The sequence below is a fragment of the Rutilus rutilus genome (genome assembly GCF_951802725.1).
Source record: "Rutilus rutilus genome assembly, chromosome: 11".
NCBI lineage: Eukaryota > Metazoa > Chordata > Actinopteri > Cypriniformes > Leuciscidae > Rutilus > Rutilus rutilus.
In genome coordinates, this window is record NC_140216.1 from 4,889,044 (window position 1) to 5,008,142 (window position 119,099).

The window sequence follows — 119,099 nt, forward strand, 5'->3', positions numbered from 1 at the left end:
ATATTAGAACGTCCTTGTTTAAAGCATAGACAGGAAAAGAAATGGAAACAGCGACCCCATTGGATTCAACGGAGAAAAGTGAAGTCAATTAGAAGCACTCACTTCCTGATGGCTGAGCGTACTGCGCAGACTCAAACTGAGCTTGACGACGTAGATGTGACGTGAGCAACCCGTCTGTCTTCTAGTAGCTGTGCCAAGAGAAATCTGAATCATTCCCTTCCGAAACTTGCAGAGACGGAGAGCGTGAGTAGGAGGTGTTCATGAGCTAGGAGCAGGAGCAACTTTTGCTAAGTATTCTGATTAATTATTTTGTCATTTTGCCTCCACGTCCCCCCCGATTGCCCGCGAGCTTCTCCTCCTGTCCATACGGTAATCTCTCTACTGTGCGACCGAGAGTCGCGTGGTTATGACGCAATCGTTAGCCTATTTTTACAAAAACTGCATCTACGGGGGCCATAACGTAAGATACAAGGTAATGGAGCCTTTTATACATTTTCGTGTTTCTTTAGAAATAAATAATGGACAAATGGAGTCTTTAAACGCCTCAGATGTAAAGTTATTCGCTGTCAAAGTGACGCCAAAATGAATGGGAGTCAATGGAATGCTAACAGCAGGTGATGGTCTGCTAATCAATGGCGGCCCCTGGGGAAGCTTCAGTTTTTTCGGAAAGATTACCCCCTTGGTTTAAAGTCCGCGTGAACCGGAAGTTGTCAAACGACTTTTCTCCAGTGTTGTGACGTATTTCCAAGTGAAACGGAATATTGAACAGAGGGCAGGGTTTTACTTTAGCGCTCCTCCTCTCCATCTCTCGCTGATAGCAGACTAACGGTTTGAGGGGAGTGGTTTAGCGTTTTCAACCCAAGCCGTCAAACTGACGTCATCAGAAAAGGAACGCCATTCCAGACCGTAAGTAATTTTTCAGATTTTGATTAAAGATTACCACGGCAAACAATTTTTTTTCTGTGTATTAACTTGCACAGATTAATTGTTCACCACAAGACTAGTAATATCCGCTAACAAAGTAAATAGGGTCAGTTTGTGATTTCATGTCGACTTTAAGAAACATGGAGGAATGACAAGCAGTCCAGCTGTTATTGCTTCGTTTCTGAATGGGGATGTATGGTACAGCAGTGTATTTTCATATAAATTCATGTTCAAGTTAGATGGTTTAACCTTTATGAAATCGGTTTGTATAGCTAGGACAAGGAAAAAAAAAAATCTTGAATTTTAAGAGGGTTTTCCGAGAGCTGTGAACAAATTTGAAGGCACTAAAAACTCATTAAGAGTCTACATTCATCATTTTCCCCCTCTCTCTTTCTCCTCCCTCTCTTAATGAGTCATTCAGCACTCCTAGAACATGACCGATGCACATGAATTCAGGGGTTACTCCTATGACCTTTTATACATTTAATAATGCATATCTCTGTTCATTTTGTGTAAAAAATAAAAATAAAATCCAACTTAGGGCTTGTTTCCTCATATTTGAACAAAGCACGGTCTTTTCCAACCTGTTCTGTTATGCTGAGCAGATGGTTGCATCCCCTGTGCGTGTGTTTTCAGCAAACAGAGGCTCTGGGGAAATTCATCCAGCGAATGAATACTTATCTATACTTTTGTTTTAATAAAGAAAGCAGTTACAGCCTCGCTATGTTGTCTTTCGAATGATAAGCACTCACTCTTGTTAGAACGAGAAATGTTTGACCAGACGGTGGCACTTCATACAGAGAGGATTTGCAAAAGCAATTTTCCCAGTTCAGCAAACAATGGTTTACTTGTTAAACTCAGAGAATCTGCAGTTAGTGTGTAGAATGAAATGAAAGAGACATGTTGGGAATGGATGAACGGGAACAAAAGCGAGAGCAACTGTACACTAGCTTTTAGAAGAAAAGGTTATATATGGAACTTTATGTCAGGCATCATGGGACCCTTTTATGGGTTTAGTTTTAATAAAAATTTTTAAAATGAATTAAACAGATTATAAACCTACTTATATACACCCCCCCCCCCCCCCCCCACCCCCCACCCCCCACACACACACCAAAAATAAAAAAAAATAATTGAAAGTTTCAGCTACTCTGCTTTGCTATGGAGATAGGAACCTTTTGGCTGATGATTTTATTTTTGAGACGTTTGCCATTTTTATCGTGCATCCTCAGGCATGATGTTATTAATGAGTTCACTTGTGATGTCTTTTAATTTGATGAATAATTAACTTCACCTTTTATCACTTGGCGTAACGCTGCACTGGTGGCTGATGTGATGTGAAGCAATCCAAACCCGTCTTTCTCTTTCTTAGATATTTAATTAGTCCATGTCACATTTACCTCAATCAGATTAATTAAAGTTGATGCAGATTTATCCACCATTAATTAAAAGAGTTTTATTTCAAATCTCTGCCCGTTGGCATCTCTGCTTTTTGTGAAGACTTGAGAATGTCAGAAGGACTTACATTTGAAAAACATTCAGTAAAGATATAGTTGCTGTTATTCTATAAGGGGAAAAATGCTGCATTTAAAGGAAAGTGAATATTGTTTTGTTGAGTTTTCCTAATACATCTGGAGGTATACAGGTTGGCGATATGACCATCTTATATCATGATATGAATAAATTTTTTTTCATGATAACAATATATGAAGAGTTCAGATGCAAAAGCCTTTAAGTGCGATCTAAAAAAATTCTTCTAGAATGATCATTTTTATCAAGCTTATATATTTAAGTTAAGTAATTTCACTTAAATGACAATTAATAGGTAATTTTCATTGCTATTTAAGTGAAATTACTGAACTTAAATATACGAGCTTGATAAAAATGATCATTCTAGAAGAAAATTCCAGATGGCATTTAGAGGCTTTTGCATCTGAACTCTTCATATCTTGTATATATATATTATATATATATATATATATATATATACAATATAGAAACCTTCCTGCAAAGCTACAGTACTGTGAAAAGTACAGGCACTTAAAATGCTGTAAAGTGAGAATGCTTTCAAAAATAAAATCACAAAATAAATTTATTTATGATTTAACTTCTATTAACTAATTCAAATCAATATATGGTGTAACGACCCTTTGCTTTTAAAACGGCTTTTGTCCAGGTACACTTGCGCATAGTTTTTCAGGTAGCTTTGCAGGAAGGTTTCTTCAAGCGTCTCGGAGACGTTCCCGCAGTTCTTCTGGATTTAGTCTGTCTCAGTTTGTTCTGTTTCTTCATGTAATCACAGACGGACTCGATGATGGTGAGATCAGATCATACCGGCTGTTGTCAGACTCCTTGTGCATACACAAATCTCACTGGATTATTACAATTAATGGCAAAAAGAATGCTTGGAAATGTAAACTGATACTTCCTACTGACACACTACAGCAAAAGATAGTTATTAAGAAGTTATTTTAGCTTTAAATAAAGTTTTTATGATATCAAAATGAACCATTGGAATTTCTAAATTCTATCATTTCAATATCACAAAAAACGAATTCTAGCCTATAGTTAATAAAAAAAAAAAACTCTCAAGCTTACTGAAAACAAGTAACAGTCAGTGATAACATAAGAACAAAGAAACTAATAACAAGCAATAGGACAACAAACTACAACAGAACAAAGAAATAGACATACCTGAAAAACTTCAAATTCAAAATACTACATAAATCGTATTAAGTAATCAAATATATAAAAAACACGCCGGTCTTAACTATGTAAATGAAATATACATTTATTCTTATTAAATTTACAAAAGTGATTCAGTCAAGAGCAGTGAGAGATTTTCTCTTGTTGATTAAATGATGGCAGACAGCAGCAGGAATATTAGGCTGCTGTCACTTTAAGAGTGAATGCACAGATCCAATATACTGTTACACGTGTGTTTTCTTTCTCAACTGTTTACCTTCACTTAAGAGATAAATGACTGTTTATGAGGATACTTGCAAAGACGGGTATTTGACACACAAGTACAGTATGTATATTAAACCGTTCAAGCCAAATAAGACGGCAAAAAGAACTCGCACGCTCTGAGCGGCGGCTTTATGTGCTCGCGTCTCAAGAGTTCTCTTTAGCTGCTTATTGCTCTTCACCAGTTTATAAACCGCAATGCTTTAAAATGCACGCAAACGATAAGCTTTCGTGACCACACGGCACAGCAAAATCTATACCGGATGACACATTTCTACCAGTTAATCGCGTCTATCGCTCAGCCCTATCTGGAGGTCTGAACTCTTTCATGGCTGTCATAACAGCAGTACTTTTCCATTAGAGGAATGTTCTTGGCCTGCTGTGCTGGTCTTTATCACTGCTTCTACAATATATTTCCCTTTTTAAGTCATCATCAAGAATTTTGCAACATCACTGCTGAAAATGATGTCATCTTCTGTGATTAAAAAAGAACATTTGGTGTTATCTGGAGCTTCTGCTGTTCAAGAATCATCCGTAGATCATTAAGAAATGTAGCGCAGAAATCTTTCTGGAATTTGAAAGCACGTATAAACTGCCTTTGCTGATATTTCTTTATTACAGCTCCTAAACTGCTTTGTGAATGTTGGTCTGTGCACAAACTATATCCAGGGCCAGTTTAAAAATTGTATATTAATGAAAGCAGAACAGATCAGAGAGTAAACAGAGATTATATTCATTGAAGTGGAACACAGCTGTGCAAATGATGCGACCAAAGTTTGTATGCAAGAGGCCAAGTTGGCCCAGACCTGTAAACTGTGCAGAATGACTATGGCTGCAACATTATTTTATTAGAAACACAATGAGCTGAGAATTTCACGAGGTCACGTTCGATGAAAGAAGGTGTTCATTTGTGTTCCGAAGATGAACAAAAGTCTTACGGGTTTGGAACGACATAATTAATTAATTAATAGAATTAATAGAATTTTCATTTTTTGGGTGAACTTTTTAATGCATTTTAGCTTTTACCATGCTGATAAATGTCAACATGGTTTATATATAACAGTAAAATGGTGGCAAAGTGGAAATGTTTGATCCCAGCTGGGCATGAAAATGGCTTTTTTGAAAGCTTTTTATATTGTATTTGTTATATTATGTCCTTCCTTCCTTGTAAGGAGGTAAGTGCACTTTAACTGCTTTATTATTATAAAGTGTTGAAATGATAAAGGCTTAAAATAGAGCCAAGAACTCTGATAATTGCATCGCCCAGATTCATTTGTAATTGAATAGCATGAATATTAGAATATGATGTTGAGAGATTTCTTTTCTTTAGCTGCAGTTCAAAGTGATGTCAATCCGAAAAAGGAGTGGGTTTCTTCTATCCCATTTCTGCGTTCCCTGAGGCTGAGTGAGTTCCCCACCGAAAATAATTCAAACAAGATGTATACTGTAGGCACTCCTAATAATAACTAGTTACACAACCAATAATGGTGAGGAAAAGACTATTTTACATCAGCTTTTCCCTTTCTCTAATCAATAGCTTACCGTTTTAAGAGAAGACAAGTATATATTAAAATGTCAAATATGCTTATCTGTGCATTCTACAGAAAGCCATTAGTGATATCTTCTTTGCTCAGTATATACTATAACACAATAAGGGATTAGTTTAAATGAAATCAGTGCATGTTAATTGAAATTTCTGGCCATCAGTGGAGCAAGTAATTGGTTTGCTGTTCCAGATGACCTTCAAGCAATATGTCCACACTTGGATTCGAAACAATTTATAGAATCAATGTTAAAAATTAGGGTTACACTTTATTTTAAGGGGATTTGGTTACATTGTTCTTACTCAAATAACTGAGTAATATTAATTAACTATATATACTTACTATACGGTTAGGATTTGGTTTAGGGTTAGTTACTGTAATTATGCATAATTTACTGTTATTACTAAGTACATGTAGTAATGTGTAACTAACATCACCTTAAAATAAAGGGTAACACTTTATTTTACAGTGTCCTTGTTACATATGTTACGTACTTACCATAGTAATAACAGTAAATGATGCATAATTAGATGCAACTAACCCTAAACCAAACCCTATGTAGTTGCTTATTATTACTCAGTACTTAAATATATAATTCCACTGTAACAATGACACCTTAAAATAAAGTGTAACCAAGTTACCAACATTGGGCCTGTTTTCTTTTTATGTCAGTGAATGTTTTAGTGAATATATTTTCTATCCTGTTCTTTAACAACCCATAAAGCACAAATTCATATTTTTATTTTCCACCCATCCCACAATAAGATGATTTTTATAATGCTGATTATTCTAAAAAAAAAAAAAAAAAAAAAAAAATTACATGACAATTTTTTTTATTTTTTTTTTAAAGAATTTTCTGTTTCCTCAAGAAAATGATTCTTGGGAATTTATACTCTAGTTTAGTTATCTGTAAACAGATCTTTCAGACAAATAATTAAATAATCTACAAGTATATTGTCTCTATTATGAATTCAGGTAAACAGGATTACATTACGGTCAAAATTGACAATTACATTTTTTTATGGAATAATGCAGTTTATTATAAACAAATTATATGTGCACAGCCTTATTTCTTTAAAATTCATGTGCCCTGAATTTCTCCCTCTTGCAGCATCATCTCTTCTCTGATGATGTGTTTACTGGCGTGAGGGCGGGGCAACCTGTCACTCACATGAGATTGACCAATAAGCAAACCACAACCATCCAATCAACTCCCCATGGACAAAATCAAACCCCGCCCTACATTTTTACCTGTTCGAGAAGCCGTTTCACTTAGATATAAGTCGCAATAGAGAAGAAAAGACTGTCTTAACTTCCTTTTCATGTCGATTTAATGTCACAATGAGAGCAGAACATCCGGTCTGGTGTATGTTAAGAGTTTACGCAATTTATGCTGTGACAGATATGTTGAGTAAATGTCCTAAAAATAAAAGCAAGGGATGCTTTCTCTTTAGTATTTGTGTAGTTTGCTAGGTTTACTAATAATATGTGCAGCACAAAATAGTTTACAATTCCACAACTGTCACTTTTTCATCTGTAAAACAAACAATATGTCCTATGGATAAAAAATAATCCTCACATAATAGTGTCTTATAGCTGTGTAATGCAAATGGCCAAAGAAGAGGCATACATTGTTCTGTGAATGTTTACCAGACTTAGGCAGCAAAATAACGGATTAGAGATTGTGATGGTGAATACTAATGAGACAGCGTCTGTTTAGCTGTGACTCATAGCTGAGATTATATAGCTGGAATTATGTCAGGATGATTGTCAGGAATTAAATAGATTCCAAACTCAGTGTGTGTTTTCAGCTTTTGAGCTGTCTGTCACATTCCACAGAGACGACAAGAGTGATATCAGCAATTTGAGCTTTTAAGTGTCACATATTTTTGAAATCATGACAAGAATGCATGGTGAATGAAAGAATGATGATAATGAAAGGAAACGAAAGGGATTTGGGGTTTCAGAATACAAGATGACACTGTAGATTCATTGATTCTTTGACATGCACAAGTTTGTGATTCAAGTATCCGAGAGTACATTTCAAAGATATTTTTTTATAATCTTTTTTTTAGTGTGTGTGCATGTGTGTGTGCAAAAAGTAAACTATAGTCTTGATTCTATTTTGTGCTATTTCATACAATATATACAAACAATTTGGTATTTTTATTATGAAAGTCCAAATCAAACCATGACGTCTGTACTCTAAGAAAACTGGCATTTACAGATGGATTATTGTGATAATCAGGAACACTGAAATTGCTCTTTGAGGGGTTCTTTCTGAAGCTTGCTTTGTTGAGTGCTCTGTGAAATTGCAGGGTGATGCACATGAAAAACAGTGTAATGTGCTGTGGGTTCAGGACAAGCCAGACCTTATAATGGCACTTAAGTTGGTGGCTATTTCCGTCATGACAAATCTTGGAGTGTTTGGTATGGTAAAGGACATGACAAAGTTGATATGTTTGGTCTTGGCGGAATAAATCTGCTACGCCGCCGCTGATGCAGAGCAAGAACAGGATCGTTTAAATCATGAGCGTTTACACTAAGAAAGCAATCCGGTCGAATGTGTTTTTGACTACCTCTAAAAAGTGATTGAAAGTGAACAAGCTCAAAACATTTTAGACCCCGTTTACACCTGTATTTAATGCCGTCCACTTGTGATCCGATCGACCAAAACACATCTAAAAGCAGCTTAGTAAAAAAAAAAAAAAAAAAAAACTGCATGCATTTTTGCAGAAGAACATTGTTTTGGCTGTGCCTCGACTCTGCGTGACTGTGCGGATGATTATGACCCTTCACAATAGAAAATGATTTACAATGAACTCTGTTAGAGAGCTACATATGGTCATTTATCTGTTTAATAAAATACTTTACAGTAGTAAAAACGCCATAGTTTCTTGTGCATAGCCCGTATTCAGAGTGAATACTTGTTGGCGCTGCCATCTCAATTAGAGCTAGGTAACCGGTAATACATGACGAAGGATTAAAGGACTTACAACTCAGACATTATCTGGCGTTTACCCTGCACACCCACACAAGAGAGCAGCGGCCATTTTATTAATGATTGCACACCTGTGTATGTCACTCCACCCACTTCATGATCCATACAATCACATAGATCAACACCCCCACTTGTTCTTAAATTGACAGAATATAACACAATGCGTCACATACATGCATCATTAATTCACACTCCAAATAAAAAACACATAAGTTTATCCATTTTAGCTTTAGACACAGAATTTGTTAAAATATCTGCCACCATATCAACTGTAGGACAATAATGAAGAATTATTTTGCCGTCATTCAGTACAGATCGGACAAAATGATACCGTATGTCAATATGCTTACACCTTTGTCGACACACCGGATTCTTTGAAAGTGCAATAGCAGCACCCTGATTGTCCTCAAAAATAGTCACTGGTGCATATTCAAGTACATTATCCATTCCATTGATTAGATTGGTCAGATACAAGCTTTCTTGTGCAGTAGCTGATAAAGCCATATATCCCACAATTTGCTAAAGAACAATTTTCATTACTGTTTTTTTGAGTAAATTGGTACGAATTTTGAAAAAAAAAATGGAGGAAATTAGCCATTCTACACCAAAAAAAAAAAAAAAAAAATGCTTTTCAAGTTCTAACTCAATGCAGAAAAAGCTAATGTCCATATTATCTATCAACGACCCTCATATGGATCTCATGTGAGTAACACGTTGCCCCGCCCTCGCGAGAAGAGATGTCGCTATTATTTTGATAAAAGATTACAAGGGCATATTAATTTTAAAAAAGCATTTATAATAAACACTGCAATATTCCACAAAACATAAGAAGTGTCCATTTTGATTTCAACCTGTCAGCTGTCTGCAAACAAAACTCACTGAATAAAAACTTCACTACCCACTCACCCTTTCGCGTGCGGCTGGCTTCATCCTTCGCGGCTTCCGTAGGGTGTCGTGGCGCTTGTTGAGTTGGAAGGGGAAAGTACAGCGGCTTTAAATAGCAAGACAAGCTAATATCTGTTATATTACTTTCAAACTGTGTTGATCGTATATCATATCATAAAGATTCCCGGGCTATAATGAGGCGTGCAGGTTTGGGTAGGTCTTTTTCCTCTCTGTTGTTATGTTTGAAGCTCATGCTAAGCTAAGTCAGTCACAGTTGCCGAGATTAAACAAACATTGAATGACCAAATCATGCTAAATATCACAGTTTCCAGATCTGGAGAAGCACATGCCTAAATAACGGTACCAGACCTGACCTGAGACAGACAATAATTGGCTAGTTTTCTCTATATTAGACCAGTTGCTACATAGGTCAGGTTAACAGAGAGATGTTTACATCAGAAAATGAATGAGTGTCTGTTAGTGTTTCTGCGTGTATGACAAAATAAATGACACATCCAAGCTTAATTTTAGATTCCTTCGATATTGATTAAACAGTTTGAAATATAATCTAAAAGTCAGTTCTCAAAGGGGCTCATTTTAACTGATGAATAAAACTGGGCAGCAAATATATTAGATTTTTAAACAAAACAGATTGTTTCAAAGGAGCTTCATGGTGATAGGAATTATTTTGACAATCTAATTTTGATTTTTGTATCAATATTTCATTCATAACTAGTCCCTCACTTTTAGACGTTCAGTAGTTTCTGATGATTGTATATTTAAAGTGCACATTTATTTGATTTTGCAGTCAGCATGTCAAGGAACTGGAAGTTTTTCCCAGCCAGCCTCAGGAAAATGATTGGCCCTGACCATCTTAGACTTTGAAGTCAAATCAATTCATACATGTTAATTCATACGTGACAAATAGTTTGCTGTGATTGGATGTTGTATTTTAAAATACTTTGAAACACTAGTGTCATCTAATGAATTGGACCTGATTGTTACTTGTTCTTTAGGTGAGGGAGGCCCTCAAGGGAATTACGTAGCGAGTGGATACAGCGTGTACGAGGAGGAGAACGAACATCTACAGGAGGGACTGAAAGCTAAAGTAAACGCACTTAAACATGTGAGTGGGCCTATTTCATTTTATATTTGGGGCATATATATATATTTTTAGTTTTCACTCATTTCAATATTTTTTTTGTCTATTTACATCTATTTCAGCTATCGATTGACATTGGAAATGAAGTCAAGTACCAGAATAAAATGTTGGGAGAAATGGTAAGCGATGGGAAATGATTAACCCTTGTGTTATGGTGCGGGTCAATTTGACTCGTTTAGATTTTATAGTTGCTGGAAATACTGGTTAACCTGTTTTTTTTCTTGATATTTTGTGACTTTTTCTCATTTATCATCATGAACATGCATGCAAAGTTTCAACATGCTGGTGTTTTTTGACATATACAAACAAAATTACTGTTACTTTCGTGATGTTCATATTTTAATGCTCTAAGGCAGTTTTAACTGTACGGACCCAAAATAATAACATTTCTTGGTTATACTTAAATTTTTTTACTACCTTATGAAGCTAAAAAATGTGGTTTTCCACACTTATTTCAATACAGAAAAATATTTTGTCAGCCACAGATGGTAAAAATTACCTATCATTTATTTTTTCAAGCTACCTGAAATAATATTAAATCTTTTTTTTTTTATATATATATATATTTTGTGACTTTTTCGCATTTATCATCATGAACATGCATGCAAAGTTTCAACATGCTGGTGTTTTGGTTTTTTTGACATATACAAACAAAATTACTATTACGTTTGTGATGTTCGCAGGTCAATTTGACCATCATAGGCAGCTATTCAAAAGCAACTGTACAGACACAAAATAAAAACATTTATTTTATGTATGTCAGGGCATCAACTCCAGTTCTTAAGTGTATCTAAAAGTGCTCTAACCCAAACCAGACACACTTGAAAAAGCTAAATCATGCAGAATTAATTGCAAATTACAAATGAAAATCTGACAGACACAGATAGTAAAATAAGCTCTCATTTATATATTCAAGATATCTGAAATATCTTGAGACTTCGACATAGACAGCAGGAAAAATGAGCTCAGATTAATTAATTGTTCAGTTATGATGTTCTAAGCAAAAAAAAAAAAGTAAAAAAAATGTATATTCAAATTTTGTCAAAACAAAACAGTTTTAAAAAATGGTTAAAAAACATTTTCATTAAATCATATCTTCAGATAAATATATTTTGGAATATTTGACAAATGTTGATATTAAAAGTTTACAGTTTGTACCTGAATCTTTGTTTTTCATAGTGTGATTTGAGGAATTGTATTGAATCCAATTAGGGTCAATTTAACCCGAACCATAAGGGGAGTGCACAGAATTCCAACATAACACAAGGGTTAATGAAAATCTAGTTTCTTCATCAAAACACACCGATCTGAATGACTTTAACATCTCGCGTTTGTTTCTCCTCAAGGACTCGGACTTCGACTCAACTGGAGGTCTGTTGGGATCCACCATGGGTAGACTGAAGCATCTCGCCAGGGGGAGCCAATCCAAGGTGTTCTGCTACATGCTGCTGTTCGCCCTGTTTGTCTTCATTGTCCTGTACTGGGTGATCAAACTGAGGTGATCGCAGGACCGATGAGATCCAGGACATTTCTTATGTGCCATGCTCACACGGGGGACGGGATCAGAATCCTCACAGTGACGACGAGGAGTGTTTGACTGCTTGCTTTCCATTGGACAGGAAACTGAACCATTGAGTGACAATGTGCAATCTGAAAAATCTGTGTAAATCTAAAATATATCTGTCCCAACCCACCAAAATTAATGTCGTCTCAGTGCAGGGATAATGCTACTCGTTTAATACTGGTCATGAAAAAAGATGAATCTTTTATTCAATAATGACCTTTGTTTAATGATATTATTCTTTTAGGAGAACTTCAGTGCTATATATGTGTGCTAACCTCTATATGGATACTGATGAAATCCTTTTAAGAGAGTGTGACATCACAGTAATCCTTTTAATTGTATAGTTGGAAATTCAGGTTATGACAACTGGCCAGAAGTGAAGCTGGATGGGTGTAAACCATTGAGCACTTTTTACCATTGAAAGAGTTGCCACAAAAATTTTGCTTATTTAATATAGTGTTTAAAGGGCTGATCTTGAGACTGTGAAAACAATTACTGAGATACGTGAAGTTGTGTGAAATTCAGTTTTGTATAATAATCATATATCAGAAACCACCCCAGAATTCTGTGTACTTCAGAAATGTCTTGCATTAATTTTTCGAGGTTCTTGCTCAAACCCGTCTGCTCTCTATGGTTAACATAATGCATGGTTAATTTGAGTTTTTCAGAGACTAATATGTAAATAAATGTCATTTTCTGAGAGAATTATTATATAAACATTTCCTTTATGTTGTCAAAAGCTTGAGTCCCGTTTTCATTTATTCCATTTGTGGTTCTCAAGAATCTTAAGAGCTTTTTAAGAATTGTGAAAACTTTATTTCTTTTCATGCATATTAAAAAACTAAGTCATATACAACTATAATCAGAATTTACATATGTTACATACAATTTTAAGTTTTCATCAGCCAAGTCTTCATTAAGGCAACAATATCTGACTGCAAGTTACAAATCATCTTAAAGTTGATGTAACTGCCACTATAACTTAATTAACTGTTAGATTCTCCAGTTCATTGTAAGTGCACTATTTTTCACACTGAATACATATCAGTGATGTCATTTCCTGGGCAGAGTGTCCATGTACTTGCATATGATTGACAGCATCACCTCATCAGCTCCTGCACCAATAGACATTAATCTGGAGTCCCTGTTAAGACAAAAAAAAGACAACCCAGATTTTATTTATTTGTGACCTGACATGAGGATTAGGCTTACCAATATTTTACACTTTTAACAATCAGTTGGGCGTTCGAGTCACTGCATTGACAGCTCTTTCCACACACTCAAAAGCATATTATGCTTCATGCAATCCAAACCTTTTGCTTTTAAATGTCACTAGATGTCACTGCAGCTCTGGGAGCACATGCACGTTCTCCTCAGTTCAGCTGAGAGAAACTGACCTGTAGAACCGGCTGACCAGGACATCACTGGTAAAGCCCATGCCACCCCAGTACTGGAGGCAGCTGTCACCGACCTCTCGGGCCAGTCGTCCCGCCTTCAGCTTGGCCATCGACGCCAACTTTGTCACGTCGTTTCCCTTGATGTACAGAGCTAATGACAGTGCACAGAAAACATCATATAAATTCTAAAGGTATTATTGTTCAGGATATGCTGAGATTCAGCTCCATTTTTTACATTTCACAACACGAGGGAGGACAAACATGTCAAATGATTGGCGATTTTTTTATTAAAATAGAGATCACAATTCTCCTACGATCTGAATCGACATCGAAACAAAAACATGATTTACTAGAGGTTCTGAAAATGTTAACAGTAGGAGTCTTTAAAAAAAATTTTTTATCTATTTGAATAAAATTTTTTTTTAGCGTTTTGAATGAATGATTCAATGACTCACTCAAAGACTTCACTCATTACTGGATGAATCAGCGTTTTTGAACGAATCTCTTGAATGAATGATTCAACGACATACATTTTTTAGCAGTCACTTGTCGCTAGGGTTGCAAAATTCTGGGAATTTTCAAAGATGGAAACTTTCCATGGGAATTAATGGGAATTTAAGGGAATTAACAGGAATTTATGGGAATAAACAGGAATAAACTGGGAATTTTCAAAGTTGAAGGTTGGCTCTTCATAGGGAACTTAAATATAGTTGAGGAAAGTATATTTTAGCATAATCTTGACTAAAACAAACAGATGCCATTCAAATACACTTGAATATCCATGCCATTCCTCAATCACATGCACATAGCACACTGCTTACTGCATGGCTATTGAGACCACACCCCCTACTGGCACTGTGCATGCCTCCATCACATGTACAGAAGCCCAAAGCACAAGACTATTGAAGGCACACATTTGAGCCTATGGACTAAAGTAAGTTTTGATGATTATGGGGAAATCTATTTATTAAATGTTTAAATTGCAAATATCACATACAAATGTATTCATCTAGTAGATAGCAAGCTGATAAGTTGGATGCTAAATAGAGATGCACCGATTACAATTTTCTAGGCCGATTCCGATTTCCGATTTTTCATTGAGTTTGACCTGCCGATACCGATTTAATTTTTTTCTAACCACTTTACAGCACACACAAATATTTATTTTCGATCTTTTCTTTAACCCTTTCACGCGTAAGTTTAAAATATTTTAACTGACACCCCCACCCCTGACCCCCAGAGTGAGTTTTTTCCAAGGCGAACGTTTCCTTTAATGTTTCCATGGCGACGCGTCACGCGATACACCGCAGCCTCAATAATACTGTATGACAGATGTGTCGCTTTTATTTTGCTTTGCCTTTTTTATTCAAAATATTCACAAACTTGCTTACCATGTCATCAACTAGCCTATCTGATATTCCGATTCTCAAATACGTGTAAGTGAGTGTGTTTGGTTGTTTAAAAACCTTTATAAATAATCTTGATCTATAACATGAGATGGGCGCCGCAATGTTGTCCTGTCAGTTTCTAACATGTTTCTAATATGGAATATTTCCCAAATTCCCCAGCTTAACTTCCCATGGAAATTTACCGGAAACTTTCCGCCCCTTAGCAACCCTACTTGTCGCCACCTACTGGTGTAACAATGTAATCGATACAATTTTTATTTGAAGCATCAAGTTACTTTCAAAAGGTGATTTGTGACCCTGGATCACAAAACCAGTCATATGTCGCATGGGTATATTTGTGGCAATAGCCAACAACACATTGTATGGGTCAAAATTATCAACTTTTCTTTTATGCCAAAAATCATTAGGATATTAAGTAAAGATCATGTTCCACGAAGATATTTTGTATATAAAACATTTATTTTTGTGAGTGGATGCAGCACAAGCACGAACATAAATGGAAAACTTTAAAGGAGATTTTCTCAATGTTTCCATTTTGTTGCACCCTCAGATTCCAGATTGTCATATAGTTATATCTCGGCCAAATATTGTCCTATCACAACAAACCACACATCAATGCAAAGCTTATTTATTCAGCTTTTAGATTATGTATAAATCTCAATTTCAAGAAATTGACCCATGTGACTGGTTTTGTAGTCCAGGGTCACATTTACTCTATTTTGATCGGTATATATCCGAACTATAAACTTTTATCCCTGTGCTTGTGTGATCATTTGAATTACTGTAATTATATCAAGTATAATGATACGGTGTATTAGAAAAGATGTTTGTGGAGCCATTTCATACTAATACATGACAACTGCTCTCTCTGGGGCAACGCCAACGCAGATTTGAATGTTCGCTGTGATCGTACTTGTCAAAGGATTTTAACGTGCAGCTCTAGTGCACACCATTTCATTTCATTATTAATTTGGAAATGGTGGCCCTGTAGACCTACCAGACACAAATCCATGAAATTGCAAAGCTGCCTTGGCCAATCATTCTAAAATAATTTCAGAAACAGTCTGGACTCGCCTGTGGCGCGATGCAAAAGGGAGCGCAACAGCTCGATTTCTGTCTGCAGCTCAGCCAGCCTGAAGTGAACGACCTGGTGAGACAGAACCGGCTGTTTGAAGATCTTCCTCTGTCTGGTGTAATTAATGGTCTCTTGGACAACTTTCTCCATCATCGTCAGGACTTGAAAAACAAGAAATACGACACAATCGGGTCATGTCTCCGGTCTAACATACCAAAGGGAAAAAATTCCAATGTGTTTTTCAACAAATTATATGATAGAGGGAATAGTTGTAGACAATATCTCGACAGGAAGTAGGCAGCTGATGATGTCAAAAGGTCCTCCAGAATGATTTAAAACGAAGTTTGACTCATCTGTAAACACGTTTGGGCCTGAGACGAGAGTGTTCTGGATTTATTGTACACACTCCAGCACCACTGACATTAAAACACGGACGTCATGTCCGTGCCAATCCCAACAGTGAAGAGAAATGTTTGACGTGCAGCGGGATGTGTGGGAGTCGAAAGGGATTACTTACTATTGGCCACTCCCCAAAGCCGCTCCTCCTGGAATTGTAGCATCTGGTAAGTGAAGCCCATTCCCTCCTGCCCAATGACATTTTTGCAGGGCACGCGCACGTCATCGAAAAACACCTCCGCTGTGTCCGATGACCACATGCCAATTTTACCGATCTTGCGTGCGATTTGAACGCCTGCGGACGTACGGTAAAACATTAGCATGTTTACTCTGGCAGACAAACGACTCTTTTCCATAAGTTTTGTGCTTTTGCCTCCAGTCTCACCAGGCAGATTCATGGGTAAGCAGATTAGGGATTTGTTCTTGTGAGAAGGGTCATCGCTGGTGTTGGCCAGAAGGCACATCCAGTCTGCTTGAGTGCCATTAGTGGTCCACATCTTTCCACCGTTAATGACAAACTCGTCTCCTTTGCGCACAGCTGTAGTCTTGATGCCTGGAGGAGATAGTATTTATAGACTCTTTAGATAAGTGGTTCTCAACCAGGAGGCCGGGGGCCACTAGGGGGCCTCATTAAACTTCCAAGGGGGCCAAAGGGTGACTTAAAATGATTTAAATGAATAATATTTACCAATTTCCAATTATATTAATCTAACATTGTTATTAATATATTAAACACTCTAACTTAATTAAACATCATAAAATTGCTAAGAAACAAAGATTTCTTTCCCCAATGTTTTTCCAACTATAGTTTTTATTGAAATTTCTTTAACAGCGCCATTTTAATATTATTTATATACTGTTATACTATTTTTAGTATTTTGAATTAGCTCTCTTTTTTTATAGCTTTGATTTATTTTTATTTCAGTTTTAGTCATTTTAGTACTTCAACTTGTTTATTTTAGTTAGTTGCGAAGGCAACATTTATCTTAAGTTTAAGTTTTTTATATCTAATATTTATATTAAATTTTTTCACTTTTATTTCAATTACCAAAAACAAGTTCTTGAACAGTTATTTTAGTATTATTTATATACAATTGTAAACAATTTTTTTATTTTGAAATAGCTTTTATTTTTATGTTTTCAGTTTTCATTTTAATTTCTTTTAGTAATATTGTATTAGTTTTTTTTATCATTTTTAAAATGTAACATTTATTTCAGTTTTAGTCATTTTAGTATTTAACTTATTTTAGTTAGTTACATTTATCTTAAGTTTAAGTTTTACATCTAATATTTATATACAAATTAAGTTCATTTTCTTTTCAATTACCAAAAACAATTTTTAATTGCTTTAGTTCTAGTTAACTATAACAACACTGGAATCACAAAATGAATTATTTGAACTGTATCACCACTCCCAGTTTCTGTTAATAAAAAAAGTTGTCATAATTACAGCAGAAATATCATATAGCAAATATTTTAGCTGTTGAATTCTATGTTGGACAATAAAGGGCCTTTGAGTCAAAAAGGTTGAGAACACCTGCTTTAGTTCATACTTGGCTTAAAATGTGAAATAAAGTATTACAGCACTCTTATTTCACCATAAAACAAGTTCAGATTTCTTTGCAACTCATTAATAATTTGTGACTAGTGCTGGCTTTACTTCAAATACAAAATTGAATACATTTATGAAAAATAGCTCAGCATACCCCTGTGTGGTATTCCCATGTAGGCTAGTCTTTTAATCTCCCTGGCCTGAAATGCTTTGATATCTTCATTTGATAAAGTAATTAATTTTAGATTTGCGTCTGGTGTGTGTTTACATCTTGTTTAAAACACCCCCGTGGCACTATAAAGAACATGTCTTTCCTGTTTGGTACATTATCTCCAGCAAAATACTTACTTGCTACATCAGAGCCGGCCCCTGTTTCGCTCACCCCGAGGCAGGCCACTAAGTCTCCCATTATGCTGGGCAGCAAGAACTCTCTCTTGAGCTCTGCAGAACCAAACCTACAACGGCACAGAAGTCACAGTCACATCCTCACAGGTATCAGTGTCATAGCAGCTGTGATTTACTATAAAGCTTGTGAGGTTACACAAGAGATTTACATTTTACTAGCAGCAAATGCAATTTCAGAAGCTGTTCCCTATGGCAGAATCACAAAGGACACTAATCAAAATCCCTGATTTTCTGAAACCAAATAGCCAAAGTGGATGTGCACAGAAAAACAAGTTTCCAGAGAGTGAACACACTGCATTAATATCCCCTCAGTGACAGTGTACAACCGGCTGCAGTCAGAATATGGCAAATACTAATAGGAGGAAAGGAACCATCCTGATAACTACAGTATTTATTTATAATAAATGATAGGTGGTTTAAATTGTTATAAGTCTGTCAACACATAGGATCATTTGCTTAATCAGTATTTTTTGTCTTTTTTTTCACAGCAAAAATATCAAAACTTAAAACAAGATAAAACATAATATAATTTGTTATCAAAGAATATATCTTAAATAAAGTTAAAACACAATTTTTTCACAAACCTAAAGTCGACATGAAACTTAAAGCTACACTGTGTAGGATTTTCATCCATCTAGTGGTGAAATTGTTTATGACTACCAACTGAATATTACTTTCTAGCCCCTCCCATTCCGAGGGCGTTTTAACTCCTACGGTGGCCGTATTATTTCAAATCTGCCGGCAGTCGCGAGTAATCTCCCCCTCGCATTCGTCACGGTGCCACTGAGTGTCAAAACGCGAAAGGCGAAGCTTGAATTTCCAGGTATGTCCCTCTTTGGCTAATGTACTTTCAAGATGGAGGCGCAAAATGGCTGCCGCCATTCGAGCGACTCGCTCGTATGTATTCTAAATGGCAGATTCTACGCTTACGAGAATACTTGATTAGTTGGTAGAAGTAATTACACATTAATGAGCACAAATCATTTTGAAAGAACAAAGTGTTTTTTGCTAAGAATCAACTTAAAAAATTACACAGTGTAGCTTTAAGTTGCAATAGTCTTTTCTTCCATAGTGTGATGCATATCTGAGTGAAGAGGCTTCTCGAAAAAGATACAATTATTTAGTCTATGGAGAATTGATTGGATGGTTGTGGTTTGCTATTGGTGGATCTCATGTGAGTGACAGGTTGCCCCGCCCTCGTCCCAGTAAACACGACATCAGAGAAAATTTGACCAATGCAATATATAAAAAAATACAATTCTGATTATAATACAAAACGTAGAAAATTAAATGAACAGCGCTCATCACTGTCGCTTTTTAACCAGCCGTCCAATCACAGTGGAGGAGGGGCGGGACAAACACCACACCGACCAACCGTCACATTCTGCTTGTACAACGATAACAAATGACAACAGACACTTTGTATCTGCCAACTGGACTTAAACTGGATGCTCGCCTGTGCGTAATTAAACGCATCAAGGGCATTTCTCATTAGATTTTGCGTCTTTGCCTCGGACAGACATCTTCTCGTGGTAGTTTTAGGCTGTGTCCGAAATTGCCCCCCCCATACCCTCATTCACTACTACCTACATTAGTCCACTAAGGGAGTGAATGAAAAACGAGTGAGTGAATTCGGACTCTGAGTGCGCTGGAAGGGCTGCCGCTTTTGCATAGTTTGTGCTTGCTGTTTAATAATCATTTGAAACTTAGCAAACTGGCAGCTCCAGTAGTAATGAAAAGATTTATCTTGAACTCTGTCATGAAAACTAGCAAAATTAAACAATTGAATGATCAATTAAAAAGGAATTTACACCTGAATGACATTACGCTGTAGCCACATTGGACCAGCGGTTTGGAAAAAGGATGGATGGATGATTCAGGTACGGCGCCATCTTCTGGTCAGACGAGGGAATTCCTTTAGCACGCAACTCTCACAGTGCATTATGGGTATTTTCTTGCTGTTGAGCGTACATCGGTTGTACATTCGTTATTGCGCTGCAATATTAAATGAGTGCACTCGATCACATCCACTATGGTTTCGGACACTAGTACAAATGGCTGTCCCCTCAAATAGTGCCCTATTTAAGGCGATTTCGAACACAGCCCTAATTTTGTTCTGGAGGCTGAACCTGCGCTCTGCAGCCACACTGAGCGCACTCGCCACCAACTGGACAGGGATGGGAATTACAGTTACAAGCTATAATAGATCACTCTCAGGGTAATCTGTCAAAATGACGGACAAGCCTTCAGATTTTTCTGTCACTGCTAAAAGAAAAGAAAAAAGGTCAATGACAGAAAATATTCATTTATCCTCTGATTCTGAGTACAGGAACTGTTTGATGTGTACTTACTCAAAGGATAACAATATTTCAGTTTTAGAAATCACCTCGCCAGTGCAGGTGTAGCCATGTCACTCTGAACGCCAATGGCCATGGGAATCCCTCCACAGTTGATGTTCCCCAGTTCTTCAGCCACAGCCAAACTGTAGCTGAAGTCCAATCCCAGACCGCCATACTCTGCAAACAATGAAAACAAACAATATTTGCCCAATTTCCTGAACATTTTGATCTTTGATCTCCTTGTTCTTGGGCCTCAATAAGCTAAACTTGCTTACTTTAGTATTGAAGACAAATATGCATCATGCAGAAGTCATCTACATATTTGTACCATGCAGTAATCTAAAACTTGACATGCCCTTTTCACACCCCTGCAGTCCATTTCATCATAACATACTACAATGTCTTGGGCAAATAGCGTACAGTCAATTACATGTGATCGTAATAACAGCATTACTGTTTCCCACGATACTTTCCTTGTCATGCATTTATTCATGTCATTTCATGTTCAATTTCATTTAGCACTTTCCTCCAGGAAACAACTATTACGACATTAAGGAAATGATTGTAATCTGTGCAGGCAATAAGGGCAACAATAATTACAGGACGCTGTATTCTGTCATCATCAGGTCCCGCGATGGTTGTGGACAACATTTGGCGTGGCAAAATAAGGAAAAGTGAAGCCAGAGAGCAAAGGAAACAGATACAGCTGCACAGGAACAGTCGTAGTCAAATAATTCAGTATCCAAACAGACAATCTGTCAGTGTTCAGTACCGAGTGAGATGCATCTGAAAGGAAGGTTTGTTTATCCTGACCACAAACTAGCTTAACTAACCTAAAAGGGGACCTATTATGCCCTTTTGTTTTTGGGGTCTACTAGAATAGGCTTGAATGTTCAAAAAACAAATTATTTTTCACATATTTGACAATGTTGCAGCTCCTCTTTTCCCAGTCTGTCAGTAACGCTCTGTTTAGTTCATGTCTCTATGAAGCCCCTCCTTCTGAAAAGCACAATGTGCTCTGATTGGTCGGCCAGATCAGTGTGTTGTGTAAATGACACACCCTTTACCATAGCACCGAGTTTCAATGAACTACTAACTAGCTAACTCAACCAGGCTTCGACCCTTTATTTTACGCGGTAATTTTGATGTAATAGCTTGTAATAAACAAGTAAACAGTCAGTAATAAAAAAAAATACTATTTGCAAATGATAGCACAAATAAATACTATAGAATAAAGTGACAAAATAAATAAAAACGTTTTTTTCAGGTGGGTCTACCAGTAGTATTCAGGTAAGAAACACTACAGAAATTAAATAAAGTAATCAAATGTAAGAAATGAAACAGATTAATGCTTAAAATTAAAGTTACAAAAGTTATTTAGTCAAGAGCACTGAGTCATTTTCTCTTTGTCTTTTGTTCTTTGATTAACATGACAGAAAGCAGCAGGTTTATTAGGCTACTGTCACTTTAAGAGCTTATGCACAGATCCAATATACTTTTACACAACATGTGATTTATTATTAAAATTTTCTTTTTTTGTTTAGTTCCAAAACAGTATTTTAATCTGTTAAAATACAGATTAATGTTAATTTAATCAGTATTAACCTGAATATTCTGCCATTTTGACATCATTTTGAAGTCATTTTATTACTCGCAAGCTGTTTGAGAGGTGGCTTTATGAGAGCGCTTTTGATGTGAGCGCGATACCTGCGGGAATGACTAAAATTATGCGCAATACAAGCACAATTCAATCGTAGCGAATGAGACGAGTGAGTGAGAGGAGGCGGGTGTGTTTTAATTCGCTGTTGGAGAGAAGTGAGAATGCGCAGTTTGGTATCGGCGATTCAGAAAAGCAGTATTGGAACCGTTTCAGATCGATACATATTAGGGGTGTAACGATTCATCAACTACATCGATGTATCGATTTATATTCCTACGATCCAACTGGATCGATCTGTGCTCGGCAAGTTGGCCTTCCGGACGACATATATCGATCTAATATCGTTTTAAAAGGTAATGAATCGATTGTATCGATACTAGGAAATAGCGCATTGGATTTAAGCACGTTAGACTTTATATGGATGTTTTTTCTTTGCACTTTTAATGATAAAGGCGTTAAACGTTACTCGATTCAGTCTGCCTATCTGTGTCGTCGTCGCCATGCGTGACGCGCCAGCAGCAGCGCAAAGACAACAAGCAGCGCAAAGTCTCTCACCTCAGAAAAACGGACTGTCCTGTCCTCTCAGCCGCTATACTGCAGTAGCGCGCACTCTTCAATTGCACGCGCAAATGCGCCGGAGCTTGCTGTATCACTTCACTAAAGCGCAAAAGAAATACGAGCATGCAACGTCGTAAATTAGTAAGTTAAGAAATAAAAGTAAAATACCAATAAATTTCGTTATTGGTACGTCATGTGTGTTGCTATTTATCAGGAGCAGTTTCCATGTTTCTTTACCAGTTCTTCTAAGTAGGCTATTGTGTATCACCATGGTAGCCTAATTGTTGTTTGTTTCCATAACAAAATGCCACTTACTGGTTTTGTATATTTTTATATGACTGTGGTGGCTCATACCAAGATTGTATTAACAAAAACTAGTTTGGGACTGCTATTTAATAGCTTAACCTCGCAGTGCCTACTGTCTATCAGTATTTGTCATATTCTTTAAAAAAAATTGTTAAGTAAAGGGGGACATAACTTTTTAATTTTAACTTAATTTTTGTGTAAACAAATGTATTATACTAGGCCTATATAATTCCTAAAAAGGTGGGCCGCGGCTTGATGACCATGAGGAAATGTGGGTCCCATGGCCAAACTATTCAAAACATCATTCTATGTTGTGATAATCGTAATTAATAATCACAATTACAATTTCAAGGGAATAATCAACAATTATCATTTTTGTCATAATCGTTCAGTCCTACTTATTAAAATAAAATGTGAATGCATTTTACATTAATTGTTGTTTACTTGTTTGTTTATATCTATAATTAATTGATACCTGATTCCCTTACAAGAATTTTTGGCTAAAAAGTTACTGAATCGATTTCAAGTCACTGAATCGTTTCGGATCGGATCGTTCTAAATGAACCAATATCGTCCTTGAATCGTATCGACAACCATGAATCGCGAATCGAATCGAATCGTTGTTAAAACGAATCGTTACACCCCTAATACATATCGATATTTTTGACAACACTAGTACAGAAAATAACTCTTTTTGCAGTGACTTTGTGCTTCTAAACTTTTCAGAGTTTTTTTATTCTCAAACAGCAACATTACACACTAAAGAAAGTTGGAAATGTTAAAAAAAGCAAATATTGTGTGATAGTCTTACTATGGGTTTGTATAGTATGAAATAACAGGATATAAAGTTGGAACAAAAAGGGAAAAATGAAGTCATATGCCATCAAGCAGGTCTAATCTTTACGAAGGTCAGATATTGGAAGCTGGTCAACACTTCTGTTTACTGCGTACATGTAAAAACAGTGGAGAGTGATTCTCCTGTTTGGTGGGGTAACCTCGCACAGTACATTTAATCACCGCATAGATGTGAAATGAGAAGTATTTCAAGAGACACAAGAGGCCTTGCACCCCCACATATTTTGGGACTTGAGTAAATGTCAGAAGACTGGATGGTTCGGATAAGAAAGTTTTAGTGCCTTATCTGAGGCTGCCAGGGTTGGAAAAACAGACAATCTGGATTTACGCCAGTGTTTTGTAAGATGGAGTTGTTTTAGCCCAGTTGTGAAAGCTGTGATTTCATGAGGAACACGGTGTTATGGGAACCAGCAAACCTCTAAAACGAGGACTCAAAATACCTTCCATCATGCAAAATAATCAAAATGCTAGCATTGTGCGCATGCATTAGTATAGAGGGCTCATGATGGTTATACATATGGGAGACCGGGGCTAGTTTTTTTTACAAAGGCCATTTCTTAGTAACTGTATGGGTTGAGTCAGAAGTTTTTTTTTTTTTACTTTTTTGTGAAATAAAATAGCAATACCATCATATTTTTGCTGTCACTGTTAAGTAAATAAGTGAACACAATAAAACCACACTGAAATAATTAATATACCGTATATTTATACAGTATATATACTTACTCAGTATTTTTGTCGGTTTATGTATCTTAAATCAAGATACATTTGAGTAGCAAAATGCTGTCAGATATTAAATCTTCTTTTTTGAAAAAATAAACAATATTATGCAAGTTTAAAACAAGAAAAATGTATGTCAGTGAGGTAAAAAAATTATCTTGTTTTCCCTTTTTTAATTTAGTTCATTTTTCTGACCCCACTGACAGGTATTTTTTCTTGTTTTAAGCATAAACACTTAATTTTGATGATTTTCTTTTCAGAAAACAAGACTTGAGTCATTTTGCTTCTCAAGTTAATGTCTTAATTTAAGAATCTTTTGATATTTGTAATGGAAAACGAGACAAAAGTATTGAATAAGAATTTAGTTTTTTGCAGTGCAATATAATGGTTGATATTTTAAATGGTTTGACGCATAACCTTTTACAGTCTTGCTGTTTCATGATTGTTTTACTATTTAAATTTGCTGCAAAATTTATAACAGGCAGGTTACATTGTGTAAAATGACCTCAAATAATGTGACAACAAGCCCTGCTGCTGAGTAATGTGTGTTCATTGAACTATATCCTTTTTCCTGTGCAGTAACCATGAAAATGTTTTTGTAGGCAAGATTTTCAAATACGTGTCTGTACAGAAACTGACTATAGCCTACAGCAGTCAAGTCACAATTCACCTGAACAGATTCTACGTTATTGTTCAGAGATTTGCAGGTGTATCTGTGCTGCACGTATCAAAATGAGGTGAGGCAACGCTACGAGTACTAATCCTCTGTCTAAGAAGATGCTGTAAATCCAGCCGGCTAATGCAGAAGTGTCACAGTGTCAGCACTTCTTAATGCAAGTGCTGTTCTCCTCTTACCTACAGATTTATGAAGCCAGATTTAAGTTTCCCCCGAGCCTCCAGCCATTAGTAATTATACTGCATTATATTCTTAGTTGCTAAAACTTTATATACAGTCGTGCTCAGAATTAATCATACCCCTGGTAAATATGATCAAAAATGGCTGTAAAAAATAAATCTGCATCGTTTATCCTTTTGATCTTTCATTAAAAAAAATTGGCAAAAATCTAACCTTTCATTTAAGTAAAATAATTGAAAGTGTGTGGGAGGGGGGGGGGGGGGGGGAATCACATTATGAAATAAATGTTTTTCTCCAAAACACGTTGGCCACAGTTATTGATACCCCTAGAATTTTAAAATATCTCTGAAGTATATTCCCATTAATATTTACCTTTTTTTAGCACACCAGGGTGACTAGGAACATGAAATTGTCCAGCTATGACTTCTTGTTTCACAGGAGTTTATATATGAGGAAACACAAAGGCCAAATTCCCTTAATCATCCATCACAATGAGTAAAACCAAAGAATATAGTTCTGATGTGCAGCAAAAGATTGTTGAGCTTCACAAAATAGAAAGTGGCTGTAAGACAATATCTAAAGAATTGAAAATCCCCATTTTGACCATCAGGGCAATAATTAAGAAGTTATAATCAACTAAAGATGTTACGAATCTGCCAGGAAGAGGACGTGTGTCTATATTGTCTTACTGGACGGCGAGGAGGAAAGTTTGAGTGGCCAAAGACTCTTCAAGGGTCACAGATGGAGAATTGCAGAGATTACTTGAAAGCCTAAAAAAAAAAAAAAAGGGGGGGGGGGGGTCAGAAAGCCTAAAAAAAGCCTAAAAAAAATAATCAAACAACCCCTACATCCCCACATGTTGTTTGGGAAGGTTTCAAGAAAAATGCTCCTCGCTCATCCAAAAACAAACTCCAGCATATTCAGTTGTCAGACACGACTGGATCTTCAAACGGCACAGGGTTCTGTGGTCAGATGAGACTAAAAAAAAGAGCTTTTTGGCAGCAAACACGCTAGATGGGTTTGGTGAACACAAGGATAAAAAGTACCCCATGTGTACAATTTAATATTCCATTGGATCTTTAATGTTGTGGGCATATTTTTCTGCTGGAGGTCCTGGACTTCTTATTCAGATACATGGCATTGTGGATTCTATCAAATATCAACAGATAAAAAATCAAAACCTGACGCCTTCTGCTAGAAATCTTATAACGGGCCGTGGTTGGATCTTCCATCAGGACAACGATCCAAAACAAACATCAAATTCAACACAAAAATGTGTTAGGGAGCACAAAATGAAGCTTCTGCCATGACCGTCCCAGTTCCCTGACCTGATGAGTGGAGTGAACTGAAGAGAAGGAGCACCAACATGGATCTGGGAATCTGAAGGATCTGGAGAGATTCTGTATGGAGGAATGATCTCTGATCTCTTGTCAGTTATTCTCCAAACTCATCAGGCATTATAGGAGAAATCTCAGAGCTGTTATCTTGGCAAAAGGAGATTGTAAAAAGGTATTTAATAAAAAGGTATCAATAATTGTGGCCAACGTGTTTTGGAGAAAAACATTTATTTCATAATGTGATTTCCCCCCCACTTTCAATTCTTTTACTTCAATGAAAGGTTAGGATTTTGCAAAATTTTGTTTTTACAGCCATTGTTGATCATATTTACCAGGGGTATGATTAATTCTGAGCACGACTGTATATCATATGATTTTTTTTATTTTTTTTTAATGATGTGGATATTATATGCATGTTATTTAAGAATGAGACTCAACAGTCATTGATTGTTTGAATAATTTCAATATAATAACAGATAATCTGTCGTACATGAACTGTATGACTTTTGGTTCTCCTATCATTCTTCTCACGTTTTGGGAGTCTATAGCAACCCTTTGAACTGCATGGCAAAAAGTTGTGCACTGACATATTGATACCTGAGATAATACCACAAATCGGTTTTGTGTTTTCCACTGTTCTCGTAATTGCTTCTTGCAGCAATGTTGATATTTTCTCATGAATCCGTGCTGCACTCACATAAAAAAACTAAAACTAAAACTGTTTAAGGGCACTCTACAATCTTATTTGTCCTCTATGTTTCTCAAAAAGGCCATTACCAAAGACAAAATGATCCAGTTTGTACTTAAAATGCATATTTTTATTTTTACAAATGTCTTTTTCAACCAGCTGCTTTCAAGGTGATAATTCAAGAAGAATCAAATTGTCCTTTATCTTATGCAATAGAAAAGCTATGAAAACATACTGCAAAAATGGCTTGTTCTGAAATGTTTGATGTAAAAAAATTTAGAAACATATGATATGACCGCCCAAACTGACAGCATTTCTCAACCTTTTTGACTCTAAGGAAAATGGTGGAGGAAAAAGTAATAAAAACCAAAGATCCCTTTTTTGAGGGTCACTTGTGTGCTTGATTAAGGTACATCTGAAGTAGCAAACGTCTGCTTACCCACAGGTTTGTTGACTCCCAGAAATCCTGCACTTCCCAGGATTTTGAAGATCTTATGAGCAGGAAACTGCCCTTCTTCCTCCCATTTGTCTACATAAGGGTTGATCTCTTGATCAATGATCTGTAACACATTCAAACATAGATCTATACTTAAACTGAGTCCTGTAACTAAATTTATAGTTTACAAGGTAATTGTGTATTACAGAAACACGTTATTATTCCAGTGATGCAGGATATCACTCACTTCTTCTCATCACTTCCAGCCCTCTATATAAAAGTGGCAAAAGGCCAAAAATTAAAAATAGTTATCAAGTTCCATCAAACTATATAGAGTATAATAGCCAGAAAATAGTTTCTTCCTTGAAAGCGGGAATATGCTATCTTTCTTCTGAGTCACTTCAAGACGTCTGGTTTTGTAACAACATAACCGTTGTGAAATACAACATTTGCATGCAGTACTCCATGTAGATTTGACCAATATAAGCACTGCCAAAACAAGCATTCCTGACAGAAGAGTTAGCCCTGTCAAGATCTGGATTTCTAGTTCAAGTAAACTAGATTTCTAGTAAACTGAACATGCTTTTAAAAAAGACACCATATAACCAAATCTGATCACCACATTCAACTGCATTTTTACCACATGTGCTATTTTTTAGTTTTTACAATACCTACAGTTTGGGGTAAGTAAAAGTTTTTTTACTATTAACATTTTATTCAGGAAGTATGCATTCAATTGATCCAAAATGACAGTAAAGATATGTATAATGTTACAAAAAAAATGCATGTTGTTACTCTGAACTTTGAAAAATAAATGAAATAAAAAATCCTGAAAAAAGGGTTTAATTTTGTTGGCCATATTTTTGCATTGGTCTGGCTTTAATTTATTTGAACTAATAATAAAGATAATATTCCATAACTTTTTTCTTATATTCTTTTCCAGTTTTGATTTTTTGGGGGGAAAAAAGAAGAAAAAAATGTCCTCCTTGCTTACTAATGCAAATGTCATTATAAAACTATAAAAGTATAATCTTTCTTTACGGGCCACAATAAAAGGTAATTTAGTGGAATGTCCAGGCTTCTCATCTAGGTTACAAACAACATAAGGGTGAGTACTTTTTGTAACTGTTAAGTTATAAAGCAGAAGTCTTTAAAATAAATGCAATTAAAAGTCAACAGACCTTGTAATGCTCATTGTCTGAACTGTTTTAGTGTCTGATCACAAGAAGACTACATATTGCAATGGGGGAGTCAAAGGAAAGCAAGGCAATTCATTAAAATCTACTTACACAAATGAAGCAGAAAAGGAACTGAATTCATTTTCTAATAATGCATTATGTGTACAACAAAACAAAGTTGATTCAAGCATGATGAACCAGTAATGTTAATTCAATTAAGGCTGTAAAGTTTTTCAGCTGTGGTAATGACTCCTCTTCAGCTAATATGTCACGCTTATATGTTTAATGGGTGCAGACTGAGCTTTCAGTATGAGCTGTGAAAAGTTAAAAGAAAATAAAAATACTGCAGAGGGATGAGCACCACATTTCCCCAAAAACACGCAGACATGCTGATTCACCGGCCAACAAAAACGTCCTGCCTCCAAAGCGTTGTGTGAACAGAACAAACAGCATTTAATAACGAAAGGAAGCCAGGGGTCAAGAACACGATAACAAAGTCAGAACCAGTTTCTTCACTACTTTCTTCAGCAGAAAGAATTTGTGAGGAACAAATAGCATAGAACATATAATGGAAGGTCAAGGTCACTTTTATTTATATAGCACCTTAAAACAACATTAGGCTACTGCAGTGCTGACTGCTGACCAAAGGGTTGCCAACTCTCACGCATTCACCGTGAGACTCACGCAATTGACACTTCACACTCACGTATGGAAGCTTGTTTCCGCCACAAAAGAAAAAAAATTAAATGATAATTGCGACTTTTTATCTCACAATTGCGAGTTTACATCTCGCAATTCTGACTTTATTTCTCAGAAATGCGAGATACAAAGTCAGAATTGCGTGAAATAAAGTCGCAATTGTGTGTTATAAAGTCAGAATTCTGACTTTTTTTCTCGCAATTGCGACTTTATATCACGCAATTCTGACTTTATAACACGCAATTGCGAGTTTATATCTCGCAATTCTGACATATTTTCTTAGAATTGTGAGATATAAACTCACAATTGTGAGATATAAAGTCCAATTCTAAGAAAAAAAAAAAGACGGACTTTTTTTTTTACCTCAGAATAGTTTATCTCACAATTCTGACTTTATAACACGCAATTGCGATTTTATATCATGCAATTCTGACATATTTTCTTAGAATTGTGAGATATAAACTCACAATTGTGAGATATAAAGTCCAATTCTAAGAAAAAAAAAAGACGGACTTCTTTTTTTTTACCTCAGAATAGTTTATCTCACAATTCTGACTTTATAACACGCAATTGCGATTTTATATCATGCAATTCTGACTTTATATCTCCCAATTGCGTATTATAAAGTCAGAATTGCGTGATGTAAAGTCGCAATTGCGAGAAAAAAAGTCAGAATTCTGACTTTATAAGACGCAATTGCGACTTTATTTCACGCAATTCTGACTTGATAAGACGCAATTGCGACTTTATTTCACGCAATTCTGACTTTATATCTCGCAATTCTGACTTTATAACACGCAATTGCGACTTTATTTCACGCAATTCTGACTTTATATCTCAAAATTCTGAGAAATAAAGTCAGAATTGCGAGATGTAAACTCGAAATTGTGAGATAAAAAGTCGAAATTATCTCTTAAAATGTTTTATTCTGTGGCGGAAACAAGCTTCCATACTCACGCCACACATCCATTTTCTCACGCACAGAAAAAATGCGGAGCAAAGAGGTACTTTTAATATTAAACTAATTCTCAGCTCTTAGATTCCGTCAATTTTATTACGAAATTCAGACAAAAATACGTTTGGCGCTTGTAAATGTGACGTGACAGATCGCTGAGCGCCTCAGTTCAAGTGCACGTGAACCGATCATCTGTTACTTTTTTTATTTAAAGATGCAGTACAACTTACCGAAAGTATACATAATATCGACCAATTAGTGTTTTTCAACCACGCAGGAGAACAATTATGTCACATAACGTTACATTTACCTCAGGAAAGCCATTTAATGACCATAGCATGTTAACTGAATAGAAAAAATAGCTAAAGAGGAGATTTTGCTGAGCACTATATTACATATTTATTATATTTTTACTTATGTCATTAAATAATTGTTATAACAAAAACTGCATTATATTTAATTTAACAGCATTAGGTGAGATTATTTTTTTAAATAAAATTTAAAATAAACATGTCCAAATTAGTCAATATTGAATCAAAATCGGAATCAAATCTCAAGAATGGAATTGAAATCTTCAAATTTTTGTCAAGCAATAATAAAAACTGTATCCTACCAGTCATTATAGGCTACAATGTAAACATTGTAACATGTTGTCACTAAACTTCATAAAATTCTATTTAGTTACCAAATGTTTTGACAATCACAATTACACTTATTGTGATGCAATATTTGTTTTTACAACCACCCCCCTTGGAGTGAGAAAAAAAATCTCACTCCAAGCTAAACTCAAAAGTTGGCAGCCCTGGGTGCTTCACAAAAACACATAAAAAAAAAAAAAACAGTCGTACAAAAATACTAAGACTACATATACACAATTATGAAAAGGCCTGAGAAAAAAGATACGTTTTATGAGATGACTAAATGCATATAAGGAAGAAGATAACCTAACAATCTGTCATCTTTAGATTTCAAGCGAATAATTTGTCAGAGGATGATCTGAGAGATCTTCGGGGAGAGTATACGGACAAATAAGGTCTGAGATATAAACTGGAGCCAGACCATGCAAGGCTTTAAATACAAAAGTTAAAACCTTGTACTCAATTCTGTATTTGACCGGTAGCCAATGTAAGTGTGATAAAATAGGGGTGATATGCTCCCGTTTTTTCTTCCCCAATAAGAAGCGAGCTGCAGCATTTTGAACCAGTTGCAAACGCAATAGTGAAAACTGGTTTATACTGGCATACAATAATCAAGCCTTGTTGAAATTAAAGCATGAATGACTGTCTCTAGGTCACCAAAAGATAGAAAAGATTTCAATTTCCGTAAACCCCTAAGTTGCTCTGACAACAGAGTTTATTTGCTTGTCGAATTTTAACTCAGAATCGACAATAACGCCCAGGTTCATGAGTGCGGATATTCAAGGAAGTGTCTTTTTTAGTATTAGATTCACTCGAAACCCGGAGGACTGTGACTGGATAATACGGTCAGAAAGGAAGGGTGGTCCACCCTGTCCGAACCTACAGTACAAGGTTCCTTGTTCTTAATAAAGGCTGGTGATACATTCCACAATACTTTTGTCGGTTAGAGCTGTGAATTGTTTGGTGGGGTCCAAAACTCTGACTTATGGTTTGTCAACACTTTATGCACCCAGAAGACCATTGCAACTGAATAACACAATAGGTGATGTTTCCTGGAAGTGCTAACCCTAATAGGTGCATTAAACATTTTGATAAAAAAATAAAATAAATTATACTCCCATTATTTCAATCTGAACATAGCCTAACTGACATGCCTTACGCATTACGTAAGATACTGTGAAAAATTTAATCTTGAGTCATGAGATGACCTCGAGACGGAATGCATGCACTTTATTGTAAAATACATGAAGGCTGAAAAATAGACCTGAGCTTGCAAATATTAAGCCCTATTGAGTCTGACACCAATCTTTCCTTCCATTTAGATGCATATAAAACTATTACACGTTTCTAAGTCAAGGACTTTTCTAACTTGTTTTCAGTGTTTCACTGTCTCTGGTGAGTTCTTTTAATAAACGCCGTCCCTGAGCTTCACGCTATACAGCATTGTTCTCATTATCCGCTGCTTTTTCTGTTTTCCACTTAGGCCTATATCCTTTCTTAGCAGTCTATTCCGATACACTTAAAGCCACTGGGAACTGGATAAAGCAACTTCCTTCCCAAGCCCTGTAACCCTTCAGTCTAGCCAGTTGATATTAAAGTATAATTACAGTGACTTTCACTCAATTAAATCTTATTCATGCGAATTCAGTTTCAAAGTTAAAATATTTACCACATGCCTTGGAGATGGCAATGGCTTTTTTCCCCCCCACTTTTTGGAGAAAAGCCTTGAACTTTCTAACACAAAAGATTAGCTATTAGTAAATTAAAATTGACTGAAAAAAAAAAGTTCTGAAATAAAATGTACCAAAAAAAAAAAAAAAAGAGTCATCATAATAGCCTATTTCTCACAGATCTTAAAATGAATTGATCTTCAAGATATTTAATTATTCTAATTCCTATCCTAATCAGAGAAAAACTTTTTGGGAAGAAAAAAAAAAAAGGATTTTTTGTTGCTTGGTGTGATGGAAATGACAGCAGAACAGACAGCACAGTCTTATTAATTACAATCACAATTATTTTTTTTATATATATATATATAAAATGCAATGTAAATAATCTGTTTTTAAAAAGTGTATATATTTGGTATAGAAGAAGGGAAGTTTATTTTTAATAAAAAAAAAAACTTGTATTCTGGAGTTGACAGCTGGCTGTACAATCACCTTCAGCGTCACGTGACAATCCTGGAAGCATCAAAACAAAACGTCTAATCTTGACATTTCATCTGTTAATCTAGAAAATTCATCTTTATATCAAACAAATCCTTCCTAAAAATTCTTTAATTGTGTCTGGCATTAAGAGCAAATCCCTAAGTTATTCATATAACCCGAAAAAGATACAACTAGCTGTCCAAGCTAGCTACAAAGTAAGTGACCTCTTACCTACATTCACTTGCTGAAAAAAATTCGACCTGTACATTCACATGTGTGATATTCAGGTAACTTAATCAACATTCATCTCGACAGAGAGTTATACATTTGTTATGGATACAAAATAGCACGCTGTCATATCTACCTTTCTCAAAGATGACTTTAATGCAAAATGTTCCTCTGTGTAGAGAACATTATCGATATTTTCGGTAGAAACAGATGCTTTCGGATTGGAGGACGATTTTTCTGAGAAGTGCCGATTGTTGCAGACAACAGTTTTGGGCAAATTACGATTTACAGCTAAACTGAATCTCAAGACCTTAGCACGCAGTGCCATTCTTACAAACTACACACAAAAGTGTTGACCTGCGCATGCGCATTGGACCTCACGTAGAACTCGGAAGTCGAATGTACTGTATTTCAGCTTACTGGTCTGCTGTCAGCGCTTTACCAAGATAACTACCTATAGGCCTATAGCTATAGTTAACTAGGGTACATACTGTGATAAATGGGTATCAGCCAAAAGTAAGAATATTTCTGAAACAATATTTGCAGAAGATCCATATTTACTAAATGGTAGCCTATTAGCTATACCATTATATAATACCGTTTATTATTATGGTATTTTGTCAGTTACATCTATGATTACCAGTTTATTTCGATAATCCACATTACATTAGACATTCTACTAACTATAGGGGTGAATTCAGGTTGATTTGGACACTTCCCAGTCATTTCAATGGCACAAGTGTCTCAATATCAACCTAAATTCACTCCAAGTAACTTTGCCTATGTGTCAACTAAATCTCATTAGAGTATTAATAGACTGTTAGGTTAGGGTTAGGGTTAGTAGAATAGCCTAAGTTGACGTGTTCTGTAATTAGAAAGTTACTTACAGTCAGAATGTCTGTTGGGGAGCCTCAAAATAAAGTGTTAGCAAATATTAGGTCTACTAATACTCTAATGACTGCTAGTTGCAAAGTTACTTACAGTTAGTAGAATGTCTAAAGTTGACTATACTACAAAAATTACCACATTTTGTAATTAACAAGTGTAGCCTTTCTTATTATGGCAAAGACTTGATGTAACGTTTTCTGTAAAATACCGTTTATAATACTGTACACTTTAAACCAAACTCATAATGGCTCATGGGGATGTTCAGGTGACAAAAATTTCAGTCAGAAACTGTAGTGGCCTTTTGCCATGTAACTTTGGTTTTATTGAATAGCTAAATTATTCCACCGATTAAGCCTTGATTTATCATGTTAATTACAAGCTCAAAAATTCACTTTCACCCAGTTTTTGTTAAACAGAAGAAAGAAATTCATGTATTAGTCCATCAAGCAAGTCTCTGGTGATCAGTGCACAATGGTAGTCAGATTTATTACATCACTTCAAAGATGAATACACAACATATGAGGGTCCAGATCCTGAGGACTCATTTAGAAGGGAGAAAGAGCCATTTAGAGTTATTCGAACATCTATCCATGTTTGTGATTGTCCTTTTTCGGGGAGCAGAGTGGATTCCAGCTATGATTAAATTTTAGCAGGTGTCCATGGGCTGCATTGAACACTAAACTGCAAAAGTCGGGGCTTCTCTCTGTCCACATTAGCAAATGACACATCCACCTTTCTCCTTGAATGGGTTCTTCTCCTCTGGAATGCCTTTGACCAAAGGATCCTCCTCTGCTCCGCTCTGAATGTACTCCGTAATCTCTTCACAGCATTTGGAGGTCTGACAGAAAAAAAGTGATTGAAGTGACAATCAAACAAAAAAGAGCATACCAACAATGCCTATACACGCTTTAGAAAGCCATCCAACTTTGATGTAGTCCATTTTGTGTAATCTGACCATGAGTAGATTTGAACGCTTACCTTCTCCCTTTCCAGCTTCACCTCAGTTTTGAGCTGGGTTACTTCCATTTTAGCCTTATCCAGGTCTGTAAGTTCGTCTATATTTATGACCGGCATTGTCTGTGAGAAATCAAATCAGACAATTACATCACAAGTGGTAGGGTATTTATGAATTGAGATTTGCAATTATTAAAAAAATTGCAGATGACCAAACTTACTGCCGCTTACGATGAGGTCTCCTCCACCCCTGAAAATGGAAAGAGATTCCGCACCTCTCCCTCAATCCGGTTTATAAAGTAATCTGCATAAACATTGTAATCTCTTAATCTCATTAAAACAAGCACATTATATTTTATCTTTCCATAGTCTTCTTCTCCAAATTTGTGGTCAGGTGTTCTTGTGGATTACCATACACACAGAAGTAATACATATTTACTTAACAAATGAATTACATCCCAAACATAGTGAAATTGATATAAAGGGTTTCTAATGACCTTCGGATTGCAATATAGGTCAAGGGGACATAGAAAGTATTACATGCTACTTTGATAAGCGTGCTAATCCATGTTTACCCCTAACCTGTCACATTAGATCATTCATTATCATCAAAGATATGACAAATGCATTCTCTTAAAATATTTCCTATGTGTTTTTCCTAGTCACACGTGAATGAAAAGGGGTTTTCATTGTTATATTGTTAATAATAATATAAATGTGATTATTCCAATATTATTTATTATTATTCTATAGTAGCCTAATTATAATTATTATACATTCTATTTTTATTATATGTTTACTATATTATAGACATGTTATTAATATAGTAAACATATAATAAAAATATATGTTTACTATATTATAGACATGTTATTAATATTATAGTAGAATAGTTATAGTAGTAGTTAGTAGTAGTAAGTTTGGCTTTGTTATAATTTTATGGTAATGAAACACGTAATGAAACACGTCATTATTTATTTCCTACTTCGGGAATAGACGTATCTCTAATACTGTGTGGAGATTGTGGAATTGTCATGGAAATGACTGTTTAGCCCGCCCTTCCAATTCCCCCCTGACAAATTCTCCATTTATAAGGCAACGATTGGGAGAAGTCAAGTTAGTAACGTATCAGGCGAGTAACATAGCAGTTAGTATATCAGACTATACACTCGACCTTAGAATCCATAATCTCTCACAATGGTGTGTGATTTGCTTGGAGGTCTTTTGCTTATTGTTGTTCTGCTGCAAAGCGCCGTCGGACTACAACCCAAAGGTAAATGTAACATTGTGCTCTTTTAATGGCTAGTAAAGTGGCGAAACAGAGGCATTCTGTTGTTGAAACGTGACACTTAAAAGTTGCAAGTGAATTTGAGCTTGAGGTTTATAAAATTTTTACCGCGTTATTTATTCCCTCACAGAAGTTTGTCTGTTGCAAGTTGAAGAAGGAACGTGCAATGACGACATCCAGCGCTATTACTACAATACAATCACCCAAAAGTGTGAGGACTTCAGCTATAGCGGTTGTGGAGGAAACGCAAACAACTTCAAGTCATTTGTGGAATGTCAGAAAACTTGCTTCAGGATTCCAAGTACGTTTTATTATAAATATACGTAAATGCTCTGTAAACAATAGCCTACACATGGCATCCCTTACGAAAAAGAAGTTTATTCAAGTGTGCTATTTACTTCTTTTAAACTAAAAATAAGAAGGTATACTTTGACTTTGTCTACTTTTTATGTTCTTTTCAAGAATATACTTTATGTACTTTTATCAGAAGTATACTTAAAATTGCACTTAAGTAGGCTATAGTTTGACTTATACTGATAGAAAAGTCTAAGTAGCCTGTTTGGCCTATAGCCTACTTTCAATTTGATCGAGATATACTTAAAAGTATAATTAAGTATTCTAAGTATACTTGGTTTGTAGTTGTGTTTACTCTTTTGATTGAGTATAGTGGCCTATTAACTCTTTCACCGCCAGCTTTAAAAAAAAAAAAGTTGCCAGCCACCGCCAGTGTTTTTGATCATTTTCACAAAGGTTTCATGGCCCCCAGAATATTTTGTTAAAAAATGTTATAAAAATATTTTGTTGTATGCAAACTGGAAACATAGTTTTGGAAAATAGTTTGAAACTTTTAAATTAAAGTGCAAAAATAATATATAAATTGTAAACAAAAGTATGATGTTGTGTTCACTTCAAGAACACTTACAAGCATACTTGCAGTATAAACTACTAAACTAGTAGAGAGTACACTTCAAAGTGTACTTTTATAAACTAAAAAGTGTGCTACAAGTATTTGACTAGTAAACTATCAGTATACCTTTAAGTTCACTTGTAGTATAGTTGCAGTATGAACGAAAAAACTTAGTTGTAAACTAGTTGTGTACTCAAAGTTTACTACCGTTACACTTAAAGTATACTTATAGGTATACTTTTATATGCTGAAAAGTGGGCCAATTTAGTCCCAAGTAGTATTAAAAACAGTACATTTACAAGTATGCATCTAGTACATTGATATTAGTATACTTATACATGAAGTATACTTCAAAATATACTTGAACTTAAAGCTGCAGTCTGTAACTTTTGGCGCTCGGTTAATAAGCAGAACTGCATGCGTCTTGTGGAAGAACATTGTAGCCGGACCTACTTCTCTCTGTTTATGTCTATGACGAGTCATGCTGGAACTGGGCTAAGAACCAGTCTAAAATAGTCTGAATATAAACACTTAAGATAGGTGTACCGTAGTGATTCAGGATAAGGCAAAACAATTGTTTGGAAAATGTATTCATGATGTACTCGCTTATTATATACATTTTGTCAATTTTGAACACAAAAAAAGTTACAGACTGCAGCTTTAAGTACACTTATTTTTCGTAAGGGATCTTAAATGGGATTTTTTAATGAGAGTTCTGAGGGCAGTTATGGTTTAAAACGATCATAAGCTCACTTCTGATGTGAAATGCTCACTAAAACGTGTTTTGTTTTTGCACACCACAGAAATACCCCAGATCTGTCGTTTTCCAAAGAAAGAGGGGCCCTGCCGAGGCATCTTCAAGCGTTATTTCTTCAATATGACCTCCATGCAGTGTGAACCCTTCTCTTATGGTGGTTGCCAAGGCAATGAAAACATGTTTGAAAACTTTCAGGAATGTCTGGAATATTGCAAACCTCCTAAAAGTAAGTAGAAACACTGTAGATGTAGATGTAAAAAAGTTTTATTGAAGCATTTGCAATCAAATCAAATAATTAAAATGCAGAATAAAAAATGTATTTAAAGGCAAAAAGGGTGGGAAAGTGCTTTGCCATCTTCAAAATAAAACCAGCAATAAAGCATTGGACCTTGATAATGTTTTGGTGAGGAAATGTCAATGGCATTCATAAAACTGATGAGCGGAACATAGAACAGAACATTAAGGGACTTGTAGGGACCCTTCATTGGAACACATTAAGACATTTGTGTTCTCGTCTTTTCAAATCATCAGCACAACAAGCTTGTTTAATGGCCTTCATGTCTAAATGGTTTCCAGTCTCTTGCCTGGCTTATTTATTAATGTACTCCGGCTCCACCTAGAACACTTTTTGAGGTCCCTAGAAAATGCAAAGATCTAAAGTTAAACATTTCTGTTGTGTTTAATTTTTTTCAGCGATCCCTGTGATTTGCCAGGATATTGTGGATAAAGGAAAGTGCTTAGCTTCCATTGAAAGGTATTACTACAACTCTGCTACAAAAACATGCGAGGAGTTCATATATACGGGATGCGGAGGAAGCAACAATAACTTCATCTCCAAACAAAGCTGCATGGATGTTTGTGTTAAAAATGGTATGTTTGATCGCTTTGTGTTTGAGAAAGTCATTATCAAGACAATAGGACAGCATTATTTTCAATGTCTGGTCTAACCATGTGTTTTGTTGTTCTCAGGGAGCAAAGGTTGGAAAACCTCAAAGAAGTCAATAAGAGTTTCTAAACAGTACCTAAGACGAGTAAAGGCTCAGCCACCAAGGGTGACGTCGGTCAAATAATTGTTCATTAAGTCACTCACTGTTTTACTGACAAAGATGATTGCACTGATTTTACAGTATTGGATGCACAGCTCACTCTGTGTACATGATGTTGATTGTTTTTAAAATGAAGGTTTGTTTAATATTCTCATGTATTTTTTATGCCTGTATATATTATATAAGAATTCAACTTTTTTTTTATTATTTGTATTATTAAATACAATAATAAGTCTAACACTGTTTAAGTAATAAAACTGGCAATGATTACTTAGAAACATTATTTAATATGCTGAAGTTTTATCAAGGATCATCTAAGTCTAACATGACAGTCATTTCAGAAAGCTATAGTGACATCTAAACTGACAAGAGCAAGCATGATAAACGAAAAGAGTCTGTTGGGTTAAAAATAGCAGGTTGTTTTTTGTGCAAAATTTCGAGAAATGACACCTTTTTTTTTAATTACACGTGTTTGAACTGGGTGTTTTATATTAATTTATATATAATGTTAACCTACATTTTATACTAAATTGAATTCAAATTGTGTTGTGTCTCATGCCTTTGTAACGGCATTTTATATAAATCCCGAATAAAGTCTTTCATCTGCATCAATAATTTCTCTCAATTCATGTTGTTGTTTGATCTGTCACATGAAGAATATTACCATAAATAGCCTAACACATAATCACTCACATATTAATCATAATCACCTGTACATCCATTTTAATTTCCAAAATCCCAAAATTTACATTATTGTTAAAGTAGGCTACTGGTTACTTGGTTACCAACATTTAAAAATATATATTTTCTTTTGTGTTCAGCAGAAGAAAGAACCTCATACAGGTTTGGAACAACACACTCCCGTTTTCCCCGGGAATCTCCCGTGTTTCACACCAATCTCCCGCCCCACTCCCTTTTTGTTATTTCCCTGAGGAAACTCCCGTAGCAATTTGTATGGCCCATCAATATATAACATCGATGTATTATTCCAAGGTTGTCCAGTTGCCAGATCTTGTATAAAAAACGCATCATACTACTCACACAATCGACAAATACAAATTTCAACCCATTTGTGTCCTCAACCTGGACAACCCAGTTGCGCGGTTTATATCTACGCCGGAAGACGCGGGAAATTGAAATGGGAGACTCAGGTGGTGCTCTGGCGAAAAACAAAAATCTAAATATACAGGTAAATTTATAACAACAGCTGGACGGAAGAATTTAATTTCATATCTCGAAGCCATATCACGGTGGAGAACATGGCGTTACTCAGCACATTAAATCACGATCACGCAGCAGAGGCACAGAAGGGAACACCGGCCATTTCGACCTTCATCACTAGGTGTTTAACTGCTGTGCAATGTTTCAGTTCATGTAAACACATTTTTTAATAATAATAATAAAAGAACGTTTAGGCTACATGACTTAGGCCTATTCATGTTTCTTTTTATCTTTATTAATAATTATGTAATTATTGTAATGTATAACCATGAACAACATGAGGGTGAGTAAATTACGACAGGATTTTCATTTTTGGGTGAACTAACCCTTTAATGGTTACCACGTGAAGTTTTATTTGAAAGTATAGCGCCCCCTAGTTTATCTATCACGTAATTAACTTGTTAGGCCGTGAATGGTCGACATAATGTGGCCTGAAGCATCTGTCACACAGAAAATGTAATTTCATGTCAAGATCAATAAAGCAAAGCTGAATTTATCATGAACAAATTTGGTAACTTAATGTTCCACAGACTAGTCAGTCTCAGTCAATGGCTTCAGATTAATGTTGTCTAAAACAGCCACAAGGTGGAGTTCTGTATTCATGCAGTATAATGCTGTGACACTAATGCACTTTTTTTTTTACATTGTTGAAGACACACAGATTCAATTTTTAAAAGCATTTCTGCAGCTCAATATTTTAAGTTGGCATGAAAAGGGTGGTATTTCATTGTTCTTTTCCATTGCATTAAGAAAGTGTTGTTTTTCCCAACCTGAATAAGCCATTGTAGTTATAAATTATCTAAATATGTACCTGGTGGACAGAAATCTCAATAAACAACATCCTCCCTTAGAGACTCTACTTAAAACTACAATGATAAATGCATTATGATATATCTGGAATACATTTTGATAAGCTGCAGCTTTTCTTCCAATAACAAGAAATACAGAAATTGTTATTCCAGAAATACAGACTCATTGTGAATTCATGTCACTCATATATGGGAGTTGGATTACAATCTTACATCTTTTGCAGAGTCTGCATGTCCTGTGGTGAAGTCTGCAAAGGTTAATGGTTTTATACTAAAAAGAGATTTGTTAGCTCTCAGCAGGTTTAGCAGGTTGCACAGCAGCACAACTGAATTTGGGGCTTAATAAAGTCATATATTTTAGGTTTGCTGAGAGGTGGCAGGATACTGCCATGAAATAAATACACAAATCAGTCAATCACCAAAGGTGTGCTTTATGTAAATCACAAGTCTGGAACTTTCATTTCTCGGCAGTGACACATTTAAATTAAAAGTGACAGTTTTTCAACAGAGACTGCAAAACCCATTTACAAATGTTTAATAATGCAGAACACCTCATAAGTTACTGGTTTGTTGAAACTTCAAATTCTCTTTAGGTGAGGCCCAAACATATAATTTGTATTAAGCAACAACATATTTCTTTTTATCTTAGTAAGAACTTATGCCCTTAAATATGTATATCCTGAAATATTAAGGCTTTCTTATACTGCTAAAAATAAAGATGAGAGTAATAATGTGTCAAATTATGTGCTGTTAATTTGCTGCTGTAGCTGTTATTGCTGCTGCTGATATTGCTGCTGCTGTTGATTGTTGCTGCTACTGTTATTGCTACAGCTGTTGATTATTACAATCACAGCAGCAGCAGCAATAACAACAGAAGCAGCAATAACAGCAGCAGCAATAACAACAGTAGCAGTAACAGCAGCAACAATAACAGCAACAGCAGCAGCAGCAGCAGCAGCAGCAGCATTAACAGCAGCAACAGCAATAACAGCAGCAGCAATAACAACAGTAGCAGTAACAGCAGCAGCAGCAACAATAACAGCAGCAGCAGCAGCAATAAGAGCATAAGCAGCAATAACAGCAGCAGCAGCAGCAATAAGAGCATAAGCAGCAATAACAGCAGCAGCAGCAATAACAGCAGCAGCAATAACAGCAGCAGCAGCAACAATAACAGCAGCAGCAGCAGCAATAACAACAGTAGCAGTAACAGCAGCAACAATAACAGCAGCAGCAGCAGCAATGAGAGCATAAGCAGCAGCAATAACAGCAGCAGCAGCAATAACAGCGGCAGCAACAATAACAGCAGCAGCAGCAGCAATAACAACAGTAGCAGTAACAGCAGCAGCAACAGCAATAACAGCAGCAGCAGCAATAACAACAGTAGCAGTAACAGCAGCAGCAACAATAGCAGCAGCAATAACAGCAGCAGCAATAACAACAGTAGCAGTAACAGCAGCAGTAACAGCAATAACAGCAGCAGCAGCAATAACAACAGTAGCAGTAACAGCAGCAGCAACAATAGCAGCAGCAGCAGCAGCAGCAATAACAGCAGTAACAGCAACAGTAACAGCAACAGCAGCAGCAATAACAACAGTAGCAGTAACAGTAACAGCAGCAGCAGCAGCAATAACAATAGTAGCAGCAACAGCAGCAAGCAGCAATAACAGCAGCAGCAGCAATAACAACAGTAGCAGTAACAGCAGCAGTAACAGCAATAACAGCAGCAGCAGCAATAACAACAGTAGCAGTAACAGCAGCAGCAACAATAGCAGCAGCAGCAGCAATAACAGCAGCAACAGCAACAGTAACAGCAACAGCAGCAGCAATAACAACAGTAGCAGTAACAGTAACAGAAGCAGCAGCAGCAGCAATAACAACAGTAGCAGCAACAGCAGCAAGCAGCAATAACAGCAGCAGCAGCAATAACAACAGTAGCAGCAACAGCAGCAAGCAGCAATAACAGCAGCAGCAGCAATAACAACAGTAGCAGTAACAGTAACAGAAGCAGCAGCAGCAGCAATAACAACAGTAGCAGCAACAGCAGCAAGCAGCAATAACAGCAGCAGCAGCAATAACAACAGTAGCAGCAACAGCAGCAAGCAGCAATAACAGCAGCAGCAGCAATAACAACAGTAGCAGTAACAGCAGCAGCAATAACAACAGTAGCAGCAACAGCAGCAAGCAGCAATAACAGCAGCAGCAGCAATAACAACAGTAGCAGTAACAGCAGCAGCAACAATAGCAGCAGCAGCAGCAATAACAGCAGCAACAGTAACAGCAACAGCAGCAGCAATAACAACAGTAGCAGTAACAGTAACAGAAGCAGCAGCAGCAGCAATAACAACAGTAGCAGCAACAGCAGCAGCAGCAATAACAACAGTAGCAGCAACAGCAGCAAGCAGCAATAACAGCAGCAGCAGCAATAACAACAGTAGCAGTAACAGTAACAGAAGCAGCAGCAGCAGCAATAACAACAGTAGCAGCAACAGCAGCAAGCAGCAATAACAGCAGCAGCAGCAGCAATAACAACAGTAGCAGTAACAGTAACAGAAGCAGCAGCAGCAGCAATAACAACAGTAGCAGCAACAGCAGCAAGCAGCAATAACAGCAGCAGCAGCAATAACAACAGTAGCAGCAACAGCAGCAAGCAGCAATAACAGCAGCAGCAGCAATAACAACAGTAGCAGTAACAGCAGCAGCAATAACAACAGTAGCAGCAACAGCAGCAAGCAGCAATAACAGCAGCAGCAGCAATAACAACAGTAGCAGCAACAGCAGCAAGCAGCAATAACAGCAGCAGCAGCAGCAGCAATAACAACAGTAGCAGTAACAGCAGCAGCAATAACAACAGTAGCAGCAACAGCAGCAAGCAGCAATAACAGCAGCAGCAGCAGCAATAACAACAGTAGCAGTAACAGCAGCAGCAATAAGAGCAGAAGCAGCAGCAATAACAGCAGCAGCAATAATCAACAGCAGCAACAGCGTAGCAGATCTATTTAGCCAAGACCAAACATATTTAATAGTCATGTACATTACCACGCCAAATATTTAGAAAGTTGTCATGACACAACTAATGTTAACAAATGAAACCCTATTGTAAAGGGTTACCAGATTCTTTAAAAAATATTTATTCGGTTAAAAACACATTTCAGATTTGCAATGCTCAGGCGGGGAAGAGGAACTGAAATATGACAATGCTATTACTTCACACCATTGATAACATAAAAGATAATGACTATCTTTATCTATAATTTCCCATACTTGATGAGCAGTTCATGGAGTGAAGAGAAATAATCGTTGTAAGGGTTCTTCAAACACAACACAGCCTGTATCTTATTTGCTCAGTGCCTCAGGGAGTGAAGGTGGCATCGTGACAAATTGCAACGTACATGCCAAGTTTGCCTGAGCGTGCATTAGACGTGATGACGAGCAATCGGCCTAATTGTCACAAATGGTTTGTTATGGAGACTACACTCTGATTTCTCTTTTTTAAGACTCCAGAAAGGAATGATATCATGGGTGGAGTGTATGACAGCACATCCAAATGGATTAGAATCAGATGAAATAATAGACATCAACGATCATCACATTATCTTCCTCTGAAAGGTCCATAACACAATGATTGGTAATATGCTGCCACCTCACTCAGTGATACAGTACATCAACTCGGGCCACTATGTTTTTGTGCTGCAGAGAGATACTCAATCCTAATCCGAATGATTGTATAGTGGGGACCATAGTTGCTTATAAGAACAAGTGTGATGTGATCTCATGATAACTCACTGGACGCTGGCCTGCTTGCATCCTCCTGTGAGAGACATGTATGGCCCTCAGTTCCTCTGCCTTTTCTTTCAGGCATGACCAGGCTGGTGTTCTGCTCTGATAACTGCTGTGAGGGAAAAATAAGGACATCTTGTCTTTGTGTTTCCTGCTGAGTTTAACCTTTAACTGAGGTCAGCCTGAACTCTTCTGAAAGCATCTCTTCTGAAAGTGAACAAATGAAGAGGATAACAATTTATAACTGGGAAAATTACTGTTATGATTAAAGGGGACCTATTATACCCTTTTTCAAAGGCTAGACTAGATTTTCATGCTTGATTTTTAAAAAAACACACTACTTTTCATGTATTTGACATTGTTGCAGCTCCTCTCCTCCCAGTATGTCAGTAAAACTCTGTTTAGTCTCTATGAAGCCCCTCCTTCTGAAAAGCACAATGTGCTCTGATTGGTCGGCTAGATCATTGTGTTGTGATTGGTCAACCGCTTCCAGCATGTTTATAACCGCACACTGTACTAATGCAACTCATGCCCCTTTTTTGCTTATGGGAATTAATTTCCCGTTTCAGGGAGTTCAGAAACAGTGACACTGATATAGAGAATAGCTCACTTTGCACTGACTTTGTGCTTTGCAGGCCTTTTAAATCCTCAAACAGCAGCATTGCACACTAAAGAAAGTTGGAAATCTAAAATAATTTACTTGAAGAGGAATATTCAAAGTAAAAAGTAAAAGCTATTTCAAATTTTGTGTTCACAAAGACATGGAGATAATTCCAAATATGTGGATCGGTACACCTCTCTCAGAGACAAAAAGTATTTAATCTCAAGCTTCTGAATATGGCACGTTTAGATCTTCTGAGCCATAAAGATATCATCCTTTGAAAGTTTTAATGTGTCATAAATATGCTGCTTCATGCTTATCAAATCTTTTCCTGTCTGAGTGTGAGTGTGTGTGTATGAGTGTGAATTTATGCACAGATGGGAAAGGAGGTGGATCAGAAGGAGACAGAGTGTTCGGTTCATGTAAGAGTCACAGTGTTGCATTGTTATGGCATAAATTAAATGTATAAAATAAAGCCGCGCTTTGAAGACCGGTCAACAAAAGACAAAATGCACAGTGTATATAGCTCAACTAATGTTTGTAAAAAAAAAAAAAAAAATTCTTTTGTGAATTTATCACAATAAGGATTAACCCAATCTTAGAGGCGAGACACAGGCAAACACACTGATTTTTAGCTTTTCATAAAGTGTTTTTTCAGACTTGTGGAAAGAAAACATCCAAAAAACACTGTGTGTATCTTTTATAGCACTTTATCTATTTGCCTCTGTAGATTTCAATTACAGTTCATATCTTTTCGTTTTCTCAAAATGAGTTTTTTTTCTCCTGCTCAGAAATCTCCACTTCAGCAGCACTTACATACACCAAACAGAGGGGTTTGTTCATATACAATTTGCCTGATTTTATACAACATTTTATTCCAATTTTTCCAATCAAAAACCTTTGACTTTAATATATAAAAAAATTAAACAAGAATTTTGAACCTGGCTTCATCCAATGGTCAGATTTTTTGTTCTATGTTTGCAATTATTAATGTAATCAATCAACTAGAGGAGTATGGTGATCTATATTAGTTAATCTTTTTTTACCCTATTCACCTGGGGTGTCTTGCTTTAATAGTATGGATGAAAAGGTTGTGAAAATCAGCATTATAGCTTCAGGAACATCACAGCAGGATTGGTTTTGCCCTCAAATTGTCTGCTTATTCTTTCCTTTATCATCATTTTGAATCTCGCAGCACACTGAAAGTTCGACATCAATTTTCCAGCTCCTTGAACTAAGGCAGAACCTTTAAACGTTCTCAGTTCACGACTGTGAGAGATGGTATGAGCAACATGTGAGGAAGAGATGGCAGACAAACCAAAGGGAATTATTATTTCCCTGTAAACATGTAACTAAACCAAGCATTCAAAAGAAATGATCAAAACAATCAAGAAACCGAAAACTGATGATTGCCACATGTATTATGGTCATTATGTTTTTTAATAAGCATCATTTATGAGAGATGTTATTGAGACAGTACTTATCTCCACCTCTCAGGAAAATGTGTCATGGTTCCAAAGTGTATGCAGAATAAAAAAATATTTTTACTGAACATAAATTCCACTGAACAAAATTATAAACGTAACCCCCATTTTTGCCCCCATTTTTCATGAGCTGAACTCAAAGATATAAGACTTTTTCTATGTACACAAAAGGCCTATTTCTCTCAAATATAGTTCACAAATCGGTCTAAATCTGTGTTAGTGAGCACTTCTCCTTTGCCGAGATAATCCATCCACCTCACAGGTGTGGCATATCAAGATGCATGATTATTGCACAGGTGTGCCTTAGGCTGGCCACAATAAAAGGCCACTCTAAAATGTGCAGTTTTATCACACAGCACAATGCCACAGATGTCGCAAGTTTTGAGGGAGCGTGCAGTTGGCATGCTGACAGCAGGAATGTCCACCCGAGCTGTTGCCCGTGAATTGAATGTTCATTTCTCTACCATAAACACAAAGGCATTTCAGAGAATTTGGCAGTACATTTGGCAGGTGCTCAGATGGAGCTGTAGTGATGAAATAGCGGAAAGAGTGAAAAGACAGCAGTTTTTAATACAGCAGGGTATCTTTTCAGGAAAAACTAAATCATTTTTCAAAATAACCACGTGCTAAATGTGTACTATTTCCTGATAATAAAAAATTTTTTTGCATTTCATATCTCAAGTATATTAACACAACTTCTGTATCATTCTGCTTTTGGTGAACATGCTGCATCTTGAAGCTTGTGTTAGTTCAGGAATACTTCACATATGAACCTCCATTGTAATTGGAATATGGGAGCACTTTCTCTGTAACAAATCCATTCTCCCCACTCAAGGAAACAATTAATTGCAGTTCAGACATTCTACATTTCCCTCCTTTGCAAGCTCAGTGTTTTGGGTGTCCCCCAAAACACACAAAAAATATGATTTAATCACCTAATACAAAACTGCAAATCATAAACCTGCACAAACAAAATCATAAACAAGCCTTTTGTCTTAAACCACCTTTATTAAAGTATACTCTCTCATAACCTATGTACATTTTTCACATTTTTTATGTTTTAAAATGATTAACTTTCAACTTCCCCCTTTTGTTATTGCACATGGCAAGGCACTTTTACTTCTAAAGCACGTTTAAATCAGCCACTGCAGACCAAAGTGCTGTACAATCTAAATAAAAAATTAGACTATAAAATAAATAAACTGACAAGAAAACTAAATTTAATAAGACTACATTGATCCAAATGTCAGAGAAAAAAAATATGATTTCAGTGAGGTTTTAAAACTATCAACATCGGAAGACCGCCTAATGTGTCCCGGCAAATCATTCCACAGGCATGGAGCAGCAACAGAAAAGGCACGATCACCTTTTAACTTCAAACGAGACCTTGGCACAGTCAACATCAACCTGTTGGAAGACCTTAAGGGCCTAGAACATTTCCTGTGGAGAAGATCTGTAATGTATTGTGGAGCCTGTCTATTTAACCCCTTAGAATACACAATAGAACCTTAAATGTATCACGGTATCTGACCGGCAACCAGTGAAGTGAAGTCAGAACAGGCCAAATATGTTCCGTCTTTCTAGTTCCAGTTTCTAGTTCTAGTTCCATATTTAAGTGTATCCATATTTAAGACATAATTATTATTTTTTTTTTTTTTTTATAATTCAATAGGCAATGAACAAGATGTAAATATTTATTTAATGTTGGCTACTTGCAATCCACATTGTTATTGTGCTTTCTAATATGTAATAGCCAACTTGAAGATGGACATATTTGACTGTTGCGCGTCGTCTCTCTGATTTATTTGGCCAATTGTTGAACCACTGTAGCTAACGGCCAGTAGGACTAATGTCAGTCAGCAGGTTTTAGTAAACCGCTGATGAGGTAGGCCTAATTATAACTATTAAATACACTCTACACTCGAGTCCCGAAAACTTAGGCAGCTGACTTGTTCCCTCGCTGCATTCTCAGGCAAACACTTTGTAGGTAGTGTTTGCACGTGAATGGACCTCATGAGGTAGCGTTCAGATGCCATCTTTATTTTTTTATATATTTTTTTTAGCTCAACTGTCACAGAATGGAAAGCACAGAATTGTGGGATATATCAAATGCAGCCAAATTATACATCTATGCTCATAGATATATAAACACAGATGCCTCATATGCTCCTATGGGCTGCTATACATAAGCTGAGAACACAGTACGTTGAGTTTCCACAAGAACCAATGAGGTTTGTTCTCGTGCGTCAAGCAGGTTCGGGTGTGCTTCTATTTATGTTCACTGATCAATGTTAAAATGTGAATAAAAGCCTAAATTAAATCTGTTGATCATATTAAGCGACCGTGTCTCTTCAGAAAATTTGGACTAAACCGCTCAGTTCAAATGGATTAGTTTTACAATCTCTTTATGAACTTTTTGAAGCATCACAGTGGTAGTTGCATAGCTGTCAAGCTCTCAGATTTCATCATAAAGATCTTCATTTGTGTTCCGGAGATGAATGAAAGTCTTACGGGTTTGGAACGACATGAGGGTGAGTAATTACTGACAGATTTTTTGGGTGAACTATCCCTTTAAGGGTATTTATTCTTTTACCTAATTATAAGCTATATTTGTTTCAACTAACTACATTTCAGAAACCACAGATGGAACAGAAGTCGCGTTCTAATCAGGAAATGGCCTGACCATAGCAACAGTTCAGCACTGGAGCGTTTTCCATCACGATCGGTTTTAGACACTGCACTGACAAATCACAAGTTCGCAAGCTAATATGAATCACGTTATTGTATTTTTTTTTTTTTTTTTTTTATCTTTCACAAATATATAAAAAACTTTAGTGCTTTGTTTAGGTAGGCTAATACATGGTTTGGGCACCTCAACAGAAAAGCCCCCGAAATATTCTCACACTGCCTGACTATAGCCTACGCTAATATAGCTTCGAAACGAGGTTCCTATAGACAGCACATTACGAATGCATGTATTTTAATACATCACACGTCATGCATTTTAATTTTTCAAGATTCTTTGATGAATAGCCTATGGGTGTCAAAATGCTGTCTATGAAGGCAGCTCACTAGGTTTTGAAACACAGCCTAAATGTGTGTTTGAGCGTGCTGAAGCCCGCTGTCAGTAATTCTAGGAGGAGCCCACGCGCTCCACATGCTCGGCTCGAGATGAGCGGCTGTTAGATGCACTTGGATTACCAGCTTCTGAACTGAAACAACGTCTCGCTCGTAAAAAAAATAAAAAAAATATGTAAAACAGTGACGTTTCTGATTACACGTCTTTTTAACGAGTGGATATTCTCCTCAGACGGAGATAAAAACACCAGATGCATTAACAGCATCACTTATTTTTAGTCCCAGACGATGGAATTCAGTTTAAGAAGCCCAGTGTGAAAAAGTGAAGTACGCACAGGATTTACATTCTCATCCACATAAAGGTAAGATGTACATTTCATTATGATGGGCGCATATTGCCTAATTATCTGCAGATATATATATTCCATTTGTAACCCATTGCATGATATGATTTCTGCGTATAGCCTATTTGGTGCTTTACATTTATCTTTGATTTAGTTTTTAAATTTGTTAATGATTTGAATAATAAAAATATGGAGATTGGAAAGAAAATGTTTTTTCTTTCTGACAGATCAGTTTGCCAATATAAATAATTGCAGGAAAAAAATGTAGATTCATAATTTCTTACTGTCACTAAAGAAAGACTGTATTGGCTGATCTTAAAGCTGTTTGAAAACATGAGTTGAGCTCTTCTGTTACCTTAGAAATTATATTGTAAGAGTGCAAATGTCAGCATGGCAAGATCTATTTTATAAATCTACTTTTAATATGAGGCATCCAGTCTGATAGTGACTGATATCACTCTGGATTCTTCATAAACTGACAGTGTTTTGCAGTTCCATGCTGTGTACTGGTCTAGTTAAAATTCCTTTGGTTATGAATATGATAACCACACCGTTTCATCATTTGTGTAGAACATTGGCTCATTATATAAACCATATACAGGAAGCAGAGCTTCTAGGTTTCTGTCTCCTTTATGGTAGGAGGATTAAATTGGATTCGCCACTGTATATTCCACTGATAGGATTAAGAGATGCTACTGGGAAAGCTAAAAAAAAAATGAGGAAACAAACCATTGCAGATGTTGTTTTTACAGTTTCATTAGGGATCTTTTAAAGAAAGTGTGCGTTGTGATGCATATGATCTTTTTACAATGCATGCTTAAGTTAAACATCAGAAAAAGCACAGAAAGACAAAGCAGCAATGATTTTTTCTTTGCAGAGATAAGGCTTTGACCTGTAATCAAATAGTACAGGATGCATTATTTGAGTCAGGCTGAGAGCAGAGACGTAGAGCTAGATATGGACAGCGATTTTTAGATACCGACTGCTTTTAAAGCATGCTTGTGGGTTTCCTTTCAGATCAGCCTGACAAGTTCATCTCACACATGAAAACAAGGAAAGCAAACACGACAGTGAATCACCATAGAGAGCGAAAACAAGCATGTTAATGTAGGACTAGTCTCAGTTCATGGGGTCATGAACATTCACTTGTTGAGCTATGCTCCTAATCCAGCTAATGGCTCATGCATTATTCATTAGTGTGTTTGGGACGGTCATTTAGGCCATGTCTGCAGTGCTTCAAATATTATGAGAAGTTAATCTACCATAAAACCGATACTTGACACAGAATGGGCTTTTGTAGCGAAGAAAAGTAATAATCTACCTGACTATGACATCCATTGTTGTATAATTGAAGGCTTTTTTACAGTTGATATACTGACCATGGCTAAGCATAAGCAAATGTTTGAACTTGTTAAAACAGATTATGGATTTTATAGTACTATGCAAGAGATGAAACTGAATATAATTTAGCTTCTTCCCTTTGAAAGCGGAGTATATTTTATAATAACATAAAGTGCAGAGCTTGAAAATTAAACCCATTATCTAATTAATGTTTATTTTGCATTCAGTTATGAGCATCAATTGAGAATTATTGTTATACAAAACATGCATTTTAATGCGCTCTTCTTGTAGGATGTATAATATTCGTCTTATTAAGTAGTCAGTTGATGATTTAGCTCAAGAGTAAATATATTCCTTAATATTATTACAGATATCTGTTGAATAATCTCCTTAAAGGCATATAATTCTCCCAATTTTTTTGTCATCGCTTACTCACCCTCAAGTTGTTCCCAATCTGTATGAATTTCTTACTTCTGCTGAACACAAAAGAAGATATTTTGAAGAATGCTGTAACCAGACAGTTGACGGCACCCATTGACTTCTATAGTAAAAACTATGGAAGTCAATGGTTACCATCAACTCTCTGGTTGCCAACATTCTTCAAAATAGCTTCTTTTGTGTTCAACAGAATAATGAAATTTATACAGGTTTGGAACAACATGAGGGTGAGTAATGAAGACAAAATGAATGAACTATCCCTTTAAAAGGTTTAATGCTGCTCTCAGGTAGACTTTGAATTAATTTGGGCACGTTTGCAATACACAGGTAGGCTTATGTTCATCAATGCTTGTTCTGGCCAGTCTACACATGAGATGCGATGTACTGTATCAGTAGGTGGAGCTAAAGTACAGTCATGTGCCATACAGCGATAGAGCTGTGCACTACAGAGAGGCATTTAGACTGATAAGGATGTTTTTGGGCCATTTTAAATGCGAAACATTTCTACGAATTGTGCAAATTAATGCACTAAAGTTTGAGGTCAGTCTTTTTTTTTTTTTCAGAAAAAAATGAATACTTTCATTCAGGAAAGAAGCATTAAATTGATTAAAAGTGACAGTAAAGTCATGCATACGTCACACAAGGTGTCTATTATTAAATAAAAAATGTATAAAGAAATCTTCATAATAGTATAAATATATATGTATATAATAGAAACTTAAAAAATTCTATTTTCCAAAGATTCCTGAAAACAATGTATCACAATTTCCACAAAATATTAAGCATATATATTTTTTTAACATTGATAATAAGACATGTTTCCAAATTCAGCTTTGCCACCACATGAATAAATTACATTTTATTTTACATTGTAATAACATTAACAATATAAAAAAAAAAACTTTTGAACTGTACTGTACATTTGAAGTAAGGATCTACGCTGATCAGTGTCTCTTGTGTTTGTCTTTCTCACAATACATTATAAATATTCATGAGTAATGTCACATGCCCTATTTATCATGATTAAGTTCATTTAATGGAAGGCATTTTTTTCCCGCTCAGATATTAATTATCATGCTTGTTTAAACTGAATTGATTTGAGTATTTTTAAATGAAGCATATCACATGAACTGTATCGCACTCGTTTTCATAAGCACTTGGGTGTGAGCGAGGAACGTTCTTTTCTTTTGAGCGTGAGAATTTAAGTATCTCAGAAGCAGGTCCTCACAGATTAATCACAGGAAGAGAAATCAAAATGGAACAAAATGGTTTCTAAATTAAGCCTCACAATATGTTAACACGATTTTTTTTTTGCTGCCATTTACCCATTTTTGTTCACTCTCATCTTCACCAATGTTATGTGCTAAATTCGGTTAACGCAGTCTTGCTTCATTTTCGTTCTGGTGGTCTTCACTGCCTGTTCTCATTTGCAGCCTATTTGGTTTTCTCTATTTTCCTGAGTGTCTCTCTGTTCACGGGAGGCTGGCCAACAGGCAAGCAGAGGTTGACAGCAGGCAATGCATGGTTGGTTTGGAGCTCTCTCTCTTTCTTTCTCCTTTTCTCCTTGTAATGGGAGTGTTTGGCATCACATGGTTCTGTCTGCTCAATTCACTGCCTTTCCGTCAGTGGCGTTTCGTGATTGCTTTGCTAAAGTTATAGAATACGCAGAACAATCTTAATTGCTTTCCTGAGAAGGTCACAGGTTTGTAAGATTCACTGTCACCGTTGCTGAGGTTTAGACATCATGCAGTATCAAGTTCTTGCCGTGCTACTGTATATTAAACTGTATATTTTTGATTTTATTCAAATACAATAGACATTACGATTTGGTAATGGCACTAATGCGACATGCCTCTTAAAGGGATAGTTCACCCAAAAATGATCATTTACTTACCCTCATGTATGACTTTCTTTATTCTGTGGAACAAAAAAGAAGATAATGTTGAAAAATGTCTCTGTGCTTTTTTGTCCATGCATTAAAAGTCAATGTGGTGTTTTGAAAGCCACTGACACAGTTCAAACGTTCAACTTCTTTTGTGCTCTGCATATCTATAGTCATGCAGGTTAGGATTGACATGAGAGTAAGTAGCTAAATGATGACAGAATTTTCATTCTTGGGTGAAATATCTTTTTATTCTATATGGTTTCAAGTAATCTTCATCATGTTGGACACTAATGGAACAAGAAACATTTTTGATGGTGCTTGACTGCAGTCAAATACTTAGTAATGTTTTCTCATATGGTCATGCTTAGATGGGACCGAATATGGGACAAGAACCGGCTGCGGTCTCAGCGGAGGCACTGTCAGGCTGCCATATGTGTTGTGTAATGGACTCTATAAAGCTTTTATGTAAGGTTGAATTGATTTGCAATGACTGACAGTCATGGCAGGCAAAGGAATGCGCTTGTTTGAGAAAATGAGCAACCACTGATCATATGATCAACTGTTTGTAATTCTCATTAATGGTTATAAATAACCAATATACAAAAAAACATTTTTTGGTTAATTAATAAAAATGCAGCCGAAATCATAACACTTATTAGAAGTTGTGTAGGTGAAAAGCTCTTTACTTAAAATACATAAAATGTTATGTGTGTAGGAACATGCTTTTCCAATACATCTTCTCCCTCTCTATCACATATTTACTTGTTTTAAGCTTATTTGTTTTAAGTTATTTATTTTTAAATGACAGCCTTTTTCTATGGATGCTCGTTTCCATCACTGAATTAAAAAAAAAAGATACTGTAACTGCGACTTTTTATTTCACAATTCTGACTTTTTCTCACAATTGTAACTGTATTTCTAAGAAGAAATGTAAACTGTGGGAAAAGACAGAATTGTAAGATAAAAAGTCGCAATTACCTTTTGAATTTTATTTTTTTTATTAATTCTGTGGCCGAAATAAGCTTCCATCCATATTTATATTGAGTTACATTTGTGTCAGCCCAGCGGTGTCTTATTTGTACCTCTCCCAAGTAAATATTTCTTTGTTTGTTCGTCATTATCTCTTCCAAATAGTGCTGAACTACCTATATTTCCACAATTCTGTTTATATAAATTGCAACATATATTAATTCCAGGATTGTGTTTAGTGAGGCTGACAGCGCCAGATGCTTTTCACTGCATACACAAGTATTTTAAAACTGTGAATCAAACATTTCCAAGCGTCATTTTCAATGCCAAGTCACCGACTCAAGACAGAGGAAGTCTTTTCATGTGATGATCAAAACTTTTCCTGGCTTCTCAATTCTCAGTGTGGAAAAAGAGAGTATAGTGTATTTATAGTGTCTGAACAGGAATTTTAGTCTTTACATAATATGCACAGACTATTATCAGAATATCATAAAATTGACTGATGAAGACATATTTAATCAATTTAAAGGGGTGGTTGATTATGATTTCACTTTTCTAACTTTAGTTAGTGTGTAATGCTGCTGTTTGAGCATAAACAACATCTGCAAAGTTCAAAGCAAAGGGAGATATTTACTTTTAAAGAAATTGCTTTTTAAGGACTACAACAAACGGCTGTTAGGGACTACACGAGCTTCCTCCCGGGTTAGTGACATCACTAACCCTAACATTTGCATAAACCCCGCCCCCAGGAATGCGATTCATAGATTATCATGACAGAATATGCTAATCAATGACTAGAAGATAACTACACATCAGCTACATAAATTCATCAACTAAACATTCATTGGATTCTACATGTTGTCACTTCTTCTTGAGTCTCTCCATCATTGTTTGACTCCAGTTTGAATATAAAAGGCTAAAAGTTTTTGAAATTTTCAGTGCATGTCCGTGTGAGTGCAAGCTCTTGAAGCTCCGCCCTCTGTGCCGGGAGCAGCAGCTCATTTGCATTTAAAGGGACAGACACAAAAACGATGTGTTTTTGCTCGCCCTCAAAAAGTGACAATTTTAACATGCTATATAAAAATATCTGTGGAGTATTTTAAGCTAAAACTTCACATACACACTCTGGGGACATCAAAGACTTATTTTACATCTTGTGAAAAGGGCATTATACCACCCTTTTAAACAAAACAGGACACAATAGTCATAAGCCTATTCTTTGCATTTGAGATTGACAGGAATTAGCTCAAAATACCTTCAGATGTTTGAGCAAAAATGTATCCCCCCCCCCCCCCCCTATTCACACACTCATTTATTAAAAATGGGGCAATTCATATTTTTTTGTTATTGGTTTAAAACGCTTCCTCCGTTGCTTTGCTGCCAGTTGTGACTCTCTGGAGGACCAGCAGCACATTTTCTCAGCAGGCACAGACAGACACAGCTGTGCAGGCTTTATTTTTAACCTCATAGTTGGCTGTTGATAAAGACTAAAAATTATTTATATAATTCATGTGGTGAAAACATTGTATGTTGTATGTTAAAAATGCACATTAACCGGATCGACTGAATTAAGACATAACATACTTACATAATTTATATACAGCATGTAATTATATTCTATTCAATTTATATGTTCTTGAATTAGGGTGAAAAGTTAATTAAATCAAGGAGTGCATGAATTAAATATATATACACACACACACACACACACACACACACACACACACATATATATATATATATATATACAAAAAATACAAATAAAATAATGAATACCAACAGTAAACATTTTTTTCTAGAAACAAAACTTTGTACTGTATGTGACTGTGAGAAAGGAGAAACATTTCGTTGTAGGACCAAATCCATGAAATAAGCTAACATATAAATTAGATTTCTTTGGGTTGATCATGTTATTGATAGAAGATGTTAGCACTGTCAAGCAAAACCCTGATATGTCAGCTGTCACTCACCTTTTGGAGCATAGATCTAAACTTAAATGGTTGTAATTCATAAATGTTGTAATTCAATCCAATACACTCAAACCACCTTCAGAGGTAGTCAAAAACGCATGTGATCCCATCATAATGGTAATGTGGCGAGTCACCTGTCAATCAACCACTGCGCTGAAACGTGCTTTAAGTGTGTACCTTTAAACTGAACAATTTAAAGGCTTGTACAGAAACACGCACAACACTTATTCACATGATGAATTGTAGTCCATTCAAAAAGTGCACCTGTCTCGCCTGACCACTTGTGATCGTCTCACGGAAGACTGACGTTAATAACTGGTATTAACAGGGTCACTGTTGCGTAACTACTGCTAAATGAGGGATGATGTGTTTTATCGCTTGACCAGAAGAACATTAGGGCCTTTTTGGGTGTGCACATTTCAAATACACCTGTCTCTGCAAATCGATACAATTGATTTATCTTTGATTCCCCTAATATATGCAAAAGTATTGTTGACTGCAGTGACGGACAGCAACATTTTTGGGCCCAATTGGCAACCCATTTTTTGGCTGCCCCTTCCATCTATCTCATCCATTTGTGAGGAGGTTCACGTACTGCACGTGGACGAACGCCATGCATTTGTTTTATCTGATCAGTAAAAACACAGTGACTAAGTATAAATAAATACCCCTATGATGGAAAAATCCCAAATTGCATTGCAGGCTTTGATTGAATGTCTGATAAAAAAAAGAAAAAAAAAGAAGCTTTGCTTGTAAACTGATTTACACGAGCCAGCAAAGCAGTGGAATAATGCACATTCAGTTTCCTATAGATTCCTGCCAACAGTCCTATTTTTTCCCATTCATATCTGATAGACAAACCCCTAGAAATTAGCATATGAAGTGGCGTTTTGTAGCTACAGTATGTGCTTTTTCTCCATGACATTTAATGGAAAGTCACAAACAAGATTAGAGCTGCGTTAGACTTGATTTGTGTGGTAATTGTACATTGCGTAGATTTAAACCCACAGGAGGTGTACAGTATGGAGTATGGCTTCTAAATACTATGTGAAGCTATTATTGTTCATATCACTGCATGAACGATTTTCCATGCTTGGAAAATAAGGAGAAAAACAGAGCAAATTTGGAGTCATTAAGCATTACTTTGTGTTTGATTTATCTGCCTCCATTGACTGCCTGTGATGTGCCTTGTCTGTCTGCTCCCAGAAAGCTATTTTGCTGGTCGTGCCCCATTATCTGATTTATAGAGTTAATGTTTGTTCCATTAACCAAACCGTATCCATTGCCAATTTAACTTTTTCAATGCCTCTGTACAGATTTAGTGTTGGGATTACCATGGGTTTTTCATACCTGTGTTCACAAAGAGGGTCTTTTCTTTTCCAACAGTGTTTGTAAAGCCCCACCGCGTCGAACCAATTTATATCGCCATTACTGTTGAGCACATCCGTATTACTTATATTCCATATTTCTATATATCTTGCAGTCAGTTTAATCACCTGGAGCAAGCAGAGTCCCCGCTGTTTCCAAAGCTATTAAAGAAAACATGTTTGACCTTCTCAGTAATAAAGTTATAGCTTGTCTTTCCTCCACGGTTTGTCTAATTGTGATGTAAAATCAGGAAAAATGTGTTAAAAACTACTCAAGGCGTCACTCAAAATCCTGAAAATCCTGTTATTCTGCATTCCGCCTACGTCTGGAAAACAAAAAACAGTTCATTTTTCTTGACAGCTGAAATGTAAAATTCTAGCAACCTGAATGAAAATGATTGAATGAATACTCAGAAACAGAAAAAGACGACGTGCCAGATAAAGCGCGGCATCTGTCTTTCCTCCTGCTGTTAAAACCATCTTGTGCATATCTATGAAATAGAAGTCATTTTTATCAGATGGAAGAAGCCAGTTAAGGTCAGTGAAAATGTCAAAACTGTCAGAGATGTGAGACTGCTTCACACAGATAATCAAAGTTTAATTCTCATTTGTTTGCATTGCGCTCGCCCACAGTGAACCACAGCCTCAGAGAGAGAAATGTTACTTAATATTTGACAGTCTGCCAGATTGAAATATAAATGGGTCAACTTCATTTTCAAAGAGACTCAAATATTCCTGATTACAATTATCAAATGTGAACTCAAGTCAGCAATAAATGAGTGCAGGTGAACCGTTGTCCTGGTTCAGATATGACGACAGGTTCAGAAAAAGGAGCTCATCATTGCAAAAATTTTCCAATCTCACATCCCTGAATTAAAATGTATAATATTCCCATTGGTTGGGCGTATTTCGGTTCATTAGGTCACGTGAATCATTAATCATTCATTTACACAAATACTTTTCACTTTAAAGAAATTCAACACAAATGTATAATTTGTAATAAATATATATATTATTGAAATATATATATATATTTATATATATTATATAATATAAATATATCATTACATTTTGCTAATTAAGCCTATTTGACTAATGTGTGTAATATGTGTATAATAAAAAAAAATTCCAACTGATTGGACACACTGCAAAAATGGTTTTCTTAGTATTTTTTTTTTTTCTTCTTGTTTTTCAGTGCAAATATCTATGGAAGCTTGTTTCCGCCACTGAATAATAAATAAATAATAATAATTGTGACTTTTTATCTCACAATTCGGACTTTTTTTCTCACAATTGCGATATATCAAGTCAGAATTGTGACTTTTTTTTTCTCAGAATTGCGAGATATGAAGTCAGAATTGTGAGATATAAAGTCGCAATTCTGATAAATAAAGTCGCAGTTGGGAGATATAAAGTCAGAATTGCATGATATAAAGTCGCAATTGCGTGTTATAAAGTCAGAATTGTGAGATATAAAGTCAGAATTGTGACTTTATAACACGCAATTGCGACTTTATTTCTTTCTATAAAGGGTCTTTTTTTCCCTTAGAATTGGACTTTATATCTCACAATTCTGAGAAAAGATGTCAGAATTGCGAGATATAAACTCACAATTATGTGTTATAAAGTCAGAATTGCGAGAAAAAAAGTCAGAATTCTGACTTTATAACACGCAATTGCGACTTTATTTCACGCAATTCGGACTTTATATCTCTCAATTCTGAGAAATAAAGTTTCAGACTTTTTTTTTTTTTTTTTTTTTTTTACCTCAGAATAGTTCATATCTCACAATTCTGACTTTATAACCAGAGCCGGACAGTAACAGAGTACATTTACTTGAGTACAGTACTTAAGTACAATTTTTAGGGATCTGTACTTTACTCGAGTATCATTTTTGGGGAGTACTCATGACTTTACTCAAGTAAATTTGAGAGGCAAATATTGTACTCTTTACTCCACTACATTTCTATCCATAACTGTGAGTACCCGAAAAAAATAAAAATCTCGGAAACCCTCTATTTGTTGTTTCCCTCTCAAATGTGATTGGATTGTGCAGGCGCCACTGATTGGGACAGCCTATCAGCAATCACCTTCAGCTTTCCGCCAAAGTCAACTCCATGGTCAGATTTAGATAAGAGACGAAACAATGGATGAAGACGCAGCAGGTCCATCCCGGGAATGTGCCAACCCATGGCCCCACCTCGCCAGACTATTTCAATTTTCTGAACAAGTTAATGATAGTTTTCGCTTCAAGTGTTTGCTGTGTTTACCAATGTAAGCACTGTGGCAGTAGTAATGCAATATTTAGAAAATGTACTCTTGTACTCTTGATACTCAAGTACTTTTAAAAACAAGTACTTCAGTACTTTTACTTAAGTAGACATCTGACTGTAGTACTTTTACTTGTACTTGAGTAAAATTTAGCAAGGGGTATCTGTACTTTTACTCAAGTAATGAAGCTGTGTACTCTGTCCGCCTCTGTTTATAACACGCAATTGCGACTTTATATCGTGCAATTCTGACTTTATATCTCGCAATTGCGACTTTATTTCTCAGAATTGCGACTTTATATCTCGCAATTGCGACTTTATTTCCCAGAATTGCGACTTTATAACACGCAATTCTGACTTTATATCTCGCAATTGCGACTTTATTTCTCAGAATTGCGACTTTATATCTCGCAATTGCGACTTTATTTCTCAGAATTGCGACTTTATATCTCGCAATTGCGACTTTATTTCTCAGAATTGCGACTTTATATCTCGCAATTGCGACTTTATTCCCCAGAATTGCGACTTTATAACACGCAATTCTGACTTTATATCTCGCAATTGCGACTTTATTTCTCACAATTCTGACTTCATATCTCGCAATTGTGAGAAAAAAAGTCAGAATTGTGAGATAAAAAGTCGCAATTATTATTATTTATTTATTATTCATTGGTGGAAACAAGCATCCATAAATATCTAAATATTCGTAAAAATCAGGAAATAAATAATAGGCTACTGTCTTTGTGGCATTTCCTGTTTTTTTTTTCTTTTTTACTCTCCTCATCAACAGCGATCATAATGGAGCGCTATTAAATATGAAGCCAAAGACCGCAGACTTTAAAGACATGTCTCGACACCCTGCGTTCTTTTTCATTTTGTTCACGGTTTTAAAAGCACAAGTGCGTTCGTTAATTTTTCTCACTGCAGTTTTTAAGCCCTCGTTATCTGTTCCGGCCTGTAGGTGAGCTGTCAGTCTGCAGGTTTCAATAAACCGTTATTAATTCAAACAGCTGATAAGGTAATAATAAAGATGTTCAGCGAAATTGATAACATGTGCTTAACTCTTTCCCCACCATTGACGGAAATTTCCGGCTTTCTGTGTTTTCACTGTTATGCAGTAGGGGGCGCTATTACGCATCTTCTAAAAGAGTACTGAATCTCCTGATCAAAACACATGTGAAGAAGATGCAGAAACAATCGATATCATATGTACTCATATGCATACAGTTACAGTATGTAAAATAAAGCGATCATCAACATTAGACAGCATATAAATTAAAACTGCCTAATATTTCTTAATGAAATGTCGACCCAGAATGAGCTACAGGACTGTGAATCTTTGGGGGTGTGGTCTCTATCTACTCCATCTATGTTTTGATCATTGTTCTGCATCTGATCTTGATGTAGTCTTTGACAAAAACACGTTTTTCTCAGTTTTTTGCTCAAAATGTTGCTTTTTTTAAATGAAACTTACCCACATTCAAGTGTTGAACTTGAATACAACAGAAGAGGGACTGTTCTTTCTTTTTATATATTGCATGTTCAGATATTCATACAACAAAATATTCTGGGGGCCATTTTGTGAAAATTGTCAAAAACGCTGGTGGTGGCTGGCAACTTTTTTTTTAAAACCGCTGGACGCTAAAACCCGTCCCCTCCCCCTCCCTTCCGTGCTTTTCCGATGTTAATTCGGGACTTTGTGCGTTCCTTCACCATTTTCCATCTTCTTTGCTATTTGTTCATCGGAACATCGTCTCTTTGGTCGTGTTTCGCCCATATTAAAATTCAAGAGAACATAATTCTAACGTTAGTCGTTGCCGTTGTCTAGGATATCTCTCCTCTAGCTAACTTCTTCTCTCTCCTCCACTCCCCACATCCCCCTTCATGTGCACGCGCACTAACCCCCCAACCCCCACCCCCACATCATTCTTGTCGGTTATTGGCTGGAACACTGTTTGTTATGTTTCGTGGTCCAGGTTGGGCCAATTTTTTATTTTTTTTGCCGTTTGTGAAGCCTGGGCTGTCTACAGAGACCGCGTTTTTTGACAGTGTGTTCAGGGGACAGACAGCTAGCGGATAGTGAGGAGATGTTTGCTGTATATGACAAAATATGTTTCAGCCTAAAAAACGTGTGACATCGCTTAGAGCAGTGGTTCCCAAACCTGTCCTGTTGGACCACCAACACTGCACGTTTTCTTTTTCTCCCTAGTCAAACACACCTGATTCAACTCATCAGCTCATTATCACATGGGTTAATGAGCTGATGAGTTGAATCAGGTGTGTTTGACTAGGGAGAAAAAGAAAACGTGCAGTGTTGGTGGTCCTCCAGGACAGGTTTGGGAACCACTGGCTTAGAGCACCTTTAATGCAGATTGTAGATGATGTTTGCATTATGTACATGCTTCAACAATAATAAATCTTAATAAATACTGTGAAATTAGTCATTTCATCCCATAAGGATGTGAATATAGTGTAATTATGATTACTGAGTATAACATTCTCAATTTCTAATAACAAAAACTTTGATGTGACCTTTACGATGTTCTCCGCTTCTACAGTGAGTTATTTGTGGAAGTTCATCATGGGGATGAAGTGAGATAATCACATTCAGAATCACACTGCAAACGCAGGACTAATTGCCCTTATTTAAACTGTGACTGCTTCTTCTTGCTTTGCTTCTTTTTTAAGCTATGAGATTGGAAATGTTCTTCTGAGAAAGTCTGCCTCTGCAGGAAATACTGCTCTAAGAAACTTAAGTCCTACTTTATGTTCCCCCAGAGTTTAAAGGCATTTATGGTACCAGAGGCAAGCCCAGTCCCATGTTTTCTAAGGGAGAGGAAAATGCATGAGCTCACAGTATGCCATCTCAGATAAAAGTGCCTTGAAATTTAGCCTGACTCTGCAAAATTGCTCTGTGCCTGCTCTTATTTTCTCCCCTTGACAGCCTGGCATTTGTGTGGCCTAGTAACAGCTCCATAGCCGTATCTGTTCTGTGTGCTGATGCTGTGAACAGAGGGGTCAGAGCGACTGAGATAAAAATCAAGGGCTCTCTGAGAAGGTCAGATGGCATGAATTGAAGAGGAGGATGTTGCACCTTCCCATTTTGTTAGAGATAAAGTGTAGAACTCTTACTGTAAGTGTGCTGGCGTATCACTGGTTTATTGACTGAACAAACTAAACACTCTCTAGAAACATCGGTCATACTGCAAGGTTATCACTTAATTTGGTCCAGCCAATTGACTTTAACCTGATATCAGTGCATTGAGGAGGTCAAGATGATCTGTTTGGGGCATATTGTGTCTGGCCTGGGCCTGTGGGAGCCCTTTTTGTATTGAATTAAGTGTATTGAATTATTAATAATCATCATTTATTGAATTATTAATAAGATTAATGATTGCATTCATGATTATTTATTTGTATGATATTATTATTCCTAACATAACATAATTATTCAACCTTTAATCATCTTTAATCATTTTTAATTTACGATTGTTCATACACTTAAATTACTCTTATTATTTGCCTGATTGCCTTTGTAGTGAAGAATCAAGTTTAACGTGCAGGTATGCAGGCAAGGAAAGCTTTTCATTTTTTTCTTTTAAATAAGCATATCATCTGAGTATTTGAAGTGCAAATTTTGGAATTGTCAGTGTGAACGCACTAATTGCACTATTTATACTATAAAATGGCATAGAATAGTGCATACAGTAAGTGCGCAAATTGGAAAGCACCTAAATACTTGTATCTGCCCTGAATAAATCAGTTTTGTGAAGCGAATTGGTGTAAATGATTCAATGAGTCCCTCACAAAGATAGTCAATTGTTTAAGTCTTGTGAACGAATCGGTTAAGTGAATGATTCACTGACTCCCTTGTAAATCTAGTCACTTGTTGTCCCCTACTGGCATAATGATGTAACTTTAGATGTGTAAATGTACCTGTATTGACTGTTAGAGAACTCATTTATAGACTTAAATGAATATAGTATATCTTTCTCATTCTTGATCCTCAGTTAGATTCCGACAGGCAGACCTTTTATGTAAAAAAACTGAAGACAGTTTTATAATTGAATCCTGTATCACATTCTTTACACTCTTTGCTGTGAAAAACAATGTACAAATCCAATTTGCAGTTGTGAATGATGGAGAGACGTGTGGCCTAGATAGATGGAGGCTACAGAGACTCAGTTTAAAACTCCTCTTTAAACTCTGTCTGACTCTCCGAAGGCCATAAAGATTAGAGATCCATCATCAGCGTAGTGGCAGTGCTTTGTTCCGTATGTCCCTCATAAAGCAGACGGGACACTGGGACCATAAAAAAGGGGCCATTTTGCTTTCAAGAGCTGACAAGCCATGCGGTCTCCCTCCCCTATCCATTTCCTTTTATTCTCCTTTAGCTTTGCTGCCAGCCGTCTTCCCGCACCTGGCCGGTGTCTGTGAACCATGCTGTTGGGTTTGTGTCAAGAACAGCTGGAGCACATGTGGCACTTGGCTGGCTCCAATCTCGATGGCCAAGATGGATTAAGTGCTAACTTACCTCGTCACAACAGAGGGCTCGATTTGGAGAAGATATATATATATATACAGCCATGAATCAGGAGGTGCTAGCTGAGCCTGGGAAGAGGTGCATGGCTTCCCTTCAGTGAAATCACACAGCTGCAGTTTTTAAGGTTAAATTGTGTGAAGAACATGGCAGAGTCTGTCTGATGATGGAGTTTGCAGCAGAATAATCACAAATCAATATACACATATAACTGAAGGTGTCATTCCTGCCAGGTAAAGAGGTATATTGTGCAGCACGTGGATGGAATATAAAGGTCCATTGCGGCATTTTCTTAACGGTCTTTTATCCCGAGGGGAGGCTGAGGAAAAGGTCTTAAGAGACTTTCCCGTCTCATATGATGTTTATTTGTGTGTTATCACATGCCATTGAGTTGTATCTCTTTGACAGGGTGTGAATTGCCTGCAAATGCTGGGTAGAGAGTGACGACAGTAGTTTTATTCTCAAATGACTGTTTGATCTGTACAGAGTATTGAATTTAATAAATAAAATAAATAGGTGAATGCATTACGTATTCTATATAGTTCCATATAGAACCTTAATTCTTTCCCTGCCAGCGTTTTAAAAAAAGTCGCCAGCCACCGCCAGAGTTTTTGACCATTTTCACAAAAAATGAATGGCCCCAGAATATTTTGTTGTATGAATATCTGAACATGCAATATATCAAAAGAAAGAACAGAGCCTCTGCTTTTAAAAAACTTTGTATTCTAGCTTCATGCATTCTTTTTTATTTATCAACACTTGAATGTGGGTAAGTTTCATAAAAAAGCAACATTTTGAGCAAAAAGCTGAGAAAATCATGTTTTTGTCAAAGACTACATCCAGATGGGATTCAGAACAATGGTCAAAACATGGATGGAGTAGATAGAGTCCATCAACACCCCTAATGCTTGCACAGTCCTATAGCTCGTCCTGGGACGACATTTCATTCAGTAACATTAGGCTGTTTTGATTTATATGCTGTTTAATGTTGATGATCGCGTTATTTTGTGTATGATTACATATTACATCTCAGATTAACAAATTATCATACGATGACGTTTTTGTTGTTCATGCAGGAATGAATTTTTGCATTAAAAAAAGCAACTCGAAATGTGTTAACACAGGGGCTTAAACTGTGAAACTCATGGTGCAAGGTGCTAAAAAAGCACCATCCTTTTGCATGGGTACATAAACCAACAATTCAAAATGACTGTCATGGAATACAGTTGACAGTTGTAGAATTATTACAATTGGAATTTCATTTCATTTGGAGCGCGGACAGATTTCACCATTGTATACAATATACTGTACACAAACTCATTGCACATCAAGACATAAAATTAATACAGATCTCTGAACAATGCAAGTCTGGATTTTCAATAAACATCAAACAACGTCCTTTTCCTCAAAGGGTAATATGTGTAATTGAGCTGAATTGAAGAGGTAAACCACAACTCCATAAAAGTGATGGCATTTAAGAACCATTTTTGGTTTCCCAAGAACCTTTCAGTGAACTATGGAAGCTTGTTTCCGCCGCCACTGAATAAAAAATAAAAAAGGTAAATGTGATTTTCTTGCAATTGCGAGTTTACATCTTACAACTTTTTTCTCAGATTTGCGTGATATCAACTTGCAATTCTGAGTTTTTTCCCATCACAATTCTGACTTCTTTTCTCAGAATTGTGAGTTTATATCATAAACTCGCAATTCTGGAAAAAAGTCCGAATTTTGAGTTAAGTCGCAACAGTGACGCAATTCTAAGAAAAAAGTCAGAATTAAGTAGCCTGGCTAACGTCAGACCACTTTCTCAATTTGAGACGTGGTCTGGATACTACATTTTCTCGTATTTGAGGCGTGGTTTACGAATGCCCAGAGCCGTTTATTGGGCGATTTTGTAAATCCGCACCCGACCCGTTTTCCAACAGCAGCACTAATAAAAATCTGCACGACCCGCTTAAAATAGAACCGACCCGTACCCGAAATAAAATCAGTTTAGACTATCACATTATAGACACTTACAAAAATGTTTATTGCCAGGTCATACAGAAGTTATTACACGACAATTAACACAAGGACAACTTCAGCCGAAGCTGTCAAAAGGCCGATACATGAAGAACATGGCTAACGTTACCACACAAATCGAACAGACGCGGCTACACCACTATATGCCACGCAATTTCGTCTAGCCTACATCTGACAATTTTGGGTTCAAACACGCCCTGCCCACCACACATACTAACAGTGTTAAATATGAAAAATACCGTTCGATAGAACGGCTTTGTTACCAGTTATCTGCGTGCTTCCTCAGGGATGAAGTTCCACATTTGCGGCTATCCAACACGAAAATGTTTGCAGCAAAACTTTTAACAATATTTTCTTCAGATAACTCCAAATTTCTCCCACACACTGGACTTGATTTTTGATGACGTATTGTCGACAACTTTACAATCTCCACTAGCTATTCTTTTCTTCAACTCCTCAGCATCCATCTCGACGACTGCAAGCAGATCGCGCGCGCGGTTATGATGAATTTTTAAAAGTGGAAGTAGCCTAGGTAACGTTATAGATCCTGGGAGGGGTGGCGCGTCGGCACAAATAAACTGATGTGGATTTTAAATTATTTTATCAACTTGAAATACAGGCATATTTTTGTAGATGTGTTTGCTTGCTAAACTAAATTTGCATATATTTTTACGTCTGTCATTTTGGATCAATAGATAAACAAACTGCTTCGGTGTGTCGCATATACTTCGTCATCGTCTTGCTGCTCCCTCCCCGTTCTGTGATTGGTTCCCTATTTCAGGGGAAAAATTAGCCCATGGTAGCCAGACTACCTTGCAGCGTGAATAAAATCGCGCTGCTCAAGGCAGTATGGGGAAACCCAGGCTAAGAATTAAGAGATAAAAAGTTGCAATTAGGTTTTTTTTTTTTTTTTTCTGTGGCAGAAACGAGCATCCATAGTGAACAGTTCTAAAAAATAACCTTTTTTTTCTTAGTGTGAAGAACATTTAACAAATCTAAATAATCTTTTTTTAACTATGAAGAACCTTTTGTGGTGTTCTACATGGATCAGGTCCTCTTCATTCTTCAAGGTTCAACCATCAATGCCAAAGAAGCGTTATTTTTAGGAGATACCTGTATGTGCCTACACTTGATTCGCATTACTGTTCGCTGTACACGCAGCACTGAGAGCCTAATCTGGGAAGAGCAGAGAACACGCCAGTTCCACAGCATTTTAAGTGCTCTCTGAATTATGGATATCCCTCTGAGTGCAGTTTCCTGTCCTCTTGTTTGATATCACTCCTGTCCATTTTGCTGCTATATAAATATGACACCTATTAAAGCCAGCTAATGGCTTATTGCTGTTCAGGGGGATCTCGCTCAGTGACAGAATTAGCCGGGTTAATGATTCAGAATGTTGTGCTTCTCATGTACCAAAACACCCTAGATTCCCTCACCCGCTTGTGCTTCAGCTGTACTTCAGATGGTTAGATATTTTTCAGTTTTTTGACGTGATGCATTGTACAAGGTCAGATTTTGAGAGTACAAATGATGCTCTCAGGAAAGCTCAATATTACAGTGAGTAAAATGGCTGGTCTAATGGCAGATGGAAGAAACAGTCCTCCGTTTGCATGCCCTGGCGTCATGACAGCATTTCACAATAGCACTACACGTTCATACCCATGTGCTTTGGCGAGACTGAGGTGCTCTGTCACAGTTGACTGTAATGGCTCACAATTCATTTATGCCTTATTTTGTAAATGGGAGAGGATATTGATGTGGACCACACTTGTCTTCCCCCCCAAATCTATATAGTTTATAGAGAGATACATCTTTTTGTGTGAACAATCCCATGGGAGGGCATAGAGAAGTTGAAAGAAGCTTTGTTCTGATGGGAGTTTTCTTTTTTTCCTTTTTTTTTTGGACGATTTTTGTCATTCCACATTTAGGATGAGAAACTCTGAGCACAGAGCAGTACAATGAAAGAGAAAAGTAAAGTCAGACGAAGTGGTGTGGTTTAGTTATCCTGGTAGATACAGTGCATCATTTGTATATATGCAGTCAGCTGCAAAATAAAATTTAATAAAGAAGATTTAATAATTAACATTGAATAAAACACCCAATGGGCCCCCTGAAACCTCCTCAGCGTACAAGAATTAAGTTAAATACATGAAAATTTAACACTGCAATTTTGTCCGAGTTACAATCTCTACCAACTTGGTGGTCTCAAGGTATCCTTAAATGATACTTTCCCTAAAGACATTTTTACAAACAATACATTCATCCTGTTAAAAGTAGGATAAATTATTTATGCCCTTAATTTAATTTAACCAGTCCATAACACAGCGGTGAGTAATGCACAAACAAGCACTACTCACATTTCCTTAAGAAAGTGTAATTTTTTTTATTAACATGCCCCTATTATGCTATTTTAAAGGTTCCAGGTTTTGTTTTGGAAGTCTCCTATAAAAGGTTCACGTGCATCCAAGGTCAAAAAACACTTTAATTTTCATATAAAATACATTGCAGCTTTACCTCATTTCTCAAAGTGCCTCAAATAGGTCAATAAAGAATTCAGTCTCTCTAAACCCCTCCTTTCTGAGAGCCTACTCTACTCTGATTGGTCAGATGTTCCTACGGTCTACTGCTTAAAGTGCATGTCTGAAGAGAAATGCTCATTAGCATATCTGAAGTTCAGCTCCGGAGGCTTCCTCAGCGCTTGCACACAGTGATATGAACAGTAACGATGGCGTCGGTTTTACTGTATCAATCTTATCCTTTGGAAGTGCATATAAATGGATTTGCATTCGCAGCGCTGAAAACAGCATCATCTTGAGATGTCGACAACACAAACCAAACTCTTCCAGGCCTCAGCTACAACTACAGGGTTTGAGGGCGGGTCAAAGTAGATGTCGTTCACTGTCAGCGTCATTATGCAAATTAGTTACACATCTATGTAGGTTTGTGACTAGGAAGTAAGACTGGAATTACTGACTCATTTCAGGCAGTTCAGAATCAGTTCTTTCTTTTGGGAGACAATAACTCCATTTATCGTGCACTTTGATCTTTAAAACTCTGCCGACCTTTTACATTCACAACCAGTGAACTACATGAAAGGTAATGTCCAAAAAAGGCATAATAGGGGCACTTTAAAATCTGTATATTTTAATATAGTGTGATATATTGTTTGAAATGAATAATTTTGGTTCAGTTTTAGAGTATTTGGCAATATCTCTTAAGGTTTGTATGAAGCAACCTTGAACTTGAGAAAGGCGTTTTATAAATAAAATATAATTTTTGTTGAAAAAAGAAATTGCATGAGCATCATGGGACCTGAAACAGTTTAGTGGTCATTAAAGAGATTTCAAAGCTGAAAGCTTCAATAAGAATGAAGTATTTCAGAGATTATGTTAAATAATTGGTTATTATATATATATCAGTCCTCACTAAGCCATTTTATGGAGCTTTAAGGAAGTTGTCACAGAGGATTTGGGTTTTGTGGTCACTAAAGGATTAAAAGTAATTTTCCCAAACAAACCTTATTAATATTTCTGAAAGCTGTTAAGGGAAGAAAGCATCCTTCATTCTAAAAAAGCTTTCATAAAAAATGTCTGTCTTCATTAATAATTCTTTTTTTTTTATTCCAGAAATAACGTTTTAGTCTTCAGTCTTGCTTACTTAGAAAAGCTTTAATTCATCCTCACAGAGGAACATCTTGGCTAATGACCAGAACTTATATGGAGTTCATCCATTCTCCTTTTTCTCCATTCTCTATTTCTATCTTGGCTAAGTTCCATCCTAAGACCTCCTGCTATCTGGGAAACAATGACTAGAGAGCAAAGCGAGCCAGATTTGTCCCTCTTCATCCTGTGCAACTGACCACAGCCCGAACATGGCCGTGTGCTCATATCTAAAAATGGCTAGATGGCTATTCAGTGTTCATAATGAATTTTCAAGGTGTTTTGTCACATCAGAATAGGGCTTAACACAGAACGTTCCCTTAATGTTATTTTTTGGTTATTTTCTTGGGAACCAAATACTTACGTTAGGGGAACGTTCTTTTTTGGTTTTATTTTTATGTAACAATAAAATAACGTTCCCAGAACGTTGCTGGGTGGTTACCATAAAAAATAACGTTCTGGGAACCATAAACTAACATTCTGAGAATGTTCTGGGTACCAAAAACTAACGTTATGGGAACCAAAAATTGTTAGCTGGGATAGTTTCTTTTTTAAGGAAAGAAAATTAAATAATGTGCAATTACTGGGTTTGGATGACACTCAAAGCAGAATACATCTTCATATCTGTAAATTGACACCGGAAGGAAACATATATATGCAACAGTGACTTTACTTGTCTCCCTCATTTAAAAAATGCATATTGACATTTTTTGGTGTAGAATTTACTTTTAAACAATTTTAACTAAGAATTAAATTTCACATATAATTACAACGAACCGGCAAGTAACACATTGAGTTAAACATTGAGACATTTTAATGTTGACAAAACTGAAATAGTATTTTCTTGTAATGTGCTCCAATGATCTGGTTTATTTACTTTAATTTCCTTAGAAAAATTGCATGGGTGCATAGGAAATAGCTTCAGTGATAACTGAATTTCATCATACGAAGAGAACACAAATGACTTTTGTTAAACGTTCCGTCTGGGTTTGGTATATAAATAAATAATCTGTAAACAATGTCTTACCCCGTTTACTGAGAAATGCATGGTCCGCTAGGGACTTGTGGGCTGTGTGTGTGAGTGTGTGTGCGACCCAAATGCCCCCACGAGGATGGTAAAACCATAAATTGCCAACATGGATGTTAGGGTTAGTGTTAGTGCCTACACAGAAAACACACACACGCTTGTAATGTCTGAATAAAAATGCAGAAAAGTCATTAGATCAGTATAAAAACCACAGAACACAATAAAAAGTCCCAAGCGAGACAGAAAAACAATGTGTGTGTGAGAACATGATGCTAACAACAGTTCCAATTTTCTCTTTTTTTTTTTTTTTTAATGACACAGAACAAAATGAAACCATTTACATGTTAATGCATTAAATAACAATGAGCAATGCATTTGTCGCAGTATTTATTAATATCTGTTAATGTTAGATAATACAAATACAACTATTAATTTTTAGTTCATGTTAGCTTAGGTTCATTAAATAACATTAACAGTAATTTTGATTTTAACAATAGCATTAACTAAGATTAATAAATGCTTTAGAATTATTTTTCGAGTTTGTGTTAACTAATGCAGTTAACTCATTTTAACTAATTGAACCTTAAATTGATCCCTAAAGGGATAATTCAGCCAAAAATGAAAATTTTGTCATCTCTTACTCCCCCTAAAGTTGTTCCAAACCTGTATGAACAACTCGAGGGTGAGTAAATGATGGATTTTCAACGGTAGTTTCATATGTTCATGTGTTAACTTTGACAGAACCTAACTGCATGCTGCTTTGTAAAGGCTAAATATGGCAACTTTTCTTCCACCTGAAGGGATGCATGACTGCATTTTAAAGGCATTGGACTGCATGCCCCAACAATCGGTTGCATAAGGAGTTGAATTGATTCAGGCTGTTCTTATTTGTTCTTAAAATAATGGTCTGTTTTTGTTTGGAATCCTCCAGCTCGGAAAGAAAACCAGAGTAATATTTCAGCTAAATATCTTCTCTGAACGTTATATGTGTCGTGACAGAACATAGTAAGAGGCCTGAGGCGGTACATACAGTAATAACCACATCCTAATAATTCAGCACTCAAACCCCATAGTCTGTGGAAAACTGGCTGCTGATAAGAGGTATTGTCAACACCGTTGAGTGGATCCAGAGGTTCAGTTGCTATTCCTGGTATCTTTCTGTCTGTCTATCAGAGAAATACCCCCACTGTGATCTAAAGAGAGGTGTTGAGAGCAAACATTCTGAACCCCAGTTACACAGGAGACAAACTGGCTCTCAGCAGCTCTTTCTCACCCCCCTCTCTGCTTTACTGCCATTGCATTTTCTGTTGATAAAGTGCTGATAGAGTAGAGAATACAGTAGTTGAACTTGTTAGCATGTTGTTGGTCCGTTGGCAGAGATGGTTTGACCTACTACATATAAAAATGTTACATGGCACTGAGGGCTAATGAAAGCAGATTTGACATGAGTCTTGATATATCATACTCAGGGACCAAAATTTACACTTGCCAAGAGCCAAATGAGACAATAAATTGACTTTGGCAAGTAAATAAAATTGAATTACTCAGCAATGGCTGGTAATGTTACAAGGAACTGCAACTCAATATATGACTGTGTAAATTATAGTTTACCCTGAGTAATGCATGTGACACGAGTGATTCAAATCAAGGATATAGGAAGTGTCTACTAAATCAGTCATATAGGATCTGTCTACTAAAATGGAAAATTTACCATTAGAAGTTGATCTAGAATGCCTAGTAGATTTTTTCAATCCAGAACTGCATGTGACATCTAATATTCCCAGCATTGGATCATCCAAATGAGGAACAAATGGAATTATTTTTTATGTTTTTTCTTCCTTTTCTCTAGTCAAACTCAAATCATAGATGTATGTATGGATGCATGAATGGAATTGTTTTTGTCAACTTCGAGTTCTCAATGTGTTGCATTCTCAGACAGTTTTTTTTTATGTTTTTGTGTTTACAGATAAAGCCAGGATTTGAGAACATGGGTTGGCAAGAGACCCTATGGCTTTTGACATCATTTATCTTGGTGAGTGGACCATAACATCGCATTCATTGTTTGTTCAATGTAATGCATTTGTGAAATTAGCCTAAAATACATTATTGTATTTAGAATTCGACATTTTACCCATTTGAACTTGCAATTGCTAAAACGTGCACCTTTTCCTGGCCACTCAATTTTAGTGTTTTTTTTTTTGTTGTAAACTTTCATTGGATGATTCTTTCCTGATTACCCCACCCTCACTATCCACTAGAAAAAAAAGAAAAAAAAAAACATTACTCACTAATTGCTCCAGTTTGGTAATTACAAGCGGAGGTGACCTGAAAACCCGCAGAACTCTTGAGGCATGAAATGGTGGCTCCACCAATGCTGGTATCAGAGCAGCTGGCTCCGTGTCAGAATGATGAAATGGGAGCATATGAGGCCCTCTGCGTGTAGTACATTAGCACTATAGTATCACCGCAACTCACAAACAAGCCAATAGCCTACTTTGCTAATTGTATGTGCACATTAATATAATAATAAGTCCTCTCTGTTTATTTTTGACTTTGAAGTAGCTTTCCCATGACTGTGAATAAATCTAACTTAGTGGAAAAGTAATGAGCTTGCAGAATAGCATGTAACATTATGCAAGTATAATGGGAAATGGCATTTAATTAAAGCTAGACTGAACAGCAAAAACTGAGAGCAAGAGTGTGGATTGGTATTAAAGGGCACCTATTATGCCCCTAATATTGGTCTTGGGTGTCCCCAGATTGTATTTGTGAAGTTTCAGCACAAAATACCCCCCACAGTTAATTTATTATAACCATTTGAAAATGTCATTTTTGGGGCCTTTTTTAAAAAGAGCTGTTTTGGTGTGTACCACCTTAAATGTAAATGAGCTGCATATCCCCGCCCTGCTTTTGGATGAGGGCGTAACTTAAAAAAAATAATTTGCATACCTATGGCAATAAACAGTCGGTAGAAGCAGAATGGCTGAGAGTGAGAGACCCGCTGTTCTGTATGGAATCGGAACCGGAATCAGACCCAGATGATGAAGAGACTCCGGCAGAAGAAACACGAATGAGAATGGACCAGGACGTCTCGGAATGGTTATTTGATACATTTATGTACTTATAGAGTTTTAATCGCGTCCCCTTTGCAATTATGGATGTGCAACACACACACACAAACTGTGATAACGTTCGCGCAATTTTTTGAAACTACACACACACAAATACTGTGATAACGTTTGGCCTTTGTATAAACATAGCAATTTTGATGTCTTGTCTTTACCGAAAACATACACAGTTTTTAATACAATATCTTTAAAAAATATATTTATAAACGTGTGGTTACACACTATACAAACAAGGTTTAAATTATATACACAGACATCCTACGACGACGACAATAAATAGCTTTAGATTAATTTTGATAAATAAATTTGTTGACTATTTGCTCAAAAATCATAAAACACACTTACTTCTTCTGGAGGTGACGTTGGATCGCGAACAGTATAGGCAACGATCCACACTTGAGGATTAACTTTGAAGCAAGACCTGCTTTGAATTGACCCTCGTTCACAAAACAGTCAGTCAGAAAATGATTCGCGCAAACATAAATGTATTTAGGAATTTTGTGGCGCCTTTCCTTCATAAATAAAATTCATCCACTGCGTTTTCAGTGGCTCTGATGTCGGAAGTAAGTGAAGACTACTATGTCCATTCTTACATCCCACAACAGAACACCTACATTTCTTAGGAGACATTACCGGCTGTCGTTGAAACACAGAGGGGCGGGGTCTATGCAAAAACCACAGTGTCAATCAAACCACGTCGGCGGGGCTTGTGCAGTTCTACGTCACATTGCATAGAATCTTAGAACAGCTCATTCTGAGACAGTGCTTATGATTTATTGAGATTGTAAAAAAACACTGGGTGGATTTTTATCATTCTAGGGTGGTTTTGCTCACACACTGCCAACACACATTTATGTTCAAACACCATGTAAAAGTGAATTTTGCATAATAGGTGCCCTTTAATAAGTGTAAAAAAATTGGTCTAAAATGACTATACTTTTTTTCCTGTAGGACTTTAAAGATAAAATTATAGTTTTTGAAACATGATTTTATTCGTTCTTGACATCCACTTCCCATTGAAGGACAAATGGTTTTCCTGACTGACTTGGGTGGTGGCCTGGTGGTCGTATGTATGACGTCATTTACTTCAAAGTTTGGAGTGACATCATATGTACGGCTGCTAAACTGCTACATGGGACATCAGAAAGCTCACAGATGAATTCGGTGTTGTAAATGCGTTATTGCGTGCAGGTAAGACAGACGCACAGCACTAAAAAAGCTGCCAAAGGCTTTTCTCAGTTTGTTTAATGGCAGTAATGAGAAGGTGGGTTTGAGAGGTTCTGCCAAAGTAAAGATCTCTGCACAAAAACATCAAAGTTTCAGTCGTAAATGAATGTAGAGTTCATTACTGTGAGGTGTCTAAAAGGGGAAAAAAGGTAAAGTACTTTTGAATTGTCTCTTTGACTTCCCATTGAATATAAGATGACTCATACTGGTGACACAATGGTTAGAGATGCGCTTTGAATTTTGATATCAAGCCTGTCTTTGTGGGTAAAGCTTTATCCCTATAGCTCTTCTAGAAAGGCATCCGTACGTCTGTGAAGGATTTCTTATCTTTTTACAATACTGATATGAGCGGAGGAATGTTTCTGTTGGTTCTTTTGTGTAAAATCATACCTTTTCAAATGTCAAGTGCCCATGTGATGTCCTCAGAACTGAGTAGGTGTGCATTTGAGGTCGCAGGGGGAAAAATAGAGGTGTTTATGGTGTTGTGTGCCATTCGGAAATGAACACAGAATGACTTTTAAATCCCAGTCTAATTCCTGACTTTGAATTGAGGCAGAAAACAGTGCAGAATTGTAAGGAAGAAGAAAACGGAATAACATTTAAAGAAACGCATATAACTGGATAGATTCACAGTAGTGGCCAAAACAAGTGACGTCTGGAGGGTATATTTGTTTTTTATGACCCTACAAGTTTGATTAATCCATCAAAATACGAGGAAAAATATTATATTTATATATTATATTTCAAATATGAGGGAAGAACGTTTAGTGATTTATCTGACAAAATTATTTGCCAAAAAAGAGGCAGACTACAGCTACAGGATTAATTTTATTATGCAATAAAAAAATCCATTAAAAAAAAGCTCACAGGAAAAAGCATACACTGACTACAACATAATAATTTATTAATATTTTGTTGGTTCTCTCTTGTTTTTGCATGTGTTCATCATTTCTTTGTATGACGGCCTGGCCAAAAATTGTCACACAATTTTGGCATGTTTCATTGGGTTATCACAAATAAAACAATTGACTCCAAAGACAACTATGCAAAATCTTTAACAAATATTTTTTAAATATTTGGAATAAAGTGAAAATGTCAATTTTCCTAGTCCGGACATCACTTTTGGCCACTATTGTATATTATACATTTTAGTATAAATTACTCATAAACATATTAGATAATAGTCAGTGTTGGAAATGTTAGTTCTAGTAATTTGTATTTAATTTATATATAATTCCTTCAAATTAAATTAATTAACTTATTTTATGCACCAGTGTTGAAGAACACGTAATTTCCCAAGATACCTCAAATTATGTTGTCAATATTTATTTCATAAAGCTATTTGAAATCGATGTGTTTTTGCTGTAATTTATTTTGATTTGATTTTTTTTATCAAATTGTTTTCTGCAAATCAGGGAATAAATGGGCAAAATGTATCTATATTTAGTGAAAAAATTTAGTTCATGTTTTGTTCCAAACCTTACGTGTGACTGTGTGAATATATTTGAATTTGAGACATGTCATTCTCATTTAAATTCCAATTTAACATCCCCAATTCGATTTAAATTCCACCTCGTGAATTAAATGAGAGCCAGATCTTTAAATACTGAATTTTCAACCTTGCTGCTGTGGTCAAGTTCATCTCTCTTTGCAGAATGTAACAAAGGCTGGAACAACAGAGACAAAAACAGACCCCAGCGCTGACTTATCCCTTACTCCTGTCTTGATGGCAGTGGAGGGAGAGAGACTGATCATGACTCAGTCTCAGTACAAATGTCTGGAGCTTCTGAGCCGAGATGGATCCCATAATAAAACGGGTAGGTTTCTTTTCAGTTCATTTTCATTTGAATAACAGACAATGGTGCTCTTCATCTTTTCATAGCCTTGTTAAATTCCAAGACTGTTAGTGGAGCACTTTATGGCTGAAAGCTATCACAAAAGTGATCAGGGAAACAATAAAGGTTCTTCTCGAAAGGTGATGTGTGATTAAAATACTTTCTCCTATCCCAGTTTAAAGATGACCTATTATGCTTAAGCATAAAAAAAAATCTGTAAAGCACAAAGTCACTCCAAAATGAGTTATTGTCTATATCAGTGTCACTGTTTCTGAACTCCCTGAAACGTCTCCATTGTAGTCTTGAGTTTTCTTCTGGGAACGAACACGTCACAATATTCCTCATTTGAACAATTCCCGCACAAGGCATACACAAAAAAGGTGGCGAGGCCTGGTTGAGTTAGTCAGTAGTGTGTTGTTGCCATTCCCCGGATCTAACGCTGTAATGGTAAGGGGCGGGACATTTCCGAAACACGCTTGAAGCGGTTGACCAATCACATTACACTGGTCCAGCTGACCAATCAGAGCACACTGAGCTTTTCGGACACTTCATAAAATCAGGAACTAAACAGAGCGTTACTGACAGACTGAGAAGAGAGGAGCTGCAACAATGTGAAAATAATGTGTTTTCACTGTTTTTTCATGTTAGTTCACAGTGCATTAACTAATGTTAACAAATCCAAAACAAGTGTTACCCTAGTTATCCTTCAAAATGATATGCAGAGCGGCAGGTGCTACACACATCCAGAAACAGCACACGGTTTGGCCATTTCATCAGCTTAGTTTTAATAAATGTTTTGTTTCCTTTTACTGAGGACATTTTGAGTTCAGAAAGTTACTGTATGTTTTTATTGTACAATAAACTCTTGGATCTCAAAAGATCAAGGAACATTTGAGTCCTCATGAAACGACCCCTTTAAAATGTCTATTTAACTTTTATAGGGTCGTTTTGCAGCAGATTCTGGGATGGCTTGCTCTGTTGGGATGAAACCCCAGCTGGAACCTTTGCCTCACAGAACTGCCCAGATTACCCCAGCTTTGACCCCTTAGGTAAGACTCACGATCACATCTGATTGTCAGTCCGGACCGAAACGCTCCAGAAACTGCAAATCATCGAGATTCTGCAGCACGCATGACATCTGTTACATGTCTCTGGTCTGACTATTATGAAACACAAGATGTTGCTCCAAAGAAATTATTCCAAAGCACGAGCGCAGGCTACTGGGATGATAAGTGAAGCCCTATAATGAAAAGGTCTCAGACTGTCTGGAAACATTCAGCTTTTATTTAGAAGTGCAAAAATAATTTATTAGCTGATGGGTGGTGTTGTTCTAAAGGGGACAAAGATTTTTGCTACAGGACAAAATAAGCTTTTCCATATGGAACATCTGTGAGAAGTTCTTAAATATCAGTGAAATGAAGCTGCTGAGGTAAGGATATAACAGCAGACAATCTCTGTTCACTGATAGACATCTCTCTGCTTGAGAATCAGCTCACTGTGTTTGTTATAAGACACTGATTGATTGATTCCCGAGGCCGAGGGCTGGAGTCAATCACTGGAACAACTTAGTGTGTACTCACACTAGCGCGGTTGCCTTGTACCGATCGTGATTGCCCCCCCTCCCCACTCCCTCTCTGGCCTGCGCTCACATTGCACTTAAAGTGATAGTTCACCCAAAAATGAAAATTCTGTCATTAGTCACGTCGTGTCGTTCCAAACCCGTAAGACTTTCGTTCATCTCCGGAACACAAATGAAGATCTTTTTGATGAAATCGGAGAGATTTCTGTCCCTCCATTGACGGCTACGCAACTACCACTTTGACGCTTCAAAAAGTTCATAAAGAGATCGTAAAACTAATCCATATGAATTGAGTGGTTTAGTCCAAATTTTCCGGAGAGACTCGATCGCTTTATATGATGAACAAATTGAATTTAGGCTTTTATTCGCATATAAACATTGATCAGCGAACAAAAACAGAAACTCAACCGAACCTGCGTGATGTGAGAGAACAAACTTCATTGGTTCTTGCTGAAGCTCAACACACGAGAATGAACCTCATTGGTTCTCGCACGTCAAGCGAACATGCTTGAGCTTCCGTTTACCACAACTGATGCGTGAGCTACAATTCATGTTCACCAATGAGGTGAGAACCAGGCCTGTTATAAACCTCAAATTCATTAAAAAGTGTACCATCCAAGAAGCAATAGAAGATGTTTCGGCGCAGTTGGCGATCACACTACATGCATACCGTGCCCGAGCCCAATCAATCCGTGCCCGAGCCGACCTCTTCAAGCGGGATAGAGCACGAAATGGAGCGAACACACAAGTCAAGCAAACCAGACTTTGGGGGGTTAAAGATACTCCGGCACGGTTCAGATCGTGTAATGTGAGTACATCTTTAAGCTTAAGTCATTACACTAAACTTTCCTTTTCCCTGCAGAAAAAGTAACCAAATACTGTGATGAATCTGGCAACTGGGTACACAGTTCATCCCTCAATAAGACCTGGTCCCACTGTCTCACATTCTCAAAGGAAAAAATTAAGGTAAAATATTGCCCTCTAATATAGCACACTAAAAATTGGTTTAAATGGCATAAGCAGATTTAAACATAAGACTGCACAATTGCTTAAAACCTTTGATCAATAAGTGTCACTGTCACCAAATTCAGGGCATTGTATCAATGATTTTAAGAATCATGTCAGTACACCGAAGAGTTGCTGAGATACAGTCTTGGATATGCCTATTAGTCCTTTTCATTTTGAATTTGTTTTGAAAAACATTTAATAGCTTGTGACATGCATAGTTCTTGATTATGACAGACTTAGGGAACACCTGATGAAAATTTTAGGTTAAAAAATGTGCACATGCAATATGGCCATCTCTGGAAAGAGTGGGATCATTGCATTCTGTAAGACCAAAACAATCTAAATACAGTAAAGTCAAGTCCAAATTTATAACAATTTATTAGCAAATTAATCAATTATCATGATATGATTTTGACCTCTAGATGGTGCTTTCCCGAGGTAATTGTTTCTATAGCCCAAAATGTTACGAAGACAGAACTTCCCCTCCTGTTTGGCATGTTTGCAGTCAAATTTGTCTCACACACACACACACACAAAATTGTTTGGTTTATCAGAAAGCTTTAACAACTTTTGACAAAAATGATCTGAAAATTATTTAAAGGAGCTGTATGTAAGAAATGTATTTCAATTAATCATAAAATGGCCCTGATATGTCACTAGACATTAAGAAATCATGTTCATTTCAAATACTTATATCACTGACAACAGTAGTCCGGCCAGGATATTGTCACTTAAAAAGTGAAGTTGCAGCCCTCAACTGATGTTGATGTTGTCATGTTGTGTTTTGGCCTGAAGCCCCACCCTCCACCTATCTACCAATCACGAAGTCAGTAGTGTTTCGGCATCGGGGTTGCCAGCTCTGCTCTAGTTACCACAGCTACGTAGCAGCATATGTTCCTGCTGGATCCTGCAGCCTATCTGGCAACCTCGAGTCAGGGGGGAGGGGGAGGGGATACACTGCTCTACAGTAATTTGAAAGTGATTGCAGTACCAGTTTTGGCCACAATCTTACATACGGCTCCTTTAAGACAAATTTAGTGAAGATATGATATTTAGGAGGAAGTTAGGGGTAAGCAAGATTTAAAAAATAATTAATTAATACCTTTATTCAGTAAAGACATTTATAACGTATATAATACGTAATTATAAAGTTTTTTATTTAAAATAAATGTTGTTTGTTAAAACTTTATATTAATCAAAGAAACATTAAAAAAATATATTAAATAATTACAAAATCTAAAAATATTAAGCGGCACAACTGTTTTCAACATTGATAATAATCAGAAATGCTTCTTGAGCAGCAAATCATCATATTAGAATGATTTCTGAAGGATCATGTGACACTGAAGACTGGAGTAATGATGCTGAAAATTCAGCTTTGACATCACAGGAATAAATTACATTTTAAAATATAGTAATAAAACAAACAATTATTTTAATTTGTTATGATATTTCACAATATTATGTTTTTTCCTGTTTTTTTTTTTTTATTTTAATTTTTTTTTTATGAAATGAATGTAGCCTTGGTAAGCATAAGAGACTTCTTTCAAAAACGTTAAGAAAAAATCCCACCGACCCCAATCTTTTGACTGGTAGTGTATGTTTTCAATAGAGATGTAAATATCTTGTCGAGAAATCAAAACCATTGGGCACATTGAACGTTTGATCAAAAGTTATAAGCAAAAAGAAAGCAGTGCAACTTTGAATGGTTAGTGAGGTTAGAGAGATTTGAAGGGACCCAAAATTGCCATGAATGATCAGACTCTCCCCAACTAGAGAGCTAAATTTCACAACTTCTTTTTATATATCTATATAGACTCCTCCATAAACTCCCAGCATGAAGAAAGAGAAAGAACACATACTTCAGTTCTTGGCCCCTAATTATCCAATAGGTCTAAAATCAGATACTTCTTTTATCTGTAATCTCAAAACGAATGCTTTCTTCTTCAGACGTTACCAGTTCATGGCTTTTTAGAGACAGAGACGGAGATGGATCCTACAGCTGAGAGTCAGGTCAGCCCTGTAGTGACTCAGAAAGCGGAGGAGAGGAAGAAGATCATCGATGGTCAATATAAATGCTTTGAGAAAATGAACAGAGACCAGCCATATAACAAATCAGGTGCGAAAACAGAGAGCCTCAGAAGAGGTTTTAGATTGAATCATCAGAAACTCTTAGTGCAAAGAGCAATTGCACGGAGGAATTGGATTTGATTGTTTGTGTGCTTGTCTTTAGGTCCATACTGTAACCGCACATGGGATGGATGGTTGTGCTGGGACGACACTCCAGCAGGAACGTACACTTCTCAGTACTGCCCCAATTACTTCCCTGACTTTGACTCCACTGGTACAGTTCTTTCACTTTTTGTTGATCTATTTTATAACCAGGGATTGACATTATTTAAACACTGGTGTGTAACACAGTCACTTAGGCGGGTTGAATTTTATATATAATATAATATATACATTATATAATTTATATTTACAATATAATAAAATTGTTCAATTTAAAGGGTTAGTTCACCCAAAAATGAAAATTCTGTCAGTAATTACTCACCCTCATGTAGTTCAAACCCCGTAAGACTTTCGTTCATCTTCAGAATACAAATGAAGATATTTTTGATTAAATCTGAGAGCTGTCTCACTCCTCCATAGGCTTCTCCGTTATTGAAATTTGCCAGCCCAGAAAAGTTAGTAAAGACAATGTTTAAAATAGTCCAAGTGACTACAGTGGCTCAACCTTAAGTTTATCAAGCGATGAGAATACTTTTTGTGCGCAAAAAAAACTAAAATAATTACTTTATTCAACTATTAATTTTCTTCTATGTGTGCCTCTGAGTGAGTTCACGTAGTGTTACACTACGTGAACTCACTCAGAGGCCCACACAGAAGAAAATGAATGGAGGAAGCCTATGGAGGAGTGAGACAGCTCTCAGATTTAATCAAAAATATCTTCATTTGTATTCTGAAGATGAACGAAAGTCTTACGGGGTTGGAACAACATGAGGGAGAGTAATTACTGACAGAATTTTCTTATTTTGGGTGAACTAACCCTTTAAGTCTTTTAAAAAGGCATCTGAAATGTAGTGTTGTCAAAATTATAGATTTTTTTTGATGCATATCGATACTGAAATAACTGAAACACTAATTTGCTGCGCTTTCTCGTCTCTCTGACAGCAAGTTGACACACAAACCCTCCTCCCCTCACTTACCCGTTTCATTTTGACTAAATTGAGTTATTTTTTCCTGCTTATTGTGCTTAAACAGTCAAATACACACAAAATAATATCAAAATCCCCGTCTTTGCATTCACATAAACACAGTCAGTTATGTTTTAAGTGAACGTAAACAGTTGAGAAAGAAAACACGTGTAACAGCATAATGGAAAGTGACAGCCGCCTAACATACCTGGTGCCAAATTATGAGATAATATTAAAAAAATATATATGGCAGTTTTTCCCCATGGTATCGATGTCAAAATTGTGGCCAGTGAAAATGCTGAGTGGCTCATAACTTTGGAAAACCACTAGCCACAGTGGCTGGTGAGCAAAAAAGTTAATGTCAAGCCCTGCAGAAAAGCATTCTAGGTCATGATCCTGAAGCAAAACCAGTTTAGTGCCTGTGCAAGTCTACACCAGCCCAATTCTTGAAGCATTTCGAAAGCTTTGAGCCTTGGTTACTTTAAAAGCTAAAGTATAATGGCTTTTGTCATGCACTTATCTCACGTCTTTTTCCCCTGTTCATTTAGAAAAAGTCACCAAATATTGTGATGAGACTGGAAACTGGTTCAGACACCCTGAAACAAACAGGACTTGGTCCAACTACACCCTTTGCATTGCTCATACCAAGGACAAGCTCAAGGTAGGAGGATGGGACATCCTTAAATTCTGCACTTGTCTTGAAGGAAAATGTTATTGGTATGAATATTTCTGAATTAAAGGGTCAGATGTTATGAAAGAAACTCTTACAGTGCACATCCTAGCTAACAAAAATATATATTTCGCTATTGTTCCCATTAAGTTACGAAAAATTGTTCTCAGAACGTTCAAAACTTTCACATTTTAAAATGTTTTAAAAACTTTTTTTTCCCTTAGTTATATGAATGTTAAGGGAACATTCCATTTGATCATTTTGCAAAAGTACATTCAAAAGTAAAATTCCTATAATGTTTGGAAAATTTCAGTTTCACATAACCAAGAAAAAAAAAAAAAAAACTTTTTAAAAATATATAAAAATTCATAATTTTAAACATTCAGAAATAATATTTTCAGAACTTAACGGGGACATTAGGAAAACGTTCTTAGAACATATTTGTGTTAACTGGGATGTTAGATGTACAAATTATATCCAGAATATCCATATAGCAGATAGTTTACTAGCTGTTGGTTTTCTAAAACGTGTATATAAATATTGCAAAAGAAAAGAAAACAAGACAAATAATTAGCAGATCAACATACCAGGATATCGTAAAAAAGCAGAAATATGATAGATACAGGTCTGATACAGTTTACTGAAGCTGTTACTGAAGGCAATGTTGGATTTGAGTGTTTCTTTCAGACTCAGTGGCAGTGAAGCGTAATGTCGACACAAGGCAGTTTCAGTTTAACTTAACAGCTTTTCTGGGGGACAGCGGCTCTGAAAATTATTCATAACATAATGGTTTCAGAGCCATACAACTGCTGCTTTACAAAGTGAGGGATAGAGAGAAAATGTCAGCTCACGCAAACTCAAATAAAGTCTGTGCACTTCACTCCATCACACCAGATGGAGTTCATAAAAAAGGCATAGAAAATTGGGATATGCACTTTCAATGCTACTTTTATGCTTTCTTACTACTTTGAGATTTTATCCTTGTTGCATGAAACTTACTGCTAAATAACACATATAATAATAAAAAAAATCATATAAGCATATTTTTCATGTTATGTTTAATACCTCAAAATATACTTAATATTGAAGTTTAAGGTTGATACTTTGTGAATTGTTGTAATCCTATGAGAACTGATTATTAACAGAATATCAGTGTGATAACACATTTTAAATACCGTCCATAAATAATTTTAAATTGCATACAGTTTGTCCTTTCAGAGACTGAAATCTTATATGATATATATATTTTTAATAGATGCAATCTGTTAAATCTGTTAAATGCAATCTGTCTCCACTTTTCTTAATAATAATATTAAGACTACTTTATTGAATAATAAATTGCAATAATACATTTGAATATAAAAGGTGAATTTACATTAGGGTCTCTTGAACTCTTGAAAAAAATGAAACCAGTAAAGTGAACCTCATGAGAACGTGGTTTGACCATGACATTATTTGTCTCATTTCAGATGGCGTTCATTTTGTATTACATGGCGATTGTGGGTCATGCTCTTTCTATAGTGTCCCTTCTCATCTCACTGGCCATATTCTTTTATTTCAGGTGAGTTTCCATCTCCTCTTGACTGTCTCCACCCTTACGAGTTGAAGAAGGCCAGAAATATCTGCTGCGTAGCTGCAGTTACTTCAGTAAACCTCTCGATGACGGGTCTCTCAGTTGTTCACTTGTTTTTGGCAGGGCTGTGTGTTGTCTACTCTCGAACATTACTCAGAGCTGTTGACGGTGACGGTGTGGAGGTAGAGTGCTGCGGTGGCGTCTGAGATTTATTTAATTGACAGAGTCCGCGTTTAAGCTTTTCAAAGAGAGATTTACCAAGAGGCTTTCGGTTACCCCATTTATCACAGTGGTCAATTCAAACTGAATAGAAAAGATGGATAGGCGTTCCCGTCAGCATGGCCACGCGGAAATGCAGTCTGAACCCTGAAGTTAAATGCATTAACCCTTGAATTATATTCAACTCTGGATCAGGCTTTTACTTCCACAAAGTCAGGAAAATTGGCCTTTTCTCTGAGCTTATTGGCTGAATTACCATATACAGTGCTTTGTGAATACATCAAAATCTAAACCACCCACCTTATTTGACTGAATTGCAAATCATACACTGAAATGCAATTTACGTTTGTATTCAAACTGAAATCCAAATGGAATTATTTCAATATGATATTGTTTTGGTGAAGAAAAAAAATAACAAAAAAAAAAGACAGTAATTGCTATTTTGGAATCATATCATTTCATACTGATGAAAAACAGTTATACTAACAAGTCTGGAATAATTGATGACGGCCATTAAATTATTAGAAAAATAATGCACATTTTATACTACCGCTTATACTACAGTTACCACACCCCAAAACATTGTTCAGATGATGTATTTCAAGACATCTTTCATGTTTTTGTCCTTGAAACGCTCTATTTTCTCACTCGTCTAATCCCAGGCTTCCGTTGCTAATTCCAAAACGTAATTTTTGAGCTAGTAATGGAGACTTGAGCCACTGATAGCAGACTAATTGCACACCTTAGAACTTTTGTCAACCAATCAGATTCAAGCATTCAGCAGCCCCTTAGTATACCAGGGCCGGTACGTTTCGGCAGGTTGAACACTGATAAGCGCTGCTTTTAATCGCCCTCGTTCGTGTTTGTTTGAGCGCTCTCTGAGCTAAAAAGGTTTCTATTTACAGTGTGTTTTTACAAGCTTTGAGCATTGTAGCCAATCACAATCATATCTGTTGAGTGCATGAACGCAATGGCCAATCAGAGGTGCTTGTCAGTAAGAAAACCCACAAGGTTTTGTTTGCTCGTGATAATCCTTTCATTTTAACATACTAAGTGTAAACACAATGTAAATAAGAGATTCATTGTACAATTAAGACAATTAAGAAAATCGGTTTTCACCAATTTTTCCCAGATATTAAAGCATTTTCCCATGATCTGGTATCGGTTTTGTAATATCGGATGAGATATTGAGAACGGGACAATAAATATTGTGTTTGGATGTCTCAGTCTCAATCTGGAAGGGGAAGTTAAACCAGACCACCCAATCACTGTCTAGAAAAGGTGGTCCCTAAAAACCTAACGCATAAACAAAGAAAGAAAAATCAGCAGAACTCGGACCTTCTGTTAAAATGAAAAGGAAAAATGTATGGTGCAAAAAGCAGGAAAATTCTACTGGAGAACCTGCTTTAATTGCCTGAAAGTTTATCTTTCAGTAGGAGAATGAACCCAACTACAGTTTCTTTACAAACAGTTTTAATGGTTGAGTTGGACTGGATTGTGAAATAAAAGCAGCCAACAGTTGTTCAGCATAAATGAGAAATGATAATACAGTTTAAAAAGCGAGCATACGTCTTATAAAGTTGCTTGAGAGAATGTCCAGAGAGTCGGAATCTAAACAGAGCGTGACAACGAAAAGATAACGTCCCAAAAAAAAAGCAGAACTATCTTTGTTTTTTATTTCCTATATGTTCATTTGTTTTGTGTGTCAAAACTATTTAAAGGTGCAGTTGAGTATACTTTTGTCAGTCACGAATCGCAGTTGAAATAAAAACATCACAGAACAGTGTAGTATTTGTGATTCAGCTCAATGAGCGTGCATGTTTTTATGGACGTTTAAATGATTTAGTGATCCTTCTGTCATTACCATTAACAAATGAACTTTTAATAGGACCCGACTGTTTGCACTCTACTTTCAAGCTGAAAGAGAAAGGTCATTTGGCTCTGGCATCGCAAAAAACGATAGTTTCTCATCATTGTGTTTTATTGAGTGCAAATCCTTGGTGTCCATTTATCTGGCAGAGCTGCACTAAGCTCTGAGCCAAATGACGAGTATTTGTCAGGTTTTGTGTGTCATTTCATGCTGACTTGGTTTCCTCCGTATGTCTGTGTCCCCCTAGGGTAAACTTAATTTCATGGGTAATTAAATGTAGGAGCCAAAGAGTCATATATACATTAAACGCCACATAAACTTTTGGGTTGTACGTCACATAGTATGACAGTTGTATCCAGCAAGTAAGCTTACAATCTTATTATCATTTTTTCAGTACACGGACTTTCTCTCTCTCTCTCTCTCTCAATCTTTCCATGATTGCTTAATGTACTCTTTAGATTGATTATTATTTAGAGGATTAAAAGCATATTTCTATTAAGACCTAATTTCAACATTAGCACTCAATAAATCCTTTTTTTGTTTTTGTTTTTAAAGAAATTACAGTCTGTTGTTAGGACATTTCATTTTTGATTATGGCATTATCGCATGTTTCATATCCCTGCAAATGTAGCCTAAAATTACTGGGGAAAAAGGAAAGCATTATTTAAAGAACATTTGGATGTCTTTGGCGGATCTGATCAACAGGTCTTGCAACTTTTTGGAAATATCACTGGGCCAGCTCATTTATTCGCAATTGTTAATATTTTTATTGTGTCAGTTGTGATGTTCAGCTGGTTTGGTACACTATCTGGAAGTGTAACGTAGCAACGCTTGTTTTTAGGGTGCGATGGTGATATTTACAGTCCGATCTTCTGAGATGTCAAAGTCTTAATGTCGTCTTATTGAGTCCAGATGTGGTGCTCAAAGAGGTACGTGTCAGCATACAGCTGCACTAAGCTTTAATTTATGCCCCACCGAATAATGCCAGAAATTTTTGGTTAGGAATATGGGAAATAGCTTTGGAAAATGAGCTCAGCTTTCACTCCCATCCCAGCTTTGCACTCAGCTGATCTCTGCTGGCAATTTTAGGTTAAACTGAGTAAAATCATGTGAGTAGCATGACTTTCTTAATTTGGAGATTGTGATGACATTTGCTGATGCAGGTGTGAACTTGTTTTACGTCCCAAATTTGGCATATTTAACAACTCCTGACCAACAACAAAACAACATTTACTCAGAAATACCCTTTTTCCTCCTCTAGATTTCTATCTTCTAAGATTTCTATTTAAAATAAATGATGTTCATTTGAACTTTCTATTCATCAGAAAAAAAAAAACCTGAAAAAAGCATCACGGTTTCCATAAAAATATTAAGCAGCACAACTGTTTTTAACATTGATAATACGAATTTTTAATTGAGCAGCAAATCAGCACACTGGAATGATTTCTGAAGGATCATGTGACACTGAAGACTGGAGTAATGATGCAGAAAATTCAGCTTTCCATCACACAAATTTTGTACATTTTTTAATATATTAAAATAGAAAACAGGTTTTTGAAATTTAAATTAAAATGTCACAATATTAATGTTTTTACTGTATATTAGATCAAATAAATGCAGCCTTGGAGAGCAGAAGAGACTTCTTTCAAAACATAAAAAAATCTTACTGATCCAAAAATTTTGAAAGGTATTGTAGTGTATGTATTTCTGAAGATCACTGTTCCATAAAGGGATACTCCACTTTTTTTGGAAATAGGCTCATTTTACAACTCCCCCAGAGTTAAACAGTTGAGTTTTACCGTTTTCGAATCCATTCAGCCGAGTTTCCGATATTCAGAAGAATATCAGTAACCAGACAGTTTCTGGTCTCACTGACTTCCATAGTATATATTTTTTTCCTACTATGGAAGTCAATGAGACCAGAAACTGTCTGGTTACTGATATTCTTCTGAATATCGGAAACTCGGCTGAATGGATTTGAAAACGGTAAAACTCAACTGTTTAACTCTGGGGGAGTTGTAAAATGAGCCTATTTCCAAAAAAAAAGTGGAGTATCCCTTTAACCTTCTAGGGCCTTCATGAATAATCCCAACCAATTTCAACCAATAAGCAAGTACTGTTAAAAACAGGCAAGCATCTCACAATCACATTTTTTAAAATGAGGCTGCTCAGGCCTCAGGTGGCACAAACTTGATGTTCTGTTTATGTCATTAAATGGGTCGCATCATGAGGAATCCAATTTCCCTTTATCTTTCGAGATATAAAGAGTTCACTGTTCTACTAAAACATACTGTAACATTCAGTACTTCACCAGCCCAAAAGAGATCCATTTATTGAAACTGGGCTAAAAAAAACCCCATTCTAAATATGAAATCCTCGAGTTCCTGATATTACCGTATGACCACCTACATTTGCACATCAGTGATGCCTGCCAACTCACATGGTGAGATCATATAGAGGAAACTGGGAAATCATTCGCTGTTTCTGGCTGCGTGTAGCATCTACTTTTCTGCATATCTGACAGTCTTTGTAAGGAGGGGACAGGCAGAAACTATATTGAGCCTGCTGTGAAGAGGTGCATGGAATTGGCATGAATGAATGGTCTGATTTATGAATTATTTATTCACCTGTGATTTGTTGCGCAAATCTTGGAAATGCTGAAAAAAGCTCAGTGCTTGAGATTAGTAAAAATTCTAATCTGTCAGAAGCAGATTGATATATATATATATTTGTATGTATCTTAACTATCCCAAAAAAAAGTTTTCGTTTCCATCCTGAAATGAACTGTCAAACTGAATTACTCTGCAAAAAGTCACACAACTGCCTCTGTCATGAATGATCCGTGATTAATATTTCTTTATCTCCCATCCAGGAGTCTGAGCTGTCAGAGAATCACTCTACACAAGAACTTATTCTTCTCGTATGTGCTCAACTCAGCCTGCACCATCGTCAACCTCGTAACTGTGGTCAACAACCCCAAAGTGGTGCAGAGGAATCCGGTGCGTGACTCCACAATGCTCACATCATCAATAGGGCTTTTCACACTGCGTTCTAAACCCCGCTTTCTAAAAGGAACATTTCACACTTGTAAATTAGAAGCGGGGGTAGCACAGCTTTTTACCCGGGGTTATGAAATACGATTAGCACTGCTTTTACGCTGTTAACCCTGCATTGTGGTGCTAAACGTGTACAGTTGAAACGATGCCGTGTTAGAACGTTACGGCTAGATGCTTAGCAACAGACAACCGATCGTTTGCCTCATATTCACGTGCTTTGTGTAGTCACAGAAATGCAGTGTCATGCGTGTTGTACATCCTAAAAAATGCTGGGTTGTTTCAACCCATGTTTGGGTCAAATATGGACAAACCCAACCGTTGGGTTTAAAAATGATGTTTTCCATAATTGACCCCAAAAATGGGTTGAAACAACCCAGCATTTTTTAGTGTATAAACACAGTTGGTTTGAGGGGGAAAACGTCAAATGCTCACAGAAAACTGGAGTGAAGAAGAGACTGTTTCACTCTAACCTGTATAGTTTGAAACATTCATTCAGTATAAACTTAATTGTACAGTCGGCAATATATACTGTATTCCATTTACCCGGGGTTTAGAATGACCCAGGGTTAACTATTTCAAGTGTGAAAAACCCTATTGTTACTATTACCTTATTGTACTGCTTTCTGTTTCTAAAAAAGGAGGAAAAAAGGCTGATCCAAATATTAGATCAGAAGTGTTGTCAAATTGTTGTTTCATTTAGACCTTCAAAGTACAAAGCACATATTCCACCATAGATATTCTATATTTGTGATGTGTAAGATTTTACACTTAAGAAGAAACACATATTTAGTACACCATAAAAGGTTATATTGTTTTATTCACATTGTATTTTCATTGCATGAGACCTTTTCATGGAATATGATCTTGTCAGGTTTTGCTCTCTGTGGAGGAATGCATAAATCTGCCACATTGGATTGTACTGCGTGATCTAAGAGGTGTGGTGAGGAGATGCGTTTCAAGAAAAATATTCACTTTCAGCTACTGTACCTAATGTGATCGAGGAGAATTGCCCATTTTTTTTCCTGATGTACCAATATTATGAGAAAAAACAGGTAAAAAGTGAGACTAAACTGAGTTTGCACCCTGCTGAAATGGATTGGATGAGTGGATTTTGAGGTTCTGAAAGGACTGGAGTGCAGCGGAGGTGTAGTTTTGGAGTTTCAGAAAGATCATAATCATTTTTTCTTACTGGCATGAAAAAATTGGCTTGTCTGAGAGATGCATTATTGCATTCACCAGGCTCCTTCGTTTAAAAAACAAACGCTGCTGTGCCTGTAAAAGTACCTTTCTTGCTTATGCTTTCTCAAAATGATGTCTGTTTTTTTGGGGGCCAGTGTAATGCAGTGTGATGTCTTAAAATGTGCATTCTTTCGGGGGTGTGGGTGCATTCTCTATGTTTAATTTACGATATCCTTGTTCAGCCTGAAGAACAAGCTCCTTCTGTTTTTCCTTCCAACTCCAGAGAGTCGAGCCGCGGTCAGTGCAGAATGCATTTCCAGCCTCAAGGAGAAGAGGTCACAGATAGGTTTAGTTTAGACTTAAACCCTGTGTTTCTGACATAAGCTGTGCTTAGTCTGACTAGAATGCCATTACATGTCAAGGACATCTGAATTTAAAGTAAAAAAAGCCTTGACTTCTAAAGGAAAGTTGTGTGTGGGGAATAACATGTGTGAGGACTTGCTGCCAGTTGCGTGGGTGTAGCAGGCAGAAGAGAGCGATGCCATTGACATATGGTAAAAAGTTAATCTGGATGACTGACGTGTTGTTGGGAGGTGTGTGTGTGATCCAGCTCAGCGGATTGAGAATAGACACTTTGCCAGCATTTTCTAATTAAAACTGCACACATGGTCTTACAAAGCAGCCAGGCAACTAAAAAATTCAGAGGAAGGGATCGTCCAGGCCATGTTAAAGATCAAAAATTGGTATTCTAAAGGTTTTTTTAAACACTTCATCCCAGTTTAATTTGCAAGATCAACTATAAGTACTTAATTTCCAGTAAAAACTGGCTCAACCAATAGCGCGAGCTTGAGGCGGGACTATCGACCAATAACAGATTCTGAAACCTGTTTGAAAACGAACTAATTTAATTTAAGGGTACACTTTATTTCGACAGTCCACTTTAGACATTATAACTTTGCAACTACATGTCACCTAGTCTCGTGTAGCCAGACCTTCAGACCGATGGTAGAAGGTCTGGACTCCATAGGTCTGCTTTCACTGGCAGTCTGATTGACATGTAAAGCAACCAATCACAGTTAGTTTTGTTCAGCGTCATTTGTAGGGGTGTGAAAATGTAAAGTCGGTGTCCCTACAATAACAGGCCGCCTTTTAAAACTCTTAGAGGTTAAAGAGTGTATGCCATGAACTTCACATACTTTTGAAAATCCAGTGTTCAATTGATCCTGATAAGGGCTCATTGTAACAGTTGTAAACGCAAAGGCTTTCTTTTTCCATGAGGGGGTTTGGCACCACTATAGCCAGACCGTTAAAGAACGCAACACACACGTCTCAACCAATAACCAGAATCCAACCAATAATACAATTAAACTCAATATATAATCATGCATAAGTAGGATTGCAAAGTTAAGTTGTGCATCCAAACAAACTTTTGATGTAAATCCATCTGTCACTAATTTGGCTAATACGAAAACAATATTTGGATCAGTGTTTGTTTAATATGTTAGGCTGTTAAATCACATTTCTGCTGTTGGTTAATTATGAGTTGTCCTAATCAGCCTATACCCTGTATATAATTTTGCATATTGCAGTGCCTATGCAATTCATGACATTTATTTTATTAAAAATAAATGTTACCAACCACCTGAGCCACTGCAGTAGATAACTGGCAAAGCATTAATTCTTAACTAGCTAGACCAGAACCAAACCAGTTGGCTTGGACATAGTCATTTATGCTGGTATAGGCTGGTCTTTTCAGCAGGGCTGTCCTGTTCGATTTTGCCTGAATTGTGAAACTTAAAGCACCCGTCTACTTCATTCTCTCACTTTTCTCCCTCTGCAGGTTGGCTGCAAGGTGCTGCACTTCTTCCACATGTACATGCTGGGCTGTAACTATTTCTGGATGCTCTGCGAGGGGATTTACCTGCACACGCTGATTGTGGTGGCCGTATTTGCAGAGGAGCAGCATCTGCACTGGTATTATCTTCTGGGCTGGGGTGAGTCTGTCTCTGCCAGCTCAGCTCCCCATGTCTGAACGCAGTTCCCAGCTTTGCTTTCCCATCTGTCAGCCAACTCTAAATTGTAAATATGAACGCCCTTTCTATTTCCTAAGCACAGAGTTTATCGTGACCTGTTTTCAAAGGCAGCTGTTTCATCGGTCTTTGCGGCATTATTTGCTCGTGGTCATGTCCTCTTGCTCCATAAACAGAAAACACTGTCGCCGACACAAACACAGACGAAAGACAGGCGAATCAGCCAATCCACAGTTAGGACACAATGTGCTGGATAGTTGTGGATGTTTGGGGTCGTAGTTTATTTCACATTCGGATGTACTTTACTGTTCCCACGGACAGTTTTATTAGGACGGTTTATTGAAGATCAGGGCTTAACTATCTTGTTTCGACCTGTTCTCTGTGTTAGCAATGACATGGGTTAGGAAGTAGCTAACATATGGACAAAATTGTGGAGCATTATTAAACTGCATTGTGAATTTTGGAGCATTATTAAAGATTGTGCGATAACCCTGTGTCGGATCATCCATTTCCAAAGGGAGAAAAGACAGCCCTCGACCATCTGCAGAGAATCTACCTTGTGGCTTTTCAAGCTGTCCTGAGGATATTCAAAGCCGCTGTTAAAATGATCATCATTACAGGAATATGTCACCCAAAAATTTGTAATTGTTTCCTCATCCTCTTGTTGTTTTACCCTAGATGACTTGCGTTTTACTGTGAAAAACAAATTTCCAAGAATTTCCAAGCCATACCTTCCCATATAATTGAAGTGAATGAGAGGAACATAGTTCATATGATCTGTGCATTATTATTTTATAACTTTGGGTGAGAAACAGGCTGAAATGTAAGTCATTATTTACTGATAATCGTCCCCTCATCATGCATCAAAGACTACTGTGTATTTAGCCTATAAATGCTGAGCCTGTAAAGCGCTATGATTTCAAATACTTCAATAAATCAAGTTACGCATTTCACGTGATCATGGCTCACCGTCTAATAACAGTTACAGCGTTATCATTCATTTTGCATTAGAGGGATAATATTTTGTGACTTATGTCTCAATTCTCCTTTCAACAGGATTCCCCTTGGTGCCTGCATCCATCCATGCTGTGGCGAGAAAGAAATACTTTGATGACAAGTGAGTAATGTTCAGTGCTTTTCAGCAGTAAATACAGAAGACAGGCCAGATTCAGTGGACAGTGGGTCTGATATGAGATTTATAATATTTTTCCACAAGCTGCTGGATGAGTGTGGAGACCCATCTGCTGTACGTGGTTCACGGCCCCATTATGGCAGCTTTATTAGTGAGTCCATTTATTTATTATCTATTATATTGAGCTTTGCATATATTCACACGGTATTTACCACAAATCTATCTCTGAGTAATCCATTTTAATTATGAAAAAAACTTGAGAATGCTTAATTTTGAGGAAAAGTTTGAATGCAATGTTATGTTCTTAGTGCCGCAAATGACAAATATTGCGTTTAACATCTCATTAGATCGTAAAAATTGGATTATTGAGTCAATGACTTCACTGTGTTCATTCACAGCTTAATTGTGGTAACTCTGTGAAATTAAAATCTAAATAGAGCATGTTAGTTAAAGACTGTTTGGGGTTCATTTTTACATATATCTTTTTATGTTGTAGGTCAATTTATTCTTTCTGCTGAACATAGTACGGGTCTTAGTGACCAAACTGAGAGATACACACCGAGCTGAGTCTAACATGTATATGAAGGCGGTGAGAGCCACCCTGATTCTGGTGCCCTTATTGGGCATTCAGTTCGTCATCTTCCCTTGGCGGCCAGAAAACCGCTTGGCAGGAGAGATATATGATTACATCATGCACATATTAATGCATTACCAGGTAACTCAGACTGAATGCTAACTCTTTTTACTTGTGGAAGACACCTACAAATAATTGTTAATGCTTCTATATTTTCTGTTTTGCAAGGGATTGCTGGTGGCAACCATATTCTGTTTTTTCAACGGAGAGGTAAGCAGACTGAGCAGATTAATATCATTATAAAGGGGTATTTCACCCCATAATGCTAATTCTGGCATTGGTTACGCACCCTCATGTAGTAAGGTTTTTATTTTATTTTAATATTTTCCATGCAACATCATAAAACCCCCACAAAAGTGGTCGATACAAATTTTTGGCAATGGATAATTCACATTTCAAACCTAAAAATAGAGCGGCAAGTTGTATTGTAAAAAGCCATTGGTTTACTGCGTTAGATTAAACTGGGAAGGGTCATAGCACTTGCATATTGTTGTCCTATTGTTAGTTTAACTGCTTCTGTTGTTCTCATTTGTAAGTCGCTTTGGATAAAAGCATCTGCTAAATGAATAAATGTAATTTGCCAATGTGAATGGAGAATGACATTTCAACTGGCTCAGGATCCGGATGATGAAGACGAGAGAGTGCGTCTGCCTTACAATTCTTGCTTCCAGGTCGGTAGGTGACCACAAAGTCGAATCTCGTGAAAAATAGAGCCCATCTGGCTTGACGAGGGTTGAGTCGTTTAGCTTCTCTTAAATACTAAAGATTTCTGTGGTCCGTGATGACTTCAAATTGGTGAGTTGCTCCCTCCAGCCAGTGTCTGCATTCTTCTAGAGCGAGCTTTATGGCGAGGAGCTCACGATTCCCAATGTCGTAATTCTGCTCCGCCAGGGACAGCTTCTTAGAGTAGAAGGCACATGGATGGAGGCGTAGGGGATCACCCTGGTGGATACATCGACCTCGACGACAAACGCTAGTTCAGGGTTCGGATGGCGGAGGACTGGAGCGGAGACAAATGCTGTCTTAAGGTCTTTGAAGGAGATGAGGGCAAGAGGTGTCCAGGACAGAGACTTGGGCCGGTTTTTCAGGAGAGAGTTGAGAGGTGAACTGATTAAGCTGTAATTATTGAAGAAACGATGGTAAAAATTGGCAAAGCCCAGGAACCTTTGCAACTCTTTAATGATGGTGGGTTGTGGCCAGTTCTGGATGGATTCCACCTTCCTCTGGTCCATTTGTATGCCATGTTGGTCGATGATGTACCCCAGGAAGTGAACGGAGGAAGTGTGGAACTCGCATTTCTCTAATTTGAGGCAGAGTTGGTGATCCTGAAGATGCTGGAGAACTCGTTTTACATGTTGATGATGTTACGAGTAAATCAGAATATCGTCTATGTAGACGACGACAAACTGGTTGAGAAAGTCTCTAAATACCTCGTTCATGTAGTTCTGGAAGACGGCAGGTGAGTTGGACAGCCCATCTGGCATGGCCTTATAATCATAGTGCCCTGAGGGGGTCACGAAGGCGATCTTCTACTCGTCTTCCCTCGGGTAAGGTCGACCCACGTAGCAGGTCGATGGCGCAGTCCCATGGCCGTTGTTGTGGTAGTTGGGTTGCCAATCGCTTGCTGAACACCTGGTATTCAGGGGATCTCCTCTTTGCATTCCGTCTCTCGGCTTTCGATGGAGGTTGAACATTGTGAGATGACAGGGTTCGGATCGGAACTAGGTTGAAGAGGGACAGAACAGGTCTTGACGATTGCAGACTGGAGGATCTCCCTTGAATTCCAGTCCACACGTGGCTCATGTTGTTGCATCCACGGGAGTCCCAGGATGATGTTAGCGGTAGATCATTCCAGCACCATAAACGAGATTTCCTCCGTGTGCAGACATCCTATGCGGAGCATCTGGGTGGGGGAGAAATGACAGATGTGACCACGGCCCAGTGGTTTCCAGGATGGAATGAATCTCTAGGTTTTGGGGACTACGTTTCCTCTTAACGTTGAGCCTTTGGAGGAGGTTGAAAGATATGAAGTTCCCCGCTGAGCCGGAGTCAATGAGGGCTTGTGCTAAAAACAGCAAAAGGATCCGTGCTCGTCTGCTCTCGGTGCTCTGCGTGGTGGGTCTGGTCTTCTGTCACGACACAGAAGGGAACAGACGGTGGATGTGCAGGCTTGATATGGTGAGGCTGATGAGGGTGAACAGGTGCAGGTGATTAAAATTCCGGTGATGATGAACGAGTGGGCGGATCTGGTGCTGATGACTGAGTGGATGGTGTGGGTTTGAAAATCAGGTTTTTAAAAAGATTAAGTTAAATTAACTCAAAGAGATTATGTAAACGACATCAATCAGCACTCTCTTTCTCTATATATAATTGCCTAATTTTAAGATTTATTTATTTGAATTGCATATAATATTTGTACATATAATATTACACAGTTTTAACATAAAGAAACTAATAAACTTAATGTGTTGCATATTTTCAGTCATACATTAAACAGGTAAGAAGCAGGCAAGATTTCTGTAATAGTACTAATAAACTGAATGTGTTTAAAAACACAATTACCAGATTTATATATTATCATCAATAAATACACTTTCTTTCATTCTCATACATTTTAATTCAATGAATATAGCTTGCTCACAGATAGCCATATTTTAAATGTTCATACTTACTTAATAAATCTAATTGATTACACAAAGAACACATTTATGCTGATTCCAAGCTATTTAAATAAATGCATTTTGAAATATGATTGATTAAAAAACAAATAGATGCAAATAGTTAATAATAAACTAATCTTGACTGACAGTATGACTGACAAATATGCATCACATTAGGTTTAGTTTGTTTATGTTAAAACTGTGCAATCCAAATGGATGGATTTTATGTGCAATTCAAATACATAATAAATGTTAAAGTCGGATCATAAAACAGAAGTTGCGATAGTCTTTTCTTCCCTATTGTGACGTATATTTGTTTGAAACGGCTTCTCGGACAAGAAAAAATGTAGGACGGGACTTGATTTAGTCTATTGGGAATTGATTGGATGGTTGTGGTTTGCTATTGGTCAATCTCATGTGAGTGACAGGTTGCCCCGCCCCTACGTCAGTAAACACATCATCAGAGAAGAGGGCACGAGAAATAACAATGTGCCTGGATAAATCTTCTATAACAAATACTGCAATATTCCATAAATAAAATAAGAATTGTCCATTTTGATTTCATGGCTACTTTAAATTTAGGCCTAAATATTTTTTGCTGTTGAATTATAACTTTCTCAAGGGCCGGTCGTAGTCACAAAGGATGGAGGCGTTTCTCGTGTCATGTGTTTACACATTCACTGAACATCTATTTGAAAGCCAGACGTGTTCTTGAAGCGTCTCTTGAAGTGAAAGGGGTACATGAAAAGGGTATTAATTGGCAGTAAATACCAACAGCCACGTCAAAACGCATTTACCAGACTTGAGGAAAACACACTTAAAGCACTTATGCATGACAAAACCAAAACAATGAAGACACAGTTTCATTAGAATACTCAGCATGAGGTTCCTGGCACGAACTTGAATGGAATGAATTAGCGCCTTTCATCCGCCTATGTGTAAGTCATGTTTTAAACATGCTGAATTATTTCTGGGCCTGGAAAATGGGTCAATTATTAGCTTATGCATGAGCAGCCATCTCGCATCAGCATCAGCGCGTCTACAAACAATTTGGATGTGTCCTAAGCACAGATCCTGTTTCAGGACAATAAAAGGAGCACTGACACAGAATAACATTTTCTTTGTGGTGGTGTTTGTTTACCTCAGCGTAATGATTCGTTCTAGTCTAATGTCCTTCCCCTGTGCCCCCGTCTGCTCATGATTTGTGCCTGATCCAATATCCCTCTTTGTTATGTGTTAAAAGTACAGAGCGTTGTAATTGGCACATCAAAATCAGTTATGCTAATAATACAGTAATATAATTCCCACATGCTGATGGAGGTTAAAACAAAAACTTAATTAATACTAAAGTTATGGTCAAAGCATAGTTATGTCAAATTAACATTTTTCATTAAAGTGGACCTATTTTGCCCTTTTACAAAGTCTTGATTTTGTTTTTGGACTCCACTAGAATAGGTTTTCATGCTTGAATTTTCACATATTCTCCATTGTTGCAGCTCCTCTCTTCCCAGTCGTCTGTCAGTATCGCTCTGTTTAGTTCCTGTCTCTATGAAGCCCCTCCTTCTGAAAAGCACAGTGTGCTCTGATTGGTCGGCTGGACCAGTGTGTTGTGATTGGTCAACCGCTTGAAGAGTGTCACGGAAATGTCCCGCCCCTTACCATAACCACAAGTTTTAACATACACTACTAACTCAACCAGGCCTCACTCCATTTGCATATGCCTTGGGTGGGAATTATTTAAATGAGGAATATTGTGACGTGTTTGTTCCCAGAAGAAAACTCAAGACTGCTATCGAGGGTTTCAGGGAGTTCAGAAACAGTGACACTGATATAGAGAATATGACTTTTTGCTTTGTAACTTTGCAGACCTTTTTCGTGCTCAAACAGCAAAATTACACACTAAAGAAAGTTGGAAGTGGAAAAAACAACAAAGAAAAGAATAAATAAAAGTGCAGTTTAAAGTAACTTTGATGCAGTGCAATGCAGCTTGTCAAATCACAATTTGCCCTGACAAGGCTCTGGGACACCAGATGTTACCGGATAAAAACAGATGTTAAACTGAAACCTGCTACCTGAAATGGCTAAACATTAAATTCAACAGCTATTTGTATAGGTGTTTAATAATTTAATATAGTTGTTTAAAGACTGATCACAGACTGTGTTTGACTCAAGTTCATCTTTAAAGATAGGGTCCTACCCTAACCCTATAGTAAGTACATGTAGTTGCTTAATATTACTCAGTACTTAAATATATAATAACATTGTAACAATGAAACCTTTTTTTTTTTTAATGAATACTTTTATTCAGCAAGAATGCATAAATCAAAAGCGACAGTGAAAAGAGTATTTTGCTTGTCTGATTCTGACATGTTTCACTGCAGGTCCAGGGCGCTCTGAAACGGCAGTGGATGCAATACAAAGCCCAGTGGGGTCAGCGTCGACGCGAGCACTGCTCCATGGGATCCACCTCCTACACCGCTACCTCCATCACCGAGGTGCCCGCTTTCATGTTCCATCACGACTGCAACAGTGAACACTTGAACGGCAAACAAACAGAAGACTCGGAGCTAGTGGCCCTCAAGACGGGCGAGACGTACGCATGAACGTTCGGAGAAAAAGACAATACTGGCAAAGAAGTGATTCAGTCAAGCTGGAGACTGGAGACTCCTTTACAGCAAAGCAACATTGACTGAATGTTCGCAAACTCTCCCATCTCAGACAGCACTTAAAGAGTCGACAACAGAGCATCCGAAGCCTGTGTGTTGGCACCATTGAAACTCTACTGCTCTGCTTCTGCGAGTTGAAACGCAAAGGAAGCGAAGAAATACAGACACGGGCCGCATTTCTTAAAATATGTCATATTAAAGCTGCTAGATTCAGGCTCCCTTCACATCCTTTTCAGGCCCGTGGCCACAAACAAAAAAGGTTCTTCGCAAAAAAAACAAAGGATGTGTCGATTTGTGGGACAGTCTAAAGCTACTGGGAAACGATCCTCTAGAGGACAGGCTACTCTCTGAACAAAGGAAAGTTCCTCTGTGCCTGAATCCTGTCACTGAAACGTCGAAAGAGGTTACAAGGATCTGTCCGACGGTCACGTCGCGTTTGAAAATAGCTTTTTATCTGTCTTGCGAGAGTCCTGACTGCTTTATTGTTTTTGCAGCTGGGCTTTTCTGCCTCGTCTTTGTTTTGCGAAAGGGGGGTGTGGAGGGAAAAGATGAACAACATGGACAATTTTAGGACTGCTTGAAAGTCAGTTCATAAACCTGTGCGTTGATATGCATAGACATGTATTCTGTAAACAAAAACAAAACAAAAAAGAGACAAAAATATATATATATATATTTAATAAGCTCCCGTGCTTCAGAGTGTAGATTGTATTTATCTGTCTGATTTTTGAGGCATATTTTCAGTGTTTTGGAGTGCTACTTCGCCAGTAAGTGCATTTCCTCTCCGCAACCAAAATCCACTGCTCATGAATGCACCAAATTCACTTCACGTTTTCAACTAGTGATCAATAATACACCTTTCTTCGCTTGCCTTTATTGGACCACAAATTACTTGTGGGACTGACTGAATTAGGCTGAAAATAAGAAATCAGCACATTAGATGTATACTGATTAAAATAAATTAAGCTATATATATACACATATAAATACTGCACATATACATATGTATGTATGTGTATATATATATCAGCATGGATGCATTAAATTGATCAAAAATGACAGTGAAGCATTTTACATGGTTACAAAAGATTTATATTTCAAATAAATGCTGCTCTATTAGACTTTCTATTTATCAATGTGAATTTCACATGTTTATCAAATGTGAAATCTGAAGGATCATGTGACACTGAAGAGAGGAGTAATGATGCTGAAAATTCATTTTTGCTATTACAGGAATATATATACTTTTAAAATATACATTACAATAAAAAGACAGCTATTTTAAATTGTAATCATTTTCAAAAAAATTTCAGTTTTATTGTATTTTTGATCTAGAAAAATGCAGCCTTGTTGAGGGAGAGCTTTCATAAACATTCAAAACTCCAAAAAGTTGAACTGGTAATGATACATAAACATACATATAGGTGTGAAAACGTTAGTAAAATCTAAGCGACACATCTTGTTGTTATGACTGAAGAAAAATACTTTTCTGAAACGAAATGTCGAGCATCACCCCCACATATGTAAGAGTGTGAAGACTGAACAACAGCGAGGACGAGACGCTCTCGGCTCACATGGCGAGCATGTGATGACAGGCAGCTGTCACAGCGTTAGCATCGCCTGTCACGAGAATACAGGAACAACTCACACAGATACTACACGGACATGTGCAACTACAATGAAAATGATCTTTATAAATATATCAATTACTGCTAAATGAGAATCAAATACCTTATCGTTAAAATACCACATGCAAAAATCCATTCAAAGGTACACTATGTAACTTTTTGTTCAAAATTAACAAATCAGTCAATACACCATCAATCGTTCTTTCGAAACGTGTTTTTGTCTTACCCTGATTCACTAGCCAATGGTAAGCCTGTTATACATGGTTTAGTTGACGGCAGAGGTTATTTTTAACGACGAGCTAGAAAGGTTGACGTGGAGCAACTAAATCTCGATAGAGCTCGTAATAAAACAAGAACCAACATTGGCTTGGCTTTTCAGAGATTTCTTTTTTGAGAACTTGGGAGTTTGAAATGTTGTAAAAGCAACAAGGAGGTTGTGTTGTATTTACTCAACAGGTAAGCTATTTTATTGAATAGATAAACTCTCAAACAGAGTTCATTGTAAAGCATCATCTATTGTAAAAGGTCATTTCATTATAGTTGTTGTAGCGCTGTGTGTGCTGGATTTTATTGGGTAAAGCTACAGTAGCGTCTTCAGCTAGTCAGCTTGAGATTCTTTCCATCTAAACTGGTTATATCTCTTAAGTCTGGTAGTGAATGTTTTATGAGCGCCGAAGCACTACCAAAACAATGTTCTTCTGCAAAACGCATGCAGTTTTGTTTTTTAATCGCTAGAGGGCCAAACGTTACATAGTGTACCTTTTTAAGTATTTACAGCATAGGAATGATTTCCTACTGTGTGAATTTATATATCTCATACAATGACGCTCTGGAAGCAAGCATTGTCTTTTCTTCTGTACGACATGGTTATTTTGTGTTACTATGGCCTTCAACACTGTACTTTTATTTAAAAGAGATGTTTAGCTGTACATAGTGTGTTGTGCTTCAATGGGTTCGAGGTGAAATTGTGACAGTTGGGTCATTTCATTGTGAGTTGTGTCAGTATCTCGGATTTGGTATTCACCATGTAATTGTTTTGGTCCAATGTGTAATTGATTTATCATGGTGCATTTACAGTCAGTCATTAAGCTCGTTTGAGCTACAGTTCTAAGTTTGAAGTCAAAAAGCGAAATTTCTTGCTCATGTTTTTGAAGTGTATTGCCTATGTTGGAGATACCATCAGAAGAAAAAAAAATATTTTTGTCAAACTCTTTGCAATCGTGTCCATGTGTACAAATTCCACATGCCTCTTTATTGTACATCAAATTAAATATGTTGGCTAATATCTGATACTTAGTAAATAATTTGCGTATATATTTTGACATACAAATATACAAGTATCATATTTTCCATTTAGAAAAAAAAAGAAAAGAAAAATCATAATAGCATCATACCACTCTTTCTCATATCACTGAATCTAAGAAATATATACAGCAGTGGCCAAAAGTGATGTCCGGAGGGGATATTTCTTTATAATGACCCTACAAGTTTTAGGAAAATATTTAATTTTTTTAAATATATTAAATATGAGGGAAGAACAAAACACTAAACTTGGTTAAAGTATTTATCTGACAGAATTATTTGGCACAAAAAAGCAAACTACAGCTACAGGTTTTATTTTACTATACAACATTTTTTTTAAATAACATTGACTACAACATAATATTCATTGGTTAATATTCAATTAATTCATTGGTTCTCTCTTGTTTCATTGCATCATCACAAATAAAACTATTGACTCCAAGCACAACTACACAATATGCTTACAAAATCTTCAACAAATTCTTAATAATATTTGATTAAATGGTGAAGATGTCAATTTTCCTATGCCAGACGTCACTTTTGGCCGAATGCTGCTTTAAAGAGCAGGCATCTTCATTTGGCATTTCAGTTTAAAGGTTCAACATCATGGCTAATCCCATTCAGTGTAATTGACTTTTGTGGTTTGATCGGCCTCGGGGGTGCAGAAGCACAGACCGCCGCTGAAGATATTTCTGGCATCGCCGGTGTCACGTCTACTAAACGTCAACCTCTACAGGTGCAGGACTGACAAATGTCCTTTGTTTGCTCCGAACATGTGCTCTCCTCCCTCTGCCCTTTCAGACATGACCATAAAAACACCTCTGATTTGGATAAACACACTCGGTTTTAATGTCCCCTCATTATAATGTGGTGAGAAATCTGCCTAATGAGATTTAAAATAACTGTATAAATGATAATATCAGACTACAAAAGCTAAATAAATAAGCTTTACATTGAATTGTTTGTTAGGATAGGACAATATTTGGCCGAGATACAACTATTTCAAAATCTGGAATCTGAGGGTGCATAAAATCGAAACATTGAGAAAATCGCCTTTAAAGTTGTCCATTTATGTTCGCGACTGTGCTCCATTCACTCACAAAAATAAATGTTTTATATATTTACGGTAGGAAATTTACAAAATATTTTCATGGAACATGATCTTTCCTTAATATCCTAATGATTTTTGGCATAAAAGAAGAATTGATAATTTTGACCCATACAATGTATTGTTGGCTATTGCCACAAATGTACCCGTGCGGCTTGTGACTGGTTTTGTGATCCAGGGTCACATGACAACAAAACATATTCATCTCTGAAGAGATTGTAACCCATTACCCTTTTTAAAAGTGCCCCTATTATGCCTTTCTTTCTTTTACATACCTAACAATGTAACAAATTTGCATAATGCCAGCCTATAGTCTTCATCGTCTGCCTGCGAACAACATCTACTTTGACCCTCGAACACTGCAGCTGTAGCTGAGACGGGAAGAGTTTGGATCGTGTTGTTCATGTCGAGAAGATGCTGTTTTCGGTGTTTTCAATCCACTTTGCTGCACTTCAAAAGGATGAGGACTCGAGCTGGAATTAATACGGAAAAAACCGACACTATTGTTACTGTTCGTGTCTGTGCTGAGGAAGCATTTTGTTTCCGACACGCGCTGTAAGCGGTCGACCAATCACAACAGACTGGCCGACTGACCAATCAGAGCAGAGTAGGCTCTTGGAAAAGAGGGGTTTAATGAGACTGAATCTTTGAAAGAACCGTTTTTAGACTCTTTGAGAAATGAGGTGATGTGCAATGTATATTATGGGAATTTTTTTGTTTTTTTGGCCTTGAATGCATGTTAACCTGTTGTAGGAGACCTCTAATGCCTGGTTCAGATTACACGATTTTAGCCCGATTTTGGCACGAACCGTTTGACGTAGGGTGTTCGCGGGGATTCGCAAACGACAACGGGCGTCGGGACGCAAGATTCGATCGTTTCATCTCGTATAGTGTGTCATAGTGAGCGACAACCTACGTCGCGTCTGCGATGCTTCAGGACATCACGACAGAAAGACTAGCATGTTTAATTTTTTAACGGTCCTCCACGACGATGGCCCGCGAGTGAGTGAGTGAGTGAGGGAGAGTGAGTGAGAGTGTGTGTTCGCGAGTGAGTGAGTGTGTGTGACTGTGTGTGTGCGCGAGAGTGAGTGTGTGAGTGAGAGAGCGAGAGCGTGTGTGTGTGTGTGTGTGTGTGTGTGTGTGTGTGTGAGAGAGAGAGAGAGAGAGAGAGAGAGAGAGAGAGCGAGTGAGTGCGTGTGTGTGTGTGTGTGTGTGTGTGTGTGTGTGTGAGAGAGAGAGAAAGTGAGGGCGTGTGTGAGTGCGTGTAGGCTATGTGAGTGAGCGTGTGTATATGTGCGAGTGAATGAGTGTGTGTGAGACGGCTCGCGATGACTGGTCGGAAAACAGCATGTAGTCTGACATGTTTCTTGTCCACGACATGACAAGATTTTTAGGAGTCAAAATCGTGTAATCTGACACAGTGACTCACTATCCTAACAGACAAAACACAATTAGGAACCTTTAAAATAGCATAATAGGGGCACTTTAAATAAACATTTGATAGTTTTATGCCTGACCGTCCCTAAATATGACAGATATATCAAATATGTGGCCTTTCTGTAGTCAGTGGGAACATTTATGGGGAATATAATCTATATAATTGAATTTAACCATACGAGATAATGTCTTACAATGTTATTTTGATCTATGGGAGGTTCAAAATTATATTTAAATCTTCTCATAAAATTGGTCTAATACAATATTTATTTTCTAATTGATAATTAGGGGCACAAAAATATATGAATACCTGAAATTCTGATAGTATTTTTCATCTTGGGTCACAACATGATATTAGTTGATTTGATTTGAGTATAAAGGTTTTGCACTGTGGAAATGGCTCACATTTCATTCTGAAAATCGTTTTTCAGAGTTTCATTTTCTATTGATCCAGAGATGACATTCTACTGATGTTGTTGTTTTGTTCCTCAATTTCAATCAGATATATACTTATGAAAATGGTTGCTGTGTCTCTCTTATTTTTAGTTCATATAGTCATTAGTTTATTGCTGTTTGAACAAGCACCAATATATAATTTGCATTCAGCACAAATACTGCTGATGTCACATCACGCACCATTGTGAGATTAATATTTAGTCTTGTCTGGGGAAGTGGTACATAACCGCACGCATAACATGACAATCGTGAGCGTTTGATTCTGCGTTTCTCCAGGCGTTTGCATCTCTTTCATCTCTTTGTGCCGAAGACAATGACAGCGGATTCATATTCAAACACTACTGATTGTATCATGACATAATAACTGTGCAATCTGTGAGCTTTATGGGATATATGAAAGAGAATCACTCAGTACAGCTGTATGAACACAAATATAAAATTATCATTGGCAATAAATGATTTCCATAAATTATGCTTAAGCTGTTTATGCAATACTCAGTGTGCTGCTTCAAGAGGACTCAAGTATCTTACGGTTTTGCATTAAAATGATAATCTGTTTCTTTCTCATGATAATAAATAATTGTCAGTATGAAATCTGGACATAAATTAGTGCTATTGAGATAATACGATAATGACCTGCCCTAATAGAGTTCAACAGATTATCTGTATTTTTATGAAAAAAAGCACAATTTCAATTTTTGTTTAATTAAACCTGTTAATAAATATAGGTTTATGAACAAAAAAAGATTTTTGTCTCGTTTTCCAGTACATATATCTAAACATATTTAGACACATTTAGTTGAGAAGCAAAACACCTTGATTTTAATGGGATTGACATTTCCGAAACACGCTGGAAGCGGTTGACCAATCACAACACACTGGTCCAGCCGACCAATCAGAGCACATTGTGCTTTTCAGAAGGAGGGGCTTCATAGAGACAGGAACTAAACGGAGCGATACTGACAGACTGGGAAGAGAGGAGCTGCAACAATGGAGAATATGTCAAAAATAGTGTTTTTTGAACATTCAAGCAAAACCTTTTCTAGAAGACCCTAAAAACAAAATCAATAAAAGGGGATAACAGGTCCAGGTCCAAGTAAATGTATCTTGATTTAGGAATGTTTACTTACTGACAAAAATACTGAGGAATAATATGTATATTTTGCAGTGCACTTCTGAATGGCATTTTCTTTTCCCTAAATCTTGCCATTAATAATGATGTTTGTGTCACGGATTAAACTGGATTCTGGCTCTAAGGCAAAGCTGGTAATTTGTGTTTATTGAGTCTTTATTTTGAGTCTTTATCTTATTTAGCTTAATGTGGCCTTAACAGGCTAATTCTCAGTCTGTTCTGTAAATAGGATTTGTAAACGATATCCCAAAGAGTTAGAAAGAGTTGGGAAGAGTTCGTTTTCACTGGTTACCTCTGGAGTGTTTAGATTTCTTTGAAAATTTCAGCCTGAGACGTACAGCCTGAGGCATGATGGGAAGATCTTCTGCTCGATAAAGCGAGAGTGACAGATTCATTAAAAAAAACAATCAGTTGGGTAGCACACACACTTTCTCTCTCGCTCTCTCTCTCTCTCTTCTCTCACACACACAAATATATTTGAACAAATCTGTTAAATTTCCCTGTTTCTCGATGACGAATCTCTTGACAGCACAGAAAGCCTTCATCTGAGCGCAGGCTGTCAGGTCTCTGCATTCAGACTGCTTAGTAGAGCGCTTTGTGAAGTATCAATTATCACCCACGTCTACTTCTATTAATGTACAAGCAAAATGGAAACAATGGTTAAGTCGGAGTTTGAGAAGAAACTAATAGCTTTTTTTTTTTTTTTAAACATCTTCCTGTGCCATTATCAAGTACAGTGATTTTCTAAAGGCGGACTCCATTAACAATGACTGCAGGATTTACAGAACAAACTCATAGAAAGTTCCTCAGGCCTGAAAAGCAGTATTTTATATAATTTTATGCAACTAAATGTTGGTGAATGATTAGTCCTCTAAATCTGGAATCTATTAAACTTAGAGTTTTGATACAGCTAGACTTCACGTTAAGTAGGAGTTTGTGTAAATTGATAAGAACATTAACATAAAGTGAGCGTAATGGTTTGAATTAGGGATTTTAAGGGATGATCAGTGTGCTGTATGTATATTACTGTTTACTGTTTAAAAGTTTGTGTTCACTGTGAAATGTTTTGATCCTTTTATTCGCCTAGGATGCATTAAATTGATCGAAAATGACAGTCAAGCATTTCTAATGTTACTATTTCAAATGAATGTGGCATTTTTCAAACTCTGTTCGTCCTCTGAAGCATGAACAGTTTATGCATTCTAGCATCATATTCATCTAAAGGCTCTCTGTAGCTCTTACCATTGATGTTGCTGGATTGTTGTGCACTTCTCAATGACTTTTTCAATAACTGTTCTCACAACAACACAATGCCTCAAACTTAGATTCAATCATCCATAACAAGAGTTTACATTCTCTCTCTCTCTCTCTCTCTCTCTCGTTGAAACTTCGAAAGGGCTGCTGAAAATTAGGGTTATTATCGTTAACAAACTAAAATTGTTAAGATTTCTGTTAATTGAAATTAAGCTAAAAAAAATTAATCTAAATATTAGTTGAAAAACTTAAACTAAAAGAAAATGTGAAATGTTGCCTTGGCAATAAACTGAAATAAGTTTAATTTGAAGCGCTCAAATTATTAACTGGATTTAAATAAAAAAATAAAGCTAGACTAATCTAAAACTAAAAAAACAAAACAGAAATGGCAATATTTAAAACAAAATAATAATAAAATGACAAAAAAATGTGCCTAAAACAAAAGCTAATTCAAGATATTAATAAAAATATAATAAAACTGAACTAATAACTACGGAAGAGGATTAGGGCCAAGCAATAATAAAAAAATAAAAAACCATCTCGAGATTAAAGTCATTATAATGCGAGATTAAACTCGTTAAATTTCGAGAAAAAAAGTCGAAATACAATCTTGAGAATAAAATTACATTTCGAGAATAAAGTCGTTAAATTTCAAGAAAAAAGTCGAAATACAATCTTGAGAATAAACTCATTACATTTCGAGAATAAAGTCGTTGTGTAAATCATTATAATGACTTTAATCTCGAGATGGCTTTATTTTTTTATTATTGCTTGGCCCTAATCCTCTTCCATAAATAACAGAATTATAGAATTATAGAAAAGTTATTTCAAACACAAACAGTAATATTAATTCATAACTTTAACTGCATTTTTATACAAGTAAATGCTACATTGGTGAACAATTTCTTAAAAGCAAATAATGATTCTGTAATCTGTATTTTCTTTTAAATATAGCGTCTTTATGTTGTTTCTACATTCATTTGGAGATTCATTGATAAATGATGTATTACAGTATACATCATTTTTATCACTTGACAGCGTACGGTATATGTCATGTATGATAATGATAAAAGATGAGAGTTGAAATGGTGCTCCAGCTGAGATTGAGGTCTAGAGCTCTTTCTGATCGCTGATGAGTTGAACACTATAAGTTGGCTTAAACCCGTGCTCTTTCATCACGTCTACTGGGAACACAAGCCATCGCCTGCGTCAGCTTTGATGAAAACCCATTAAGCAGAAAAAAAGCATTATCATGAGTACACAAACAAAAGGAAACTCTCTATTGGCACTTCACAGAGAATCCCACAAAACCTGACCTTTATTTTCTCCCCCTGTCTTTCTTTCAGCAGAGGCCACTGCGTAAGAAATCACACGCCAGGAGAGTGGGAAAGGACAAATAGCTGATGGGTGGAGAAGGAAACACACGAACGGCAAATATCTTGGCCGTGGGCCTGGAGAAAATCCAAGTGACCTCTCGCTCAGAGGTCAGCGCATCATTCCCGAGAGCCTCGGTCAGAGACACATGCGTCCTCGGATCACGCCAGCACATTTGCCACATACAATCAAACATACAGTATAGTTAGCATCACAGAGAGCTTGTTTTCAAGAAGCGGAGATCCAGGGTCACGTTCTGTAGCGTCAGCTGTCTGAACAGATGCGTGTCTCAGAGGATCTCCTCGTATTCAACTGAACCTTCACTGACCACAGCAAAAATATATTGCTCAACTTTGACAAATAACCTGTTTTTAACCCTAACCCTATTTTATAGAAACAAATAAAGTGTATTATGATTTCAGAAATTAAATAGCTATCAGATTTTCTTTTCTTCCTTTTTCTTCCATTTTACCCCAAAAAACAACATACAAATGTTTAATGGCACTTTATGAACAGGTCCTTGATTTAATGCTGAGCTAAGTTGAAATCACAATGTCACTCCAACATTTATAATAGAGCTCTAAAATCCACAATTATCACATCAACAGACTTTCTCTCACACACTGTCTACCGGTAAAAAGATCATCCCACAATCAAAACATGAAGCACATTGGCGTGATTTGTCCTCATTGCATTGCATGTTGTGAGACGGCAAGCATGGTATGGTATCCCACAATCCTGTGCGTGTGGTTCGGCAATGGCTTCTGACTGAGCAGGCATGTTCAACTGCATGAATGACTGCAGATATTTGATTGGTTATGTCTAAAGCGTTCCTGAATTTGTAGATCATTATGGCGATTTGAAAGCATGTCTGAAACGCACTGAATGAGTTCAGATTTCATCATAAAGATCTTCATTTGTGTTCCGAAGATGAACGAAAGTCTTACGGGTTTGGAACGACATGAGGGTGAGTAATTAATGACAGAATTTTCATTTTTGGGTGAACTATCACTTTAAGTAACTTTAATTTACAGAGTAGATCACCTGCAGAAACTGAGATTGTGGTCTCACGCTAATCTGTCCTGTTCAGTAAATCTGTCCTTAAGTGTCAAGTGCATTCAATGCAGCAGTTCAGTCATGCATATTAACCTAAAGCTTTAGCATAACACTATTCTTCTCCTGATGCAAAACAATCACTAGTATTTCCTTCAGAAAATGCAACTCTAGCGTCCAAATGAAATGCAGCATTATGAACTGGGTTCACTCGTAGAGACTGCCAACCCCCGGCCCCGTCCCGGCTCAGGCACAGAGCGCGTGTCCAAGAGGAGGGCCGTGAGGACAGAGTTGAGCTCAGGATGAAGAGCACGTGAGGATCCATGAATCCATCAGCGCATGTCTCTGGATCCGCTGCTCCCTCTGTCACGGACACCATTCACTGCATGCACATCTCTCAGCAGAAAACAGTCGGCTTGTTCATTTTTACATCGTTGAATTCATATACAATACGTCCTTGATTATACTAGGATCAATTATTTGCATTATCCTTAAGCAATCAAATTAAAACCTGAACAGTCATTCTATGAAATGGACATTTTTCCGTTTTTTTTTTTTTAAAGCAAATTTCAGTAACACTTTACTTAAAGCCTTTATGTATAATGCATTATAAAAGCATTATTACTGCATTAATTACGTCTTGTCTCGGTCTATCCATCCATCCATGCATCCATCCATCCATCCATCCATCCATACCCCCACAGTTCTCCTTTCATGGAATGACTCATGTAATTTCTTTTCAACTAAGGCTACAAATCATACTGAAGACATATCCAAAAGTATGCTGTTTCCAAACGGCACCGATCTCGCAGGAAGACCGCTGGCTGTGAGATTTGTTACTCTGACATTACACAGCTCAGACTTTATGAAGCAGAACAATCACATCCATTCCTTCAACCTCATAAAGCTTGAGCCTCACAGTATGATCAGAGAACGCCTTAATAAAAAGCTAAACACATAATTAAATCTTAAACGGTGATAAATGAATTAAATTAAAGCAATTAAATGCCCTTTTAAATGAAAGTAACAGTCGCAAATATTCTAACTTGAATTCCATTTAAAAATCAAATCCATACGTTTCAAAACCATCAGATGATTCAAAAACTTCTGTAGGATTCAGATGTTATTTTATATGAATCTCCACGTAAACAAATGTTTTGCTGCTCTTTCGGTTCTATCGACCAACCACTTCTTTTCCCACAGACAGTCCAATTAAAGACAGCGCTGAATCAATAAGACACACTGACTGCACAATAAACGCACATTCAACCGGCCATCTCATATTATGCTCAAGGTCTGACTTCAAGACATTGCTGGTTACCTGCAAAACTGGCAGATCTGACATTGCTCAAAATATTGAGCTGTCCTTGAACTCTGCACGGACCGTTTAACATAGTCATCATAAAACTGCAACAGACTCATGATTAATGATATTAAATAAGTCTGCATGTCAAAACAACCTTCCCTGCATGAATCGGCCAATCAACAACCCGAAAAGTTCAACTTTCTACAAAAGTTTCTTTATTGGCATTGATAGTTCCATAAAGAACCTCTAACATCAATGGAACCTACATTACACAAAACGGTGTTCTTTGTGGAACCCACTTTTGGAACCTTTAGTTTTAAGAGTGTGCAGATCAGGGTTATTACACTAAAACTAAAACTAAGGCCATACAAACATTTCCGTTACTTGAAATAAAACCATGGTGTAATAACAGGATGCGAGTTTATCTAGGAACATTGCCATGTAAACAGAAGCAAACCAACTGATTGACCCACAAAAGTGGGAAAACAAGCGGCGGAGTCTGTCTAGAGCCCATAATCCCGCTACCGTGGCGAGATGAGGGTGTTGTCAGGGCAACCCGCGCAGAGCCTTCAGGGCGCTCGCTGCGCACTTTGTTTACTGAGAGATGTATTGAGAAGGAAGAAAAATCATGTCTCACTATACCTGTGCATGGCCTATAAATCCAGCTAAGTAAGAATGTGGCTTTTGCCGTGGGACCAATAAGATTCAATAAGTCCTGCCATGAATTCCCAGGCCGCTAGTGTTCACATAAGCGATCACAGTGTATATAACTGAATCTGTCACCGCAGATGTCTCAATACAGTGCAGAACCACTAGAGCTGATATGACCATCATGAAAATGCCACTGTTAATAATGGAGTAACTCTGTGCAGTTAAATCATTCACAAAGTCAGATGAGATTGGGTTCAACGCTATGAAGCTGTACATCTGTAAAGGTCAATAAGGAAAAACAAGACAAGAAAAAAATGACAAGGCTTGTTAATTAGTCCATGTGACTTTAAAATGGACCTGTGTGATAATTCATATTAAGCCTGTTGATCTTTATTGATGGTCTTGTTTTTCCTCAAATAACCTTTCCGGCATTGGGCAAAGCATAGACAGGTTTGAAATGATCAGAGCACTGCAGTTAACTACTGTATTATAATTAACTAAAGTCGGCATGAGACAGAAGTTACGATAGTCTTTTCTTTCTATTGTGATGTATATCCGAGTTAAACGGCTTCCTGGACAAAGAAAACAATGTAGGGCGGGACTTGATTTTGTCCATGGGGAATTGATTGGATGGTTGTGGTTTGCTATTGGTGGATCTCCTGTGAGTGACAGGTTGCCCCGCCCTCCTGTCAGTAAACACATCATCAGAGAAGAGAAGAGAAGAGATGTCGCTGCAAGACGGAGGGGTTATTTTGTTTAAAGATTTTGAAGGCACATGAATAAAAAGTAATGCACACGGATACATAATATATATAATAAATACTGCAATATTCCATTAAAAAATAAGAATCCATTTGGACTTCATGGTGGCTTTAAACTACTCTTTTTTTTGTGTGTGTTCGAAAACATTACAAGTCCTCTGACTTCAGACCTTTTCTGCTTCTTCAGTCATTCAGGTGATTCATGTGATTCAGTGATTCTTCTGATTCACTCTGACGTTTGAATCAGTGAAACACGACATTTCAACATGGGGAAACACACTGAGGGCCCGAACCACACATAAATCATTTTTTATAGAAAACTATTATAAATGTACACTAATCAGATGACTCTTCACAAAAACACTTTCTTAAAGGGATAGTTCACCCAAAAATTCTAATTCTGTCATCACTGACTCACCCTCACTAAGACTTTCGTTCATCTGTGGAACACAAATGAAAATATTTTAAATAAAATCTGAGCTCTGTTCCTCCATTGACAGCTACGCAACTACCACTGATGCTTCAAAAAGTTCATAAAGAGATCGTAAAACTAATCCATATGAATTGAGCGGTTTAGTCATCATTTTTGGAAGAGACTCGATCGCTTTATGGTTCTAAGAACTTTTAACATCCATGAAACCTTTCCATTGCATAAAAGGTAATTTATAGTGAAAATATAGTGGATAACTTTGTGATAGACGGTGGCTTCAATTCTGTGGAAAACTTCAGCACTTTCAGTGGGCACAGATTCATTTTTGACCGCTGTTGGGTCACATTTAACCAGTTAAATTTACATTGGATTACCAAGACATTTGGACACTCTTCCACAATTTATGCCTTTAAAGGCACAATATGTAACTTTTTTGCTTTAAAAATAGCAAAAATCACTATATCTATGTTATATATATTTTTTTTTTTGTGTACTTACATTATCCCGACTGTTTCCAACAACTTTCAAACCAGGAGAAATTTGTAATTTAATTCGAAGACACGTCCCGTTTCTTTATTTCCGTTTTGTCGCCGTCAATGGCGTCATATCCGCGTTGTCCCTGGTTTCCGCTCGTACTGCCATAGCAACCGGAGCTATGAACCAGAGCCCTTTGATAGTGACCAAAGCGACAGACGTGGACAACTGTGTAGTTCGCAATGTCTATCTGCACGCTGTTGTTGTTTCGTTCAAACATTATGGACCATGGCAAGCAGACTTTGGATAAAAAAGGAGAACTAAAACGAGAATCAATATCAGCGCGGTGTTTTCGAGATGCCGAGTCTTCGACCGCTCCTACATGTACTTTATTAAACAGGGGAGCACATTTACATAAAACTAATCAATGTTATATAGTTCAGCAATGATAAAATGTTAGAATATGATCTGTATGTTATTCTAATGTTGATCTAGCTTACTGCTAGTCTCATACAGACAAACTAACACATACATTTCAACACATTCAAATGCAGTTTAGTGTGCTAGTGTAATGTTAGACTAAGTGAAACAGCGCTGCGTTACCTCACAAGTTTAATTTGTCTAATAAACTGACCTGTGAGTAGTAATTCTTCACTTGCGTGTAGTTCGGTAGAATGAAATGTCCATATTCCTTTTATATCCGCGGGACTCGCGTCGCGTGTGGAGCTGATAGCTGTCTCTTAGCAATCCCGACCTGCTTCATATCACAGTCATGATAAAAACATCGATGTATTCAGTCATCCATAAACATTATTAGATCGGTCGGCTTGACGTTGACGACAAGATTCATAATTCTTAGCAAATGTTGCGTCATCAAACTACGCCTTTGTTATTGTAAAGAGGTTAGCGCCCCCTAGCGGCGAAACAATTACATACTGTACGTTTAAGCGTCCTGTGTGTGTAATAGTGAATGCTGAAATAAGGCGTTGAGAAGTACATCGGCACTAGAGAAAGGGAAATCACATACACTTTCAAAACAAGCCAAATCAGTACACTTTATATAAGCATATTATATATTAAATTAGCTGGTAAAATAAAAATATCCAAAGTGTTTGGAGCAAGGTTTCACATTTTAGTATGGTGATGTACACAAAAATAGATGGTGTTGAGAGAGTATATAAACAACCAGTGAAGCATAGCTATCTAAAATAAAGAAGCGTGATAAAGTCAGCTTTGATCAGGAGCAGAAGAGTGTGTGTGATTCAAGCAGGATCACAGCGGAGGATCTGCAACACACCAGTCACGACAGTAATGAAACGCTCTGGAAATCAGCCAGAACACCGTGATAAATCTCTGATAAAACCACATGAAGTCCAAACTCTGTTTTAAGTAAACAGCATACTCACAATATGACATTAATTAAAAGAGACGGCTTTGCATAAATGTGTTCGAGTCTATTCCATAAATGCGAGCTCATGCATCAGATGCAACTATATTTCAATTCCTGTGTTTGCAAGGCAGAAAAAAGTACTGACTTTTTAGGTAAAATTAGGTTTTAGAAGTTGATTTTGGCAGCTATTAATGGTTAAATATATGCAAGCAAGAAAACCAATCATGATTTAGTATACAAATAGATATTAAAAAGATGATTAATTGTAATTTTATATATACAAATATATAATAGTGATGTCCTTGCAATAGGTCAATGCAGAACCTGACGCAGGCAATCACGGCGATACGCGTGGGTTTGCAATCAGCATTTTTTAATATGGTTTATTTTCTAAAACGTTTACATCATGAAATCGCCAAATCAGTGTTATTAGATGATTGAAAGCTATATTTGATGCTCTGAGCAAAGAGCACCTTCTAAACCTGTTTGATATTTCAAGCAGACCCAACTAGTCAATGCCAAAGCAAGATTTTATTTAATTCTGATAAAAAAAAAAGAATAAAAAGAAAGAATAATATGAAGAGTGCCATCTGAAATTTTCTTCTAGAATGATCATTTTTATCAAGCTCGTATATTTAAGTTCAGTAATTTCACTTAAATGACAATTAATAGGTCATTTTCATTGCCATTTAAGTGAAATTACTGAACTTAAATATACGAGCTTGATAAAATTGATCATTTTAGAAGGAAATTTCAGATGGCACTTAGAGGCTTTTGCACATGAACTCTTCATATATATATATATATATATATATATATATATATATATATATATATATAAATAAAATGTGAAGTTGAAATCATCTTGCAATTTGACTTTATAAATGCACTACCAATAAGTGTTTGCGGTTGACGGGAGAAATTCTCCGGCGCTGTATCTCCATACTTCAGTGAATGATAAACTGCTGTTCACGGTTATGAAGGTGTGAGAGAGGATGTTCTCTCAGGTGGTCCTCTGATGTTTTAGAACACAATGGTTTCCAGACGGCCCCCCTGCCGGCTATTAAAAAACCATAAAAATGCCTCCTACACACGATGAGTCATGGCCAAATCAATACGTACTCTCCATCCCAGGCAGGGTATTTAAAGTGCAGCAC

At 36.8% G+C, this 119,099-nt stretch overlaps 5 protein-coding genes across 6 annotated transcripts; 3 read left to right on the forward strand and 2 right to left on the reverse strand.

Annotated features, from left to right (window-relative positions):
- Positions 1 to 9,346: 9,346 nt before the first annotated feature.
- bet1 (Bet1 golgi vesicular membrane trafficking protein) lies at positions 9,347 to 12,786 on the forward strand. Its single transcript, XM_084422601.1, has 4 exons — positions 9,347 to 9,534; positions 10,338 to 10,447; positions 10,546 to 10,602; positions 11,830 to 12,786. The coding sequence occupies exons 1-4, from the start codon at positions 9,516 to 9,518 to the stop codon at positions 11,983 to 11,985; spliced, it is 342 nt and encodes a 113-aa protein (XP_084278727.1). The 5' UTR covers positions 9,347 to 9,515; the 3' UTR covers positions 11,986 to 12,786.
- Positions 12,787 to 12,874: 88 nt separating this feature from the next.
- LOC311299172 (putative acyl-CoA dehydrogenase 6) lies at positions 12,875 to 34,271 on the reverse strand. The gene is made up of 9 exons (XM_084422600.1): positions 34,018 to 34,271; positions 28,040 to 28,160; positions 20,668 to 20,797; positions 18,225 to 18,331; positions 16,710 to 16,877; positions 16,446 to 16,619; positions 15,928 to 16,089; positions 13,445 to 13,595; positions 12,875 to 13,191 (listed from the first exon to the last, which is right to left on the reverse strand). The coding sequence occupies exons 1-9, from the start codon at positions 34,207 to 34,209 to the stop codon at positions 13,101 to 13,103; spliced, it is 1,296 nt and encodes a 431-aa protein (XP_084278726.1). The 5' UTR covers positions 34,210 to 34,271; the 3' UTR covers positions 12,875 to 13,100.
- Positions 34,272 to 34,477: 206 nt separating this feature from the next.
- On the reverse strand, positions 34,478 to 36,231 carry gngt1 (guanine nucleotide binding protein (G protein), gamma transducing activity polypeptide 1). The gene is made up of 3 exons (XM_084422757.1): positions 35,945 to 36,231; positions 35,748 to 35,846; positions 34,478 to 35,607 (listed from the first exon to the last, which is right to left on the reverse strand). Exons 2-3 carry the CDS (start codon positions 35,841 to 35,843, stop codon positions 35,482 to 35,484), a joined length of 222 nt encoding a protein of 73 aa, XP_084278883.1. The 5' UTR covers positions 35,844 to 35,846; positions 35,945 to 36,231; the 3' UTR covers positions 34,478 to 35,481.
- A 566-nt stretch (positions 36,232 to 36,797) lies between these two features.
- Positions 36,798 to 40,329, forward strand: tfpi2 (tissue factor pathway inhibitor 2). Its single transcript, XM_084422604.1, has 5 exons — positions 36,798 to 36,996; positions 37,142 to 37,312; positions 38,722 to 38,901; positions 39,369 to 39,545; positions 39,645 to 40,329. Exons 1-5 carry the CDS (start codon positions 36,921 to 36,923, stop codon positions 39,743 to 39,745), a joined length of 705 nt encoding a protein of 234 aa, XP_084278730.1. The 5' UTR covers positions 36,798 to 36,920; the 3' UTR covers positions 39,746 to 40,329.
- A 10,468-nt stretch (positions 40,330 to 50,797) lies between these two features.
- Positions 50,798 to 102,816, forward strand: calcr (calcitonin receptor). 2 transcript variants are annotated; one of them, XM_084422603.1, is made up of 16 exons: positions 50,798 to 51,053; positions 74,490 to 74,555; positions 78,533 to 78,695; positions 79,655 to 79,762; positions 81,155 to 81,258; positions 83,251 to 83,419; positions 83,534 to 83,644; positions 85,046 to 85,158; positions 86,637 to 86,728; positions 91,702 to 91,828; positions 94,905 to 95,058; positions 96,151 to 96,211; positions 96,311 to 96,377; positions 96,723 to 96,941; positions 97,029 to 97,070; positions 101,902 to 102,816. In XM_084422603.1, exons 2-16 carry the CDS (start codon positions 74,511 to 74,513, stop codon positions 102,121 to 102,123), a joined length of 1,797 nt encoding a protein of 598 aa, XP_084278729.1. In that variant the 5' UTR covers positions 50,798 to 51,053; positions 74,490 to 74,510; the 3' UTR covers positions 102,124 to 102,816. The 2 variants fall into 2 exon arrangements, with proteins under 2 accessions (XP_084278729.1, XP_084278728.1); XM_084422602.1 differs by lacking the exon at positions 50,798 to 51,053 and having other exon boundaries at positions 74,334 to 74,555.
- Positions 102,817 to 119,099: the final 16,283 nt, after the last annotated feature.

Coding starts and splice junctions, on each gene's coding strand:
- bet1 (XM_084422601.1), top strand. Junction 10,448..10,545: donor AAGTAAACGCACTTAAACAT/GTGAGTGGGCCT, acceptor CATCTATTTCAG/CTATCGATTGACATTGGAAA. Junction 10,603..11,829: donor ATAAAATGTTGGGAGAAATG/GTAAGCGATGGG, acceptor TTTCTCCTCAAG/GACTCGGACTTCGACTCAAC.
- LOC311299172 (XM_084422600.1), bottom strand. CDS start 34,209: ATGGCACTGCGTGCTAAGGTCTTGAGATTCAGTTTAGCTGTAAATCGT. Junction 20,798..28,039: donor GGGAGTCAACAAACCTGTGG/GTAAGCAGACGT, acceptor CATTGTTTGCAG/AGTATGGCGGTCTGGGATTG. Junction 16,620..16,709: donor CTTACCCATGAATCTGCCTG/GTGAGACTGGAG, acceptor GTACGTCCGCAG/GCGTTCAAATCGCACGCAAG.
- gngt1 (XM_084422757.1), bottom strand. CDS start 35,843: ATGCCGGTCATAAATATAGACGAACTTACAGACCTGGATAAGGCTAAA. Junction 35,608..35,747: donor TGAAGCTGGAAAGGGAGAAG/GTAAGCGTTCAA, acceptor TTTTTCTGTCAG/ACCTCCAAATGCTGTGAAGA.
- tfpi2 (XM_084422604.1), top strand. CDS start 36,921: ATGGTGTGTGATTTGCTTGGAGGTCTTTTGCTTATTGTTGTTCTGCTG. Junction 36,997..37,141: donor CGTCGGACTACAACCCAAAG/GTAAATGTAACA, acceptor ATTCCCTCACAG/AAGTTTGTCTGTTGCAAGTT. Junction 39,546..39,644: donor GGATGTTTGTGTTAAAAATG/GTATGTTTGATC, acceptor TGTTGTTCTCAG/GGAGCAAAGGTTGGAAAACC.
- calcr (XM_084422602.1), top strand. CDS start 74,394: ATGTATGGATGCATGAATGGAATTGTTTTTGTCAACTTCGAGTTCTCA. Junction 85,159..86,636: donor ATACCAAGGACAAGCTCAAG/GTAGGAGGATGG, acceptor GTCTCATTTCAG/ATGGCGTTCATTTTGTATTA. Junction 96,378..96,722: donor CCATTATGGCAGCTTTATTA/GTGAGTCCATTT, acceptor TTTATGTTGTAG/GTCAATTTATTCTTTCTGCT.